General features: G+C 39.2%; 3 protein-coding genes and 1 long non-coding RNA gene across 5 annotated transcripts in view; 3 read left to right on the top strand and 1 right to left on the bottom strand.

The window, feature by feature from the left end:
* LOC119741538 (28S ribosomal protein S29, mitochondrial-like) overlaps positions 1-8,617 on the bottom strand; it is a 12,923-nt gene extending 4,306 nt beyond the window's left edge. The window contains exons 1-8 of the mRNA XM_038217331.1: positions 8,451-8,617; positions 6,211-6,251; positions 5,518-5,625; positions 4,256-4,357; positions 3,328-3,529; positions 1,842-1,975; positions 1,467-1,547; positions 710-871 (exon numbers count right to left, since the gene is read on the bottom strand). Coding sequence (XP_038073259.1) covers positions 710-871; positions 1,467-1,547; positions 1,842-1,975; positions 3,328-3,529; positions 4,256-4,357; positions 5,518-5,625; positions 6,211-6,251; positions 8,451-8,592 — 972 coding nt within the window. The 5' untranslated portion in view covers positions 8,593-8,617. The remainder of the gene's footprint in view (positions 1-709; positions 872-1,466; positions 1,548-1,841; positions 1,976-3,327; positions 3,530-4,255; positions 4,358-5,517; positions 5,626-6,210; positions 6,252-8,450) is intronic.
* On the top strand, positions 8,590-11,902 carry LOC119741539. The gene is made up of 2 exons (XR_005272744.1): positions 8,590-8,674; positions 11,423-11,902. It is a non-coding gene; the product is annotated as an uncharacterized LOC119741539 (long non-coding RNA).
* A 10,383-nt stretch (positions 11,903-22,285) lies between these two features.
* LOC119741537 (histone-lysine N-methyltransferase ASH1L-like) lies at positions 22,286-86,116 on the top strand. Of its 2 annotated transcripts, none has more exons than XM_038217330.1 (23): positions 22,286-22,508; positions 48,117-53,674; positions 54,354-54,659; positions 60,791-60,915; positions 61,756-61,875; positions 65,528-65,633; positions 66,896-67,001; positions 67,817-68,173; positions 69,589-69,756; positions 70,656-70,866; positions 71,108-71,315; positions 72,571-72,703; positions 76,714-76,852; positions 77,050-77,150; positions 77,731-77,817; positions 78,281-78,374; positions 79,107-79,248; positions 80,556-80,728; positions 82,046-82,212; positions 83,126-83,169; positions 83,649-83,783; positions 84,381-84,550; positions 85,269-86,116. In XM_038217330.1, exons 2-23 carry the CDS (start codon positions 48,255-48,257, stop codon positions 85,352-85,354), a joined length of 8,598 nt encoding a protein of 2,865 aa, XP_038073258.1. In that variant the 5' UTR covers positions 22,286-22,508; positions 48,117-48,254; the 3' UTR covers positions 85,355-86,116. The 2 variants fall into 2 exon arrangements, with proteins under 2 accessions (XP_038073258.1, XP_038073257.1); XM_038217329.1 differs by lacking the exon at positions 22,286-22,508 and adding an exon at positions 32,794-32,912.
* Positions 86,117-93,782: 7,666 nt separating this feature from the next.
* LOC119740528 (GRAM domain-containing protein 2B-like) lies at positions 93,783-104,962 on the top strand. Its single transcript, XM_038215868.1, has 15 exons — positions 93,783-93,866; positions 94,355-94,450; positions 94,741-94,830; positions 97,395-97,565; positions 98,396-98,444; positions 99,223-99,289; positions 99,689-99,792; positions 100,133-100,228; positions 100,759-100,845; positions 101,558-101,638; positions 102,972-103,101; positions 103,352-103,445; positions 103,674-103,772; positions 104,134-104,230; positions 104,870-104,962. Exons 1-15 carry the CDS (start codon positions 93,847-93,849, stop codon positions 104,939-104,941), a joined length of 1,353 nt encoding a protein of 450 aa, XP_038071796.1. The 5' UTR covers positions 93,783-93,846; the 3' UTR covers positions 104,942-104,962.
* The last annotated feature ends 2,636 nt before the right edge of the window (positions 104,963-107,598 follow it).

Genomic DNA, 107,598 nt, shown 5'->3' on the forward strand with positions numbered 1-107,598 from the left:
CTCTGGTTAGGCCAAAAAAAAAATAAGTCGGTCTCTGGTCAGCGCGCGCGTCGATTTTAATCATGCGCGTCGATCTTTTTTTTTTCCAAAATGTTCCGCGGTAGCTCCAACAGCGCCCTCTATTTCCGCACCTCAATTTTTTTTACCAAAGAGCACCAAGGAATGGGACATTGCACCAAGGCAAATGATCGAAAGCACCAAGGCAAATTATGGAGGACACCAATGTACATGAGGACACCAAAAAAGCAAAATAGTACCCACCTTGTCTGTACAATCCAAGCTTGAAGAAAAAAAAAAAAACAAGCCGCGTGGCCGCGTCAATTCTGGAACTTTGGTCTGACCAGAGACCGAATATTTTTTTTTTTGGCCTTATCTTTGAAGTACGTTTTAATATGCAATCGGTTTTTTTAACTCTCTAATCTCCTGAATTTGAAAGAAATGTGAAAGCCTCATTTTCGACAGTTCTGTATATTGCTGGAAAATTATGAAAAATGTAATGTCATTAGACCAGATAATTAAATGTTAAAAGGATGCCTAAGACTAACTTTTCCTTTCATCTCTAAGAAATTCTAGCGCCATTGAAGTGAAGTATCTACATTTATTTTTATGAAATCATATACCTAATTAAATAGTACCGGACTAATAACATCTCTCACATCCATAAAGAAATCTGCAAAATTGTTAACAAATTCAGAGACCACTATCTTACAATGTATCCACCAGGTTTGCGTACGATCGTCTTGTCGGCAAAGAAACCATTCACGCCTTTGACTGCAAACAGCATCTTGAATGCACCGCTCCAGCTCTGTCTCTGCAACTCCTTCAAGATGACTCCGATCGCATCACTTGCATTCTTAGGCCGCGAGATACCCTGAAACGAGAAACGGAAAAAGTTTCTAAACACTCTATCCCCATCAGGTTTTCTTCATGTACTAAATGCAACACACTACAACAGTGGATTCTGTTGCATTGTGCAGTGAACCCAGTATGTACCAGCCTTGGCACCAAGCAGTTACCCTGCAAAATCAACAAGACGCAATGGAACATGGGATCTGACTGCTAAAATGCACAAGCATGCAACAACTGTTTTACCATTGAACAGGGCTTGGTATTATGTAACATTCATAAATAGGTAAGACAGTTTACCAATTCCTATTTGATCGCGATCCCATCAAGTAGGTGTTTTTAAATGGTTGATAAAACATTGACTGGTTTTAAACACTTTTTCCAGCACACCTGCATTTGCACCACCGCACAGTATAGGCACCACGCTCTCGCCAATATCTACATAAGGAGATTTTTAGTACTACTCAGAGGAGGCAAATATCATAGACATAGCTAGATTTAGACACACCAGTCACAAGGAATACAAATCAATGATAACCAGGATGGTGACGAGTTCACCTACAGCAAATATTTAAACCCAGTTAGCTAACTTAGCTAACTGGGTGGATTAGATCACTAACCTGGTCAACAATGGCTAGGAGGGGTTGTCCTTTCTCTGTGGTCTCCCGTTTACTCCATACGTAACTATCAGTCGACTGCAACTGTAGGCCAAAGTACAAACTTCAGTTAAAGACAAATGACACACATATTATTAGAAAGGGTGTATCAAACAATTATAAAAAAATTTGACTGTTAAACGCTTAAACGCTGACATACCAATAGATCTATCAAAATGTGCATGCACTTCGACTTAAAGAAGCATGCAACTTGCACTGAGGTGTGAAACCATCTCTGTAATAGCTTCTTACTGTGTTCAACAAGTTGGTCCCTAGCTATTCAAGTGTTTGGGGTATATATATACTTTGTCCAGTTTGCAAACCAAATGAAAGTTTCACCTCTTTCAAGAAGTGTTCATTTCTGGCTCTGAAATACTTGAGCCACTCCGTAGAGAAAGCTGGCTGGTCATACATCCCCTCATGACGAACTGAGTCGATGTAATCAAACCGACCTTTCACAGTCCAAGAAATGGCTATATGCAGAAGAGAAAGCAAAAAACAAAACTATGAACATTACAATATGCATGTATTTGTTGTTTCAGACTTTATTGGAAGTTTGTGAACAATCAACTACATGTATGCATTAATTTACAGCTTTGAAAGTTGGTTTCTTTGATGTTTCAGCATAACCCTCCTGGAGTAAATCAATATTCAGTGCAATATGTAAAACTCGTTAAAACCCTTCAAGTGTTTAATCAAATGTGTCATAAAGAGAGTCACTGCTCAAAACATTATCACTGTGGAGAGCAGTGAAGTGTGACTGTATCCACCTACTTGCCCTGAGCTTTAATAACTACGCTATTACCTCAGAAGGTTACCTCTAAAATTTGTTAAGTGTGGGTGCTGTAATTGGGCGAAAGCATTCAGGCAAAACTTGAAGGATTTTGCAGTGCAACGGACTAGGAATCAATCTTCTTTACGTTGGTTTTTAACAACTTAACCCTAACCAAACCCAACCCATGGAAGTTCAACAGCAGGTTTTATTTAAATCTGTTGGGATAGGTACGGTACCCCTAAACTGATGGTCTTTTACATTGGGCTTGGCATACCTCCAGAAACTAAGTCCAAGAGTGTGTGCAATTTTCCGTATGGTGTTGGAATTTGCCTGAATGGGCATGGTTCCCAGTAAATTATGCAGGGGAGTTAGGGTTAATGGTACAACTGCTAGACTGGCATTTCAAAGTTGCACCGAACTAAATTGTTCTGAAGTTTAGAATAAGGTTCAATGTTTGAAACAATGAAAAGTGACCGCAATGAAAGATTGACTGACTCTGCAGTTGATAAAAAATCCTGTCTGAAACTGAATTCTATTTGGGTCAACTTGAGTCGCCCAACACTCATTTCAGTGTTGCAGTTGAGGGACTTCTGATGGATCACAAGTCCTTACAAGTCAATCACAAGTCAATCACAAGTCAATCACAAGCCCATCACAAGTCAATCGCAAGTCAATCACAAGCCCATCACAAGTCAATCACAAGTCCATTACAAGTTTTTCACAATTTTTAACAAGTCCATCACAAGTCAATCACAAGTCAATCAAAAGTCCATCACAAGTCAATCAAAAGTCCTCACAAGTGAAAAGTCCTCACAAGTCCATCACAAGTCCAGCACAAGCCCATCACAAGTCCAGCACAAGCCCATCACAAGTCCAGCACAAGCCCATCACAAGTCACCACAAGCCATCCAGTCCCAAATCAAGTCACAAGCTAGTTAAATTGAACTGTGACTTGACTTGTGAAAGGACTTGTGATGTGCTTGTGACTGAACTTGTGCTGGACTTCAGATGGGCTCAAATACAACACCGATTACATAACTACTGACTTACCACATGGCACATGTACAATAAGCCAGCCCTGACTGTGACAGTAGTGTAGGGTGTGACATAATGTCATGGTTTTGCCACTGCCTCTTCTTCCATACAGGACGTAACGTACCGGAGGATGGTCATAGTTAGCTCTCTTGAGATAGTCTATTGTCTCTACGGCCGGCTGTCTGACCATGATGGCCGCCTCCTGAAAGGGAACAATCTAAGGGGAAATGGAAAACACACAAATCACACAAAAATAGTGAAATAAGAACACAGAGTGAAGAATATTCTGAGGAAAACCCACGGAATCAAGTAGGGACTGAAAACCCAATCCACATATTGGCCCGGGCGGGAATCGAACCCGGGTCACAGCGGTGGAAGGCGAGGAAAGTACAGCTACATCAACCTGACTTGCCTTAACACTGGTAACAAATCATGTGAGAAAAATAAGAGGATAATTCTACACACGCAGACAGTGGGTTGTGGCTTTATGAGTGCTGTATTTGTTAACCACATAAGTTTTTCAAATGGGTTCTTGGAAAGCACTTTCTGAGCATGGAAATTAACAGCCTAATTAGAGTGGGATTGAAAACAATGGGCTATTCCATTCAAGCCGACACTCGATGTGCAGAGTGTCATCACACTGCATGTACAATTTATTTATACTGCCAAAAAAGTTTGGGCCTTAGAGTATACAAGCATGTAAGCTTCCTAATTAATTTTTCTATCTTTGAAAACTAACTTTAAATGGACTGAAATAAAAGGATTTTATCATCATAATGGTACTGAAGAGCACAATAAAAGTATATGACATAAAAAAACCAAGAAGAATGATTTTCCAGATGTTCACACTTTGGTGAAAAAACAACTTTTGTTTTCCCCTCCAAGTTGGCTGATGGTTGTCATGGTTCCCATCACATGACTGCAAACCACCAATCAGTCTTACCATTTGTTCCCACCTGGTTGGGCTGCCTACTGGTAGAATTTTCTTGACGTCTTGCTTGGGGATGGTGTAATATTGACCAACATGTTGCATTCCATGATTTGCCTGTGTTCAATAACAATTTGAATTACTTTAATGTTTAGGCGTTTGGCAGGTTTGTGTATTTTTCTCTTAGAAATATTATTCTAATGGAACCAATTCAAGGATATTTGATAAACTTAAGTAAAAGCTGTTGACAAAAAAAGTTTATCCACTGAAAACACTATTAACAACCCTCCTGCTGTCTGAACAGTCAAAAATCAATCCTCTTCCCCTGCCATGCCTTTTACACAGGCTAGTCACCAACTGTCAGATCATATTTCAAGCAAGCAATGTGTGACTAGTCAAATTCAGTCAACAGACAAAAACAGGCAAGTGGTAGTCACAGCTGGTTTATCACTCATCCGGAGTCAAAGCACAGCTGTATCAAGTTACTTAAACAGCCCCAGCCAATCAATCCTGCGTTATGTAGGCTGGGAGCTCTCAACTGTTGAAAACTTGATTGATTTTGACTGAAAGGACAACTTTGCACACAATGTATGTTTGCATAGGAGGGTTAAATTATCTCAAAAAGTTCTGAATCCAACAGTATGCATCAGTAGCAAATTTCGTTTTGAAGAACTGATGAATGGTGTTGTTCCCCCCAAAGAAATTCAGCTTTTGGATACTGCTGAAAACAGCCTTCTTCAGCCACTTTATGGGCATTTTCATAGTGTGTCTGTTCATAGGCGTAGCCAGCGAGTGGGGGGGGGGGGGTATTTAACCCTCCCCCCCAATATTTTCTAAAGACTGCCCTTTTCCATTGAAATGCCCTTTTTTCACCAGCGCTTACCCCCCCCCCCAATATTTTGTAGAGTGACCTTTTTTTTAACAAGTGCCCTTTTTAAAAAGAAGTCCTGCCCTTTTTTGTCACATTGGCCATTCCAGGTGCCTTTGTTTGTGAATTACGTGCATGTTTTGCCCTGAAAAGTACCATATAGTGTCTATTAGTGTGCACAATCGTCGGTTTTGAATGTCCGGGGAAAATAACGTGTCTACATTTCAGCACGGATGTGCTAGTGCCCTTTTTAAGAAATGTTTACCCCCCCCCCCAAATAAAAATGACCGTGCTACGCCACTGCTGTTGCATACTTGCTTATTCAAAAATGGGTTTGCTTGATTCAGCAAGATACTTTGCGGATGCCTGAATATGATAATTGATAATAAAATAAACTGGCTTTGCTTACTGGGGAACTCTCTGAAGTCCTGAAGATATCCGATGTTGATTCATGTGCGCCCAGTGGACTTGCTGCGTCTGATGTTGTACATGATGCTGAAAACTGCCTCACAGATTTCTACAGGCACATCCAATTGACAATACAAAACAAAAAACAGGGTTAACCAATACTAATGCGCATATTAATTGTTTCCCCCACCCCTAACCTCCCGGGCTGCCCCACCCAAGACGTGGGGATTGTCACTTTTGAAGTGACAAAATCTTCACCCCTCTGGCAAAATTTAAGTGACAATTCCCGACCATGCCCCGACTTACATATGTGGGGCGCACTAGTGATTGCCTTTCCATTAGTACGCCAATGTTAACAATGTAATTTGAGTGACCAAAAGCCCCACCCTGGGGCATGAAAAACGTGACCAAATCCCGACATCGGAACCTGGGGTAGCGTGGGGGGGGGGGGGAGAGGAGTGGGGGAAACATTTGATAGGTGCATTAAATTGACAAAATCATTTGCAAAGAACTATTGGTAATGAGTTTTGATACTGCAAATTTTTGTAGGTTAGAGTCAATATATACATTTTTATGATATCAATAAAAGTATATTTAACTGATGTTATCTAAAGCCTAAGGATCAGTAAACCACAAGCACATTTGTATGTGGAGTTATTATATTCTATTTAAGAGTTTAAATTTTAGGACTTACCCCATGCAACAATCTTGAAAGTGGTCTTTGCAAACACCTTCCTAAATGTGATTTTTGTTTAAATGAGAAAAAAGGGCTCATGTTTATTATAAAGGATGGGCAAACAATGCAGCCAAGTGAAACTTTATGCAACTTGTTCATTTCCTGACTTTTTTGTTTAATTTTAATATTTTAGGTTTCAAATGACAAATTGGATATTTGTTGCAAGCACAGCATGCCAAGATAATTTGTGTTGGGCGCGATCGGTCGATCGCGCTGCGCTATTGGTTGATCATGATCAGTCGATCGCACTACCACCAGTCGAACACCTTTTCTTTCTAATTCACTGCTCTGGAGGATTTTTTTTTTAAAGGAAAGTTAAGTCCGAGATATCCTACAGAATCGACCAATCGCTCAGATCGACCGATAGTGCCCAAAATATGCAAACACTGATGATCAGGAAGTTTAACCATTGTATCATTTTAATAATAAATATGATAAAAGAAAACAATTAAGGTTTTCCAAATAATGTTTCCTAACTTATCTGTAAGAATATGAACCTATGAAAGAAGAAATACAAAAAGGAGTGATTTTATACTATAGGCCTAAGGGTTTTGACACGTCACCTTGACATATTTCCTCGAGTATTTTCAAGTAACAACATTTTAACTTTTAATTTTTATAATAAACCATGTCAACATGCTATTAAACTAGGCTTATTACGGCCTATGTTCATTATTAAATCACATCAAACTGTACCCGAGTTGGCAAAACGAGTTGTTAGCCTATTTGTACTGGCCCCGTAAATGTGGCCAATTTACTGGACTACCTCCGTAAATAAAGGCCACACTTCCACCATGTACAAAAATATGTAAAACTTTGTCAAATTTTGATTTTCACATTTAGGCTTAGTTTGTAGTTTATTTTTGCTTTAGAAGCATACTCACCCTCTTTATAGGCTAATCAGAAAGTGCTGCCTTTTTCAGATGTATATTTGGGCCTATTAAAAGTAAATATTACAGTTTGTATGTTTATTATTTGTTTAAGCGCCTTGAGGTGGATTTTTCTGCAATTGTCTGCACTTTATAAATTTCTTTATTATTATTATTTAATAATAATAATAATATTATGTCTATTTTTCGAGAAAATTCCAGATTCGTTTGCACACATTTGCGTATCAAAATTTCAACCTGAAATGTCACAAAAATTAGACATCTGGAAAAGGCAGCCGGCACTTTCTGATTAAAGGGAATGTACAACATTTGCTTTTGCTGCAATATTTAGAAATAAATGAATTTGGAGGATTAGTATGTGTACCGGTAGCAAATGTTGATAAAACTGAGTTGTTTCACTTTTTGGGCTTGTAGATGCTGGAAAAACCAAGAAAACCAATCATGTTCTTGTAGTCTGGTTTCCTGACCCCACTCAAGATGAAACGGAGCAATTTATAGTCTTTGGGGAATTGTAAGCTCAGAGAATCAGTTTAGCAGGCTTGTAATCCTATACAGGTGTGTAATCAATCGCAAACAAAATGTGGAATAACAAAATATGAAAAATTAGGAGCAGATTTTGAAAAAAAGCCAGTTTTCTCCAACGATGGTCGGCCGACCAGCGTTGGAAAAACACACGTTTTCTTGAAAATGTCAGTAGGCTTACACCAGGAGCCCCGATTTTACAGGATCCTTTAGAATGTCATTTCCTAACAATCCAGCAAGGTTTTTCGTGGTAATTTGATAATTTCGTTTTTTGATGTTTGCAAATGTTGTATATTCCCTTTAAAGAGGGTGAGTATGCTTCTAAAGCAAAAATAAACTACAAACTAAGCCTAAATGTGAAAATCAAAATTTGACAAAGTTCGACAAGTTTTTGTACATGGTGGAAGTGTGGCCTTTATTTACGGAGGTAGACCAGTAAGTTGGCCACATTATGCCACGCATTATGCGTACACTGTACGGTTGGTTCGTATACGACGAGTTAGGAATACAACTTGGTTGTCCAATGTTGGCGTACTCCTAGAACTATGAGGCTCCACGTAGTGGAGCCTCATACTGATAGTTATAGGAGTAATGTTGGCGCGCTCGCGTACTGAACTGTGTGTCGCACGTGTCGATCTCATACCCATTTACGTAGGCTACTACTACACCTACGTATCACACAGACAATGGAATAGTTTCCATGATAACGACCGACGGTTTAGGTTATAAAAGCAAAGCGAATTTCCTATTGTTTATCAACTTCCAATTGCTGATTAAACTGCCTACCGTAGCATTTCATGAACGTCGTGGGCGCCGCCATCTTGTTAATTTGCAATGAAATATGGGATATCATGGTCTGAAAACCTATCGCCTCAAATTGCAAAATGTACAGTCCGGTTCCATGGGTACCATCCTGCAACTTGCTCATTTACATTTTTGCGAGGGATTTGATTATCAGTTGGTTACCCTGTTGTTTTGATCGGGATTATCACGCTCTTTTTCAAAATAGTGTAAGTTTTGAGATTAGTCGATTTATGTAAGGATGTTTGGAGATTTTGTTTGTTCTATTCAATTGTCAATAGATTGTACAAATCGCTTTTTATAGTCATATTGAGATGTCTAGGGCGATCGCGCGCACTAGGTGCTGCTGTGCTGCGGACTGCGGTATTTCAAGGTACGGTACGACTCAGTGCGTGAAGATGGCGCTTCGTAACCGCTCTTGTCATGCTTGTTATGACTCTATGAGAGCCCAACCACGCATGCCATTGGGACGGGAGGAAAACACTGCGTTCGGACACTGGTTTGGCTGCTAGTTTCTTAAATTAACTTAGAAACGTTATCTTCACTGAGGCTTTCTCAGATTGGAGTAATTGCAGAATACCCCGCCACTGCTCTGGAAATCCTGACCAGTTTGGATTTAGTAATCGAAGTGGCTATCGTTTCGGCAGCCGTTGTTTAGTGCCCTCTACGATCCTTTTTTGATACGCACGCAGGTATATAATTATTTGTTTCCCCACATTTTAGCGAGCAGTGCGTCAGCTCAGTCGATACTCCTAGAACTATGAGCCTCATAGTTCTAGGAGTACTCAGTCGATAGAGGGTAGGATTTTGTACCGCGAGGTTGCGGGTTCGCATCTCAGTTTTGCACTCGAATTTTTTTTCTTTTCTAACCTGAGGCTTTGGAGGATTTTTTTAAAAGGGAAATAAAGTCCGAATTTCATAACGTTCAAATTCACTTTTTTCCTTCTTATTTTATATTTTCTTCTCATGTTTTTATAAAAGTTGCAGTACTACCATAACGATAGAAAATGGGAAATGCGTTACGGCTGCCGTAACGATAGCCACTGCGTTTAGTAATTGGGTTGTTTTTGTTAAATTTGTTGATTTGGTGACTACTCAATGTTCCGACACCCCTATGTTCCGAGACCCCTATGTTCCGAGACCCCTATGTTCCGAGACCCCTATGTTCCAACAACCCGCACATAAGATTGTGTTAGCCCATTTAGATGTACTTGTACGTTGGGGCCAGAGATCGGCCTATGTTTACTTTTATTTGTAGGGGTGTCGGAACATAGAGGTATCGGAACGTAGGTTGAGCAGTCGGCACATAGGGGTGTCGGAACTCGGAACATAGGCTGAGCAGCCTGGAACGGAAAGATTTCCATATACGAAGTTCACTAATTTTCCTCTGTATTGACTAACAAGCCCCAGATAGCAATTTCATGTCATCAAAGTCAATTTGAGCAGTGAGAAAATACAAGCATTTTCTTAGAAAACACTTAAAATTTTTCAGTCCAATCTCATAGGGTTTGTACACAGGGTGTTGAGTGAACTTCGTATAGTATGGAAATCTTTCCGCCTGGAACATACCTAGGGGTGTCAGAATAAGGGTGTGTCGGAACATAGGTCTGTAACCGTTTATGTTTGTGGATTGCTTGTTGTATGTTTGTAATTTGGCCGAATAAATAATAATAATACAATTATTGGGCAGGATCCTTTCACTTTCAGTAAATTAACGCTGCATAATTTATCAAATTGCACAAAACTGCATTGTGACTGTACCATTGTTGTTCACAATATCGTGTGCAATATTTGACAACCATTATTGATCAAAATGTTTGACGGATGGGCTAATTACTGGGTATAATTCTTCACTGAATATTTGATTATTATTCACAAAGTCTACATGCAGCAACAGATAAAACATTTTATGACACATCTTATGAAAGTGAACTCCTTCAGGTAGCCCATCATTGGCATGGTTGTAAGTTAGTTTTTTTTTTTTTTAATAAAGTTTATGTACTGAAATAGTGAAATCGACATTTGGTACGTAAACATGTTTTGTACAGTGTCTCTTACAATTGTCTCAATCGTCCAATCAGCCAGGTGCTTTTGGAGAATGTTGGAGGATTGAGGCTGAATGCTTTTGATTTTAGGAGTATGCGTTGCGTTAAAAGTTTTAAGCTTAACCTTGCATTGTATATTTTCAGCAATGTATAAATGTACATAAATGTAGGCCTATCGAAGGCAGTATCCATTTTTCCCCCTACATTGCGGCAGTTAAGAGGACTTTAAAAGAATTTAATGTGATGTTCTTGCAAATTATACATAAAAGACACCTAATGTTATACAGTTCCAAAATCCAGTCAAAGGTCTGAGGTAAACACATACACTTATACAGCTTGATGTTGGGCAGTGGCAAAACTTAGATACCTACCTGCACCGGTAGATATAACAACAAAAATGTAATGTTTTTAACAATGTTTTTATTGTGTAATCTGACCACAATTCAGTTATTGGCTTTCTATGGTTCAGTAATAAAAAAAAAAACATTTCAAATTCAAATAAATAAATGAAATATTAAAAAAAAATCATTTCCCCAGATGCTTTATAATTTACATGTACAATTCTCAAAGAAGTTTCAGTTCTATTCATACCAGTATTTATGTTTATTGCCATTGTATTTTTCAAATGTGAGCAAAACAATCCGATACCCCGATGGAAAAAAAAATCAGGTTTCATTTAAGTACAGTATGTATTGAGAGGTTTAATTTACAGCAGATCGTTGGAAAATAGGTTGAAGCATGGCTTGGGGTCATTCTTGTTGCAATTGATTGATGAATAATTCAATCTGCTCCTGTTTGTGGGGGAAGCGTGGCCACTTTATGCCATCTGGGTGATTCATCCCCCTACAAATACACTGCAACTGGAAACCTGATCATTTGCCTTTATTTGTTAATTCTGTTCTCTGGCTGCAGATTTTTCCCGCTAGTCTGACATTGTCCAAAGGCTGCTTCTGCCTGTCTGCCTGAGGTCTGTGGGGCATTGCAGGACAAGGTGTAGACTCGGCGACGACAAGACCTCGGTGCAAAATGGACGCGGTACAATAGTTTGGTTTCCATTTCAAGACACATCTAGGATGGATATCGGTCGGTCAGAGCTCGGGACAGGTCACGGTGACATCACGGAACAAGCAAACCCGCAGATGGAATCCGATTCCTTGAACCGTAGCCCGCACGGCGAAAGCACATGTACAAGTCCAACACCAATGGCATCTAATGAGGATCAGGAAAGCTTTCCGGAGTTTCACGTACACGCTACAAACTACACCAAAGGACAACTGAAAATGAAATTGAAAAGCAATAAGAAATCTGGTCTGATGGAAACCCAACATAAACCGGATAGGGTGGACACATTATCTGGAGGCCAATTTGAGCAGGCTACCGACACACAGATGGTACGTATATTTTCTATTGAATTGGACACATTGTTTCTTGCAGTGATTATGTACATGTAAACACCAAAGGCCTATTCACCCATACTTAATCACTTGTGGAATATCACGAAAATGAAAATGAAACCACATGCATACATCCTTTAGCCATGACTTTGAACATATTTGTCATCAGACCATCAGTGGTCTAATGAAAACATTGACTTTTCTTGACTTGATGTTGGGCTATTCCAAAATTTTAGGGATTAGAAATTGCCTCTGAACCTCCCAACATGAATGACATAGTACACTGTACATGTACTTTGCACAGATTTAATGTCATTTACAAAAACTGTGAAGTATTTACATACATGTATGTTGTATACATTGTATACATGTACTGTGGACTCTCTGCACGAACAGTACCGGTAGATGGCGCTGCATGACCACTTTTGAGAGCTCCAGTTTGCAGTACACCCTGCATACACGCACTGATTCATACACGCACGGTACATTCCATGCATACAAATGTATGTGGCAAGTAATTTTATTCAGAATGTGCACATATTCATTCATTCATTCATTCATTCATATTTATTTCCACTTAATCATTTTGAAGGGAAACGGTTTAAACAATAATTTCGATAACAGGATAAGATTAAGCGGTGGGCTTCTCCAAAAAGCAAGCTTGTCAAGTGGAGAAGTCCATTATGTGTAGAAAAAAATATACATTAAATACATTTGTACACATGCAAAAGCCCATAGCATCTTGTTACTAAAATAATGTTAGCACACCATTTAGCACAATGGTGTCCAAGACTCGCCATTGATGGGGTATCTGGGTATCAAGTCCATATTAACCACCGAAAAAAAATGAAACATATTATATACCACTTCAGTACCCAAACGTGCTATTATTTTAAAAGGAGTCTTCATTGGAAACACATACAAAACAAGTATGTAATAAACAGTGTTGAATATATTGGAGAATTTGAGAAAATTTTGTGTTCCAGCAAAATGGCCCAGGGAGACAGGAATTATAGCCTAAATCATGAATGGAGATGTTAAAGGGAATGTACATCATTGGCTTTTGCTGTAATTTTCAGAAATATTTGAGGGGTTAGTACCGGTAGATCAAATATTGTTACACTGATATGTTTGAAGTTTTGTGTTCGAAAATGCTATAAAAACCAAGAAAAACAGAAATGTTCACGTAGTCTGGTTCCCTGACTCCACTAAAGATGAAATGGATTAATTTATAGATGCCGGAAAATTGTAAGGTAAGTGAACCAGTCTAGCTGGCCTGCACCCGTTCAAGAACATGTAACCAATAGCAAATAAAATTTGGACTGAACAAAATAATGGTAAATTTGGAGCAGTAGTTGAAAAATAGTTAGGTTTTTCCAACGGTGGTCAGCCGACCACCGTTGGAAATGACTTCACGCCAGGTGCCATAATTTTACAGGATGCTTTAGACTGGCATTTATCAACATCCTAGTAAGGTATTTCGTAAAAAATTGGTAGTCTTGTTTTTCGATGTCTGCAAATGTTGTATGTATGTGAGGCGAGAATCTTTGCAAGCATGTAATGGGGGAAAAAAATAATAGATTAGGCAAAAAATAAAAAAATTCTGCTTCCGATTACTTGGCATTTGAAAATAGGGTAGGTACGGTAGGTAGGGAATTAAAATTTTTGTGGCCATTGTTGTGTACGATCATATGGAGGTGTCTGCATAAAGAGTAGTATTTGATGGTTTTCCCCCCTCATTTTTACAAAAAAAAAAATTAGGGTAGGGGCTGTCAAAATAGGGAAGGTAGGGTAACCAGAAGCAGAACTATTTTTTGTTTGCCTTATGGTGTATGTATACATGTACATGAACTGGTTCATGTAGTTTCTGATAAGTGATTTTTAAATACCCGGTACATTAGCCACATATTGAAATTTTGTGGAAGGTCCTACATGTACTAGACAACAGTAAACATTTTTGTAAAATACATATATGTACATGTAGGTATTTTGCAGGCTTAATTGAGGTGATAACAGATTGACACAATTTTAAACGTACACGTGCAATATATAAACGTGTACATATTTTGTCCTGATTGTTCTTAAATTTTTGTTGAAAAAAGAAAAATACCCAGTTGGCCAGTGCCCGTTATATTTAATTGTTGGTATAATTGATTGACGTGAACTGCATTATTCCACTCGTGAAGATGTTCAGAGGTTGTCCCTGAAAATCTCCGCTCCATACTGAAACACAGATGCCAGAGCCGGCCAAATGCCAATGTTAAATATATTCCTGGGGTCAAGAGGTCGTGTTGTACATGTTGGCATGCATGGATTGGACCTGGTGTTGGGCAGGCTGTTAATATTGGCATGCATGTAGGGTGGCAGGAAATGACTAGGGATCACCATGGAAATACCCACCAAAAAAGTGCTTTTACTAAATTGATGTTTTTTTGTATAGCATACCAGGTACATAAATTTGTAATAGCACTGTTTTAATGTAAATTTACTTCTACCTTAATTAAGGTGCTTCTGTGGTCCCCCATGATATACTGTACATGTATACGTACATGTACATGTACAAGTACATGTGTAAGAGTAGGGATAGGCTAGAAGTAGTGCAGATACCTGTACAATTACATTTTTACATGTACCAGTTACATGTTTGTACTATGCACACGTTTGTAGTGTTCAATTTTATACCAAAACATGTTAATTTACATGTAAACATACATGTACCATGTACAGTACATGTACATGTATGTACTTGGGTACACATATAGTACCCGTACCCTTACCTACCAGTACATTCAAGGCATACATGTGCATAAACAAATTTAAATGTCTATTTAAGTCTGAAAAAATGAGCTTGACATTGAAATATTATAGTGCTAGTATGCAAAATACATTTTACGAAGAGTATGCACGTACCACTTATGACTGAATCATTAAAAAATGGCAGTATGATCTATCAATGCCTTGGACATGTGTTACCATACGGTACATATGATGAACATGTACATTGTAGTATTTGTAAGTGTACCGGTACATTAATTTACAAATTACAGTACAATGTCTTTGGGATTTCGGAAAAGATTAAAGGGGTATTACGGCCTAAAATCTCAGAAAAGGTTTGCGTTTTGGTTTGTTTACTTAAATCCTATTTCAAAGGTCTGCTTGAAAGGAAACTAACCCAGTGTCTTACCGTAGCGGACATTTTGTGGCATACACATGTATAGTATTTCCAGCCATGTCCATTCAAATGTACGCTACAGTGTGTGTGTGTCACATATTAACACACACAGCACCAATACAAAAATGTTGTTTCTCGCACGTCAACAGAATGCTATACACTGTGGGGCAGGATTTTACAACTAGCACTCAACAGCTTGATTTTTGAGAGTCAAAATTTCGACCCCCGAAATTCGTTCTCGCATGGTTCTCACAAAAATAACACCAAAGCACCCAGTTTTTTAAAGGATGGTTGTGTGGACGTTAAATATTCTACTTTTAAATGCTCTTTCCAATTAATATCATTTTGTTTAATACAGGTTTTGTACAGCCTAATTGGGCGCATATCAGGACGTAATGTCTCTTTTTAACACAGATTTACAAACAAATAAATTTGCATCTTGTTTTGAGGATGGAACTGACCACCATTTTGATTTGCACGTAGTGTGTAATAATACTATTGCTGCATTGATTATTAAAATGTTCTCGGCTGTTTAACAATATTTTCTTTAAATATGGTCTTGAATCCAGACCTTTCTCTCCCTCAACCAGTGAATTACAAATCAATATCCCTGAATCGCTGACAAGAGGCCCCAGACTAGCCACAGGGGTACACAAGCAGTGTCAGAGGAGACAGATGGCTGAGTGACAACAAGGTGGCCCAATAATCCAACCCCATCCCTTTTGTTGTAACTCCCCTTGGCCACTTTGCATCCTCACCAAATCAAATCAAGGAAGCGGTTCTGGTATAAACACTGCAAAGAAAAGGGGAAAAAATCCACACACAAAAAAAAACCGAAGATATACCCAAGGTGTGACCAGAATGCAATCCCGGGGATATGAGATGAAGTGGGGTCCTTAAATGACATCCATTGGGGGGACAAGGAACTCGGACTCTTAGACTATTTAACCTGATTACTAGCTTCCATTTATATCCCCTGGCCCGCCTGTCAATTTGGTGTCAACCACTCTTACTTAGCTAATTAGATGTGGAGAAAGTCTACTGCTTTAGTACAGGGGAAATGTCTTTGTTTGGGTATCCGAAAAGAAGAGTACACATATGAAGGTGTTAAGGATCAGTGAAATTCTCCTGAAGACGGTCAGAACATACTGACCGGAACGTCGAGTTTATACCTCTGGATCTTTTCAGAACCATTCTCTTAGTTGAGAAATTATTCGCACATGGTGTTTCCGCAAACCTTTCATTATTTAGTATCTCCACCATGCAAAGCCTCAGATTTTACTTGAAATTCGCCTGAAAAAGCTAAAAGGAAACAAGTGTAGGGGTTTAAACTTACAGTGAATTCATATTACTCTCAATTTTACATGATCATTAGTTACAATACTTATGGGCCTGTATCGGGTATTGGTACCGGTATTTTGTTAAAAATCAAGAAAATTATACAAAAATAGTGTTGATAATTTCAATACTTTTATTGGAAAAGTTGTCTTAAATTGGTACGAAAAGTGGATACCCAGTTGCTTGTCCCCTCAATGGTAACCCTATATGAATCTGACACTATGCATAAAACGTCCCATTGGGCAACAACACGCGTTTTATACGGAATGATATTAATTAGAAATTTAAAAGTAGAATATAAATGTCTACACAATTGGCAATGTTTGTGCTATTCGAGCGAGAACGAATTTCGGGGGTCCAAATTTTTCATCTCAGTTTATGGAGACTACAAAATCGTGCCAAATTTGACCTCTCACTTCTTAAAATCTAAAATATGTGTGGACTAGTGCAACTCGGAGCACTCGGACAAAGATGAACATTTATGAAATAATTTTGTGGGGGTCATTGGATAAAAACTGAAACTTTAATAGGAGACTAAAATGTCTTTTGGGTCACAATTTTTTCAATGAACTTGAAGGACTAATTCTCATTTTCAAACAAATCTAAAATGACCATTGATAAGAACTACATTCAAGCAAGCCCGACTAAATCTGGAATCCATCTGATGTAGGTACTAAATGTTCGCATTGTTAACGTTTTCGTTGTCACAAAAGTAGGTGATATGAAAACAAATGTGATCAAACAAAAATCCGGATATGAAAGGTTGTAACTAAAATTTGTTTTTACCCATCTCCAAATGATTTCCATCAATTTTTTCTTGTAAAATGCCAAGATAAAATTCCAACATGGGTTCTTGGGGTGGTTACGGTAAGAAGTCATTCGGTCAAAAATTATAGCAAGAGAAAGGGAACCTTGTGTAAAATGCCCATAGAAGGGTCATGGAGGGGTCAGGAAGCCCGCAGACAAAATGGCTCACTTTCAGGCTCTATTTTCCAGCATGTCTCTAAACACAATGATTATTTGCTTTTGTGTTAATTTATTTACCAAAAAAAATAAACAAATTGAGAGCTTAATATGTCAGTTGTATGAAATACGTTGAACATTTATAGAGATATTCGCCATCAAGTAATATATGATGATAACAGGTACCGGTACATTGCAAATATGCAAAGTTTTGTGTGTAAGACGACAAAATTTAACAATCTAATTTAGCAACATGTACCATGTATCTAAAGGAAGGATGTAAACATGTACCTTTACATCAAGTTATTCTAGTGATTATGCCACAAAGTGACCCAGTTTCAGGAAGGTGTCAAACAATTACAGTTAATAAGACACATCCCAAACCACACTTAAATAGCTCCAGGCCAGCCTGCAGCGCACCGTAATTACTTGAATTCATTGGGAACAATATAATAGTTTTTCCACACATTTATCACTTCAGCACCTTTAACATGTTAATAAGGATGTCCTGTCTAGACCAATCAACTGTGCAATCCATCTTCATTTATGCATGGGACCAGAGTCCACTATCCAACAGAGCACAAGACTAGGTGTAAATTATGCTGCCAGCCCCTGCAGCAGTGAATCAATTCACAAGTCTCCTACACATGTATCCATGGGCCTTCTTAAAGGGTTCATGAAATGAATTTTTCTTATGAACATATTTTGTGCAACTTCCTACTCCTCTTAAATGTATGAAACCTACAGGTATTTGACACCCCTTTTTGGTTAATTTTATTGAAAAGTCCACTTCTTTTAAACATTTAAAATTTTCATAGTTTTTCTGGACAACTGAGGGCGCTGTTGCTATATTGTCATTTACACTCTTCAGTTTTAGGAGTTTTCTGTTCAAATTGTGAACCCAAATTTCGAATTGCGCCCGAAATCAGCATCCGGGACACGTTCTCATTCAGCCGATTGCAGCTACGCGGTGTCACGCACTGAACCGATGAATAATAACAACCACGCGCGCGTGTGCATCGTGCCAACGCTCACGCGCATCCATGCATGGATTTGTCAAATTTTTGGAAATGGCCTTCTTTAATTGTTTTCGTCAAAATGACAGCATGCCAGAAAGACTAATTTCACAGGGATTTTATTGCCATTCTATCTTTAAGCGACCAATAATCACAAAAAAATCAATAATGTACATTTGTACTATCAATAATTTTGTCAGTTACTTTTTCAAGTTTTTGGATAGCTGCAAACAGTGCAAATGATCTACTCTATTGGTCATGAATGTTCTTTACGGTACACTCTACATAAAAAGTGGATACAACAAATCCATCCTACTGTTGAAGTTGAAATCAGTTTGAATATTGGTCAGTTAAAAATGAGCCCAAGACTTCTGTAAACATTTGCAAAATTTGACATACTGTATACATTTAAAAGAAAGCAACATTTATTTATTACGCAGCTGATTACATGTGGTTTAATGCAAAGTGTTTTGGAGTCATGCGGCAGAAATGCCTCTGGGAAGCAGTAAATTTCCTTCGCCTTTCCTCTTGTCCGCTGTCCATCCTTGGTCATTTATCAGCCTGCCTACTTTTTTCCCCCCACAGGGACAATCATTTTCCTGATTCCCAATTCATACAAAATGTCACTTTTAATCTTATTGCAGCCTTTAGTGACGTCTTTAGGAGATGAAAAAAAAGGGAAACAAAATGATGGCAGATGATTCATCTTCTGATGTGCTTGCATTTTGTTGCTTTCAAATTTCAGTGGTGAATGACTTCAAAAGAGCTTAAGTTATAATGTAGGACCTACATTGTAAGTTGTGCAACTTAGAGAAAATTTCAAAAAATGCGTTGTTACTGCCATTTTTTCCCCTAGCGGAGCTTGTGAAACTAAGCTTGCTTGACTCAGAGGGCCAGCCTAATGTCCTGTTTGTACCTATCTCGCTGACTGACTGACTGACTGACTCCCCGACTGACTCCCCGACTTGATGACTTACTGACTCCATCATCTGTGTCCCTTTAATATGATAAAAGATATTATAAACATCACTCCGCATTCATTTAAAAAGTTTTAAATTGTAAATCCAATAATGGGGGGAATTTTGGGGGGAATTTGTTTTGTATCTACTGTGGACCTTGAAGCTGCCTGAGTACTGTATTTAAAGGAAGTGATTGGTGCGTTGAGGTGCCAAGAGGAAAGGGGAAAACAAATACAGGAAATGGTCCATTGGGCTTGGGGGAATTATCATCGGTGTGTTAAACCCACATTTATCCTGTTGTGATTGTTATAATTCAGCTGGGAATAGATTCAGTTTAGTCTGCAGTACCAGGCGAGTAACTCGATTACTCTGGTACTAAGACAAGATAAGTTTGCAGTAGCACCATGTGTATAAATCTCTTTTGTGAGTATGTGTGGTTCTGAAAAGAACCGGAGGGACTCAACGTTTTGAACAGTATGCTCTGTCCATCGTCAGTAGTTTGCTACTCGTAACACTACTCGTGGTTTTTTCTACTTGAGTACCCATCCTGGCGCAGGTACTCACAAGTAGCGGTTTAGGGTTCACGGCTTGATACATCCCCTGCAAACAGGGAATCACTCCCTTCACCTCTCTCTCCCTAGGATTCCATTCGTCACAAATTTTTTTTTCAAATAAATGACTCAAAACGTCGCACAGTAAGGATGTATAGTGCTGAAGAATGTGATGTGGCTTGCACGCTATTTGCTTGTAGTTACCGGTACATATGTATTTTCCTGCATACTAACGTTATTTTTCTGCTTTTATGGGAATTTGGTGAAGTACTCGCAGGTACCGGCACTCGACTACTCGTGAGTAACTTCTTTGCGAGTACTCAATTAGAGAAATCCACTACAGCCTTGCCCAGGCCTAGGGCCAAAAAGAAAAAAATTCTGCTTCCGATTACATGGCGTTTGAAAATAGGGTAGGTAGGGAATTTGGGTTTTTGTGTGTATGATCATATTGTCTGAGTGTACCGGTAGTCAAGGGTAAAAGGTAGTAATTGATGGTTTTCGGGGGGTTTTACTCATTTTTCCCCCCAAAAAATCAGGGTAGGGTAAAAATGTAGGTTGGGTAACCAGACGCAAAACCATTTTTGGGGGGTTTCTAGTCTGCAGATTTCCCCCCCCCCCCTTTTTGCTGGTCCCAGAGGGCCTGATCCTAATATTGCCTACATGTGTACAGTATGCGTGTACACTGTAGTGTCATCTTTGTATGTATGTATCCAACTGACCGACTCGCTGAGTGTCACTTGTGAGCCATGCAGTGCTATCCTATTATAGGATTAACTCTTAATACCAGTGAAAGAGCTACATTGCAACTCCGGGCCATTATGTAGACCGCATGCATGGAAAGACTTTGAGTGAATAATAGCCATTCTGAATCAATTGAAACTTGAATTTTATGCGCTCTGCAGCTGGCACAGTGCAGCTTTTACTGAGCTTGCATTGTCTTGTTTGTAAAATACAGCATGCAAGTCTCGCCAGCTTACGTTCACTTTTAGGTACCAAATACAGACTATTTGCAGTCACAAACTCCTGTGTGAGAATTTACGCAATTTTATTTGCATGAAAAACGCAGCTAAAATTGTTGAGGTAATTTTGTTTATTTTGTTTGTTTGTTTATTTTTTTCCCCATTTTATTATCACAGACCTACTAGCGTCACGTCTCATGGCGTGTCTCACACGCCTCAGAGTCAATTTACACGCTCACACGCCGGACAATCGCAATCACACACCTCATGCTAAATTGTTCTAAAAATAAATATTCCAAAAAGCATTTTGGCGGCTTCGGTTCTGCGTCAAGATCATCTAGCGCCACGCAGCTGTGTGGTTCTGCATGAACGACAGTGGTGGTTCATTCAAACATGTTTGTGGTTATGGTCGCAAAAACAACCCACAACGCCATCGACCAAAAGGGGCACCCTTGTCCCCAGGGCCAGCCAAGGTTATATGTGTGTTTATTATGATGGCCTTTGCCGCTTGGGTGATCGTGAAGTGCAGGGCCCCTGTTTTGTTTTGTTTAGAGTCAAAAAAAATGTTATCGCTCAAAAATCACCTTTACAATCAAAAGCAGACTTTTCTCAATTCTAATGACACCCGTCTTGCAATTTTGAACAGATTCTTGGGGTAGAAATCACGATTTTCCTGCGCGGTTTGTGCCTTGCGATTCAGCGTGCCGTACGTGCTGACGGTACATAGTCATCAATTCGCTACATTTCAAATTAGTTGTAAATTGTTATTGCTTCCTTTTCTTTTACAATTTTACAGAACCCATCCATTGCCCTTGTCCATGTTTACTGGATCTAGGCCTAATCACAAACTAAATGCCAACAGTATAGGCCCTACATCCTGTATGGTTTTTAGATGCACTGTATTCCTGTAAAATCTTGCAGACATGTACCACATCTTTAATGTCCAGTATTGATAAACTCATGAGTTGAACCCATTAAAATATTATTATTATTATAGGCCTATGTCTGTTACATGTATACGTACCGGTATACACTTCTCTCTGTTTCACATAAAATACAGATAAATCTCTCCTTCAAAATGAATTAAACTTTTCCAGCTGGCTTTCAGAACAAAACAAACTAGTTTTTAAAGAAATCCCCACTTTGCAACTTGAATTTGAACATTTCACAAAACTAAATGTTGTACATTGTACCTTTACACAAAAAAATGTAGATTTTATTTTTATTACTGGTACATGAAAGTGCAGGCATGCATAAATGCGGTTGTGAACATGTACTCATTTTGTAGCCAAGATGTAGTGTTTACATGTGCACATGTTATTTGGTGCATGTGATCAGCTTATTATATTTTGTGTCTAATACTGCAATGCTGCCCTCATGCATCCCAGCCTGGGGAGTGGTGACCAGCCTAGCTTGTTAGCATTTCAGGGTTGTAGCCAGCCAACCATCATGCAATCTGCTGTGTGTGTGTGATGACACGCTGCGTTGGTTGAGTCGGGCTGACTGAGTGAATGATGATCGGCCACTGAGCTGCTTGTTTGTGCAGGTGATTTGATTTCACCCTGAGAAGACGTCCATCCTGTTTGCATCCATTGTCTCCTCTTAAAGGGATCCTATCTGAACCGGGCCGGTCACCACAACCCTTGGTAAGATGTTAAGAACGCTGTACTTTAGCACTCAGTCTGTAAATCTCTGTGTGAAATAGCCAGGCACGTATGAACATCAAAGCATAGTTATTCGGCTGGAAGTTGATAGTGCGCAACATTGAAGTCATGTGTGTTCATGCATGCGTCATCCATATTAGATATTATTGCGGGCATGACCATGTATTAGGGTGGTTTCATATTTCACATGGGCTGGCTGTGCGGAGTGCAGGAGTGCGCAGTGCTCGGAGGCTTGTGTGCCTGCTGTGCCGAGTATCAAGTTATTTGTCAAATCACAGCATTTGGTTGTACTGGTGTACTTATAGAATTTACCTACATGTATACGTAGGTAAAGTGTCACAAACACAAACTGTGTCTGTAAATAGGGCTTTTTGGAGAAGTTGACACAAATGCACATTTTGTGGTGCCTCAAAGACATATCCTTGAATATGGTTATGTGTACATTTTTTGCAACTTCTTGACTTGCGGTTACTTAAATACATGTACATGTACATGTATGTCTCACAGTCATTTGCTTACAATGTAATGTATTTGGTTTCTTAATTCAAGGAAAAACCCACACACAGGCTAAACCTCGTGGGTGGTGACCTGCAGCTAAGAAATTCTGGAAATTTCCTGGTGGGGAAGGGGTGTGCGTGGATTTTACATCGCCCTTAACTGAAGTGTGGCTGTACATGTATATTATCGTAAATTGTGAGTGAGTCAGAGTAGATGTCTACAAAATACATTGAGTAAAAGTTTATTTTCAGGTTTAAAGGTACATGTAGAGTGGACCATTTGCAGCTATCCAAAAAGCAACCGACCAAATTATTGTTAAAAAGCTTACTTGGTTTAAGGATAGTAATGACATGCACTCCCTGTGAAATTATTCCTTCTGGCATGCTGTCATTATGAAAAAACAATAAAAGAATGCCATTTCCAAAGATGTGTCAAGTGACACATTTTGGTTTGTTGTTGGTTTGTAATTGGGCGAACCTGTGAATGGGTGCAAGCCACAACGCGTTCAGTGTTGAGACAACGCGTTCAGTGTGTGACATCTTGTAGAGCTACGGTACAATCAGCTGAATGCGAATCATGTCCCAAATGCTGAATTCGGGATTGTGCCACAAGAGGGCACAATTCAAAATATGACATGACAACCTTTTGAACTGAAATCGAGATCCAGAATATCGTGTTTTCTCAAAATATACAGCATTCAGAGAGCTAAAAATTTCATTAGGTCAGTTGTTAAGCATCTGTCTTTAGTTTCTGAGCACTTTTGTTGCTTCAAGTGAAAAAAATTCACAAATGTCAAATGGTCCATTCTACCTTGATTTTTAGTGAAAAATACATATTGTACTTAAACATGTGCATGAGAAGTCAAGGCCATGTATAATTTTTCCTAAAGCAGATGTCTGTTTTGTGTCCATTAAATTGCAAATAAGTTTAAAATTACTGAAAACATGTTTTTGAATCTTATGTTAAAATACCGGTAATGCAAGAGATAATATCAGAATCATGTGTAGACGTTATTAAATGTAGGGCCTACCGGTATAACAGCATTAAATAATAATATGATGTCCAGACAATGTGCATACAAATGTATACAGGAACATGAAGGCATGAATGTTGTTCAGGCATTCACATACATGTAGGTACACTATCGGCTATTCTCCTCACTGTACAAAATGTATCAAGTTCATGTACATGTACACTGTACATTTATTTAGTACTCCATTAGCAAACTGTTTCACTTTCAAGGACAAGCTTTCATCTCTCTCGGGGCTGTTTATCATGTTGCACACTCGTTGCACACATGTTGTGCCCAGGCACACTTGACAACAGTTTCGGTTTTGATTGTTGCTACAGATTTGTCAAGTACCGTACCGGTACACTTGTTTTTCAAACTAACAATGTACATTAACTTTCGTTTTGATAAAATTGAACTTTGCTGTAGATTTGTGAAACGCATACTGTTTCAAACTGTAACACGGGTTGGCAATCATGCACAAGAATTTTTTTTTGACAAAGTCATAGACATTATGATTCATTTAAGAGTGCATGTACACAGATGCATGCATGTATTGCACACATTTAGATCATTTGTACCATGTATACATGTATCGAATACCGGAGCATGAACGCTGTAATATACAATTTGACACAAATGGTTTAAGCTTGATACCGTTTAATTTAAATCACTGTCTCTTTCTTCTTTTTTTCAGCTAAAAATTGTAGTAAATTTGCCTGATTTCCCTTGTTCGTCCATATTTTTTTTTTTTAAACAAAGTACACCACACCGGTATCCTGCCACGATTGCACTGAGTAAATACAATCAATAGACTGCAAGTCTTGGCTGATTGAATCCCATGCTTAATTTACTGCATTCATGCCACTAGGGGAATCAATAGATACATTGTACATGTAAGGTGTTCCCCTAGCCAGGGACAAATGTACACAGCCTTGCCAAATTAACTATTCTGAATCATCAGTCCATTGGAAAACATGACACCGGAGGGACCATAACTTAAAGGGAATATACAACATATGCAAACATCGAAAAATAAAACTACCAAGTTTTTGCGAAATACCTTAATAGGATGTTGGTAAATGACAGTCTAAAGCATCCTGTAAAATTATGGCACCTGGTATACTGTCATTTTCAAGAAAAGTGGTATTTTTGTATCAATTTCCAACGCTGATCGGCCGATCAGCGTTGGAAACAACTGGCTTTTTTTTCAAATACTGGCCCCAATTGACCATTGCACTTGTTTGCAATCGATTACAAACCTATGAACGGGTACGAGCCAGCTAGACTGGTTCCCTGACCTTACAATTCCCAAATGTATATAAACTGCTCTGTTTCTTCTTATATGGAGTCAGGGAACCAGACTACAGGAAAATGATCGTTTTTCTTGGTTTTTATAGCATTTTCGAACCCAAAACCTCAAAAAAGTTAGTGTAACTATATTTGCTTTATATTTCAAACCCCCCAATTCCATCCATTTCTGAAAATTACAGCAAAAGCAAATGATGTATATTCCCTTTAACCATGGTTCATCTATTTGGTTAATAAATTTAGGAAATATATATCCAAGATTTTGTGAATATCAGTGAGTGATCTTAAGTACATGTATTGTAAAAGTTTACGCATAGTCTACATTATTGATTTGTAAATGATAAATGTACATTGTACCGGTACATGCACCTACATGTACATGTACATAGCTGTGTACATTGATCTGCATGTATCAAATTATCAAAACAAATTATTTCTGATTTCAGAGACGAAATCTGTCCATTAATAATTAATGCCAATAGTGTACATTATGCAGAAATGGCGTAAGTTGATAATACCGGTTAGTACATACATGGATTCTTTAAAACGAGTTTTGGTAAAGTGAAGTTACATGTAAACAAAACAACAATCATCAAAAACTGGCTGGTACGTTATTGTTTATAACTAGATTTAAATTTTTTTTTAATGACCAGTTTATACTCAATCATACACTGAAAAAATTTGTACACATGTATTCAATCGCATTTAATTTAAAAGCCGTATACCTCATAAGATGTTATGTGTTACAATACAAGATATTTGCTGACCAATTTAGACATTCATCCATCTACACATTGTACCGTACATGTATGTCAATAGGACGTGAAACTTATTGTAGCAAAAAATAATGCACGTGCACGAACGTGTGCACTTTTGCTAAGATTGTGCCAGTAACTGGCAACATCCAATCCTCTCAATTGATGTATTCCCTGTCAGAGGCCATTCAGTGCTCGGGAAGTCTCACATATCAGCATTGTGAAGCAGGCTCTCTATTTTTTTGTAACAGTTCTGGACGGATAGAGCAAGGTGCTTACATTGCAGCTTGTGCCTTTGTTAGCAGGGGGGTAAGGTTTCATGTACGGTTGTTGGAACGGCCTCAACCTGATACACCAGCCATTCTCCCGTATCATATCATTATATGGCTCTATATCGGGAAGCGCGACAAAAGCACCAGCAATTCGATCTCGTGCGCATTGTTGGCCATTAGAACGGTTTGGATTCAAGAACGGAGGGGCGGGTTGACAATACTTTTCCAAAAACACGGGATTGAATTGACATTAGGAATCGCAGTCTGCAGGGTAAACAAGATGGAGAAATAGTGACGTCAAGCGGAGGACGTACGGTACATACATGTACGCCAGTTTGTGATTAATATCTGCGCTGTTGGTATTCACCGGGAGAGCCAAACACTATTTATATCTCGGACTTCATTGAAATTCATTGCCTGTTATTGATTGCCGTGTCGTCTGCATTGTTTTTTTTAACTACATACATACATAAGAAATATTTTAGAAAACGCAGATAAACCACGGCACATGTTTTATTTTTACATACATCTGAGATATTTTTGAATAAAAATTTGCTGCTCTTTTTTAATCAAACATACTTTTTTTTAGTTAGTTATTTTAATCTGTTTTTTTTTCACAAATTATATTACTACAGTATCAATTTTTTTCCCTCAAAAATCCATTGTTCATTAGTGTAGCACCAATTTCAGACTGCATGGCATTCCATAGTCTGAAATTATTATTCTGAAGATTAGATTGAGTACACGAAAAGATTTGCTTAAATTGCAATTGTTCAGAACATTTTGGTTCCTTGCAACTAATTAAACCCCGTCTGAAACTAGTGTAGTGTATTACAATATTTTTAACTACATGAGAGAATTTTGAACATTCATACAAGTGCTGTACATTTATAAATATTTTCTTTCATTCAGTTTATCAGTATGGCTTCTGACTAGTGCCCTTGAACAAAGGCAAAATGTGGAACAGCCAACATACTTGGCTGGATAGCTCAGTTGGAAGGGCACCAGAAGGGTAGTCCAGAGGTCACAGGTTCAAACCCAACTCCAGTCAATTTCTTTGTTCAATGATGTGCCGGTAGGCCTAAATATCACTTTGCAATATATGTACCTTGTCAGTTTCCCTTTGTGGTTGATCTTTCATCCAGTTAACAAATTACGCAGTGAACATACCAGTGTGATCAGAAGTTGTAGTGCTAAATTACCAGAGGTGGCCATAAAAACAACATGTCACATATTTTATATAGTACCAGTACACACACACAAATGGTCCGTGGTGTGATACACTAAAGAGCGTAATTGATTACATCATCAACCACAAGACACCAAGCCAGGTGTGTCCCCAAACCATAATATTGACCAGGTCAGGTGATCCATGGATAAATAGTGGGCTTAACTAGGGTGATTTATGGACACACAAAGTCAGCTGAGGCTGTGCCATGTGTTTTGTCTGGGGGTCTGACCACAAGAATGCAGGGAAACCCACATGTGTTGAGGGCTGTCCTTTTCTCAGCTATTTGTGCGAAACAAATTGGTGGTTTACTATTGTTGACAAGCATGTGTGGCTCTTACTGTAAAAGTATGCTAACAACATGTTTGTAGGGCCACAATTTAACAATATGTACATGTGTAGTGTGTCTGTACATAGTCCGGGTACACATGTACTTTGAACTTACTACTCTGGGATATATTTTTCAGTTCTGGATATGTGCTTGGTTTGATTTATTTTTGGAAATTTAACAAACATGAAACGAGCTTGTAATTTTAGCAAATGTTTGTTTATAAATGTGAAAACCCAGGCTTCATACCAGTATTGTATATAGGCTTACATTACAATGACATGACCTCTCCCACAGAAATATGGTGGTAATTTTCATAAAATTGTACATTAATAATGAGCATAAATTGAGATGTTGCTACGGTATTTAAATTTCATTTTTATACATGAATGTAAAACGATGGACATGTATAAAATAATGCACACAATTTATGAAATGAAATTGAAAAAGATAACTTTGTTACACGAATTATGAATCAGTCAGTGACTTGGTGAGTACCGGTAGATAGTATTGTGCAATATTTAGTGCTTGATAAATTGTTTGAAACCTTCCTTTTCAAATATATTTTTATAGTACTTGTGTCTTTTCTTGGGAAACTTCAAAATTACTTTTAGATTCAAAACGGCCGACTCTAGGAGCTAGAATAAGTTGGCAATGGGGTGACTGCACAAGGAGCCTTGTCACTGATAAAAACCAAGAAGCAATGGGTGGAAATTGATAGACTCAAGTGTGTAGGATGAAGGCAACAGTCCCAAGTGATAAACTCATCAGCCATGCCCTGCTGAGGTCAAGCATGTTGTAGACTGTAATATAGCACCTCCCCTGCTGTGTTCAGTGCATGCAGTTTTATAAATGTAGGTGTTCTGTTTGTGTGGTACATTTTGTAATGGTACCGGTACATGTATGGCATACATTGTATGCACATTTTACACAACCAGTATTTGTCAATTGGTTTGACCTCAATAGATTAATTGTGTTGACTTTATATTAACTAAGGATGGGCATCCAAAGTGTTTAAAGTTGGTCAACATGAAGTTGAGAATTTAGTCCCAGGAGGGGTAGTGTATACATTTGTTACTCAATTTGACACAGCAGTTAAATATAGGATTGTGTAAAATTACATTTATCCCAAAATGTAACCTAACAAATTATTATCCAAAAGCTTAGTTGCTTAAAGATTGTAGTGGTACTTAACAATCCCCTGAAATTATTCCGTCTGGCTTGCTGTCATTACAAGAAATCGAGAAATGTACTGGTACCGGTAGGTGATTTGTAACAATCGGTCTGTTTATTTTGGGGCTAAAGAGTGCTATCGCATAAATTGTGTTTCACAATCAAATTCAAAAGGATAAGCATGCTTTTCAGTGTTTTCTCAAAAAGTGTAATATCCACCGAGCTGGAACTTCAACAGGTTTGGCTTAAAAACACATTCTTCTTTGAATTGCATGAAAAGATCTATATGCCTTTAGTTTTAGACACAACGATTATGACTTCAGGAATAGTCCATCTACATGTATACACATGGGAAAAGTAAGGTACTGGAAGCTAGCACTTAAAATGACAAGAACAAGAATAAAAGTTTGCATTATAAGTGCTACATGTACTTAAATATGTGTTTCTGCCTGACTAACACAACCACCCACGACTAATAAGTATGCCCTCTAAGCCGGTAGCTAGTTAGTAGTCATTAAAAAAATGTAAAAACTCCCTCGGTGGGATGATTGCTACATTCCCCTTGGCAGATCTGAAACACTACAGTTCAGTTTTCAAAAATAAAAAAAAGACAACTGTCAGACAAAAAAAAAGCTTGCCAAGGTTTCAGTTGATTAGTGATAATAGCATCAGTCAGCACTGAAGGCCAATAACAAGCAAACCATACCATAATGACCCTGCAGGCAGATTCAAGGAGACATTCCAGGAGTATTTGGACTCTAATCATGCTTACACGTGTAATCATCTCTCCAGCCTTGGGCTTTGTGCTTGTTTGTCTTCAATTTTTTTTCTTAAAGGGATACATTTTTAGAATGACTTCAGCTGTAAAAAGTCATTTACATGTATGAACATACAAATTACAGTTCAGCTGAGCCTGTTATCTGTTTGCAATTTTTTGATTAAATAAATTATCTTATTATTAAATAATATAGTACATTTTAATACGCATCCCCCCCCCCCCCCCTCAATGGTGCGTCAAGAGTGCGTCATATTCTTCATATGGCTGTGACACAGGGTGTGTCAAGTCATGATTTGGTGTAGCAAACAGTTTTATGGCGTGCGTTATTTTTTCCTCAGTAGGTGCATCACAATGTGTGAAAGGTGCGTCACGATGTTGCCAAATAGCGTAGAAACTATGCGTCACTACTCTGATGAAGGGGGTGTGTAGACTATATCACCAAAGGATGACCCACTGTTGGACAATGACACACCATTCCCGGGGGTCATGGGGCGCATCATACAATTGATCTATAAGTAAATAAAGTATGCGTAAAAGTAAATTAAAATGCACCGATCAAAATTTTCATATCTTTAACTAAAATTAGTTTTTACCATCCTCTATTACAAAACAATTAGTCTGGTGTGAACACAGCTTTAAAAATGATAGACATGTTTTAGTTTATTTGTTCCGATATGTGGTATACTGCTTCCCCTTTATGGCTGTACCAGTATGACTCTATGCAAACCAGGAACAAAAGGTGAATTCTATGGAGAATTTCCTGTTCAAAAATTATGGAAGACAAACATCAGCTTGCTGAAATTGAACAAGATTTTTTGGTGGAGTACACGAATCTGAATGCTTGCTTGTTTACTCTGTGGTGTAAGAATGGTTGAACAATTTCTGGGAAAACTTGTTCCAAGTCTTTGCCCGAGGTGTCCCCTTACATCATGCGGTCTGACCTTGCACCTATTCAGTGGGGCAAGTTTTTGCCCACCTCCATTACATGCTGTGATTTATGGGAAATTACACGTCATGCGTACATGTCCGCATTCACATTGGAGCGCCATATGCAATTCAGTTTATCGGGATTAGGAGTGGGAGTTTTAACATTGGCGTTGTTCCAAGACATCAGCTTTCTGGCTCAAGTATGTAGGCGCTCTTGTGGGAATCGTCGGGTGGGGGAACCAGGTCCATGAAAGCCACATGAAGTCTCAAGGGGACCACAGTTCATCGCCTTGTGATTGGATTGAAAGTTTGGGGGTTTAGAGGAGGCAAATTGCCAAATTTTGTGTGACTCATGGATAAATAATGAAATGTCTGGATTTGATTGTTGGTACAGTGCTAATTTAATGAGTGTTGTAGCGGAGTCCATCATACCGGTACATAAACCCATCCAAAAGTACAGTGTACATATCCTGTAAGCTTATGAACCTAAACACAGGACTGCATTTGTCACCTTTTTAAAAAACAATTATTTGTGACCTGAAATGTGAGAAAGTGGACTTGTAAATGTAAGGACTTGTGATCTTGGACTCAACTGCAGTGCTGCTCACTGACGTACCGGTATCTATCATGTACATTTGTACCGGTACCTACACGTTTTTACCCATTATACGTACACGGATATGTAGCAACTGTAAACTTACATTGTATATTGTGTCAATTCATTGATGAATCCATAAAAATGATTGAATGCTCGTGTGCTTTCGGGTGCTACGGGGAGTAACAGGTAGGGCGGTTTGGGGCAGTACAGTTATTAATGATAGTAATGGGTTACAAATGTAAATTCTATGGATAGACAGTATGCTACCGTACTGGAGACATGTAGTTGATAGTATTTGTAGAGTAGGAAACCATGTTGATTTAAATACATTGTACTGGCCGTAAAGCTTTAACTTTGCTTGTAGTGGGACATAAATTGTATTGTCAGTCAATTAAATGATACATGTACCGGTAGTTGTGTGAAATAAATGACTTGCAAGTCAGTGTATTTGTGGCATTTAAAACGGGAAGCCATTTGCAGTACAAAACATGTACTTGCACATGTACATGTACATGTGCATACCGTTACATTACAGTTTTTGACAATCAAAAAGGTAGGCCTAGTCGCGACCATATCCCTACTTGCAAGTCAGTGTACTTGTCGCATGACACAGGAAGAACATTCACATGAACATACATAAATGTTACAAAACAGTTTTTGACAATCAACAAGGTACCGGTATAGGCCTAGTTGCAACCACATCCACAGTGGATGTACAAACTTTCTGAATAATTCATACAACTACGGTGTAATGTCAGGCCCAACATTACCAATTTATGTTGATACAAAAAAAAATGATCCTAGCACGTGTACATATAGACCACAGTAGCCTTTGAGCAAACCATGTACCAGTAGTAGCAATTTATCCTGAAGAGTTGGCTCTTTAGAAACTTGTACCCCTTGCGTACCGCACATGTTTGCATTTTAATAATAGAGCATTAACAAACACGGCATGTTTTACAGGGCATTACAACTGTACAGTAACTGCCAATACCAAACCGAAAAGGAACGACCTCCATTATTGTATGGATGCGTGGTGATCCCGCCTTTGTCTGATGATTATTTAAATGAGCGTCCCTGTGGGGCCACAAAAGCACCCAGCTACCCCCCTTTTGAATAGCTGTGAGTGGAAGCAAATGAAGTGTGCCAAAACTCTGTAGAATCCCCAACAATCACCTTTTTCAGCTTGTGAAAACACCCATAAAAAGTAAAGCCCCATTCACCCCCCTGTGGATTTGTTGCCTTGTGATACAACATTACACAGTGCTGGCTATTGTGTGGTTTGGGGTACCCTAGTTTCCCCCTTCTTTTAAGTGGCTACTCAGGTGTATGTATTATCATGATAAGTAGCGGCTGTCACACCTGACTGGCTTGTTAACCTGTGTGTGTGCTTTTTGAATCATCTAACTTGTGGTTGATATGAAGCCCTGTGGCTTTGTGATGATAAACACCTGTCTGCTGGGATTGTTTGATGATGATGTTTGCTGATTCCCCAACTACATGTACTTTGTAAGTATAGTGTTATTCTGTACTTGATTGAGCTTCAACTGTTTGGGATATTCGTGGTGTTGACATTGTAAATAATTTAACTTGGCTAGGAATATAGGATAATGATCTTGGCATGTGTACTTTTTATAAAGTAATGGTCATTTACATACAAGTACTGGTACTGGTATGTATTGTAATGTAATTCTTACATGTAAACATTATCTCGTTACAGTCTACAGTCCTTAGTAGCTATTTGATAGTCATGATCGTTGCTGTTTACATTATTATTCATGGTGGTTCATGTACTGGTATAGTATGTGCACTGCATGTTAATACGTTGACAAATTAATAATGAGAAATGCAAAACACAATTTTGAATTAACATCTCTCATAAAAAATATTCTGTCCTATAGTAAATTATATAGAAATATATTGAAATGTTATGTTTGTTGCATGATTAAATTTTATTGTTCTTTTTGATAGTTTTTTTTATGAAGTTGCAAATTCCACGTACTACATGTAGATAATTTCTTCATTTTTCTTGACCCTAACTTTTCAATAAACATTTTAGAAATCCACATCAAGACGTGAACTTGAAGTGGTGTACATGTACCACACTACACAGTACACGTTTACATGCAACATTTGGAAATTAATAAACAAAGTGAAGTAGTTTTTGATGTGCTTTTGTGTGGTTCTGAAAAGAACCAGGGATGCAGGCCGAGCTATATTCGTACTGTCCAAAGCATTGAGTTCCCGCGATTCTTTTCAGAACCACACAAACTCGCAAAAGAGATTTCTTGTCTTATTCACAATCTTTTAGAAAATAAAAAATTATATAAAATTTGAAAGTGAAATCAAATAGTTATTTCACTCAACAAATGGATTGGATGTACATGGGTGAGAGATTTGTCAGAATGTTTTCCTGGTTTTTTTTCTTGGGGATTTTCTCCTGATTTCAGGATTTAAAAAAAATCCTTTTTGAAATCTGGGATTCCTAAGATTTTACATTAAACTTGTCTGTGCCCAGATAGTTGTTAACTTTTGGGTCCTTGGGAGCCCCAAACCCTCTGCCAATTATTTCGTGGATTTTTCATTTTGCCCCAGTCTCTGACTCCTTGTAGCACAAACCGTTAGATCACCGGGAAATCGGGCCGTATCATAAGTCCGACGCCTCATACATGTACATGTAGGTCCGACGCCTCATAAGTTCGACAATGGACAAACGCTGTTTCGGACTTATGAGGCTTCGGAGCTACCGGTATGAGGTGTCGGACTTACGCGGCGGCGTCTGACCTATGAGGCAGAATAATGCCTCATAAACGTCCGACGCCTCATAAGTCCGAAATTTCGGACTACTGAGGCGTACTGAAGCGTCGGACTTATGAGCGGACCCTGGGAAATCAACCCATGGTGTGAAACATGCTATGCATGCTCTGTGTAAATTACACAGTGTATTACATTGTCAGCACAAGTCAAGCAGACGAACCACTCCAACTCATCATGACTAGGGATTACGTGCTTGCTCAATTTAACCAGCAAGCATTTGTAATTAAATAAAGCGGGGTCTGAATCTCACGGTGAGAAACTATTAGTTAGATTTTAGTTATATTGATTGGAGCTCTGTGGATAATTGCAGTGGCGGCGGCGGCAGTGTGGTATTTACATAAAAATTGTGTAATAAAACCCAAGAGTGTGCATAGCTAATTATAAATGCATGATGATAATGGTGAACGGAATAATTAAATGTATACTGTTTAAATGATGGAAATATAGGGACATTAGAAAAGACAAATCTCATTTCAACAATATTGATTAAAAATTACATGTGATTTGCATGTTACGTAAATAATCATTAAAGATGTGAAAAGTCACCCTTTTTATACATTTTGAGAGACTGCTTTTTTGGCTGCTTACATTTTATCTCAACTATTTCCATAAATTAAACAAATCTCTGTAAACTGAAATTACTGAGACAAAAATGTATGAGACAGACTTGGATAACAAACCTAAAACCATCAAAATAAGCAAACAAACCAACGTCAAAAGGAGATAAGAAAAAAAAGACACATTGAATTTTGAATTTAAGGGTTAAAATGTTACAATAGGTATATTTTTGAGTGTGAATGATTATGGACAAGTACCGGTACATGTAACGGTACATGAATTGTATTCTTATTTCATTTATTAATTTCTTTTTTGAGTAAAACTTCTACACTATATCAAAACAAATATTTCAAAAATAAACACGTTTTGCAGGGTTTCCAGATAAATTCATTTGTAAAATGCATTGTGGAACAAGCCTACGTAATGTACACGCATCTGTAGTGTATAAACCAAATGAGAAATAAAAATTAAGCCAGACTTCCAAAATATGGAACGTAAGATTCATTCATAAAACACGATTAACGAAAAACAAATCAGTAGACAGGTGAATGTACTTAAAGATTGCCTGCACTAGACCATTGCTTTTTAAAAATTCACTGGACTCCGTTCAGCGTCCACACGTACCGGTATTGGGTGATACAAGCCCTGGGCCTAGGAATTGTAAGTATCCAAGTATTGTGTGGATCTAATATTGGCTTCCATCCCGAGGGATGAGTCATATTGCTCAAGAATCTCTCTCTGTTGCGTCCCGCGGACAACACTGTCATTTACCGCACAGCAAATCGCATCCCCCAATGAAACAATCTGCGGAGTGCGGCTTGGCCATGTCTCCCATACCCCATTCCATTCAGCCGTGACCTAGGTGTAATTTTCACCTGTGCCGCCCTGCATGCATAATGCGACAGCGATACTTGTTAAACCTAAATCTTGTTTGGGTTTTTTTATCCGCCATTCCATCGGGATTGGTACGCTTCAAAGATGCAGTTGCAAAATAGCCCTTTCAGAATCACTAGGATATTTACACGAAAATTGTCTTATTTCGTGGACTTTATTTAGACTTTATTTCAGTAAGAACTGTCATTAAAATAAGTGTTTGACATCGAACGGGTGTAATGCTTGCAAACATGTATACATGCCTCTACCTGTACGTGCTAGATCTTGTGTGTTGCGCGTGTCTCAGAGGATTTTCTTCATTAATTTAATTTACCGTATAAACAATTAATGCACAAATGGTTTCCTCGTGTCGGTCCATGCGATGCAAAACTGTTGCCCTCTGACTCTGCCTTAAAGGGCCAATGTAATGTCATATTTAAATATTTAAAAGCACCTTTGTGTCCAATTTAACCTTATTTTCAATTTTCGTATTGCCGTTTTTAAGGGTATTTTGGTGCCTTTTTTTGCTTTAATGCTAATGTGAATTTCCATATTCATGAGCAAAACTGTGATGAGCAGAAACCTCAACGTTAGTGTTACACATGTATTTCAGCACATAAAGTTACTAGAATTTTGGAAATTTTCTTTTCTTTGGTTATCCCTTGTTGTGTCAGTACATGGCAGTAAGCCAATGAGCAAACCTTTCTCGCACATGTTTTCAGTTAGCAGATTTTGGTTAACAATTTGAACAGAAATTGCCTAAATTGAACAGTGTTTTCCTGAAATGACATCACAGCAACAGCACCCTCAGTTGTCCAGAAAGGCTTGGAAAATGTTGTTTAAAAAGTGCACTTTCAAAATAATTAACCAAAAAGGGATAGGGCCTATACCGCGTTGTGGGGAAGTTTTTTAGTGTTCAGCAAATTAGGACCGAGTTGTAGGGACTTTCTGCTGTCCCCACAGTGTCTTCGGTCCCCATAGTACCATGGGACAACTCGTGTGTAGTCCCCGCAACTACAGAACAAGTATGGGGACACACATGTAAAACATAACAAGGCTAATTCAAATTAGAAAATAATGTTCATAAAAATTCAGAAAGAATTCGATATGATATATTCTCAAGAAAAAAATCCTAATCAGAATTGAATAAAGTGTATTTTCTTCAACATTTGAAATCTAAAGGAATTGTTGAGACTTTTTTCCCCCTTGCTTTCAACGTGTAATGCATAGAAATAATAAAACAAGCAATGGAATGTTTCATGTTAATATGGACAGTTCAGCAACCCAATGTGCATCTCCATATTTGTACAAGTTTTGCATGCTGGAATTTTGTTAAGGATGTACCGGTACATGTACAGTGTGATGTATAGCACTTGCAGGGCTGTGTAATCTCAGCTTTAAAGCTGATTTCAGCTTCTTCTTTTTTGGATTTCAGCTTGTTTTCAGCTTTTTTCCTCACTTACTGTGTACAAAAGTATAGGAGATTTCCAAAGTTCAGCTGTTTTACACCTTTTTTTAGCTGTTTTCAGCAATTTTTATCAGTGGTCACTCACACACCTGGTAATACATGTACCGTACGCTGTGTAAATTTTATTTTTCAGGCTTTATGTAATTATGTACATGTACATGCTGCATTAATGCAAATTATCATTAAAAATTAGTTTTAAGATTTGCGAAATGTGAAATATTGCCAATAACGGGATGACTCTGTGCACATATGTATTGTGTGTACATGTACATGTACGTGTACATAAACTTTGTCACGCAATACACAGGTGATGGATGTTGTTTGTTTTAAAAGTAAATGAAATTTGACAAGAGATAGCCGTAATTTCTGCTCACAAAAATATAATACAACATCACATTTTAGCCTGAAAAATAATAATTTGACACACAAATAAGATAACATGGAAGCCTGCATACAATGAACCAGTATGCATGTACACGTACCGGTACATGTAGTATGTACACGTACATGTACACGTACTAAGTGTTCTCCCACCCTCTGTGTAATTTCATTTACATGTTGCAACAAGTTGGCCTAATAATAGTACTCCATGTGCACTCCATTTATCACTAGGGAGGAAATTGACCAATTAATGCAATGATATTGCATGCAGTGGCTTGTTGTGGTATTACCCAGAATGCATACCGGTACAGCCATCCACATACCGTGCACATACTTAAAGGGAATATACATCATTTGCTTTTGCTGTAATTTTCAGAAATGGATGGAATTGGGGGGTTGGAAATATATAGCAAATATAGTTACACTGACTTTTTTGAGGTTTTGGGTTCGAAAATGCTATAAAAACCAAGAAAAACAATCATTTTCCTGTAGTCTGGTTCCCTGACTCCATAAAAGAAGAAACAGAGCAGTTTACATACATTGGGGAATTGTAAGGTCAGGGAACCAGTCTAGCTGGCTTGTACCCGTTCATAGGTGTGTAATCGATTGCAAACAAGTGCGATGGTCAATTGGGGCCAGTATTTTAAAAAAAGCCAGTTTTTTCCAACGCTGGTCGGCCGACCAGCGTTGGAAATTGATACAAAAATACCACTTTTCTTGAAAATGACAGTATACCAGGTGCCATGATTTTACAGGATGCTTTACACTGTCATTCACTAACAGTCCAGCAAGGTATTTCAAAATGATTTGGTAGTTTTATTTTTTGATGTTTGCAAATGTTGTATTTTCCCTTTAATAAACTGAATACTGTATACCAGTACATGTACTTTTACATGTGGTATCAGAATGCTGGGGGGGGAAAATGCATCCCACAGGTAGATTTTCAACAAAATATTTGGTAGTATACATGTACATACTGTACATGTACACGTATACCGGTAGGTCTACATGTACAATGTACACAAGTAACTCCAAGTTAAATTTTGGTATACATGTACATTTGTACACGAAGGAAATGTAAACCAACTTGTTTAATTGTCTGGCCTACATGTACCGTACGGAAGATTTTCCCCATGACGTATTATATATGTAGGCCTATTTCTCAGCACAAGTTGCCGCAATAATAGTGCTGAACTTGTAATTTAAGGAAGTGGTTGCAACTTCAGTGTGAGATCACTACCCCAATATAGATTCGTGCAAAACCACACAAAATCTTATGTGCACATGTCGTGCACGTAGCCGTAGGCATGTCTCACATGTACCTCGCCATGTACATACTTTGTAATTAAGCTTTTATCGTTGCAATACGTGTATAATCGTCAGACTACATGTACAATACTTTCTGCATTGTTGTTCAAAGTTCAAGTTAGATGACTTCCTCAAATATTGCTGTTCAAAGATCAGTTGCATTACAGATACCGGAACTTGCAATGCACATAAACATGTAACGGTACGTAGCCTACATGTAGCTGTGATGTACAATGTACATTTGTACCGGTAGGTGATATATTATAGGGACTTACCGGTAAATTATTGGAAATGGATACTTTTTGTGGAAGCATGAATACCGGTACTTTAACCACACCCAAATTTAAATGTTTTGTATGGAAGCCATTCATGAATTTCCTTCCACTTTTTCTATATTATGGATAGAAAAAGTTTAATTTTGTTACTACATTGTATTTGGTATGATGTATAATTTTGTATAAATTTGAGATCTAGACATCCACGTTGATGTATGTATGCAGGTGCATGCACATTAACGAAGGTTTAAGCCTGGAAGGATTTTGTCATCAATGGTAAAACTAAACATCTTACGCAATCCTGCAGTCATAATCGCAAGAATAATTTTATGACCAAGTTATAAAGATTGGTGCCAAAACAGACTACCAAAGACTGAAAAAAAAAAACCTTGTGAAGTTACTGATAGATAATTTTTTACGCATTCAACCTGTAGTCAATATTTCACGAATGATGTTATGATGTACACGTATGTAATTAAGCAATTCCATGGGATTGTACACCACAATATTCAAACTTCAAAACATCCAAATGCCACAATCGAATCGTACATTTTGAAGCTTATTATTTGTGGTATATTATATTTCGAATATGTATTTCTAACAACTGATGTTCATCGGTTCAGCTGTTACTTTTACCTGAAAAAAAAAATCGTTAACAACCACCCCAAAAAAATATATCAATTTGTATGAGTACTGGTACTTCCAACACCATGGTGTTTTGAGCCAATTCCTAATACAGAAAAGTTGGATGAATAGTTTCTTCTTTTTTTCAAATCGTTGTTGTCAACTTGTCATATGTTTTAGTAGAATTGAAATCCAGTTTATAGGCAATTCCATGGTTACTCACGTTACGTTTTTGATGTACTTTTGAGTTTCTTTTAGTTTATCGAAAAGGTTTACACCGTAATAACTGTTATCCCCATTGTAGATACAGTAGACCTAGACCTTCATGTACCTTAGCACCCAATATGACATCTACAAAAATGTGTTACATATGAATGATAGGTGATACACAAGACACACAAAATCGGTTACTCACGTTTTGTGCATAAAAAAACAACATGATTTAATCAAAAAGTGTCCTCATAGTCATAAAAACAACCTGTGGAAATGTCTTTCTTTTAAATGGATAAAAGACCATGCCATGGGGCACACATAATAAGAGTAAAACCAATCTTCTAGAATCCTACATTTTTCTGCAATCCACAAAAAAAAAATGGTTACTGACGTGACGGTTACTCAAGTTACATTTTGTCCGACCCATCTCAGAATTATATGCCATGATGTTTTTTTGACTAAATTATCATACGGTAGTTACAATGTAGTCTGTTAACTACCCAATAGGCATCAGAACCACTGGATTTGGCAAGTACTAAGAGATACATGTACAGTACCCCCGGTAGGTTTTCATCTGACATGATTATTCTAGCCTTCCCTTGACTTCTCTCAAGCCACCTTGTTTACAAACATCCTTTTCCCGCAGTACAGGTGTAAATAACATGTACATGTACCCAAAGACCTTGACTTGTGTGCAGGTTAATTGCCCATGATGATTCAGTCAGTGTCCAGTGTGCATAAATTTCACACTACACATGTACATGCCAAAGCCATATCAGCACGATTGAATTGACACAATGGAGTTGTGCTTGATGCTAAATGACTGCATTGATTTTATGCTAGTTCACTCTGCCAAACAGAAGCAAGTGGCATGGATGCTTGGTTGGCCGTATTACTGATGAAATCAATACAACTCACAAAGATGTGACCATGAACAGATGGCTTGTTTAGATGGTCTGAATGCTCACAAAGTATATACACCTTTTTTTAACCCTTCTTTTTTTCTAACCATAATTTTTTTTAATTGGAATAAATGTCCTGCAAATTGCCCTGATGAGTGGGCGTACTGATCTGAAATGTTGAGTTAATAATAATATGTTGGCCAGTTACGTTTGTCAAACCTGGTAATTAATTACTCTCATGAGTTTTCTTTTCAAGAGTTCATTTAAATAAATTTAACAAAGAAAATGGGTGTATAAATATTTGATACAGTACATGCCAAATGAAATCATACCGGTAAGTTTTTACCATCTTTTTACCAATTTTTTCCCCATTGCTCCTCCATTTATGGTACACATACTATTTTTACACTCAAAAGTCTCTGCCTTGAATTAAATATGCCAATCGACCATGATATCTAATTAATGATTCAGAGAAATGATCCCAAATCCTAGTCTGAAATCTCCTTGACCATTAATAATGGATAATTTTTATAAGATAAATTTTGCAAAAACATATTTTCAGATTTACATTATAACACTGACGTAACGTTGGAATTGCCCAAATAAAAACCTGTACATGTTCGGTGATGTACGTATGTACCGGTACATGTACCAAACCAAACACACATTTATTGAATGCTGAAGTTAGTACATGTACATGTACATGTACATGTTCATGTACATGTATGTATATATGCACATGTACATGAACTTTAAACCATACAATGTAGATCACATCTCAGTTTGCAAAATGCCAGATTAAATTTTACATGTTGATTTAACAAGAGTTTAAATGAAACGCATAGATTTTTCTTTGTTTTTTATCAATCCCGCCATGAAACAAGACCCGCGATGGCGGCCTGCGCGAGTAAATCTTCAGCAGCATAATATTGACTGTGCACCTGCAGTGGGTCCGGCTGGATATATTATTAGCAATTACTGCTGTCACATGTCGGTTCACGCTTGCCCGAGCCCACACAAAAAACGCATCCGGAAATGTGCCACAGCGCACAGGGCCTTATTTTGATCAGATATTTACGGGACTGTATTCCTCCATGGTGTACCTTAGTTGACTGCTGTGGTGTGAATGGGAGATTATTCAGGTCAATCTATTATGGCAAGGGGCTGCGGGTGTCGTAAATTACTTGGCAAATGTCCGGCCATTGTGTGGGAGTACTGGCTTTGTTCGTGACTGTGAAAGTTGTCTGTGGTAATATGATAAAATTGCTCTTCAAAGGATTAGCTTTGTTTTGGCAATATCAGGGCAGTCATATTGGAATCCACTATTTACATGTAACACCCCTGTTGTTGCAAGTGTCCTTGTTGTTCTTGTTCTAATCGTATGTTAAATTAAGTAGAAACAATACATTGTCTATGATTTGAGAATGTAGTTTTCAGTTGGAATCAGGTCCATGTAACGGGGGTACATGTAGTAAACCTTAAAATTACAACATATTGATCTCAAAAGGACACTTCCAAACAACAGGCCGGTGATGTTACTTACCGATACATTGTACAGATGTATGTACTTTCTAAGGTTGCAACATTTTAAGTTTAACCTTTTGGTGTACAGATTACATGTATTTGTATGAGATGCACAGATTAAAACCTTTCTTAGACGGTCGCTGTGTACCAAAAGGTCAGTTTAATATACATGGAAATACTGGTAAATGTTCAAAAGCGACGCGAATTGCTCTCGGATCACACAGAGATCCATTGTAATTGCACCTCATTTTATTTGATGCTGATGCAAGCATCAATAACTTTGTGATTGATGTTCAGAAACATTTTCAGATTTTGACCATACTATTTTGTCGTTTTATTATTAAAACAGGTTTTGGTAACTTGAAATTAACCCCAACTCACTACTGTCTTTTACTAAGTACTAGACCAAGTCCGCCAAAATCTATCAATCACACTGCTTCCATTGCATGCTTTGCTTTTAGGCCTCCAGGCCCAAGTCCATCATACTCCATCAATATTTAGTCACACCAGGCCTGCAGGACCAAGTCCCCCAAAATCCACCAAAATGGGGGGATGGATTTTGATGGAGTTGGGAGGTTAGGGTTAATTATGTAAAAAAAAAAAATGCTTGTGGTTAATCTTAACAAACGATCTATGTGTTCCTTCACCTTCAGAGCACAATCATTTTATAATTTTCTTTTTCCATTTTATTTATTTCAACTTTGTTTTTATTTTGTGGAGGGTTGGTTGATTTTGATTATAAGCATTAATTCTTGTAAGCATATGTGGCACTCAATCAAGTGTGGCACCAATATCGCTCTCTGGTAATTACAGTAGCTTTAACATTTTATACCCTGGCAGCCTGCAACCCGCGAGGTGTGAACAAACTTGGCGTTGAATTTACCCTCGTTAGTCATCAATCAAAAACACTCGCCGAGACTGAAACCGAGCGGTGGGCTGTTGCCTAACCGGTCAGGCTTGAACAGGTCTGCCATGTCTGCTGTACAAGGATATTGATATGTGCCACCATCTGTAGTTTACAGTGTACAGTGTAAATGTAGATTTACATACTGTACTGTACATGAACTGGCAACCTTGACTTTCGGATCTGGTTCTTTGTCTAGAATTACATGTAAGACAATATAAAAAAAAAAAATGAAAGTGGACTGCTGTAAATTTGTTGTTAAAGCAGAATTTAGCCATTGTCATTGCCATGTAACCATTATGCTGCAGGTCTAATAAATTTCTAAGAAGACCCTTGTATACCGGTACATGTGTACATTTACATGTACATGTACATGTACATTGCACATTTACATATGTACTGCGAAAGTTACACGCTTACGGTACATGTATATATGTATGCATTGTACCAGTATCACATGTAAATTTACATGTACACATGTACATGTAATTTCTGTATGTATGCATACATTGTACCGGCAGCTGTTTAATACACAACTTCTTTGGTGTTATTGAAAATGCGGTCAAAGTTGCTGTACATGATATACATGTAGGATTGTATTTTTCGAGGAGACACTTGATGTCATTTGAGCAGTGAGTCATTCCTAAAGCAGTTTATGGATTTGAAGTCTAAAATCTGTCTGTAGGCTATAATAACAGTTAAATAATTACGTTTTCAATTATTTGTTATTGGCCTGTCTCTTATTTATGGTGCAGTTTTGAACAATGAAATGGATGATGCATAGATCTACCAGTACTTCATAAACGTGTACCTGTACTGGTGATGTTATGCATGCATTACCAGCAAACATACATAAAAAGTTACAAATACATACATGTACATATTGTGTACTTGTACCGGTATGTATACATTGTGTTCATGCACCGGTATACATGTACAAGTATGTGTACATGTACACAGTTAAAACATAATTGGGTTGAGTATTTTTGACATACCGATATTATGGAAAGTTTTGAATGTAAATTCATTGAGTGTGAGCAATATCAGGTAAACTGGTGCATAATTGTGTAGGTATACTTACATACCGGTACATGTACACATGATCACGTATACCGTACACTGTATACATTGTGCATGTGTGCGTGTACATGTACATGAATAAATTGCGCACGTCATGGCTCATGGTCTAGAACATTTGAATACAACTGCCAGTTCCAAACAAGATTAATTTGGGCCAGCTCCCCATTCCCTGTGTAATAGCCGCAGCTAGCCCCGATGATTAAATATAACACTCCGCAAGTGCTAGAGCGTACTGTATTGGGGTATTATTGTCTGCACTGTCTGGCTCAATCCTGATTGCCTGGGGGAAATGCATTGGATCTGTCCACATCAATAATGTACGCGTTTCATTTACTTATTGATGACGCTGGAAAGATGCCGTAAAACTCTCCACGGAATGCTCGCTCAGAAATGCCGAGACTGTATTTAACCATATTAGGCTCAAATTATGAGGTCAGGATACATGTGTGTGCTCTGTAATAGACGGATTGCATTCAGTAGTCATCTTGGAGGTGTATTTCTTAATTCACAGAGAATGATTAATGCACCTAAAAGTGTATCCCTGTTGAAACTTGAACAATATTGCTGCAGTCTTGTGCAAACAATCTGTGCAGTGTACCAATGTCCATGTATGTGTGTTTTGTTAACATTGTTTAACCTTGTCATTTTTGTCAGTGAAACAACATATTTGGTGAACTATTGCTCTTTCTTTTGAGTGTACAGATCTACATGTATTACACAGTAATGAAGCATGCAAATGTTCAGTTACTAATAGTACAAGAACATTGTACATGTACAGTACGGTACGTTCTGAATTTAAAGATTGTATGAAAGATACACATGGGCAATTCCACCGTTACGGACGTTACATTCAGAGGCGACTAGAAACTTTGACAAACCAAAATAACATATTTGGGGTCAAAGCAAATTTTATTCACTGAGCACATTTCAGACTTAGGCCCAAATGTATAACATGGTATAGTAAACTAAGAGGTAACCTAATTAATTAATTAGACATAATTGTTGCTAATGAGCGTTACGGACGTTACGTGTTTTGACAAGGCTTTTCAACATTTGGAGTGTATTGGTGAAACTCTGTGAAGTTTCTTGCCAAAGCTTTTTGAAATAACTATGCACTAGCAGTTGTCACTTTACTCTTTACAAACATGGATGACCACTTAGAAAAATCCACTGTGATGTTGGAGAAAAACCCAAGTGTTTGTCGTTACGGACGTTACATTGTAGTGTTACGGACGTTACGCGTGTGAAATCGTGATGCTCCAAGATTACCAGTCATGTTTTTTTCAGCTGTAAATATCTTTTTTCATCCTTTTTATGGTGTACCACCAGCACCACATGTGACTTGAAACCTTCTTGTAAGAAAATGATGGTGATGATGGTGATGACGATGGTGATGGTGGTGAGGAATTACGTCAAAATGTCACTTTTTATCATTGTTTTGGTATAAAACTTCCTGTTGAAATACATGTACCTGTTAATGTCAGTGATTAATGATAATCTTTCTTCAGAGAGTAGCACATTTCAAATTAACATCGACCATGTATCCTATAGTATTTGCAATGCAGTAATAAGAGTGTCCTCCATCTGAAACAATTCAGGTCACCGTCATTTAAATGTTAGGGTATACCTACCGGTACATGTACATGTACAAATGTACATACCGGTATTAAATCAGTTCATGTGCCAATTTGAAAACATTTCAATACATTTTACAATTTGCATTGTTGTAGGAGAAATGTGTGAATTTATTTCAATAAAAGATCAGTTGCTAATGTTTTTAACTTAGAAATAAAAAATTCAATGGAAATGCATTACGGACAATCGGGACTTTAGTCAGACGGCCGACTTGAGCGATTTGACGAGTTGTACGATGTGGGTTTAGCCGGAGTTGAATGTACTGCCTACTGCAATCTGGAGGTTCAGCCAAATTATGCTTCCATAAAGAATTGTGAACAAACACATTTAGAAACATTGTGGAAATCTTCCAAATTTGCTCTACCGTACTGAAAAATACAGTAACTGTTGTTTGTATCATAAGTTATAAAATTTAGTGAAATGGCTCAGCTATCCACTCCGTTCACAAATACCCCCTCACCGGCAAAGAGAGTACAGTTGGGGGTGACCGACCGACGCCATCTTGCCTGACTGCAATTTTGCCGTGATATGCGCGGCTGTACCATACCACTGCGAGTATGTAGTACAAATCCCCTGTGTACAGTAACGTGCGTCACACACTAACTACAAGGAACGGTGCATGCCAACCAGCTAAATGTCCTGCCCATGGGACGTTGGTGCTAGGTAAAAGGGCGCCCTCTTGTGCTGGTGCAAGGAGCCCACTGACACTTTAGTCCAGATAAAAACTTCTGAAAAAGTATTAATCAAAATTCACTTACAATGTACTTTGCATGTGTGCTTGTCAGTTTCAAACTTCAGCTGTATGTACATGTATGTACATGTACATGCCTGAGATATATGGCTCTTATACATGTAATTATAACATTCAGGCCAGGAGGCAGAACATTTTTACAAATGACCTAGATTATGTGCACATGGGGTCATTTCATATTTTAAAAGAGAGATGTCAATAAGGTGCATAGTGGAGGGTGCATGAAAGGTTCATTTGTATGCAGTACAATGTGTAACATCCGTAACGTATATATGCAAGTATAATGTGTAACGTCCGTAACGTAACATCCGTAACAAAATTTTGTAACGTCCGTAACGCTCGTTAGCCTAGATCTAATTATTGGAATTTCAAGTTTCATACTGCACAAGGTAACCCTTCAGAAACTAGCTTTAAATTTGTGGTTTGTAAAAAATCACTTCACTGGATACGACTGTAGAGGAAAAAAATGTTCAAAACGTTACGGACGTTACGGTTGCCGTGGAAAAAAAACCACGTAAATATGATTATTCATAGTGTACTTATGCAAATACAAATCACATTTTTTCCCCTAATTTTTTGGAGAAGGTTCCATGATGATTATTTCAAATATAATAAATTCCAAAAATGTTATCCTCTTTGGTAAGCTATTAAATGTTAAAATTTTTCAATTTTTTTCCCCAAATTTTTGAAATTTAACAAGTTACCATGGATACATATTCAGACGTTGAAAAAAAAATGAAAACGAACAAATCTAGGCAATATTAGTGCATATTCATAAGGTTTAGGTATCCCCCTCACCTGCAAAAGTGAAACAATTTGAATAAGTTCCATTTGAAATTTTGAGGGTCATGTCAACTTTGGCATGGAATTGCCCAAATCAGGAAAATGACCGGAACAGAAACATTCAGTTTCATGTACATGTTCCTTTCCATGTGTGCATACCGGTACATGCATGTTGCAGGGAACAGTTTTTTGTTTCTGATTGTAATTTGTACCGTAGAGAGAAATAAAACCGGTCATTACTGTAGCGTATAAATTGTTACACATGTATGTACAATGTACCTACGTAGGTTTTTTTTTTTAAGACGTGCACACATGTACCGGTACATGTACATGTATGAAGTACATATTTTTGCAGCACATCACTTGATGTTTTGTTGCTACATTGTTCATATACCGTAGGTACCTGCTGCATGTACACGTATATATTTTGCTTGGGACAAAGGTTTGGTTTGAAATTGTGTTTTTAAAAATATGACTCATATTTGTCAAATCAGTTCTTGACAATGTCAGTCTACATTAAATATTGTGTTAAGATGTTTTGAAAGAATTTATGACACGTACAGCTTCGTCCAGTAAAATTCATATTTTTTTTCTGATTTTGTCTTTGCAACTTGCAGGATAACACTAAGAAATGCAGCACTGAGTCGGGACACAAGTTGAGCCAGTCCGGAGAAGCCCTGACCACGTCACCAAGTTCCTCATCAACACCATTCATCAATACCAAACAGTCGGCCAATGCGAACAGAGATTCAGCCATGGAATCACTCATGGCACTGACCGATGCCGAGTCCAGTGAATTTATCCAAGCCGGTAGCGCAGGCTCCCTGTGCACGTCAATGAATTTTGGCCAGATCAGCACGATTGGACATGACACGGTGGAAGGATCCAGTAATGGCTACGTCAACTCTTGTGTGAGTATTGGCAGTCAGTCAGCTAACGATGTAGCTGCTGCAGAGTATCTACAAAAACAGGAGGAGGAGGAGTTACTTCAGGCATTTGCTGACTCGGCAGGAGTGGCTCAGGGAATAGCTCAGGCTCTTGACGTGGATTCGCTGACACCGTCATTCGTGTCGGAGCCAAATTTTGTATTGGACCTGGAGCCCGAAGATAGACTGCAGTGTCGTTTCGCATCCAAGTCGGACTCAACTGGCATGGAAAACTGTAACGGAAACAGAACTCAGGATTGTGAGGGCTCCTTACTCATGGCTGAAAGAACTTCAGAAAATACAATGGCTATGGACTTGCCAGCCACTGATTTACCCCAGCAGCCAGATATTCATGTTCCTCCGACGGGAATGCAAATGCCCATTGATACTGGAATGGTGATAGAAGTCATGGAAATGGAAGACGGTCGAGACACGGTAGTAGAGTCTACAAATCCTCCCAGTGAGACATTGAATTTTGGATACCACTCCTACTCTCACAATTTTGGAGCTGACGCTATCATGGAGAAGGAATCCGACGTTTCAAACTTAACCAGTGATGAACAGGAAGCAGATGGCAAAGTCACTTCATTGGCTGTGGCTGTATCTGATTCCCAGTACACTGTCCATTCAGGTTACAGCCCAAGAGGTAAACAAACCACCTCACCAAAGTCACAACCAAAAGCCACAAAAGCTTGCCAAAAGTCAAAGAAGGCAAAGTCAACTAAAACTGCCCCATCCAAGTCAAGCCCATCGATTTCAGCAAACGGTTGTTCTAAATCCCCAAGCTCAACAAAGACTTGTACTAAGTCTCCCAAATCTAGAACTGCAGACGAACCTGTGGATGAAATAGACAAAAGGAATACCGTGTGTGTCAACAAACCTGCCAAAGAACCAAATCTCAGCAGTCCAAACAAAACTAAGTTGTCGGTCCAGAAAGCCAAAGTATCCACCTGTGTAAAAGACATGCCCCTTATCAGCCCAGACAGATCGGCAAAAACATCTGGGAACAAACCTTCCCGAGTCAGCACAAAACAGACAAAAACAGGAACTGGAAAGGAGAAAGCTGTGTCAGGAATTCCTAGGAGAACCATCAAGTCAAAATCAAAGAGTGACGAAGCTGTTACGAAACCAACTAAAGCAAGAAAAACTAAACAGCCCCAAGATGCATTGGAAACCAGTGCAAAAACGAAAAACAGTAAGAAAAAGAACAAAAGTCTGCCTATTTCAGTAGACCTGTCCAAAGTGAATGTGGTGGTCGCAAATGATCATACAGGTCTCAAGAAACCAAAGAAAAGCAAAAGCAAAATCAAAAGCAAAGATAAAGACATTGATCCAAAGCTGAGTTGCCCAGCTGTTGTGTCTCCCAAGAGCAACTCAGGAACCACTAAGTCATGTTTGTCACCCAGACCCACCAAATCAAAGCCAAAGATAAAATCAACTTCAGCACCTCCAAAGGAGAAGGCTGTCAAAGAGAAGACATCCAGGGTAAAGTCCAAGAAGAAGTTGGACCTGTGTGTGAGTCCCTTACCAGTCGCTTCACAATTCCCATTGAATGCCCACTCTGAAAACAGTATCCCACCAGTCCTAGAAATTGCCACCAAAGCACCCAAGAAAGTCTCCAAGTCAAAGAAGTCTGCCAAGAAGTCCAAGTCAGGGAAGTTGAAGGGTTGTAAATCCAAAGTACTGAGCTCTACAATTGTGCACACGGATGGATTGCTACAGGTGGCTACTAAATTAAACAAGCGATCAAAGACTTGCAAAGTGAGTAAAAAAGAAAAGAAAGTTAAAAAGCCCAAGAAGCACAAAACAAAAGAGAAGGTCAAGGAATTCATTCCTGACAGATCACATCCACCACCTGCCAGACTGCCGCTAGCTGGAACGTCTCCTCTGCATATCCTTATTCCAGATGAAGAGCCCATTGCTTCACCCTTGTCTTCACCCCCTTGTCCTCCAAGTAAGGGGAAAGGCAAGAAATCTGGCTCAGGTGTGGCAAGACTCATGACTGAATGGCTGCTTGAAAATGGCAATGAAGATGATGATGACGAGGAGACCATCATGCTCCACAGAGACAAGCAACTCCAAAGATCTCCAAAGATGGGCGGTTCCAAATCCAGCAAGACCAGTAGCCCAAACAAAGAAGTGTCTGCTCCGGTGTCACCTCTCAGTTCCTCATGTTTAGGAACACCAACCAAAATCCCACATGTTTTTGCCGAACCTGTGAAAACTCTCCACGATGTTGCCAAAAAGAGGCCACTGAATGTTGATCCGATACGACCAGAGATAATAGAAGGATCCAAAGAGAAGCAACATAAGGAGCAGACTCCCTCACCTCAGAGCGCTACCACTTGCATGAGTGAGGAAACATTGTTCAGTGACAGTGGCATTGGCACAGATAATAATAGTAATCCAGACCAGCATGCATTGGACAAGCACAGGCGACGCTCAGTACCCTCAGTTACTGAATCAGACATGTCAAGTGAGCTTCTGGAAACGCACCCCCTGGCTACCTCAGCACATGGTCTCTACAGCTACGGCAAGAAAGACAAGCATCGTAAGGTAATGAACTGGCATTTTGGTCCACACAGGAAGAGACGAAAGAAGTACCGCTTTATGCGGCAACCAGGCAGAATGAGCCCCGCTTTTGTGTTTGAATTGGATGCTGTCATCCTGGAGCTGCGGGCTCTCCAGCTTGATTTCCACGAAGATGTGTTTGATGTCACAAAGGCTGCACCTACCTTTGTTGACAAGGAGTTGGAGCCTAAGAACCACTTGTCAGCCATCACCAAATTGAATCCAAACTACAGCAGCTACCTTAGACCATCTTACCTGGCTACTGTCCTCAGTAGTCCCCACTCGAAAACGAACAAACACAAGTCGGGCAAGAAAAAGAGGAAGGAGAAAGAAGAGAAGAGAAAAAAGGGGTTTTTCGGCGAAGAGGAGGAAAACAAACAGGATATAAGTGAGCAGTACTTCAGCAACTCAGGAGGTCGAGAAGTGATGCCATGTAACTTCCTACCAGTGGATTCAAAACCATCCAAAAATGCTGGGAATAAATCCATTGACAGTGCCGCTAGTAATGTACTGTCGGACAGGACGAAAGTGGACTTTCCTGGGTTGGTCTTTGGGACACAAAGAATGGAAGAAGTCAAGAAGGATGGGGAACGAGAAGAAATGGAACCTACATGTAGGGAACAGATTCAAGTGGTGGGAGGGACTAAACCGTCTTCAAACAGGAGGACATCAGGGAAGGCGTCATCAAAAAATCTTAAATCAAAGAGAACTAAAGGTATTAAATCTCTTGGTACTATGCCATCTTCTGATAGTGTTTCAAAAGAGGATCGTGATTTACAAACTGAACTTGTCGATCTGGAGGTGCAACAATCATCTTCTGTGACAGACCAACAACACAGTGGCAATGATCAACAGAAGGCTTGTGTGGGACCTGGTTCTTCTAACCAGGGTGCTAAAACTAACGATGGTAGAAAAGACTCGACCATCATCATTGGCAGCCAAGATGTTGTCCAAAATGAAGTCAGCAGACAGAGGGATTGTTCATCAAATTCAAGAGTTGAAGAGACATCTGTAGTAACTGAAACTGTCAGCAACGCCATTGAGACCTGTGGGTCAGCAACAGAAAATGACACCTCTTTAACACCGGAAGCTCCTTTGGCATCAGATATAACCCCAACTGTTGACGCCAAGTCAAAGCCAGTTGTCAAGAGGCGGAGAAAGAAAAGAGTTGCCAGGTTCACCATGCACAAATCAAAAGCTTACATGAAAAAGAAGCTTGAAATGTTGAAGAAGCAAGCTGAGGAGGAGGCGTTACGAGCTGACCTACTGGTTGACCAACCAAATGATGGGTCTGGACAAACAGAAAAAATTGAGGCAGTGCCTGATACAGCGTCGGAGAGCATAATTGCTGCTGACGTGGAAAACAACAACATTCTGGAACAAAAAGAAGAAAACAAAAGTACTTGCCAGCCATCTGAAATTTTACCAGAACAAAGAAGTCCTATCTCCAAAACACCCACATCTTGCACTGTGTCAGATTGCTCAACCGTGCCGGTCTCTCCATCAGCTGAAGAGACTATAAAGAAAACCAAAGTGGAAAGTAAGTCACCACCGAGGAAGAAAAGGACCAAGAAACTCAAAACAGACAAGAGTAACGTGGATGTCTCTGTCCTGGATTCTACTGTAGTGTGTATTCAAACAGACATACATGAAACTAAAACTAAAAGTCTTGGACCCTGTGCAAATGATATGGAATCCGTGAGAGTACCCAGCCTGGACAATATGGTAGACTCTATTGAAGCTTGCATCAAGAAGTGTTCACCTGTAGAGGTTCGTGGTGAACCAAAGGCCATCAAAGGCAAAAAAGGTGTTGGTCAGAAACTCTTGAAAGCCTCTGGTATCTCCCCTGGTAGGACAGGAAAGGAGTCCTACAAGTCAGAACCATCAGGGATTTCTGATGCAGTGCCCGATAACATCTTTGACAGATTAAAAACTTGCAGTGGCCCAGCACAGAGAGAATTACAGGTGCTTACTGTTGTCAAGGATCAGTCGCTTTCCCATGGATCAGCAACAAGTGATAGTACAAACACCCAGGATAATCAATTGACATGTAAGGTCAGTAAGAAGCAATCCAGTAAACAGCAGAGTGGTGACCCTAAGACACCCAAAACACCCGGAAGGAAGAGAAGCTACAAGACCAAAGTAACAGTAGAGGACGTCACAGATGCTTCAGTTGAAACAGCTGCCATCAAGAAAACCTGTAAAGTTGAGATCAGTAATGATTCAGTCACAGCCAGTGCCTCTGAGAATGCTACAGGAGCACCTCAACAGACTTTTGATGTCGCTAACCAAGTCAACAGTGCACAGTCGTGTCGACCCAGTTCAGATTCATCTGGGTCACCAGAAAACAGTGGGCCGGTCCCCGATCCAACAGGCCCAGAGAAGCCTCAAGATGGGGTATCACTACCTATGGATACTTCACCTAAGGATAGTGCCGATGAAACCATTGACCTAACCTCAAAGTCACCAGAACTGGAGACATTCACAGTGGCCAAAAGCACAGTCAAGACAAAAACCCTGAAGGTCCAAAAGAAGAAAATGCAAATGAGCAAAGTGCCAAAGATTGTGCTGAAGAGAACAGTGGACACGGCTACTGTGGATGAATCCTCAAAGCCGCTCAAAAAGCGCAAACTCATGAAGGAGCCACTGGTTACGTGTACAGATAATTCTCTCATCAGGTGAGTTCTATTTAACTTAACTGTTCAGTGAACACGTATGGCTGTTGAGATTTGTGAATCACTATAGGACCTACTCAAAAAGGAAAAGTTACTTTGCAGAAGTGGCACTGTCTAAAGAGGATCAATGGATGCAAGCAATGTAAAGCTTATAATCCAAGAAACAGCTTAATAAAAAAAACGAAATTAGAAAGATGTGACTTTGTCAGGGTGTCTAAAATCATATCACCTCTGCCCCCCAATTACATTCAAAGCACACAGTTTGCCACAATTTACATTGTGATTTAGTGTCCGGCTTTGACTCATTTTCTGGGCTTGAGATGTGATCTTTCAAGCCTGTTGTTTAAATCACATTTCTGGCTTGATTACGAATCACATGTAAAATGCACCTTGCTTGCTTCCATTTGTCGATCAAATGTTCACTGGCACTAAGACCTCTTAGCTATGGCTGGCAATTGCACATGCTCTTATGGAAGCAGCCAAAGCCACATCCCAGAGACACCTGTGTTACTGACAGCCGTAATTTGGACACAATTCATGTACCTTGTGGAAACTAAGTTTTGCAATTCTTAAAAAACTGAATTTGTTGAATTAAGTGCTAAAAAGCCACAGTAAATAATAGCAGATTCTGTTTTGTTATCTACAACTTGCACGACACTTTTCTTCTTGAAATTGTCCGCAGTTTACCATCCCTGCCCTCCACGAGTACAGCTCCCTTCCCAACCCCTTGCACGCCTCCGTCGACCCTGACCAACAAGTCTCCGGACAAGACGACCGCCAGCCCACAGCCCACCTCTGCTACCAAGGCTAAGAAGGTCAAACCCTTGGTGGCGGTCTGCAGATCCAAGGTGTCCTCAGGAGGGCCCACGTCACCCACAGCAGTCGTGGCAAGGAAAGGTACCTCAAGGCAGCAAGGCAAGAAGAGACCGCTGCCTAAGAAGACCTACTGGAAAGCCGGCATCTACTCCAGCACCTTCAAAATAGATCCGTGAGTATCCATCTCAAACTCTATCAAAGTATCCCTAGTGATTCTGTGCACTAGTACCTTATCAACAGTGACATGGTATATTGTACACATATTGACTGACAATGAGGTCACTAGTGCATGCATATACACCTTGAGGAACTTTGAGATCACTACATGCTGAATGGAAATATGCCCTCTTGTTTTCCCTCACATGCCTGAGGGTGGTATAGACCAGATACTAGTGACTGGACAGTGCCAGTCAATATGCATTTTAATAACACACCACAATCGACTGAGCCAGCATTTTTCATGTTATGTGCTCGGTAACTTCCACAGGATTCTGTAACCAGTAAAAAAGTTGACAGATTTCTAGTTCACGCTTACTGCAGAAGTGCAGATTTCATGTGGCCTACATTAGACTAATGAAGCTCAGGGGACCGTGTTTTAGCGGACCAGCTTTAATAGTCAGCAAATCTGTTTAAAAAGGGTTACGGTTGTAGGCAAACTAGTGAAGTTGCGTTTTCATTGTTTGCCTTGCACTCACATGAAGGTGCAACGGGTTTTGCAAACTTTCAGAATGGATGCATAATATCATGCTGTTAAACACTAACCGTACCAGATCCTACAAAATCTACCAGGAGGTGTCGGAGGATTTAGTAGGATTGAGGAAGGTACAACCTAGCTTCTGTTTACTTTATGAGCTCGGTGCATGACCAAGAGAGGGCACAATTGGTCTAGCAACGGTGCCTTCTTTGGTGGGACATGCACTTCGCTGGTTCACCCAAACGTGTTCACACCGTCGATCGTGGACGTCCTATTGTCCCTCTTTTGTTTGTACTAACTTTTTAGGAAGACTCCCATAGGTTTTTACTCGACCCAATCACGGACGTATGCTGGGAATCGTATTGCTCTCTTTCGTTCTCTGGAATTTTTCATCCACGGTTTGAATAGATGAACACGCCCACACACGCATTGCATGAACAGTGTGTGGATCGCGGTACCAGTACGGTCGCAAAGCAAGACGGCGCCAAATTGAAAACGATTTTAACGGCTCCCCCACCAGCCTCTCTCTTTCAACCAGTGAAAAGGTGCATGTAGTTCTGCACAAAAGGGCAGATACATATGGGGCTTGATTTTTTAAAAAAAAATGGTTTCCTGTACAGAAGAGGATTCAGAAAAGCTCTTTAAAAAAAAATCAATTTTCCCCTTTAAATTTGAGAACTGAAACAACATACTGGGTCAACTTTCAGGTTTTAGTGATCATGAAATTTTCTTCCATATCCAAGAAAGGCAAGTGTTACATTCCCCTAAATGCTGATTTAAGTCATGCATGTACATAAATATGTCCCAGGGAGTAACTGCTCAGTTTTTAATATTTAACATCTGGGTTGCTATAGTGATAACGATTCCAGCTGCTAGTTTCAATCCAAACTGTGATCTGTTAGTATTGTTTATGATCTGTTTGTGGGTCGGCAGTGGAGTTATTCGTGTCAGAAAGATCAAGTGCGTTACCAGGTACAGTGTGAGCGGTTATCCTGGGAAAGTGGTCCTACTCAATGATGTATAAAAGGCATTGCGGTTTTCAACAATTTGGAGCGTATTCGAAACAGAAAAAGCTGATAAATAATGATAGGTGTAATTACGGATCATTCTAGAATTTTGGGGTCCACTTTCTTCCTGTCCCTGTTACATGTAGAGTGATTATGAATACCATAGCAAACTACCGGTACCTACCCTAAAAACAAAATCATTTGAAGTCATTCTTAACCTTAACAGAACTGAACCCATCAAACCCCAACAGCATGTTTTGTTGGAATCTGTCAGGATGGGTACAGTACCCCTAAACTGACAGTCTTTTACATTGGGTTGGCACACCTCCAGAATCAAAGTCAGAAATAAGTGTGTGCAGTTTCCCATATGGTGTTGTAATTTGCCAGGATGGGTATGGTTACTAGTAAATCATGCTAGGGAGTTAGGGTTAATGAAACTTGAATGGCAGAATTACAAAGTACCCAGGTAACAGGGACAGGAAAAATGTCACACTTTGGAATTTTTAAAATTATAGAACGACACACATTCCAGATAACTGTACCTGTATTATCTGTAAATTGTTAGTGTGGAGTTTGGTTTTGAGAGTTGAGTGTTGTGAATAGGTATGCATGACAGACACTGAATGAAGGCTAATCAGACAAAAATTATTACAATCCAAATGTGAAACAAATATCCACCAAACATGTAAGCTGCAAAAAACTACACAGGTATTATTAAAGAGAATATTCGATCATCAATTAAATATTCCAATACCTTTTTGCCGATTTGAATATTCGAAGAAAAAAAAATATGCAAGTGCACCCACGACTGTGATGTTTATATTTTAATCATAAAGTTGCAGCAATTTTTTGTCAGATGCAACTTTGGTTGTTTACGGTAAGTTTTTAGTCGATGGTGGTTCATTGTTCCCTTCCTTTTAGCAGGTACTTAAAGTACTCCAGCAGTCCATAATATCGATTGCCGCACGAACAATTTTAACCATGAGCTTTGCCTGCAACTTTTGACTGGCACATCATGGTACAATTGCAGCTGGCGCTCGTAAAAGTTGATAGGAGAGTTCTGAATATTTTAATATTTGGTGAAAAGCACTTTCGAATAATTAAATACTAAATGATTCGAAAATGTACAGCCCTAGGAGGGTTCTAGGATAAAAAAAAAAAATGAGAGTCCCAACCCAGCTGTCAAATGTTTGTGAACAAAGAGCAACAATAAATTGTAGGGCGTTTCTTTTGATTCTCCTTCTTTAAATGAGTAGCAACTATTGCTTGACCTTGACAACAAGAGAGTTGTCTTCACATGAAACAAACTTCAGATTTGAAGACCCAAGTACTGAACAATGTACATATATGCCTACTTGAATAAAAAGAATTCCACGTTACCAAGTGCATTTCTTAAATTTCTTTGTTATTACACGTTGATGATTTTGCCGTCTCTTACTTCATGTTGTTGACACACCTCCCCCTCCTTTCTGGCTTTTACATGTAACTCGCAGAGTTCACAGAGTTCGGAGTTCAATAAGCTACATGTACGGTAGCCATTGTAACTGTACATATACCTGGTACAAGTACATGTGTATGTGTAGGTGTTTTAGCCTGTGGTCGATTTTGCTACATCCATCCATCTTGATGAGAAACGAAATGACAGGTCGTACAAACTACATCCCACTTCACTGTGACAGCATTACGATTCGAAATGAAAAGCACATGTACGGTATCAAGTGAGCAGTATGATATGAGTTGTAATATCAAATTGATTAAACCCAATAAAATCACTCAATGGATCTGATAAAACCATATCATTATTTTTTAAGTGTACAGATCCGTCACTCAATAATTCTTCTGTGAAGTATGTATGATATTTTTTCTGTGAAGAACGTACAAAATATGCCAAATGCTACAGTACAATTTATTCTAGATCATTGATTTTCCTTGACCTGGAAATAATGCGGAAAAGCCCTATGTTCTGTTGCAAACAGACATAGATCTCTCGTTCTATCATTGATTTTCCTTGACCTAGAAGTATCCTGTGCAATTTTAGTCTCAAAACCTCTGAAAATATCAGTTTACATTTCCAAATGATAAGAGCAAAGAACATGCAGTACTTCTGTGTATCTCAAAACAAAATACAGGTGCAGTTCTTTTAGGTTGGTTTTATGAATCGATTTTGAGGAAAACCATATTTCAGAACTTGATTTTCAATAAACTTGTAAAAAACATTACAGGAATTACAGCAAAGGTGTTTGCAAAACTGTGACATATTTGGGGGAAATGTCATGAATTAAAAATATATATTTTATGGGGGGAGTGTTAAGAGAGAGGTTTTTGTTTTTTCCTCCTTCCCCAAAAAAGACCTGAACAAATAGTTTGAAAATTTGAAAACATGAAAATCCACTGTAAATGAGAGGTCGAGAGAAAAACATCCCTGTTGACAGAGCGTTCAGTAGGCTCTAAATTTATCAAATTCATTTAAGTAACTACTTATTGATTTACAGGCCCATAACAAATGAAATCTATCTCCATCCATTCTGACATAACAGATCTTGTTTCCTATTTACTGGGGGGCTGCTTTTCATAGCTGCAAACCAATGACCTTTCAGAAGCAGACAAGAGACGAGGTGGAATTTCAGTTGCCCGGGCGACGGGTCTAAAAATATTTAGTTTTTTATTGCACGGGGGAATATTTAATACAATACATTTAAAGGAGTTGAATGGAAATTCAAACAAAAGGGAAGGACGTGGACAGAAAGTTGTTTGTATACCTTTTTTGGAGGTTGGGGTTTTTTTTGTCAGTGTATTTGTTTGTATTTTAAGTTGTTAAAATTTAACTTTACTTTTCGAACGATATGCCTTCGACATGTCTACAGGTACTTGTACATGTATTCAGCATTTGTATTATGATATTCAGAAACGTATTTTCTTTAAAATTGCCCTGCAACCATTTTTTTTCTGCCCCCCCCCCCCAAAAAAAATGAACTTACAAATTTTGTGATAAAAAGTTTATTTTGGGCATCCGCAATCCTCTACAAAAAAGAAAAGTTGCGGGGGGGGGGGTGCTTTGTGCCTGTCATGCCATGAAGTTATTCCATAACTAAATGTTGGCAGTTTGTTTGTTTGTTTGGTTTTTTTTTATATCTCTTTCAAAAGTGAACATGTTTTGTATTCCTAGTAAAAAAGCAGATCACAGGGTGAACTAAAAAAAACACTTGTTTAGAAATTAAATTTGCATATCTCTTTGTTTAGAAAAATGTTCTAGCATGAAAGTGCATTATTTTCAAAAATAGATTGCAAATGCACTCTTTTAATTTAATGTAGTTTGTCAGACATAGGTTTTGTCCTCAAATGACAAGTGCTTGAAATTCAATTAATGTAGTTTGTCAGACATAGATTTTGTCCTCAAATGACAAGTGCTTGGAATTTAATTAAGTCAGCATTCCTGACCCCAGTTCTTTTGTGAGAAGGGCGTATAGATCATAGAAGTGTGCCCCACAGACAGGAAGCTCTCGGGTGAAAAAATAAACATCCAATTTCTCTCTGAGAGAGGCCTATCCATATCTGACCCAAGCAGATCACACTCGCACCTTTCACATCTTCACCGCTAAAACAGCAGTGTCAAGAAAGAAGAAAAAAACAATCCCCCTGTGGCCATCCAAAAACTAAAGGTTATCTTGCATTTGTCTTGTTGTACCAGAAGATTTTTCAGAAAGAGCAGGGGAAAAATCAAACGGGAGAAAGAAATCAATAGATTGCAGAGGCTTCAATCCGAATGGCCTGCCAGCTTCCGTGTCTTTGGTCCTAGGTCGCTAAAAGCCTATTGATTCTGCCAAATGTGCGATAGGCACAAGTGCCCGACCATGCTAATGGCACTTAAGTGTGTCTAGGTCATAGTCGCTTTAGATAGTTTTGCAGCTCAAGAATTCCGTCCAAGAGTTCCCTTCTTTTTTTCAGCCCTCCGGTAAAATTTGATAGCGGAGATATCGCCAGAGAAGTTCAGGACAGTTCACCTTGGTTGTTTGTCATGCATAATTTCCGTGACTTTTGCAGTGGCCCCAGTCGCACATGTGTAATAAGCAGCGATGATGATTTCTCTGAAGTTGTGCATGTTTGTTTAAGACCCTTTAATTTTGATGAGATGACATTTGTTATTGTTTACCAAGGTGTGTGGAAATTATTCTTTCCAAAACGCAGTGAAACAGAATAAATATTTAGTAATTTCACCTTCGAATATTGTTTCTCATCTTTCCTCTCTTCTTATCCAGAATATTTTATGATTGATATATATACGCTTGTTATTTGTGTTTTAATGTAATTAATTTGTTTTATTTAAGAATCTTAATAAAGAATCTGTTTTTAAAGAAACTTTATAGTCTTCACCTAATTTTCCTGGATAAAGGATATCTTATTGTTAGAGTGAGATATTCCTTTGATAATTCAGGGTCTTGACATTACTAAACACAGTCAAACAAAGACTGACACCAATCAAAAAACCATTGACACAAAATGCATACATGTACGTGTACTCAACAGTCTAAGGTTTCAATGGCATTAAAAACAATTCATAATTTTGAAACCTTACCTCAGTCTATAAATTTGTGTCCTTTCCAGATTGGCCAACCCAACTGAAGATGAAAGTAAACACGATGAAGTCGTCAAACCAGAAATTGTGGAAGGGGACTCAGAAACCACACAAGAAGCAGAACACGGATTGCTGCCTCTTCCGATTTTATCCGGTAAGGAGAAATGTCTTGTGTACATGTAAATTTAGGGAACATGGAAGTAATCTTTGCACATTGTTTCAATAGTTTCAAAAGTTCAACTAAAATATTTGCAGAGAAGATTCTCGACAAATTTGATTGCCTTATTATGTGGTGTGTTCTGTCAAAAGTAGATCCTTTGGAGCAGATTTCGAAAATATTGCTACAATTTGGATCTTTCCCCTTTACTATGAGGGTTTATTTTGGGAAAAACTGGCATCTGGTTTCGACAGAACATGTGAAACATATGGGCTCATCATCTCTAGCAAACGCCACTTTGAGCTGTTATATTGGCTGGCCGTCCACAGTGTTAACTGAGAACAGAACATTTGTGACCAGCTCCACAAAAAAGGATATTAAGTCACGCTGTGCATTATTGTGTAATGGCCCGGTCAACGTTGAGAGGGTGAACATTTTGTCAAAATGTGATTTTCATTTTATGTCACAAATGACATCTTTAATACCTATAGCTCCAGGTTACGTTCACAGAAATGTTGATTTTGATGAACAAAGTTGAAAAAACAACGATTTTGTGTGCATCGTTCTGTTGTTCTACAACAAAGCCAGCTATTTCAAAACCCATTTTCTCAGTTGTATAATTTGAATTTCAAAGAAGTAACTAATATAAGTCATATCTCCAGAACGGGAGGGGCCATGGAAATGAAAACTTACATTGTGGGCTTTCCAACCATAACACAATTTCACTTTTTTGCGACATAATTCCCCTTTTTGGTGGAGCCGGTCACATTTGGCAGTTTCCTGTCATAAAGTGGACAAGTATTTACCAACATTTTTTTTGTATTCCTTCTTTGATAGGTTCGTTATTCTGGGAGGAACAGGATGATTTTCAGTTGCCCTATGACCTGTGGTGGCTGCATACGCACAACAAGCTGTCCAACAGACAAGATCCTTCCAAATACAAGAAACTCAAAAATAGTAAGTCTTAAAAGAATTCAGCTTTGATAAAATAACTTACCAAGGTTATTTGTGACTTTGGCCCCAGCTATCGTGAACATACAGTAAAAAATTATGACTACAAATCTGTGCTTACACACACTTGGGTAATTTTTATGAAAACCCAATATTTGAAGATGTACCGGTACCATGTCATCAAATGGAAATGTCACAGCTAAATGAAAATATGGACAGTCCAATCTGAGACGGTAATGCAGTTACGCTTCTATCAAAATAGTCCAAGTTTTTTGGCGTTACTGGCACAAATCCCTCCCTGATGTGCCCACATCCACCTGGAGGATTTGAAGGATTTTGCAGGATTTTGTAGGATTTTGCAGGATGGAGGAAGATTCAATGCCAGGCCATTACTATACTGTACATTGATTTGTAAGATATTTCTTGAAAGTTAGAGTCCAAACAACCGATTGGTTTCCCCTCATGGAGGTGGTAGATTTTGGAAGGATTGGGAAGGCTCCAAGCAAAAATGTCAGGGATTTGAAATTAATAACCAATGTCAAACAATTAATCTTATCTTTCAACCTTACGTCGGAATCAATCGTAAAGAACAATTAATTGTAAAGTTTTATGAAACACCCTCCCCCCCCCCCCACAAGGGGTTGTTTTTTTGTCATTTTGCAGTTGAAATCATTAAAAATGAGTTCAAGCGTTATGGGGTTGAAATTAAAAACAAATTGAGGGAAGGAATGTAATATCCAGACGCCACCTCTTTAGCTACCTGTACAAAGTCTATTGAGAGTCAAGTCGACTTTAAGGATTGGGATCATGTCCTATCCCAAATCTTTAAGGAAAATTTTGTTTCAGTCTCATAGTTGGTGGTGTCAGAGAATGGGCCCAGTTGCGTTGAGCAGTGGAGCAGAAAATTTCACTTATCAAAAAGTATGATCTTAAAGGCCCATGCAGTGTGATTCTTGTTAATGCAATCCTTGGAAACGCACCTTTGTGTCCCCTTTTGCTGTTGTGAATTTTCTTGTCTTTGGTGATTGGTTGTTGTGTGAGTGCTTGGCAGTAAGCCAACGAGCAAACTTTTCTCACAACTGTTTTCAACGAGCAAATGTTTGGTTCACAATTTGAACAGAAAACCCGTAAACTGAACAGTGTCTTCCTAAAATGACATCACAGCAACAGCGCCCTCAGTTGTCATGAAAAGCATGGACAATTTTAAATGTTTTAAGAAGTGCTCTTTTCCACAAAAATTAACCTAAAAGGGATGTCAAATAGTTTTATACATTTAAGAGTGAGTAGAAAGTTGCACCAAATGTGTTCCTCATAAAAATGTATCTCATGGACCCTTTAAAGCAAAAAAATCAGCGGGGAACCGGTCACAAGCAATAGGCATAGCGTGACGTTTTTGGCTGGTAACCTGTTTTTGCTCAGCAAACATTTGATGTGCCTAGCCAATTTCTGTGCTATAGGCAGCCCCCATGACATTGGTCCGTGTGACCGTGTGTTTTAGAGAAACAGGCCAGGAGGGATGGGTGGTATGCCTGACTGACTCAGAATGACTCACAGACCATTGCTATTAATGCGCTAACCACTATTTCGTCCGTTTTAGAAAAATAAAAGTCAAGTGCCTGGTGTCTGCGCTACATGTTATTGAAAAACTCAAGCCAGACTTGAAGATATTGTATTCACTCGCGTGTTAGTCACAATAGGCGTTTCTTGAGGTTTTCCCCCCAAACAGTCTTTGTCATCTACAGTCACAATGAGTAATACAATTCAGTTTGAATGTCCGAAAGTAATCCGGGCCGTTCTATAAATATCACGGCGCAGACAGCGTGTATTTTAGACTCGAGCACCTCGGATTAAGCGAGCGAGAGAGAGAGAGAGCCGCTGTGCTGAATTAGCCGACCAGGAAATTAGCCTAGGTCTTTCCTCAGGGCCGGTCTTGGCATTGCAAATGAAACATTAGATCTGGCACATTGCGAACATAAAACCTTTTCTAAGAGAGCTTTAAAGTTACCGTGTGTTAGCATGAAAGGGTTGGAAAAGTAATACGGAAAGTGGGACATTTGGCATCACACACAAATTGCCAACACACGTTTGCTACATTGTACCGGTATTTCTTTCATATTGTATTGTACAATGAACAGATATTAATGTTTATGTGATGGTATTTCAAGTGATATGCATTTATGTATTTTGTGGAATCATGGGATTTTCGCTAGCTTGGTGGACATCACATCAAACATGTACTATGGATTATAGATTGTCTTCATACATACCCGAAATGCTGATTTTAATAATGCCTACATTAAACTAACTACACAGTACCGGTACATATCACACATTTGTATGTACATGTATGTACATGTGCCGGTCTGTACCGGTACATGTATGCGTGTATGTAAAAAAAAACCTGAATGTGTAGTTAGTACATGTACATGTACCTGTGTGACATTGGTTTCACATGTAAATGTCAGGCACATTACAACACACAACATGTATCTGAATTACACAATGTACAAGCATTAGCTTTTCAAACAACATTAACTGCAAATCAAAACTAACTACATTTTAAACATATTTTTCTTCCAAGAATTCTTCCAATTACACTGTAATAGGAGTTTTGAAAATGAAAGTTTCAAAACGCTCAAAGAAACTTCTGTCTGCCAAAACTGGTTGCTTCCCCCCCCCCCCCCCCCCCAAATATGATTTCACCTTAGCGTTATCCAATACAATATATACAAATGACAATACCCGTATGCATACATGTACATGTTGTTGCAATGTGCTAATGTCAATTGTATTTATTATTTAATGCTTAAATGATGATTGTTGTACATGTAAAATACAAACTCAGGGGTGTGAAATCTCAGCTTTAAAGCGATTTCAGCTTTTTTGTTTTGGATTTCAGCTTTTTTCCCTCACTTGCTGTTTACAAAAGTATAGGAGATTTCCAAAGTTCAGCTTTTTTACACCTTTTTCAGCTGTTTTCAGCTATTTTTATCTGTGGCCACTCACACCCCTGAAACTACTGTAAAACAAGGGTAAATACCTTGAGAAGTAATAATGTAATTGTGCTGTACTTGTACCGGTTTGTGCGCCAATGTCTAAGCAACATGACTAGATGTGGCACAATGAGACGATATACATGCATTATTCAAGGCGTGTATTATTGATGAAAGTTGTTTTCTTGCAGTGAGATAGCATAACCATACCTGTATTTATAAATTTCCGTGCTGCATTGCGCTCATCTCTTTCTGATCCCACGCATTACGCATTCACAATTGTGCGTGGTGTGTGTGTGTGGGCGGGCCATTTTGTAATATGTTGATTGAAACTGCCGCACTTCGTCTGTGCTGTCGCCATGACAACAAAGCTCAGAGCATTATTGAAAATGTTCATTAACATTTGATGAGAAGTTGCAAAGCCGGATATTAATGTGCCGTCAGGAAAATGTAAAGAGAGTGCCATTTGCAAACTGTGCACACACAAAAAAATCCTTTCTAATGAAGATAAAGTGTTACTAAAATCACTGTACCTGTAATTCTATGGGGGAAGTATTGAGCTTGACTTTGTCATGTACATGTTACTGATATTCTTATAAAAATAACTTAAAATCTGATACAGATTAATTAATTTGTTGATTTTTTTTTATCCATTTATCGTTTAGACATCTACCGTGATGTGAAGCCAATATGTAACACACAGAATACATGTAACTGTCGGAGGCCCAGAGATGCAACGCAGAAAGGATGTGGTGACGATTGCCTGAATAGGTTGGTTAAAGTTATACACTGTATACATTGTATACATTGTATACATTGTACTCGTGTTTATGCAAATTTCTCTCCCTGTGCTCTCTAACATATTTTTTCTGCTGACAAATTTTTAATTTGTATGTTTTATATTACATGTAGCTAGTGGTGGGAGAAATCGGATATTTCAAAATCCGGTTTTCCTAAAAAAAAAATTCAAATCGAATAATTGTTATCTGAGATGCCGCATGACACGTCCTCCTAATGACTGGGTATAATTTACAGGATTCAATGACCACTGGGCCTTTACAAAAATACTCCAAGAGCTGTATTGTTGGAAAAAAAACAAAAGGATCCATGGAACTCTCTGATAAGTCGAATGGGCACTCTATTCATATACCAAGAAGACCACTAGCAAGTGAATGCAGTAACAATCGGAGACGATGGAGCAAACTGGGTTTTTTTTAATACAGTTGTTGTCTTTAGGATGTGTCACAAAATAATTGGAATGCTTTTTTTTTAAGGTTGGTTTTGAATATCCAATTTCCAAAATCAAAACCGAACAGTGGAATTCAAGCCTAATTTGGAAAAATCTGAATTTAAATCCCACCGCAAATATTAACCAAACAATAAAACAACTAACAGTATGTGTCCAAATCCTGAAACAGGCTTTTATTTTGGTTGCCTCTGCACCTTTAATGCACTAAAAGATCCGCATGTGTTCAAGTAAAGCAACTCTTCCATACATGATTCTTGATGTTGGCAGATTTTTTTATTCAAAAGTAGTACTGGGAGAGCTACTTTAAGGTTGAATGGTATTTTTTTTCCCAAACAAAATGAGTGTGTACCAGTGTATGTCTGAAACATAATGACATTGTGCTTTGTTTTACATGTGCACTTACTAAGTTTGGTGGCTCTTTTCCCCGCATGCAAACAAAGGGTGATGTCATTATGTCCCAGATCTATACTTGTACCAAATCAGACATGATTTTTTTTTACTTTTAGTGTCGAAATACAGGTGCATCATGTCAATAATTGTCATAAAGTACTTTCTTCATGCATGGAGAAAATACAATTTGGCCAAAAATGTATTTGCTTTTTGTGACTGACTGCCATTTACATTTCTGAATTTTTTTTATTAATTTTGTTGTTGTCTTGCGTTGTCTTGCTCAAACCCATTCACATATTGCAAATCCTCTCATGGTCTGTGTATCGCAACAGTCCCACCGTCAGTCCAGACTGATGTACTTTTGATTGATGGTTTTGTTTATTGTTTATCCTAGAATGGTCCTGAGCGAATGCTCGCCTAGTACATGTCCCTGCGGGGAGCTGTGCTGTAATCAGAGAATACAGAGGCATGACTGGGCAGCGGGGCTTCAAAGATTTATGGTAAGCGGTCGTAAAACCGGCAACATTCTCTTGCCAACATTTTGCATTCCCTTCGTATGAGGTATCACAGTCAAACAAATTATCAACAGATTACTTCTCCCTCTTTAACTTGCTTCTCTTTATCTTGTTTGTAGCCATCGCCTAGAGCGGTACTTGGCCTTTGGATTGGTTATTCTCATTAAAAAAATTCTTCCAACACGCTTCAATTCAAAATGAAAATGGGAGAAAATCACTTGGAAACAACATTTTATTTGATACACCTCAGAGGCAGTAGAATCAACTGTTCTTTATATAATTAGGAAAGAAACTTAGGCTATGGAAATGTTTTAGCTTTATTTCTTTAAGTTTTGTTTTAAAATGAACATTTATAAAGGGGCCACTTTTAATTTAATATCAGCAAACATTTTAATGTGCATGGTTTATTTTAACAAAAGCATCTTTCTTTCTGTTATTGGCATCTGCCATTGTCGTTGGTTCAGCCGTCGTAAATTGGTGATCTGACATTCTCGCCATCAGCTCTATTTATCTCGAAAACGCTCTTTAGTTTTGTTTGCTCTTGTGCCTCTTATGCACAAAAAGAGCAACTGAAGTTTTTTTTGGGCCGCACATTATTGGAAGTTTTTATTAAGTATTCCATAACTTCGTGTTTGCAAATTGTTTTGTGTGCGATGTCCCATTCAACAGTGAATAACTTTTGTATTGCTTTAAAAATAGCAAGTTAGAAAAGAAAAGAAATTGGGGTGAATCTTGAAAATAACAGAGGGAGAGTAACGTTAAATTATGATTGTTTGTGGATATTCCTGCTACCTTTGTAGACCAAGGAACGCGGTTGGGGTATCTGCACCAAGTATCCCATAAAAGCCGGAGAATTCATTCTGGAGTACGTCGGCGAAGTCATCAGCGTCAAGGAACTCTGGAAGAGAGCCCTGAGCGACTACCAGTACCAAAAACATCACTACTACCTCAATCTGGACTCGGGCACCGTCATCGACGGGTACCGGTACGGCAACGAGGGCCGCTTTGTCAATCACAGCTGCGAGCCCAACTGCGAGATGCAGAAGTGGTCGGTCAGCGGGATGTATCGGATCGCGCTCTTTGCAATGCGGGATGTAGAGGCTAATCAGGAATTGACGTATGACTACAACTTCCATGCCTTCAATCTCGAAACACAGGTGAGGATATGGTGTAAATTAAACAAAATAACTAAATTTTGAGAGTTAATCATCCATACTCACAGCAGAAGCTGAATTGCAAAGGACGCAGCTACAACGTGGTCGAGCCGAAGGCTTGTAAAGGCGCCTCAGGCAGCCGTCATCCGACCCATGTCTGACCACAGCGCACAGGCAGAGATCGAAAGTGTTGAGTTTTCTTGCAGAGGGAGGAATATCGGAGAACCCGGAAAAAAACCCTCGTGGCACAGGAGAGAATCAGTGAACAACTCTACTCACATACATGTATGACCCGAGCCGGGAATCGAACCCAGGCCACTGCGATGAGAGGCGAGTGCTTTAGGCACTAACCCTAAATATCAAGACGCTTCTCAGATTAAATACTTTCACAATATAGTGTGTGCACCCATAAGTATGATAGCTGTTCATTGTTGTGCACTAATCCTTTATCATTGTGTGATCATCCAACAAACCTCCAATGATCATGAAGCAATCACTCAAGGCAGGCTAAAGTCATGTTGTACTATGACTTACAGTGCGTGAAATTACAGTCGGACATCGGACATTTTCCGACCACTTTCATGGTTTGTCCGACCAAATGCAGATGTGCTCAGACAAAATGTCCGAGCGATTTATGTATTCTTTGTGGAGTTATCTTTTTCAGAAGTATGAAATAAACGCTTGCACTCAAAAGTATTTTGTTGTTTATTTCCGATGATCCGGTCTGTAATACTTACCGTACGCTGAGCGGCTGCTAACTACATGTACGTGTTGTCTTATATTCACGCAATAGATGCAACGCGTTTACACCCCAATCATTACACAGTCTAGTACAGCGCGGCGTGCACAGCGATAGATTGGCATTCGTACGTACGTGTTCTGCAGACTTGAATCGAGTCTGTAAAGTGACGAGTATAGAGTATTATAAGGACATTGACGCGCATACATGTAATGAGAATTTAGCAAGATCAAAGTACGTTGTGTTGCGCGGTATGCTTTAAGTGCGTGATTGTTACTAAATTCTCACAACGTGGCTTACTACAGAAACGAGCGCGTGAATGCCCAGCGCTTGTCATTGCAACTACATAGTGTGTATTATGGATACGTACGTACGTAAACATACATACTGTACATGTACACACGTGTATGTACCGTCCACGTGTTTGAAGTATAGTAAACGCGGCCTTTTGAAAGTTCGTCTCGCAAGGTTTCACAGAGTAATTTACTTATTTGTTTCCTCATGTGACCTTCAAATTTGGAACGTTAAATGGCAGATCAAAACTTGACAATGTCAGAACACTTTTGATTGTGCTCGGACATTTTGTCTGACCACTTTTTTTTGTCTAATTTCACCCACTGACTTAAAAATTAGAAATTAACTATTGATGAACATTGTGTTTGTATTGTTTTCATTACAGCAAGAGTGTATGTGTGGAAGCACCAACTGCAGAGGAACAATCGGAGGCAAAACACAGAAACCAAATGGGGTCGTCAAGAAAGAGCCACCGTGCGGCAAAAAGACGGGCAAGAAGTGTGGCCGGCCGCCCAAGGACAAGAGGAAGTCTCTTAACATTCTCAAGAAAAGGGTGAGCAAACTGACCCTCCATGCCCCTTTCAGGATTGCTACAAGTCACTGAATTTTGTGTCTCAAGTTGAGTGGAGTTGTTCTAGGGTGGTGGCTTGGGCCAAGTCAAGACGAGTCATTGGTTAAACAAAGTTGAGTCGAGGTATTTGTCAGTTTTGTGCCACAGACATTTCAGCGTCATCTTATATTTACTGTCACAATCTGAAACTGGGTTACGTGTAAGTTTCAGCATGATAATACCAGAGCCCATTGTACGATGTGTAATTATAATAACTGGCATTTAATAAAGTGCCTTTGCCAAAGGATACAGAGCACCAATTATTACCCCTGTTCATCAGGCCATGGGACCGTTTTTTCTGCAGCAGCTGGAGATCAATGCAATCTGGTCGCTAACCCTCACAGGTACCCATTCATACTCCTGGGTGGAGAGAGGCAATTGAAGTAAAGTGCCTTGCCCAAGAACACAAGCACCATGCTCCCCGCCAGGGTTCAAACCCATGCACCATGGCACATGGGTCAAACACAGTAACTATTATCCATAGTGCATGTGCCGTGCAAACACAAGCCAGATTAACATACTTCATGTAAAATTGCAACTTGTTAGAATTCACCACAATTACCTTCCACCTTCATAAGCACTTGAGTTTTGATGATCCTTGGCCTTGAGTACTTAAGGGTCATTCGCTGGGAGTAGAGTTCCGTTGTTGACCTGTAATGAGTCAAGTTGAGCCACCAAACGTTCTGACTCGAGTCAGACTGAATGCGTTCAAGAGGACGTAAAATGTGCATACTCAAAAGTTTGTGCTTTTGCACTACATGACACAGTTTGTTTCCACCCATTGAACTTAAATATTGCGAGTCTCTTCATTCATTTGTCTGAATACTAATACCAATTGACAGGAGAATACGGCTGAAGAGTTGAGTGCCTTAAAGACCCTACGGCTGTTACTCCCTCGACCGATGTCCGTCAGAGAGATGAATCTAATCGCCGACCGGCGCGTCTTTCTTCTGCGAAATATTGAGAAGGTGAAACGTGTCCGAGAGGCCATCTTGAAGGCCAGGCAGGATATTAGAACTGTGAAAGTCGCCAATCCAGAGGCCAATAAGAAAGGTCAGATTCAGTATTTAATTTTTAATTATTAACGGTAATGATACCAAGGATTCTTTGGAAGTACAAAATGTACCCATGGCACTGTCGCTCGCAAGCCTGAAGAAACCTGTTGAGAGAAGACAATGAACAAATGTTTAGTTCTAGAGATGTACCGTAGGTCAAAATCGCCAATTTTGAGATGTTGGTCCCTATGACACCAGAACCCTCTTTTCAAATCCCATCTTTGTTGTTTTCTTTCCAGATGTCTTCATGGCTCAGTTCACGGCGCTGAAGACGTCGCGCTCTGTCAAGACGCGGCGGCTTGCGGCCGCCGAGGTCAACGTGGAGGTCACCAAGGCAGCTAGACTTGCGCAGGTCTTCAAGGATATCTACACAGTGGTTTGCACCTACAGGGATTCCAGTGGCCAAAGTTTGGCGATTCCGTTCATGAACAGACCGTCCAAGAAAAGGTGAGATGAGAACCAAGGGTAAGATTCCTCAAGGTTTTTCCTGATATCGGGATTTTCAAAGAATACTTTTCGAAATCTAGAAACCCTGAGGTTTTACCCTAAAGGTGATTTACCTATGAAACTTTCTATGGCACAAAAGAAATGGGTCTTGTCAAGGGTGCCTTGAGGCAAATACAAACATATGTGACCTGTTCTGTCAAAAGCAGACGCTTCTGGGCAGAGGTTGAAATTGAGATAGGGCCAAAAAAACGCTGTGGGGGTGATTTTTTTCCATTTTCTAATTTTTGCATATTTGTAATCCTGAGCAGGTCTAAAATATACTGTAAAACTTTGAAACCCTAATTTGATCTCTAATTATAGTATTTTTGATGATTTGTTAAGGTATATCAGTTAAAGAAATGTCTGTTTTGTGATGTTCGTGTCCATTTTCTCTGTTCTCTTCTTTTCGACCCAATGAACTTCAAAATAGCATAACTTTGCGCAGGAATGACCGGTTTCAAAAATTAAACCACCTATTAAAAGGAAACAGAACATATTTTAACAATATGCAAAAATCTCATTTTTGAACTTATGCCCAGAAAAGTCTGATTTTGACAGAACAGGTCACATATACCATAGATCCCACATTGCTCTGGGGCCTTCAGTGACCCTCAAACCCTCTGCCGATTGTTTCATAGAATTTTCCTTTGCCCACAATCTCGGCACCCGTCAGTATTTTCATTGTGAACTGACAGTATCAAAAGGTTTACAGATATAAAAACAGGAAAGCAAATCTGTAAATTGCTCTGAAACAATGATGAATACATGAAGATTTTGGAGTGCCTTTGTGTTTACATGTAAGTGTTTGCCAGCAGAAACAACACCCCTTTCTGTCTGTGTTGTCATCATCAAAATGGCACGTAGCTTGCCAGCCACTTGTAGACCCAAACACGATGAGTTTTGTGCACTCTGGACGTCACAGCAAACAAGCTTATGTTTTATTCTACAAATGACCGAAAAGGGTGATTTTTTAGTTGGACTGGCACAGGCAATGATTTGTATTCTAACTCATGAAAGCAATAATAGACAGTGGCTTACACAAAACTCTTACCCCAAATTTTATAAAGGTACATGTGAGACCAGCATTCAATGTTTTGCTAATTTTGCATGATCTTAGCCTGTTGTATCTACCTGCCTTTAGTTTTGGAGGGAGAAAACAAGTCATCACAACATTGGCAAGATCTGAAATCTTTTCTCTCACTTGTTTTGAAACTAGGAACCAAGATTACTACCAGCGTATATCTGACCCGATTGACTTGAGCACCATAGAGAGACACATCATGTCGGGCTACTACAAGACCGTGGAGAGATTTGACGATCACTTCATGCGCGTCTTCAGAAATGCAGAGGTGATTAGAAAGCCACAAGATTTCTTGACATGTTCATGGTGCAAATCGAGGACGCGCATAACAAAAGTCCTTTCTTACTGAGGACATGTACCCAAGTGAGGACAGTCCTCATTTGTAAAACATGCACAAAAGCAAGGAGAGGTGTTGCAAATATACGTAAGCGCAATCAAAAGATCAATTGAGGACACACACAAGGAAAGTTCTTTTCTGATTGAGGACATGTGCCCAAGTGAGGACAGTCCTCAACTGGAAAATGTGTAAAACAAATGAGAGGTCCTCCAAAGAAGTACAAACAAAAGAAAAACAATGGAATGTTCTTGATTTACACTTAACACAAATGCCCTAGCCGACACTGCATCAGGGAAATTAGGACCGAGTTATGGGGACTTTTTGCCGTCCCCATAACGTCTTGGGTCCACATAATAACTATTGCTCAATAGGTGTGTGGTCCCCTCAATTACAGAACAAGATTGTGTGGGTTTGTTCATCTATCCAAACTGTGGACGAAAAATACCAGAGAACAAAAGAGAACAATATCATCCACTATTCCCAGCTTACGTCCACGATTGGGAGTCTTCCTAAAAAGTTAAAGTACAAACAAAAGAGGGACAATAGGACGTCCACGATCACTGGCGTGAACACGACTGCGTGTGCGTGTCTGTGCATATTTTTGTGTATTTGAGCACATGGCAACAGTCCATGAGAGACATTGCTGACGTCTTAAAGGTACACATACATCCAAAGATCCCAAAATTTAGGTTCTTTATTAAACATGTTACAAAGGTTTGGGTCGCAAGGAATCTACATAATGTCTAACTTTAACATACAAACATTTTGAAAAACTCTGTTTGTTTACATCTAACAAGGCAGCCACTTGTCTGGCCTTGCCTTAGATCATTGTTTGGTCTTCACGAATAAAATCAAGTTACACATAAATCAGTGAAAATGTTAACTTCAAAATATTTAAGTCAAATGAAAGCAACAACTTTCACCCCGGCACTGTCTGTTTTATTTTTGAGTTTCACTCCTAAAGAAAACCTGATGCAAAAGTTTCTCACTTTCTCAATGAAACAAGAACAAATTCGGCCCACATGTGCATTTGGAATAATGCCTGCAAATTTCAGCCTGGGGTTCATACCCTTGCAAGCGTCGAGACGGCTTGGAATGCAATTAAGGAGGAGCGATAAAAGGTTTTGATAAGACCTGACTGGGGTGGTTATGAATGCCATGGTACTTGGCCACATTGAACATATTTTATAAAGTGTCATGAACTCTGCAAAAATGTCTAGCTGATATCAGAAAATGTCATATCAAGGTGAAGAAGTCAGCCTACCCTAGTTTTGTACAAACCTCTGTTTCAAACAAATTTCCCTTCTTCACAGCAGTGTGCCCATTTTTGTTTCACATTTGTTGGAAAGTTTCGGATCTTTGTAGTGATTAAAGACACTTGGGGGAAATTCCAATACTGAAAAGACTAAAAAAAATGAAGGTTTTTTGGCGGAAATAACTTTTGTGTACAGACACTCCCCCTACCTTCCACATCTGAGATATATTGCAATACAACAAATTAAATTAAAAATACTAACACCACTCAAAATTCAAAGAAACAAGTTCAACTCCTCACCGGTTGGAGTTTCAGCTCAGTGGATATTACACATTTTGAGAAAAACTGTGAAAAACCATGCGCAACCTTTTGATCACGAAACACGATTTTGTCCATAGTACTGTTTATTTCCAAAATTTAGAAATTGACTGATTGTTGGAAATCACCTACATTTCTTGATTTCTTCTAAATGACAGCAGGCAGAGGGGTTTAGTATCAGTACAATCTTTAATCCAAGTGTTAAAGCTTTTTGATACTAATTCAGTTGGTTCTCTGTGGATAAATGCAAATAATCCTAAATGCCTTTAATAAGCTTAAAGGGAATGTACATCATTGGCCTTTGCTGTAATTTTCAGCAATGAAGTATTTGAGGGGTTAGTATATAATAGATCAAATATTGTTACACTGACATGTTTGAAGTTTTGTGTTCAAAAATGCTGGAAAAACCAAGAAAAACAAAAATGTTCAAGTAGTCTGGTTCCCTGACTCCACTAAAGATAAATTGGATCAATGTATAGATGCCGGAAAATTGTAAGGTACATGTAAGGGAACCAGTCTAGCTGGCCTGCACCCGTACATAAACATGTAACCAATAGCAAACAAAATTTTAACTGAAAAAAAATGGCAAATTTGGAGCAGAAGTTGAAAAAATAGTTAAGTTTTTCCAACAGTGGTCGGCCGACCACCGTTGGAAATGTATACAAATATACCATTTTCTTGAAAATGACTTTACACCAGGTGCCATAATTTTACAGGATGCTTTAGACTGTCATTTACCAACATCCTAGTAAGATATTTCGTAAAAACTTGGTAGTTTTATTTTTCGATTTTTGCAAATGTTGTTATTTCCCTTTAAGGGTTGCAAGTTCCTTCATTGTAGTAGATGTCCCCCCTGATGATAAACTCTGTACCTGTATGTGTTTAGTGAGTTGCCTCCTGGTTACATTGCCCTGCATTTGACCCCAAGTCACTTGAGACGCATTTCCTCTCCGGCTGAGTGAGGACATCCGCTTGAGCAGGAAATCTTTTCATTGTCAGTAGTGTGACAATCAATTAAGGGTGTCAGCGATGTGTTTGTTAATAGTAAGATAAGCGTGGGGTGATGCTATTAGCTAACAGAAAACTGGGTCACTTCAAACTGATGATGGGAAGAGCAAACTGTCCAAAATGTTGTCCAAAATGTTGAGTTTCTGCAGTTTCTTTTTAGAACCACACGCTCACAAGTGAGATTTCATGTCACATGGTGCAGTAGTCTTAGGTCAAGCTGTTGTTGTATATTATACACGCGATCACCTGCCAAAAGAGGGCGTGATCACAACGAACGAGGAATCACTCTCACCCACATACCGCTATAACAACAATGTCTTGGGAAACTTTTAAAATCTCCCCCTGAAAATTGGGGAAAACTAGTGTGCATGCACTACGTCTGCAGGCAGATATGGTCCATTTGCAGTCACACAAGCTCTACATACATGTACATGTACGACAAAAGAGCTGCCACACAGTTGCACAAAAGTCTGGTAGCATCTTGCATGCTACTGGCTGAAATTTTGGAGTTGGGTTCGGAGCTGATATGCAAGGTGCTGAATGCGCACTGTATACATTAGGCAAAACAGGTACGCATGCATGACACGGCCGCTGCAAGATTCCCAAGGCATTGTTGTAATAGCGGTTTGTAGGTGATAGCGGTTCGTTTTGATAACGCCCTCTTTTAGCAATGTCTTGACCCAAGAGCAATGATGCAACTGCAACCTTACTCTTATCACTTCAAACGGTACACATTTCTGGGCTTGTACTTGGGTCAACCATGTAATGTTGACTCTGATCACACTGGCAACATTTCCCAGGTTCTCAGTAAAAGTTACTTTCACTCCTGGTTGAAATCACTCCTGGTTGGGGCTAGGGTTGGAAAGCCCATTCTTAATCTAAATTAAATGTTCTTATCCACATGTATGACACTAAGAAATTGGATGGTGTGAACAGTGCTTTGTTTTGAGCACTCTAAAAACAAAACAGGACCTATGTGAAATTGGGACCCACTTTCCCTCACAAATGAATTGGCAAATGTCCATCTACATGTACGTGTTAAAATACTTCAAGATCTTGTATAAACTGGATATACATGTATAGGTATATTATTTCTCAATGTAAAAATAGTCAACATACTTGTAACAATGAACTTGTGGTAAAAAGTTATGCACAGTTTGTACATGTAGATACAAGAAAGAAAGGTATGCACATGAGTTCATTTAATTTAAGCATTTTCTGACAATGCTTATACCGGTAATCAGTGGTCATCAATGATCAGTTGTCAGGATTGAACTAAAGAGTTTAATTAGAAGTCTGTTTTTCTAATTTATATGAAGAACATCTTTCTTACAATACTATATATTTTTTTTTTTTGTAGAGGTACCATGGCAAGAAGTCCGAGTTAGGAAAGGATGCCTCCGCTCTACGTAAGGCCTACCTCAAGGCCAAATTGGACAATGCCAAGTTCTTTGAAGACATCCTCGGGGAACCACAGAAGGAAAAAGAACTCAAAGAAGGTGGGAAATCCAACTGTTAATGATATATTTCTAATTTTGAAAAAAAAAGTACTCCCTTAAAATAGTGCATTATTCACCCCTCTTGATAAACCACAACAGATATATTGATTGATAACAACCGAATGGTCGGCAGTAAATTGGACTCGGTTCCCTGTATCAGATGACTGTATGAATGTTGTGATTGTTTGTGATTGCAGATATCAAAGCAGCTAAAGAAGAGGAGGAAGAGGAAGTCATCCGTTGCCTTTGTGGATTATTCAATGATGAGGGACTCATGATACAGTGTGAAACTTGCTTGGTATGTACCGGTATCACCACCCAACCCTCTGATACAACCCTTCATCTGACACAACCCTGACCCTGCCACAACTCTGTCTCAACCACTGTTCCAACAACTCCACCCCCTGTCCCAACCCCTGTCCCACCTTCGCCCAACCCCTGCCCCACACCTACCCAACACCTGCCCCAAAACCCCTATGCCAACCCCTGCCCAAAACCCCTACCCCAACCCCTGTCCAAACCCCTGCCCAAACCCCTTAACCCATCCCCTGCCCCACACCTGCATCCCCTGCCCCACACCTGCCCCACACCTGCCCCACACCTACCCCACACTTACCTTACACCTACCCAACACCTGCCCCCAACCCCTGTCCCAAACCCTGCACCAACTCTTTACCAAAGTCCTGCCCAAAACCCCTACCCCAACCCCTGCCCAAAACCCTGTCCCAGCCTCACCCCCGGCTACCCCTGCCCCTTCCCTGCTGACTGTATTCCTGACTTCTGATGTCCACCGCTTCCCTGTTGCCTTCCCATTCTTACATCATATTGTGTGGGTGTTGTTAAAATGTACATTCATGTGTTTTTCTGTCTTTGTTTAGATCTGGCAGCATTGTGACTGTATTGATATGAAGGAGCCAGCTGAACATTATCTATGTGAACTCTGCCAACCCAGACCAGTGCCAAAGGTATGACTACCGGTAGCTTTGTCAATCTCAATGCCAACAGGGAACAGTCTGGTAGTAATTTGTGTGCTCTTGAGGCAAAGTATGACCAACCAATATTCATCTGAATACATGTGCACAAACTCACAAGAACCCCAGGCGGACAGCAACAATGGCAGTCAGGAATCTGCCTAACTATCTCTCTCTCTTTCTTTGTAACCGTTTAGGGGGTACTGGAGACTATAGACAAGTGGTAATTGGGGTACCAGTTTTGAGCTTAGATGTTACAGGACATTTCAAGCAGAGATGCCTAGGGGTTAAGGTTAATCACATGTTTATGAGATATTTTAGATGGATCCATACACTATCTGATGCAAATTTATTGATCTCAAGAACACGTCTTCATTGTGTACAATTGTTGTGAATGTTTCACACTGAATAATGCACATTGTCTCTGAATAACACACACTGTCTGTGACATGCACAGGAGATTCGCATGGTGCCCCAGCCCAAGTTTGCACAGCCTGATCAGACCTATTACCTGTGCCTACAGAGAGATGAAACGCTGACCGTCAGACAAGGTACCAGACTATTCATCCATTTGTTAGAAAAATTGCAATATCAAGTGAGTTTAAGGTACCAGACCATTCATACGTGTTTTGTTTAGTAGCTGCCATAATCAAGGTTGACAAGGTACCAGACCATTGAAGGGTTTGATAGATGGGGTGACCTTGAATAGTACAGCTTGTGTAGCAGCCATCTTAGAGGGCAATGTCTTGGTTTGGCTGGAATGCATGAGTTAACATTTTGTGCCTTCATTGTTACTGAACTACATTGTAAATCCATCATTTACAGGCACTCACAAGTGCGGACTCACCATATCTATCAATATCAGCCAAGCAGGGTTGTGAAATCTCAGCTTTGAAGCTGATTTCAGCTTTTTTTGTTTAGGGTTTCAGCTTTTTTTTCCTCACTTGCTGTGTACAAAAGTATAGGAGATTTCCAAAGTTCAGCTTTTTTACACCTTTTCCAGCTGTTTTCAGCTATTTTTATCAGTGGTCACTCACACCCCTGGTCAAGGCATGGTACCCTCAGTTAACAAAACTACCACAGCCTGTCAATTGTACCAATATGAGTCAATGTTACAGAACTGTTACAAACTATCACCTGATAGATTTTGACGTATGGTAACTCTCTCCAGATTGTCACTGAGAAAGAAATTGTTAGAGGATTTTATCATATGCGATTGTTATACATTTATACACATTTTAAGTTTAACTGTGTTGTGATGAGAGATTTATTGACCATTACAGGCTGCTGCGTCTATCTTGCCAATGACAACCAACATCAAAATGCCGACGGATCAGGGATCAAGACTGCGGCGGAGGTGATGTCAAACGTCGACCCCGCTGAACTCAACATATTCAGAGTAGACAAACTCTGGAAGAATGAAAAGTAAGTGGAACATTTAAAAAACATAATGCAGTAATCACACAAATAATCCTAGGGGTGTTCAAGAAACAAGAAAGATGTGTGATGTGTTCTGTCAAAAAAACACCCTTCTGAGAAGCTCAGTAAAAAACAAATTTTATTTATTAGAAATTGATAAATATGGATACAATTGTGGTTTAATTTCTGAAAACAGGACCTCCTTGGCAAAAAAAGCTTTCTCATTTAAAGCCCTCAGTGTCGCAGATGTGAAACCAGAAAATGCCCTGATGGTTTAAGCTTCGGGTTATGTAATTTGTGGACTGTTGAAACCCTCTACAATTTACCCAAAAATAACCATGGGAGGCAAAACTATGGTCTTAAATTTTCACGGCATATTTTAGACTAAAAGTGTACAAAAAATCACACATTAATTTTTTTTTAATTGAGAAATACATTTAAGCCTTCATTAGGCCAAAAAAAAAAAGTCTCCGGTTTCTGGTATGCGCGCGCGTCGCCGTAGCCATGCGCGTCGGCAAAATGAAAAAGTTTTTTATTCAATAAAAGATGATGTCTCAAAACCGCCAAACTCACTGGTTTGACTGGAATCCTGCTGCTGCACAATTTTAACGTGTTTTTAGATAGGGTTATGATCGAGAATAAGCTTTATGTGGCCTCTCTGGTCTCCCATAATATTTGCACTTAGTTTAGTCGGGCACCATTTGCAGTCATCAGCCGACATTTGAAGCAAAAAAAAAACAGGTAAAAAAAAAAAAAAAGCCGCGTCGCCGCACCACTTTTTGGGCAAGCTCCATACCAGAAACCGGAGACTTTTTTTTTTTGGCCTTACTTTTAGGTGATATCTGCATTTCAAGCTCTACCCAGAAGTGTCTGATTTTTCACAAGACATTACACATCTATCCTTAAAATAAAATTGCATGCACATGAGTGACATGGCCTAGCGGTCAAGAGCACCGGACTCATGCTCTGGTGTTTCAGAGGCAACAGAATGTGGGTTCAAGCCCAGGTCTGGACACTTGTGCCCTTGAGCAAGGCACCTAACCATTATTGCTTCGTCCTTCAGATGGGACGTAAAGCCGTAGGTCCCGTGTGTTGTGTAATGCAATGCACGTAAAAGAACCCAGTAACACTTATCGCTAAGAGAAGGGGTTTGCCCTGGTGTTTTTGGCCTCCTGTTAAAACTCCCCTGTGGAGTATTTAGGAGAAAAACCAACCAAGTACCAAGCACATTACTTTGTCAACTGTGGTTTGTTTGGCACACTTACCAGTACATCACCATGGTTACCTATTATGTTTTTTGTTTCTTTTCTCAGCGGTGAGCAGTTTGCCTTTGGCCATCATTTCCTGAGACCCTACGAGACCCACCACACTCCCTCCAGGAAGTTCTTCAAGAACGAGCTCTTCAGGGTGCCGCTGTATGAGATCATTAAACTAGAGATCATCGTGGGAGTCTGCTGTGTCATGGACTTCTACACGTACTGTAAAGGTATGGCCGACATTGAACACGTTAATTATAGTTGACCATCTTTCGACTGTCCTCGCTTGAACCAATGTTAGTTGACTATAGTTGGACTAGACTAGTGGACTTTTTGGTACCAGCCTATCAAGGTGGATCGCATCGCTGGTTACTTGCCACACATTTTTGATAAGATCTGAGGGGTCACACAGTTTTTGAACTGTTGTTGACACTGGCGTAATCTTCTATTTGTTATATGTGTTTTGTTTGTTTTATTTATGTTATTTATTTCTTATTTTAACTGCGTAGCCCATTCAATGGAATCGACTGGTCTCCCGTGGGACGCAGTTTTAAAAGAGAAGACAGTGTGAAGAAATTACAATTTTAGATGTGGGAGGAAAACCCCAGAAGACTATTCTGAGGAAACCCACGAAATTAGGCAGGGACCGAAAAACCAATCCACATATTGGCCCAGGCGGGATTCGAACCCGGGTCACAGCGGTGGAAGGCGAGGAAAACACCACTACACCAACCTTAAAATGTTGCAAGAACATTTAGATATTTGTCAGCATGCTACTTGATCCATACTTGTCAGCATGATACTTGATGAATACATAAAACATACAGTGCTGGGGGGGGGGGGGGTGGTTCAGAAAGTAACCAGTGAGATATCAGCCAGCCAACCCTGGCAAGATTGGGGGTCAAGTGATGGTTAAGCAGGAGGTTGTGGATTCAAATCCCACCCAAGGTCAAGCTTAAGAAATTATGTCAGTGAAGGGGTAAAATCCATCATACGTCTCCCTGACCCATGAGTTTTGCTCATCCAACACTTTCACTTCACTTTCACTTCACTGAACAGCCTAATAAAACTAGTCCTGGCTTTGATTCCATTGACAGTTCATTATTGAAACAAGTTGTAATGACCATTGCCAGGCCTCTTACATTTATTATTAACCATTCCATGCTAAGTGGTGAAGTTCCTAATGATATGAAAATTGCTAGAGTTACTCCGATTTTTAAAAATGGTGACCCAGCCATTGTTAATAATTATCACCCAATTTCTGTACTTTCTTCATTCTCCAAGATTATTGAGCGTATTGTTTACAACCGTACTTTAGAATTTTTAGACAAACATAACATAATATCCAATAATCAGTATGGCTTTCCAATAAGCATTGTTTACAACCGTACTTTAGAATTTTTAGACAAACATAACATAATATCCAATAATCAGTATGGCTTTCGGGCTAAACATTAAACTATGCATGCCATTATTCAACTGATCGATAAGATAGCTACGGGCCTAGATATATCCTCCACCACACTTATGTCTCTTTTGCCCTGCAGGGAGACCTAAAGGTGTGGAGGAGAAGGACGTGTATATCTGTGAGTACCGTCTGGACAAGACTGCACATCTCTTCAATCCCATCAGCCGCAATAAATACCCCATCTGCACCAAGACGTACGCCTTTGACAAGTTTGACAAGAAACTGGTCCCTAAGAGAGACTACTCGGTGAGTTCCCATTGAGTTACATGTTGGTCCAAATTAGAATTAATAGTTGCTCTCCTTGTGGTTTTTTTTTTTTTGTAGTTTCATCCTGAAAATTATTGTTTCTTAAGTTGTCCACTTTCGAATGAGACATCAAACAAAAGAATAAGACTATTTTTATGTCTGAAAGATAGTTACATAACAAATATCAAATTAGTTGCGGACAGAAAATAATTGCGGTGGATCTTTTTGGGTGTTAGAGGCACAAAAGCGACCCTTACCTGAACGATCAAATTGAAAATTGGTTTTCAAGGGAAAAAAATGAAGTTGTTGAAGAGTGTACAGACAGTAAATAGTTAAACACAGCATCAGACCAGAGGCAGTAGTTAAAATCTACACAACGGGTTCTGTTTTCCCCCTATTGGATGAGTCCTTGGAGGGTGTACATAAAAACCTGTTTCTTGTACCTCCAGAAGACAAGCAGAAAACATGTATACTGTTTGAAACATCGAGACCCTATTTTCACCACCCTCACTCTTCAGAGCCAACATTACATCACAAGAGGGATTTGTCCATGGTGTACTGGCAAACCGGTGTGCCTGCAACTTCCGCAAGCGTCAGCTGTCGCGCGTTAAAATGCACATAAACGTTAAATCTGTTTTGCTTTTCCATGTAGCCTGGCTTTCATTTTGGAAAATCCCCACAAATGGCATTCAAAACCTTTCTTTTTCATTGTCTGTTACTGAGTAATATGTTAAGTTGGTGGTGGGTACCGATCCCATAATCTGGAACCGGTTCCTGACATCAGCGGTCAGATACCCAGCTGCCTGGTTCTGCTGCTCATGCTTATTTGGTGGAGCGGGCCGTGTGAGGCTTATACCATTGTTAAATAATGCTTCATAAGATGAATGAGATGTGCTTATCTTTTGTGTTTCAGCCACACCTTGTACCGGAGCATTTTAAGAGGGGCTATGGTGGCCGGTAAGTACTTCTTAATCTTTTGTTTTACAATAGAACAATCTGTAATTTTGGTTTCTTGCAAACTTGTGACGTAGAAAAAGTTCCCTTTGAAACAAATGAAAGACATTTTATTTTTTTGTAGACGGGGGGGAAAAAACCGCAGAGAATTTTATCATGAACTACTCCTTTGATGAAGTGGGGCCTGGCAAACTCGGTTCATATGGTCAGTGTCATAATCGATTGTAAGCCGATCGTAAGCCATCTCAAACTCATCACAAGCCAGTCACAAACCCATCACAAGCCTATCACAAGTCTGTCAGAAGTCATTTAATACCAAATAAACCCACAATCTGCATATGAACAGTGACAAGGGCATTCCTTTGTTATTGTTCATCCCTTGTTACTTGCAACTGGACTTGTCGTTTACGTATTTTGCGGCCTCAACTACAAGCACATTAGGCTTTTACGCTGTATTACATTTGATCCTTGTCTGTTTTAAGCGCCACATGTAGCAAAGACAAGACAGACGGGGAAGAAGGTGACAGCAACGCACCCCAGGAGGCGTCACAGTGCACACCCAGTGATAAACAACAGCACAGAAACAAAGGCAGCACAGGAAAGAACAAGACCAACAGGTACGTCTGACAATTAATTAAGATGAATATAAATTTCAAAAAGCTGTTTCCTCTCTGAGTGATCCCTGTTTGCTATTACCTAGGTCTGTATCGTGACTTTGGGCGTGATCCCTGGCTGCATGGCTTCTGACTATCGCCCTTTGAACAAAGATATTGACGAATTGGGGAACCACCAACATAGGGCTGAATAGCTCAGTTGGTAGAGCATCAGAACAGTTATCCGGAGGTTGCAGGTTCAAACCCCGCTCCAGTCAATTTCTTTGTTCAACTTTTCAAAACTTGTTGTAATTCACAGTCAGTTTCCCTTTGTGGTTCATTTGAAAATTAATATAAATGAAAATCTCCTTTGAGAAACTCGGTGAACTTTAGAGGAAAAAAGTGTAGAGCGACACAGGTCTCTGTTTAAAGGGCACTGGGCATGCATCTTTAAATTCCTGAAATTATAAAAGTTGATGATATTAGTATTCTGCAACCAAAAAATAAGAAAACCACGAATTCTACTTAAAACGTTTAATCAGTGTTTAGTCAGATCGGGTGGCATCTGTTTCAATTTGTGCTTTTCTCTTTTTTTGTTCTCATTTTTTTTGGAATGAGCAGTGCCGATGAGTCGAAGAAACTCAAAAAAATCAACAAGAAGCGAGAGAAGGAGCAATCCTTGGCAATGAGACGGCTAATAGAGCAGCAGAAAGCTGAGAGAATAGCTGTCCAGAAGGACCGACTCAATGGATTGCTGCTGGGTCTACTAGCCAAGCTACCCAACAAACAGCGTAGGTTGCAATCAAGTACAGCCAGTCTCTGGTTAGGATAGCCCTTGGTAACCCCCGTTCCAGACTAGTGTTTCAAAAATTGGAATTATAAAGCCAGTCCCTGTCAATATTGGTCAAGTCACTGTGGCAGTACATAGATACACTATCAACAAGATGAGTCAAAATCTAGTCATTTTAAGTTTGGTACTCCGACCCGAGAAATTCCAGTCATACCTCAAGTGCATTTTATTCAAGCTAATGTAAAAGTAAAGTGAGATGTATGCTTGGAATTTCTAGATCCAGACTATACATTCCAGAGTCGCATGAATTAAAGTATTCCTAAAATTTGAATTATGCACATGAAAGCTGTGATGACTTGTGATTAACTTGTGATTGACTTGTGATTGACTTGTGATTGACTTGTGATGACTTGTGATTGACTTGTGATGACTTGTGATTGACTTGTGATTGTCTGTTGCAGTTTTTCTGAACGAATCAAGGGTGTTTGGTTTTTAGACATCGCATTGTCCTGCAGAAAATTAATGCATAAAGTTTGCTAATCTGAGACCAAATTCTATTTTGATCGACTTGACTCACTCCTAATGCTGTTAGTGTCTTGCAATTCTGTAATGCTTTGTTTTTGGTCTGGTTTTCAATGAACCAGTCATGCACATAGCCTTGAGTTGTCATTTGTATCTGGAATTTTACCATTGTACGTGTATATTTGTTTTATCAATAGCTGTTGATCTGACGTACTTACTGGAGGAAGGAAATGGCAAACGTCGCTGCAAGAGGCCGCCCCATTCATTGGATGGATTTTTCTGACGGCATGACTCTGAGAAGATCTACCTTGATGGTGTCTAGAGGTGTCGGCATCTCCTACACTGCTTGGGGTAGAGGCTGATCCTGACAATGAACGACTAATCAGCTTCCAAGACCAACTCCTTAAATTTGGCTTTTTCGGGGGTATGAAAAAGAAGTTTGACAGTCTAAAAGGTCACAAATTTTCGAACATTGTTGAAAGCTGTGTAAAGAGTTTGTGTGACGATGAGCTGTTGCAAACGTAGCTACAGTACACTTGTGCAGTGAACAAAAATGCCACCTGCAGTTATTTGTGCTGAAAAAAAGGGATGCACGCAGTTGACCTTTGTTTGGTCACAAGCCCCGCCCACTTTTGGTGTATTGACCAGTTGACTGAGTTTGATAGGCTGACCATGGTCACCTGACTAAAAGTTGCGATCTAATTGGTCAATGTGCGGGTTTGATTGACACACAGAAAGGGTCCCTTTGCAGATTGACAGGTGGTGGACACAAGTTCTGACAGATAACGTGGTCAACCATTAAACACGGGAGACTTTTTATTGCAGATCGGAATAATGAAGTAGAATTTTGGACAGTGATAGATATTTTTATCGTGATGGTTTAAAGTTTGTGTTCTAGCTATGCGGCTGTTCAGAATTGCAAAGGATAGGGTACAACGATGTTCACTGGATTGTTTATTTTTTACTGAACAATAAACTGGTTGTAATTAATTTGTGTATAAAGTGTTTGGTTTGGAAGAGAGCATGCTAGAAAAGAACAGGTCGGGGGTGGGGTGGGTGGGTGGGGGGGCTTTAACTCTGTAGCACGCCATGAGTTGGACTGGTTAGTGTAAGACAGACTTTTGTTTGGCTGGGCTTGAGGCTATCTTAGGCCACGTCTGAATTACTTGGCTGTGGCTTAGGACTGCACATGTGCGTATGGAGGCAGCCGTAGCCACTCCCCATAGACGTGTGTGTCACTGCTAGCCGTAGCCACGTTATTCAGACGGGGGCCTTGGAAGAATCTTGACTGAGGCTTTGTAATTTTGTCTATGCAATAGTGTGTTACAGTGGTTTGCCCCAGCTAATGCTGTGTACCAAAGATGTAAATGTGTAATGTAGTCGGAAAAGGTAGAACAAATTATGATAATGAAATTATCTTGTTAAAAAACGGAGGAAGCATTTCAATGAAGCTGATAATGTTGGTAGGATTTTTTTTTTTTTTTTGGATATGCGGGGGGAGGTAAAATAGCTTCAGGAATTACTTGAAAGGCTTATGTGTGGAATCTACTGAAAAAAAAATTACAACTGTAAATAGTATACAGAATGACAATTATAATGGTAGTAATAATAGCTGTTTCTTGTAAATGAGTTATAACTGTGTACGGTTAAAAACCACCGGAGTTGTACAAATTAAAAATCTACCATTTAAAAAAAAAAATTATTATGTTTTAGGAACATGAGAATTTGTTGGATAATGTGTCCCGTTTATGTCATTTAATGGCTGTATTCCGTAGTTGATCATAAAAAAAAATACAGAAAACAAATGCATGTTCATGGCAAGGTTTTGATTCGATGTGTTCCATGTTGATAGCACCGTCCCACTTTTTTTTGAACAGTATTGCTTTTTTTTTTAATGTTGCAATTGCAAAAGATTTACATTTTTTGAAAGGAACGAAATATACCGTAGATAACGATGATGCATAGCTATCTGTTTAATATTGAGAGGGTTTTGAAAGAAACCCGTATTCAGTTAGTGGAATTGCGAGTTCATTGAATCCATTGGTCGCTGTTGCTAAATAATCAGTTGAACATTTTCTTCATTGTTTTCTGTGTTCCAGACACAAATTAATATATATTAATAGCCACTGTTGGTTAGCTGACTTCTTTAAGAAAAAGGCTGGCCATTATTTTTTTTGAAACTCGTCTCTTTTCATCAGTGAGAAAAATGTAATTGGGTAACAGTTTGCTTATCATGTGGTTATTGCATTTAAATTCTAGTTTTCTAATCGCTGTACAAATCAATGATGTGGTATTTTCACTGCGCTGATTCACAGTCAGTTTATGACTTAAATGCCAGGGTTGGATACACTTACGTTTGTCTTAAGTCTTTAGTGTTCCTCAATTCATGCTATCTTTTATACAGTGTTATAGAAGCGTTCGCGTTGGTATGTCCTGCGCTGGTGAAATGAGCCTTTAACTGATAGCTTTTACCAGCAATACTTTTTTCCGGTTGTCACAAAATGGACAGAGTTGGTTTTTGTCTTAAGAATATTTCCCACCGCACTGCACTCCATGAAATTTTAATTGACGAATCACTTCTCGTGCTGAAATTGGCCCTGCCTCGGTGCATTTACCGAACGAATGTTGAACTGTTTTGTTGTTAAGGTGCAATCTGTACAGATGTTTAAAAAAAAAAAACGTTTATGTCACAACTTACCCTTTTTCTGCTAGTGCGATACCAATTGTAGTGAGAATGTTAACAGCTTGTCTGTGGCGGTTGTTAAACCGCTATGGTTTCAGCCCGAGAAGGCTGGCTTCGTTTAGTTATTGAGAACTCCTGTGTCATTGTATTTATTTTAGTTACTATCGAAATAGTTTCAGCAAAAATAATTAAACTTTCAACGTTGCAAGACCGTTCATGTTAGCAGTTCGCGGGGTCTTGTCTTGAATTCAGTTTTTGCATCTAATATTAAGGAATGTTTCTGGTTTTCGATTTTTTTTTAAGACGCTGAATGATATTTTTATCAATTTTTAACAAAAATGCTTTATCCGTATTCATTTTTAAATCCGTTTTAACAGGAAAATGTCGGAGGATAACAGTTAGCGAAAAGAAGCTCCACTCTCTTTCCAAAATGAAAAACTGAAATTTTACAGACTGTCTATAAGTAATCACTCGTTTTGAAAAATGTTCAAGGTATCCAATCTTGTTACTTGCAATGTTCCCAATCATGTAGATATCTCGTGTAAATTAGGACCGAGAGGCAGCCCATGTTTTCATTTACTTTTTTACAGCTGAATATTTCGGATAATTTTGTTCCTGTTGAAGGAAGAAACCAAGGATTTAATCGTTACAAAGCAGTTCAAAAAGCATATTTTTACAAAGAATTTTACCAACCTTTTTGATGATGCTTGTAAAAATCTGTGTTCTGTTTGTCCGTTCCCATAACCAGTACTTGTAACAAGCTGTTAGATGCTTTTGTTGCACTGAATTTAATTCTTCAGTTTTAGTCTTTAAAAAAAAAAACACTTAAGCGAGTTAACTCCTTTTTATTTCTGTCACTTTTACTTCCTAATGATAAAGTATTCTACCCTGCTCTTTCCAAGACCGCTGAAAGGAAAACGAAGCTTTGTTTTTTTTACGTTTGAATGAAAAAAATCTGTGTGGCTGTTTCTCGCACAATAGTAGCTGGTACAATTCTTTTGAAAAAGAGAGGCTTTCTGGTTGATTAGCACACAACCGCGTTGTATTTCCAACTGTTCTGCTTCTGGTAATACCTGTTAATTATTGCTTGACTGTCAAATATTATGTTAACTGCACAGCACTACTAAAAGTTCGGTTTTGTAAGTTTGTGAAATTACTGAATTATTCAATTTTGTGTGGTGGCGTCTGTGAGGTAGTTCAGATACCCCATCTTTGTGTAATGCCGAAGAAGAAAAGCCGCGTTGTTTCATCTTTTGTTATGCTTTGCCAAATCCCGATTTGTACGTATTGTAACATTTTGACAAGAAAATGGCAAGGATCATAAAATGTCATGTTATAGGCCTACCAGTCAGACGTTTGGGATGATCTGTTTATTTCTTGTTGTAAAAGGGTTGCGTTGCCTTGTGCAAGTCCCGTGTGTAGCAGTCGGGAAAAGGGGCGTGCATGTTGTATCAACAAAAGCTGTTTATTAAATTATTCAATTATTACTTTAATTACCCCCCCCCCTGAATACAAGTTTAAAGACCGGTTGAGAGCTGCTTTTACCCTTCATTGATACTTTCATGCAAGGGCCGTCACAAGATGATGACACGGATATATTTGGTCGGCTAAATAAGGCAATTTCGTTCTTACCTGCAACATTTAACTTGGAAGTGAAATAACTGGTGTTTTCTTAACCACGGCTTCGTCTCCAATTTCGGTTTTGCGAGATTTTTACGTCCACCCCCTGCATTGATTGACTTCGATGGATCCAAAATTCTGGATCAGGAACATTGAGTCCTATGATATTATTAGGCCAAAGTTCAGATGATTCCGGAAGCCAGTGAGGCTGGAGAAGCAACCGGTGTTCTTGAAAAGTCCCTAAATTTGCTCAAATTTAAAATTCGTATTGGCCTATTGGCTGATCAATGTCTCTGCTAAGTCGTGCCTAGCCCCTGTCGTGGTCGAATCAATCTGCCTTCCTCATGATAAATCTAACGGACCTGCTTTAGCGTTTTGATAAGGCCATCCACGACGCGCGAATTCAGCGAAGACTACACACGCCACGTTGACAAACTCACAAGGCGTTGTGCATTTAACCAAAGTTATTATGGCTATAATAATTATGCCTATTATTTTAATAGACAATATTTGTTTCACGCGTGCAGTAATTTTCCATTTTCCAGCGCACATGTACATACTTCCTGTGGTAAATTGATGGGTATAAATAAAGCGCAGATTCTTGATAACGAGGTTAGAAACGCCGAAAGCAACCGTGCAAACAAGATCCAAACTGCAACGCAGACATGTGGAAACTTTTCATCTGCAAATGTCACCGACTACCCAGACAGACGCAAACTATCTCGCAGACGGTTCCGCGCACTGCCTGCGCAGTCTGCATAAGTATAACGTCGATATGGAAACCAGGCTTTGTCCAATCAAAATTCAAAATGCCTCGATCGTTACTACATAATTATCCCCTAGGAGGCGCTAGTCATTCGCTTATTTATTTCCCAAAGTACATTGAGGTCCGCCCGCCATGACACATTCTCTTTTCTCCTTGCACGCGCCACAGGAAAGACGTGTGTTTTTTTCTTCAAGATCATCAGTATTTGCTCTCTGTTCTTGTCGTTTTCTTAAGCCATTAGTTACGCTAAGTTTGCGGTACTTATCGTCTACTGCCTTCTGGAAAGCTTCGTATTCTGCGGTCATTTTTTTTGGGTGCATTTGGCAGAAAGATTAAGTGGAGTAGCGCCTGCCCCATCCCACCTTGGCAATTCCCTCTCCCGCTATTGTCACGGCAGTGTGCTTGCCCCACCTCGGCAACTTGCACTTCCACCCGACGATCTAGGCCTACTATACCGGGCTGATCCCCGCCATTCCATGCCTTGTCAAGCGGAGACGTGCCTACCCCATCTCGGCAGTTCCTCCTCCCCATTGACAGCGGAACAACGCTTGCCCAACTTCGGCAACATGCATAGTCCAACTCCCACATCATCCACAGCGACCGGTCACTTGTCAAGCGGAGTTGCATGATTTGCCCCATCTCGGCAACTCGCACACCCCTATTGACAGAGGAGTTACGCTTGCCCCACGTCGGCAACTCGTACTCCACTCTCCCGAAGACCAGTCGGTTGTGAAGTGGAGTTGCACTTGCCCCACCTCGGCAGTTTGCACTCCGGAACAATTACATAATCGTGCAGCTTTGCTCACACGGCATCGATCGACGCTATTCCTGCAATATACCCGTCAAATGGAGATGCTCTTGCCATGTATCAGCTCGCACTCCACAAATTGTGACGTTTATTCGTACCGTACCGTTACAACATGATGGGAGTACAGCTAGATGAAACAGACCAGTGTCCGAGTACATGTATTTGGGAATATTCCTCCAAAAAGACTTCCGGTGGAACAAGCAAGCCCAGCATGCATCTGTCAGGGCTACAAAAATCCTGAATTTCATCAAAAGAAATGTTCATCATGCTTCCTCCTCCATCAGAGAGGTTGTATCTTCCCTTGTTCGACCCCATCTTGACTACGCTATGGCAGCATGGGACCCTCATACTTCCAAGAATGATCAAAGAATTAGAAAAAAGTCCAGAAGAGAGCTGCAAGGTTCGTTTCAAACACCTATGGACGTGACACTAGCATCTCTGCTATCGTGAAAGTCTTCATTGGACACCCTTGGAAGTATTAGAGGAAAACAACACCGCACCTTTTTTATCCTGATGGACTTATGGACATTGACAATACCAAATAGCCTACATCCCCCGAAAAAAAACTGGAAGATCGCAACGAGGACACAATAGTACACAGTTGCAACTTCACCAGGCCATGACTGACAGAAATGCTTCTTCGTTTTTCCCAAGAACACTTAAAAATTGGAATGACCTCCCGGACTCAACGGTGGCGCTGACCAGCCCACACTCCTTTAAGAATGTTCTTTTGTTACAAAACTTAATCTCGACCACTCTCACCACACCTCCAGTTTAAATTCCCCAGATGGAATATTTAGGAGGATCACCAACCAAGTAACAAGTACAATGTACCAAAGCAACTGCTACCTTGACGCACCGGCATTCCTCCCATTTCCCAGCCTGCGACCGTTGACGGTCAACCAGTGTCCTTATAGCGGTCAGTTAGGACAATGGATCCACCCACTTTGACTCTGAGTTTTCATTGTTCCTGATCCATCTTGTCAGCTATAGCTATACATGTAGTCTGTTTGGCGAGCTGACCACTTACCGCAGCTTACTAGACGGTTCTTCTGTTCGTATTGTGCTGCCCTGTGCCCCACTTCAAATGCATGTTCTTATACCCCAATGCACCCTCCTTTGACCTCATAAAGTGGGTCATCAACAAGGTTGTTTTACAGCACGAACTGTGTCCCTTCTAGCGTCTCAGTTAGGCCATTCCCTTGGACATGTTGGTAGTGATAGCCTTCCTCCTGACCGCAAATATGGCTTGCTGCATACCAAACTCCGTAGGCCCTCATTCCAGGTCACATTCTTTGGATCCAGGTGATGGGCATATTACCCCCCAATTGCTCCTTTCTTGCAAGAACCACACGTTGGTGTTATCTTTACTTGACATCTTGGTATCCATCCCAAAGTCTGTCTCATCCACTTGAATGATGACTTTGGACCCCTCGTCCATGCCCTATGGCTCTTACATCGGATGGTGTCCAACTGCAGCAACTGTCAGACTCTAAGCCTCACTGCAGTTCTGCCACACTGTCCAGCATCTCACAACACTGTCACCTTCCGGCTGGTGTCTGCCAGATGCTCAGCATCGATGGATCGGCCTGATGACTTCCTAACCAGGGGCATGCCTGAAAGCAGGGGCGTAAATCCGGGGGGGGGGGGATATATCCCCCAGTAGAAGTGTGGGCTGATTTTAACGAGTGCCTGAAAGAGCGGCCGTAGAGCGCCCTCCATTCTCGTGTACGCGTTGACGGATGCGCTTGTATACATGTACGGTCGAGCGATCCGGTCGAGAATAGAGGCTGTGTAATGGTGGTCGGGCTTGAAATACGGTCTGGGAATTCAATCTTAGCGATGGCTAGTGACATCTAGGAGTTATTGCATATGTGGGGCAATGCTCTACGGGTAAGTACTTGCTAGTAGAATCAGCCCACACTTCCGTATGTGGAGGAATTCTTTAGACCATTATGTGCCCTGTGACACCATGCCAACAGGCAACCGCCGTGCATGCAAACCAAATATTTAAGCATCTTTTTCTGGTTATTTGGCCCACATTAAACAGTATAATGTCAACACTTTTAAACCATTCATATTTCAAAAGATGTACATGCTGTGCAGAAGAGAACTGTTTGCTGGAAGATGGCATCACGTGACCACAACATCTAATTTTGTTAACGTATAGGCTATGTCACATGATCTATAGCCAATGCAATTGTCATAAAGTCTGGCACTTATAAGTGGCAGAGATATTTGCTTGCCTGTAATATTTTATATGCCTTCATTTACCGAGTAGTGATAACCACAACAGGGGCCCTTTTACCAATTTTCTTCAAAGTTTTGGTCAAACAGTAGTTGGGGATAATTCCTATACTTTTATTAGCATTATTACAAATACTTCCACACTTCTTTGTGCCATTTCATGTAATACCAACGTAGTGAAGATGCACATTTTCAGGTCATCACGACATAGCGCTTATTCTGGGTAAAAAAGAAATTGTCCCAAAAGTTTACTTTTATTCATATGCTGTTAGAATGGTTTAAACTGGTGTACCAGTCAGTTTGGATTCATTCCAGAAATGCCAAAAAAGCACTGGAATTCAGGTATTAATTTCTTGCATCAAATAGGAGATCAGGAAGCAAAACCATCGGGCTGGTTAAACTGTCCTTTGTGTAAACTATCAGCGCATGACCCAAGTTATAAACACCAGGTTAATATTCGTGAATGATTACACGATTTTTAGAAAACCTTCGCCATATAAAGCGCTTGGACATTGGACATGTAAACATTATTCGCGCTCTTCGTATGACCGAAACCTTGACGTTCTGCACTTATTCACTCGCAGAGAAGTAAATGGGACTGTTACTGGTAGACTGGTGGACCTGTTCACTTCCAACAACAGTGTATTGGAAATGGAGGCAACAGAGAAAAAGTACGTATAGAAGTTTCACTATACAAGTAGTGTTGAATTTCAGAACTCTGAACCGTTACAGGCTTGCTTGGTGTCTGGTTAGGGATGATAGTTTGGGGTTTCTTTCCAAGTACAGTATATATACTGTATACATGTATAATAATCCAAAGCAGTGTTCTCTGTCTTGTGGGCTGTGTCCGCTTTTATTCGTGCAATATATTGTTGCTGAACTTTACAGGGCCAAAACCTAACACATTTTAATCTCAAAGGTTTATAAATTGGGGTCGATTGATTGCCTTCGTTTTTGTTGTTGCAAAAGATGCCAGTTGCCGTCTTCCTGAGAATAATCGTAAAAATCGCGATGTTACCTGCAATCAATCCTCATAGTGGTAACAACTGGAAAATGAGTTTAGTAAAATACAATATTAAAAGCTTGTTTTTACATATACAAAAATACGTATTTCAATCTGAACCATTACTGTGGCTTTTTAATCACATTTTGCAATCAGGGAACACTCCCGCGGAGCTCTGACACCAGTGTACCTGAGACCACGCTCCAAGTCAGCATTCGATATCTCAAGCAACTCGTCTCGAGTTGAGGCAGGGTAAATCATTAATGTAAAAAGTCCAACAAAATCAGGGGCCGGGGGTGAATCCCACTGCTTTATGGCGTTTGTGGCCACCATAATGCCGATTCTGCGTAATGTGGGGAGGAGGTTGATCATTGGTTGTGAGTGGAGCAGTAAGGAACTATTATATCCATCTTTAATATAGCGAGATGGGACTGAGTGGCATTGTACTTTGACTTTATTGGTTACTGATAAATTGCAACAGGTGATTTATCTTTAACCGCCAAGTGCTTGTTGTGTTGTGATATTTACATTAATTTTATCAGAGTGAAAGGTGAAAGTCCAGTCAAACCGGGTCTGTACAACCGCCGGTCTTATGAGGGAATCCGAACAGTTTCGTTTTCATCTGACAATGCGTAAGAAATCTTTGTTATATTTCGCTCTCATAATTGTTATGGATAAAAAAAAAAATTGTTTCCATTTTAAACGTGGCGACGATGATAAACGGAGGCTGAGAGATTACTGCCGAGGGTGAGGTTGTACCGGATGGGCAGAAGGGCTCTCACAAGTGAAAACTTGCCTTAAGTGCGTTCGATTACTTCCCCCATACAGCTTTAATACTCGCGCCTGGCTCCTCTCGTGATGACAGACATGCGCAGAGTGGAGCTAAATAAACGAACGGTTTCGGGTCACAAGTTTCGTGCAAGAGCTGGAAGTTGAACTTTGACATGACACAGGCTGCATCCGAATCAACTGTTTAGAGCTAGATCTAGGTCCACGCCCATTGAAAATACGCGGGGACTCGCTGACAATAGACGTACAGCCGTAGCTCTGGCGGTCATATCTATTGCATGGCCTTATGGGATACTTATCCAAGTAACCGGCTCGGTGAGTCAGTTACTTGGGCCAGGCTCGAGTAAGCGCAATAAGTCACGTGAGAGGTAAATCGAACGCTGTCGCGCTTGCACGAGTAAGTGCGGGGGAAGTAATCGAACGCACTCATTTTTTGAGGCAAGTTTGGTCACTGCGTGATCGATGTACACCAATAAAAAAAAATCGAAACCCAAATGTTGGTACCATTGTTTTAGTGAAGTTCTGCATGTAGCACTTTCAAAATCAAGGATATGAAAGCCCAATTCATAAGCTTTCTTTTAGTACAAGAATCATTCAAATCACTCATGTACTTTTCAATTTTAAAATTTTATGGTTCTGTCAACGGATCACAAAAAAGTTAGTGTTCTTTCAGCAAAACGAAAACAAATCACATAGGGATGTGTGTGAATTGTTTTCGTTTTGCTGAAAGAACGCACACCTTTTTTGTGATCCGTGGACAGAACTTTGAAACGGTGGTTGTGTTTAAAATTCCGTAACTTAAAAAGTACATGAGTGATTTGAATGATTCTTGTTCTAAAAGAAAGCTTATGAATTGGGCTTTCATGTCCTATATTTTGAAAGTGCTACATGCAGAACTTCAATATAAAAACAACAGTCCCGTCATTAGGGTTTCATGGTGTTTTTTTACTCACCCTGTATTGTGCAAGCTTTGTGAAAAGCCTCTTGAAAAACTTGTGCACTCCCATGTTCCCCTTAACCTAGTTACGTCGCTGGGCCCACGTGATAGACCTGTTAGCATGCTCAGATATTGGCCTTATTTATAAGTCGGCCATATTGGATTAAGAGTGAGGTTAAATCTTCATTTTTGGAACTTGTGTAAGGAAATGAAAGCAATGACGTTACAAATTAATACCAGTCTGCTCTGATGAATAATTTAAAATTTGTGATTAAACTTACTACTCTAATGTTTTAAGCCACATTTAAAAAAAAAATGAAAGCGAGTTTATGGTGAATAAAATCTGGCACCATCCAATTCAACGGTTCACAATTGATGAAATACATCATTAGGGAACACGACAAAAATGGCCATGCAGCTTGTCCATAAGACCCGTACTAAAGAGTGCGGGTTGTCTGTCCAGTTTTGCTTTAAAAAGCTGTACTTTTGGAAAGCGTCTTCCCAACACCATTAACTATGGCGTTTTCAAATAAAAAGTACCAACATTTTCATGTAAATTTTTAAGACTTATTTTCGTTTGATTTTCGTCTTGTTTTGAATTATGTTTGTGATGCTTCAAGCGCGCACTGGGCCCAGATACTTTACTGATGTATCCATCTTTTACATTATTTTTGCACTTAGTCTCAACAATCCTATCGTATTCTAAAGTCCAATTATGCCCCTCGTAAAGTTAAAAAAGTTTATCCCATGTTTATTTTGAAGGGATCTTTGGCCGGACTGTAATCTCTTGAGTCTATTTTTACTCAACCTTTGATATTAAACTAGGCCAATGCGATATATTTAGAAAAACTCGAAAAAGATTGATGGCCACGAATATTTTCCCAAATTGTTGATGTTATTTATTAAACCGGTGAAGACTGAAGTATAATTGCAATAACTATAGTGGAATTCAGTAGGCCTGTATGGGGGTACTGGTGCTTACAGTAAACTTTCCGCAGTGACAGTTATCCTATGCTGGATTGATTTTGGGTTAACTGTGTTTAAAAAGGTAATTAATGTACACCGTCAGCTCGCTGAATCTGTCGTACATAAAAGAACTCTTAAGTGAGGGAGCATGCCGGAGTACGAGTTAAGGATGTCTCATGGGGGGAAATGCCGCATATTTACCTGGCATACACGAGTGTGCACACACAATAGTGTTTCAAAAGCCAGGGCGTTTTTGTTTTTTACAAAGATGGTCCAAACCTTCATTAGTATTGAACATATACAGAGTTCCAGGCGTTAACAGTTTCACAGACTATACGTCATACTTAGTATACGGCATTCTGATGTATAGCATGCCTATACTAAGTATGACGTATAGTCTGTGAAATTGTACATCACAAGTTGGCTATTTCATAATTCACTTTCGTTTTAGAATGTTTGCAAATGGTGTACATTACCTTTAAACAATTTACGGTTTCGTTGAAGACATGAGGAGAATGATGACCTTACAGACAAGAAGACCAGACAGAAACCCTCTCTACGAGTTACAGCAGCAGATGGAGCGGTGCTGGTCGGTGATGCTCCAGAAACCGATGAGGCGCCATCCTCACCACAACCGATCCAGAAGAAAGACAGTCTAGAGGTACCAGTCACAAGGTACACTCAAACTAGACCCTCTTACAGCTCTTGGTGGCAGCAGATATCTTAGACAGAGCGGAGAGGGTTGCAGGCCAGTGAAAGGTCCACAATTCCCTAAATTTAATTGCCCACAGCTAGCTGCCGAATCTCCCTGTTTATAGCTCGCACTCGAGTACCACGATCCAGGATCTCATTACCCCTGTTATAGTGTCGTTAAAATTTTAATGAGGACTGTCTCGCTCATTTACTGTAATCAACCTTAGAGTATTATCTTAAGTTTTTCATAATCTTGACCCATGCACTTGTGTCCTGGACAATGTCAAAGGAAGGACGAATATCTAGACTATTCATAACAAACTGTTAATAAGCCGTGGATAGTATGATCTCTCAGAATCCGATCATTAATCAATGTTGTAATCGAGTCCTCACAAGTCCCCACAAGTCCTCGCATGTCAATCACAAGTCCTCCAGTCTAAATTCAAGTCACAAGCCATTCAAATGAATTGTAACTCAATAATTCATTTGTTAATTAAAGAGGAAAATGTTATTTTTACACAATCAAACTTATTTGTTTTTCTTTACGTTTCAATCAACATCGTTGATACATAACGTCTGGGTGGCGCGAGCCAGACACTAGTCCCACACGTGCCTCAGCATGTAGCCCCCCTCGTCCCCATTCCTTTATCATCGTCACCCCCTGTTACTTATATACTGGACTTGTGGAAGAATTTGTCATTTACTCACGGGAAGGACTTGTGGTGGACTCACTACACCACAGTCATCAACTGAAAAAGACAAAATATCCTGGTACTGAACCGCTTCACCTAAATTTCTTTGCACCACCACAGGTCCAAATCACTGCCCAAGGCCATCGTTGGTGCATTTTCGAAGTTTGAGGTAAGCACACCCTTCCGGTAACTAACACACTTCTCTTTTGACTGAAAATTTCCATGTATAAAATTTACAAACATTGCCAATAAAGAACCTTTGTATAGATGAATAACTGACAATTGAGAATATTTATGAGTTGTATCCTGAATATTAGACGATCGATAGACCCCTTGCATGTAAAGCGCCCGCAACGAGAAAAGGTTTAGTTATTCAATTCAGTGGCAATGAAAGTTCAATGTCTGTACTCATGAAGGAAATTGGCTTGTCCTGAGTGTAAAGCATATTGATCGTCTAATATCAAGGGTTACCCCATCCCTTATAAATATTCATAAATTCCCTGGTTTTATGCAGTTTTAAATCTATATTCTGTCCTGCATGGGTGAGCTGGTCATTACTTTGTCACTTTTGTATAGATTAAAAAAAAAAAAAAGCGGATACAGAAATTGAAATGTTTAGTCTGTACAGTCGCGACAATCCCGACAAAAATAGCCGGGGCTAAACCCTTCTAAATGATGTAACCGAATATAAGCAGCATAACACTCTGGCAGATATTGACCCGGTGCCAAATGAGCTTGAAAACCATAAGGGAAAACATTCAAATTCACGGCTTTGGATCAAACCTGTTAAAAAAAATACCTCAACCAGTAGTAGTACTGATGGGTTCTCTCAAATTTCGAACATGTTCACCAAGGGTTATTCATAAATCAATGAGGGTACTGATCAATGATCAGTAGTTATTATTTTCCCCTTTTTGATATTTCTATTTTTTTTTTAATTTTTACAGTCTAATCGCGACAAACAGTTCCACAAATTGTTTGAGAACATCCCACAAGATGAAAAATTGATAAAATGTGAGTTTACTTGTTCGCTTCTTTGTGTTTTTTGGTGAGCAGTTTCTCTTTTGTGTTTTTTTTTTAATCCTTCGACTTTATGTCCGACTTAGCTGAAAATCGAAATGTCCTCCAAAGAAAATAGTTCTTCTGCTTGATTTCGTCATAATTCGTCATAACTCTCTCAGCTGCTCCCTCAAATAGTTCTCTCAACTTAGTTGCTAGAAAGGTTCATCGAAAGCAAAATGTACTCCTATAATAGGCCTAATTATAAATGGCAGTACCCAGCAACTAAATCGATGCTAACGTTTTTACTGTACTATGCGTTCAAAACAGTTTACAGACCAGAAATGCCGTATCTAAAATCGATTTCACTACAAGATGTTCCAGAAGAAATATTGTCTGAATTTGTTCTTTCAGCCTACCCTTGTGCTTTAGTGCGTGACGTACTCCTCCAAGGCAGAATGTTCATATCTGCGAACTGGGTTTGTTTCAACGCAAACATCCTAGGCTTTGAAACAAAGGTGAGATGCATTTGAACAAATCTTTCTTGCTCTCATTCAGTATCATGGCATGAGCTGGCCAAGCAATCAAATAAAAACGGTCAACTACATTGACGGAGTTCCAGTACATAACTTTCGCATCATAACCCATTGTATTTGGATTGGCTTTTCATAATTTAGCCTATCCTGTAGGTACATTATTCCATTATGCCACCCAGGGTGGGAGTCAATCACGCATGAAGCTATAACTGTGCATTACAAAAAAAGGGTCACCATTCGGCATACTGTCTGTGTAACCCAGGAACGCTCACTCAAAACATAAACACAAGGATTTTTTTTCATGTTTGATTGGTTTATATAGGTTGTCATTCCCGTGGATGCCATTCGCAACATATTCAAGACAAAGTACACTTTACTTGTTCCCAGCGCAGTAAGCATCCATACAGATACGGACAAGGTAAAGTCTGCATTTATATACTATTAGCAGTATAGTATCCCTTAATTTAGGCCTACTCGATATTTCTGAGCAGAACTCGAATTTGTTTATAGGCCAGACAATTATTATTCAGAGGTTACTGCGAAACCATGTTCAACGGTGCTCGTCTGAAATTACATAGAGTTCAGTTTTGAATTTAAATTTCTGTTTCTTTTAGCCAGGAAACTACTGTAACAGAAACCATTTTGAAGACCTGATCCGAGTTTCTGAGAGTTTATGTAATATTTCCCGAACAAATTCTATCCACCAAAACATGAAACTTTCAAGTGCAAAAACGATGTGGGGAATAGGTAAGGGAATTTGTATCACCGCGTCTGGCTGTATGTGGTATCATAAAAAAAATTTTGTAAAATCGGAAATGCTGATAAAAACATAAGTGGACTGTAAACACTGTTTACTTGTATGTTTTTGAAACTTGAATAAAAACTTGGAATGGAAAAAAACTTAGCCGAACTGGAAAAACCCTAAATATGCATCTACTATATTTTCAGCATGTGTTCGGTTCTCTGTTATCCCGCCGAGCTACGTACAAGAAATTGATGGCAGTTTGGCATGGAAAAAGCACTAACGATGATGAGGTAAAGTCAATTAAAATATTCTGATTGCATCCAATGGTATAAGGTTTTTTTATCATTTTAAATCTGACATCACGAGAATGGAGTTTATGAGGCATTTATTACATAATAACATATTAAGTATTTATTTTAAAAAATATTTAAAACAAACTATTTTCATGTGTCCTGTCATCACGAAATAAGCACAATTTATAAAATCGAAATTTGGCATTTTGCAGTACAGTGGGGCAAAGCCAAAATTTGAAGGGGTGGTCAATTTTTGTTTGTTTCAGGTGACATTCAATATGTAAGTCCATGTTTTGTACCTCTTCCTTTTTTCCTTTTTTTATTTGGTTTTCTTGTTTTTTATTTGGCTGCCTGAAATCTTAAAGGCCTATTTTAGTATCCCATTTAATTACTTTACAATTCATTTACGTAGCACAACAGCGGGTTTTTAAATGCCATTTCACACCCAAAAATCGTTTGACAACTTGAATTTATTTTACGCCTAGTCGACGTATGGATTCATAAAAAAGTGTAAACGAAATTTTCTAAGGCACCAGCATTTCCAGATTTCTGGGTCAATTTCAAAGCTATCCTCATGAAAAGAAAGTATAGCCTACGTTCTTCTTTTCCCTAAAGAGAAACAAACGTTTTGCAAAGACGGACAATGGCTTGGCACCAATTGTGCCGAGATTGCTCACTTTGTATGGATGTTGTTTCCCGTACGGTACAGGAAAAATCAATAGCGAGTCAAGATGGATCCTACAGCCAGGACGGTCGCGAAACATCACTCACCGACGATCAAGTCTTTGAGGTAAATAACAAAGGTGACTGTGGGTTCGTGGGTTCGAACTCTGACGGGAAACAATGCGCGCTTGTGTTCTTAGGCTGGGCACTTTACTACAATTGCCACCTTCCATCTAGGAGTATTAATGGGTACTTGTGAAGGTGGAGACCAAATTGCGCTGATCTCGAGCTGCTGCAGAAAAAAATGGTCTCGTGACTTGATGAACAGGGGTAACGAGCCCTTTGTATCCTTTGGCCAATACGCTTTACAAATACCATTTGTTAGGGGCCATTCAGATTTTCAATGTTTTAAAATTTCGACTATTTTTCCAAATTGTGGGCGGGTGGGTCAAGCTAAATAATTGAAAATCGAAATTCACTTTTTCATGGAAAAAAAAGCAAAAAAAAACCAGATCTTATGACTTGCCTGAACTACGCGCAAGTGTTCCGATTTTGCGATGCATGTTTCTTTTCCAACTTCGTCACCTGTATGTACTGCACAGGCCTGCCAGTGGGATGTAATGATGTACATGCAAGAGCATGTACATGTACATGTTTTGTTTTTTAATACTGCGTAACAAATCATTTTTTTATTAAGCGAAATTAGGGGTGGGTGGGTGGGTCAAAATAATTTGGAAAAAAAGTCAAAATTTTAAAACATTGAAAATTCTGAATGACCCTTACTATTGTTATTATTATTCAGCTGGACAGATAATAGTTCACCATCTGTCTTGGTTTGACAGTCTCAGCTTCACAGTTTTAGTTTGAAAGTCTCAGGATCAATTAGGCTTCGGGTTTATGGTTTTATCTATAAGAGTTAAAAATGTTAATAGGCCCTATATATAGGGAGAGAGAGAGAGCAGTGTTTGTAAGTTAGGACGTTTAAGACATAGTACTCATTGACTCAGTCAATCAGTGAGTGAGAGACGCAGTCAGTCGGGGGACAGTAGGATAGCCCTTCAAATCCAATAAAAAACAGTATTCATTGCAACATGCTACTTCAACATTGTACATTCGTAGATGAATACGTAAGCATGACTTAAAATAGAAATAGAATCATTCGCATAAATGCCCTCAAGGCGAATTCCCACACTCAGTTCAATTAAATAATTACTTATTGAAATACAGATAATTCAAAGAATAAAATAATAAATAGCTAAGTAAAAAAAAAATATCATCTGCTCACATGCACTTTCAGCAAATTAATCCTTGAAGTTTGTAATATTTCATTCAAATTAATGATGATTTGAGGTAATTTCTTACCAAAAGTCGAGTAGAGTAATATTGCCCAGCATTGTTATTATTGTTTTCACGGTGATATAACATGTTAATGATGGTTTAAAATAATGATTTCACAACAGGATGAGGAAGATGATTCAGATAGATCGCAGCCATTCAGATCTGAATCCCGTAAGATGATGTCTGGACGAGCACATCACGTCAAAGAAGACAAAGACCAAGACATGCAGAATACAACCAGAGTCAGAGTAGGTAAGACTGCCGCCGCCAACGCTTTTGCAGCTGAAAAAAATAGAATACAATAAATCCTTCCGACGCGTTTCCTGTCAGTTTTTGACTGAAATGGGTAATTCTATAATATAAAAGCCGTGACTTACGTTACTCATTAAAACAGCCTTAAAAATTATTGGTACCTAAGGCAAAACTCTCCTATTTTAAAACGGGTTGATTATTTTCTATTTAGGCGAATTCCCGAGATTTATTTTTCTTTTTCTTTTTCAAGGGCGGTCAAGATTACAGACGTTTATTGTACAAGTAAAACGCTTAGCCGAATCGGTCCGGGCTATGCAGCTCGTGTTGCCCCTGGCTATATTGGTGTAAGTATCATTTTAAAAATTCAGCCGGTATTTTCTCGGTAACTAAATGAATACACAATAAGATTTCATCATCAGAATTAATCTTGTCTTTCCTACGATGTAAACTTTGGTTGGGCTCTTTTAAAAAAAAGAAGTTATTGCTGATATGATTCTGACAAATGTGCTTGCTTTATTAAGAAACATCAACTGAAAAGAAAATGATATTTCATACATTTAATTTCATCACAGGATATGCTGTTTATGTGTATCTTCGTGCGTATTGGCCTGTCGCATTGCTAGAGTACAGGCTCAGATGCAGAAATTCCCCGAAGTAGCAGAAGCATTGGAGTAAGTCGTTTCGTTCGCATAGCGGTAGACATTATCAAGGATGTCATAGTCTTTCATTTATCTTCCATCTTCACCGATATTTCGAAAGCAGTTCAGAGCCTGAAAATAAAGCGTTATAAAATGTTCTAAGCACGATTGTATAGGCGATTAAAATAGAAACAATAAATCCCCTCAAATCTTCAACAACATTCAATCAGCACAGTTAACATAATCACCCATCAACACGATCAGCACAATCAACACAAACTTGTTCATCTTATAACACATACAACGCCTACAATTTATGTTTAAAAATATATGGTAGTTCTTTCAAAGAAATTTCGATTCATGATGTGAATGATTTGATTTTCTATGTGTACAGGTGGAACAGGATACTGGTAACCAGTCAATCGGGTCATATGGACCAGGTGTCAAGACTTCGAGATTCACTGGTACTCAGTCTGCAAATACTCAACAAGGTACTATATATACCAGGACGCTAATGTGTGGGGTTTTTTTTGGCGGGCGGGGGTATATCACGTGACTGCTGATGCTAATACAAGTGCTTGAACAATTCGTGCAGTTATGTTCGTACCTTTTCAAATGAATATGTTGCCAACTTTATTTTATCTGTAAAACGGGCATTGGCTTTTAAACCGTGAAACTATAATTGGGAGTTGGTACCTTAGTCCAACTCTGCATGAATCAGTGGGGGATCTGGGAATTTTTTAAGAAAAGGGTGGCAGTAGATGTTTAAGTAAACACATACAGAAACCACAGGCTTGCATGGCTGTAAGGATATATTTACAATATTGTATGACGTTGTGTCACGTTGTATCCTAATTATGTGAATACTTAATATTGGTCAGACATAATGGCAATGGGGTCGGTTAGCCACTAAAAGCACACAACTCAATCTGCACGTGAAGTTAACGTTGTTTTCGCTTGAAGTTATTTTGAAAGGCAAGTTTGGTTGGCGCACATCATCAAGGGCATGGAGGTGTTATTTGTACGCGAATACATTCCCTTCAGACATAATTATATAGTTCGGGTCATTTTTTTCGGAATTTTGATAACTGACTACTTGCGGATCTGTCCTTGTCACTTTACTTACACAGATGCATTCATCACTACAGCTGATTAACCGACCGCCAACCACCACCAATGAAATGGATTCTCTTCCACACTAGATGATGACGTCCGGCTTCTTATTTATAGTGACCTCTCCTGCATGTCAATCAACCACTGCGCGTGGACCGATTAGATCACGACTTTTATTGTCAGGTGACCACGATACAGCTCAGTCAATCTGTCACAAGCACTGTTTGGAAATGAACCCCTGATGATATCCACCAACAAAAATCTAGATAATCTCGAGATGTACAAAAAAGGGAGTTATTATGCAGTCAGGTGACACCATGCACTGGTTCCCGATCCTTCGTTTCAAAGTGGGAAGGGAACCAGTCTCAACTACTCCCATTTTTCAAAATAATTAAATGAAAGTCGTCTAAAAGTATACGCAACTTTTGTCTCAACATAAATTTGATGTAAAATATATTTTTTTTCAAAAAAAATAGTTTGCTGAGGAAAAGTGTACATATCAGTTAATGAGATATTTTGTTTAAAAAATATATTGTTTAAAAAATTATGTTCTTGGGGTGGTAATATGGCGAACGGTTGATTTTTGACTGAGACTGCGTACATAATCAAGACTGGAAGGCAATCAGAAAGCCATTAAAGTCGTCACTCCCGTTCTCATCCGCATCCTGTAAAGTTAAGCCAACAACTCTCGTTCTTAATCTTCAGGGGCTTCAGCAAGGTTTTCTTTGAATTTGACAGAAACGTTTCTAAAACTGGCTGCCATGATGGGCATCCCATGAAATTAGTTCGCTAAACTGACCCGGTAAAGAATTAGTAAAATTCACCCAATTTCATGCCGCTCGGCCGAATCGTCCAGGAGATATTAAAAAATATCACAGGGGCACAATAATTGTGCTGCCCAATGATGGGCCAATTAAGTACTTTGTCACTTACACAAGAGTAATGAGAGAGACGACAATGACATTCATTCTTCTTGTAATGATGCTTTTATAGTAAATGTATCATAGCAAATATTATCGTTTCAGTTAACTAAGATTTATTTTGGCATGTGCAGAGTCTTAATATTTTGCACAATTCCCAAACATGGAAAGGCTATCAAGCAAGACGTTTGTTGATAATAATATATTGCAAAGTAAGAGGAGAATGTCACAAAAACTTTTACAGAGGGACAATATTTCAAACCTGGTGATCACATTACATTACTGTTTCTTTTCCACCACCGGACTGCAAAACGTCCTGCGTGGTTTCTGACTGAATATTATTCTAAATTTACATAATTGTACAAAACATCCACCATTTTTACAACTTCAATTTCTTGATATTGTATTTGTGTGAAAATGCTCTTGTATAATTGAACTTTATAATATATTATTGAACAAAAATGTACATGGCCCAAAAACCTTAACCACTGTTGTAAATTGTACATTTTCCAAGTTACAAAGGTTTTGTTTCAAATTAAACATGTCCAAACTGCCTCAGAATCTTCTGAATCCAGCTGCATAAGGATACAATACAGTGGCATTGTTCAATAGAACATATGAGTATGATGTCATCGGTCCTATAGAGAGAGATGCACACATGACCTCACTGAGGTCATATCTCTCATTTAAGACTGTGGGAAAATGGCTGTGCATACCCTATATGGGACTAGCTCTCATCGTCCCAGAAACTTTTACAAGTTTATGCACTGGTGTTGATGGCAGCCCAATCCAACACAGCTTTTATACAGGTCTGTTGCACTGTGTTGATGTCAATAATGACTTGATGTCAAATACTGAAGACAGGCCCACTCAAAATGTTGGCACTGGGATCTTCTTGAAAGTCCAAGCACTCCTTGGAGCAACACAAACCCACAAAGCCAATGCTTTCCTGCGTCCGTTGCCAGGGCTGGGCCCAGTCAAGCTTGAGTAGATGTACCCAGGCCGTGGTGAAAATCGGCTTCTCGTTACAGCTTGGTGCCATACAGTGTGCCGTGGGCATCCCTGCCAGATCACTCAGGCTTCTTGGTAATGTCGATAAATCCAAGTATCTGGAACAGTACAATCACCAGCATTAATATTGTGATTTGGCCAATTAAATCAAATGGTGGGTCATTACCCCTCTCTGCTGCTGGGCAAAGTTTTTCTGGATCTATCGGTGCTGCAATCTGTCCAGGGAGCATAGGATCTGCACTAAGCAGTCGATACTGCCAGTAAACTCACTGGGAAGCAGATTTATCAGAGGATATGTCATAAAGAGGAACCTAGAATGAGGCCAATGAATGTAAGTTCTACAGATGAATAGACATGCATATACGTTCCGTAGAATGTTTTGGTCATAAATCAGATGTGGAACCTTAAATTCATTCAGAACTAGGATCCACAGAAGATCAACCACCCAAAGAGAGTTCTTTGAACATGCAAAGGATATTTCAAGATTGGTAGGGGGATTTCTGGAGAGAGACCTGGGAAAAGGGTGTTCATCAATAACGGGAGATCAAGCATCTGTAGAGAGTTCTCAAAGAGAGGCATATATGAGGGTTTATCTTGGATCTAAAAACCATCTGGCATTCTTACAGAGGTTAGGCACATAAGAAAAAACAGGAATCCAACCAGCATTCTAGGGAAAAAAGAGGGTCATGAGGGGTTTACACAGATCTACAAAAAAATCTTGGATTCTTAGTATAGGGACGCGAAGAGAAAGCAAGAATCCGAAGAGCAATCTCGGAATGCAAGAGGGTAAAATGAGGGATATCTATGATCCGCAA

This window comes from Patiria miniata, unplaced genomic scaffold, assembly GCF_015706575.1.
Source record: "Patiria miniata isolate m_02_andy unplaced genomic scaffold, ASM1570657v1 HiC_scaffold_5, whole genome shotgun sequence".
Classification (NCBI taxonomy): domain Eukaryota; kingdom Metazoa; phylum Echinodermata; class Asteroidea; order Valvatida; family Asterinidae; genus Patiria; species Patiria miniata.

Excerpts from the sequence above, each read along its gene's own strand:
- LOC119741537 (XM_038217329.1), top strand. Across the intron at positions 61,876-65,527 it reads ATACAAGAAACTCAAAAATA|ACATCTACCGTGATGTGAAG; the intron begins GTAAGTCTTAAA and ends TTTATCGTTTAG. Across the intron at positions 77,818-78,280 it reads AACCCAGACCAGTGCCAAAG|GAGATTCGCATGGTGCCCCA; the intron begins GTATGACTACCG and ends TGACATGCACAG.
- LOC119740528 (XM_038215868.1), top strand. The coding sequence starts at position 93,847 with ATGGAGGCAACAGAGAAAAA. Across the intron at positions 94,451-94,740 it reads TCGTCTCGAGTTGAGGCAGG|AGTGAAAGGTGAAAGTCCAG; the intron begins GTAAATCATTAA and ends TAATTTTATCAG. Across the intron at positions 104,231-104,869 it reads GTCTGCAAATACTCAACAAG|ATGCATTCATCACTACAGCT; the intron begins GTACTATATATA and ends TTACTTACACAG.